The sequence below is a fragment of the Notothenia rossii genome, assembly GCF_949606895.1.
Source record: "Notothenia rossii genome assembly, chromosome: 9".
Taxonomy (NCBI): Eukaryota; Metazoa; Chordata; class Actinopteri; order Perciformes; family Nototheniidae; genus Notothenia; species Notothenia rossii.
The window spans coordinates 15,803,099-15,947,277 of NC_136907.1; the positions used below are offsets into that span (position 1 = coordinate 15,803,099).

Below are 144,179 nucleotides of genomic sequence, written 5' to 3' on the forward strand. Positions count from 1 at the left end.
TTGTCTACTGTTTGTCTGGCTGGCTGTCTTTTTTTTGCTTTGTCTTTGTTTTTTATTCCCATCTCGTTCTGTCTTTAAACAATGTTCTGCCAATTTCTCCCTACCTCATTTCCTCCTCCCTTTCTTCACTAACTTACTCTTCATCTTTTATTATTCTTCCCCTATTCTCTGTCTTTTAAAAGTCTCTCGCTCCCTAATTCCCTCCCTCCTTCTCAAATTCACAGCCATATGTTGCATCGGTGTAATCTTCTGCCCAGATATTTGATTATGAAAGCCTTCTGGCTGCAAAACGCTCAACTCTCCACCGACCACTACTGAGCCGATTCCCCTACACACAGTAAATTGTCATTCAGAGAGAGTAACCAGCTCTGTATTAGAATAAAAGCATTTAAATTCTGCAGTGACCTCATCTGCACCAAAATACATAAGTAGAGAAGGATACATCTTTCCATACAGATGAAGATACATTTGAATAACAGAACCAGAATCGAACAACACTTCATTTCTGGACACTTTTATTCCTAAAATTGATTAAAAAAGGAGCAAAAGCAGAGATGTTTGAGTTGCGCATAATTAATAATTTATATTATGAATGACATGAATCATCTTTATGCTCATGCTAGTTAAAGCTAGTTTGCTCTTTTGTAAGTAAATGTGTATAATCTCTGAAATAAAGGAACATGTATACAGGCTTTCACATTGGTAAACATACCCACTAAGATGGCCTTCACACAGTTTCCCTCAAGCTTTGGACTGGATTACGGTCCACATAACCTTGAGGAAATCTGACTTGCTGTCTACGGCTTTTGCCACATAATATACTGCACAAAGCACGCTCTTTAATATCCTACACCCACATGCTTTATTCATCCATGTACTTACTTTGCACTCCACTGGGAGGGGATCAAATTCATACCATTGATTGACTTCCATTGCATTGTGTGAGTCCTTAAAGCTAATTATCTCATAATAAATGCCAGGCTCATGCATGGGGAATAATGAGGTTTTTTTGTCTCGTTAAGTGGAAGAAGCCAGGATTTGACAGCGTGAGGGCACACAGCGGTGAGTCTTGACACAACAGTTCTATGCCTGCTGACTGCACTGCACATACTAATGGGTACAAATGGAAGGCTGCCATGAAAGGAGTCCCAGTTTTAGCTCATGTGTACTCTAGAAATACTGAACTGAAATATCAACATTTAAAAGAAATATACATATTCTGCCTTTTCATTATTCAACATATTGTATTGCAGCTTTGTAGCAGTTGACATTGTGCTTACCGACGTAGTAGAAAACAGTAATTGCATTTCCTCCCACTCTACACAGGGTTGCAAAATAAAAACTTAGTAAAAAAAAACTTTCTATGAGATGAACCTTGATGATAAAACATACATTATACCCCTACTTCACCCGTGTTCAAACCACACCCATCTTTAAAATTGCCCCTTTATTTCGATCTCAACTATACCATTTGTATAATGTTGTGACTGCTTCTTGCTCTGTTTCAGCAAAGTACTTATTACATGTCCCCAGGGCCACACAAGGTGAAAACAATACCAGCTGGAATCAAGATTAAAATGAAATGTGTGAATGCTGTTGCTCAGTTGGTAATAACTTGTTTCAGATAGATATTTTTACATTACATGTTACTTGTTAGACACTTTTATCCAAAGCAACTTACATACTCAATACTGTGAGAAATCCCGACAGGAGAAATTATGGGTGAAGTGTCTTGCCCAAGGACACAACGACATGCTGACTGCAGTGGGGTTTGAACCTGTGCTCCCCTGATCCGAACACCAACAATCTTTACTTCCAGCTGCTATAAAGTGAGCCTTTTCCAGCAATTAAATGGATGTGTTTTCAAAAGGCCAATATCAATATTGACAGAGGGGGAACATCCTGTGGTTTAGGGACTACAGCATCCACAGCGGGCTGTGTTTCCAACAGTCGCTGCTTTGTGTTTCAACTGACTGCGCCGGCAATACAGCTTCTCCGTAAGTCTTTAATATTATTTTTCTCTTCCTAGAAAAACCAGTATTAAGTCAGAGTTTGGTATTTGGTCTTTTTCTGTTAGGCTCTTGAGATTTGAGATATGTTTACTTTTGCATAAACTGAGTAATTGTGCAAATTTAAGCTACATAATGATTCTTAGGCAAGGCAAGGGAAGTTTATTTATATAGCACCTTTCAACACAAGGCAATTCAAAGTGCTTTACAAAAATGAAAGACATTAAGAAACATATTATAAAATTATATCTAGAAATACTAATTTAAAGATAATAAAAGTTACAGTGCAGTTTAAGATATTAATATATAAATTAAAAGCAGTGGCAAAAAGAAAAGTCTTCAGCCTGGATTTAAAAGTAGTAAGAGTTGCAGCGGACCTACAGGTTTCTGGGAGTTTGTTCCAGATACTTGGAGCATAATAACTGAACGTTGCTTTACCATGTTTAGTTCTGACTCTGGGGACAGAAAGCTGACCAGTCCCTGAAGACCTGAGAGATCTGGATGGTTCATAATTTAGCAGGAGGTCAGAGATGTATTTTGGGCCTAAACCATTCAATGCTTTATAAACCACCAGCAGTATTTTGAAATCAATTATTTGATACACAGGAAGCCAGTGTGAAGACTTCAGAACAGGAGTGATGTGATCCACTTTCTTAGTGTTAGTGAGGACTCGAGCAGCGGCGTTCTGAATCAGCTGCAGCTTTCTAATGGATTTTTTAGTGAGACCTGTGAAGACACCATTACAGTAGTCGAGTCTACTGAAGATAAAAGCATGGACAAGTTTTTCCAAATCCTGCTGTGACATTAGTCTTTTAATCCTAGATTTGTTCTTTAGGTGATAGTATGCTGATTTAGAAACTGTTTTAATGTGACTGTTGAAACTCAGGTCACAGTCCATGAGATTTCTGGCTTTATCTGTTGTTTTGAACATTGCAGACTGAAGCTCAGTGCTAACTTTTATACGTTCTTGGCTCCAAAAAACATTCCCTCAGTTTTATCTTTGTTTAATTGGAGAAAGTTCTGACACATCCAGTCATTGATTTGTTCAATGCACTTAGTCAGTGTTTGAATTGGAGCATAGTCTCATGGTGAAATGGTTATGTAAATGTGGGTGTCATCCGCATAGCTGATATTTTGTAGTTTGTCATTATCTGAGCCAGTGGTAGCATGTAGATGTTAAAGAGAAGAGGCCCCAAGATGGAGCCTTGAGGAACCCCACATGTCATATTTGTCTACTCAGGTGTGTATTTACCGATAGAAACAAAGTTGTTTCTGTCCTTTATTCAAACCAATTTATAACTGTTGCCGAAAGTCCCACCCAGTTTTCCAGTCGGTCTAGTAATATGTTGTGGTCAACAGTGTCAAATGCAGCACTGGGATCTAATAATACTAACACTGAAGTTCTGCCACTGTCTGTGTTTAAGTGGATGTCATTGAAGACCTTTACAAGAGCAGTCTCAGTGATGTGGTTTGGACGAAAGCCTGACTGGAACACATCGAAACAGTTATTTCAATGCAAGAAATTACTCAACTGTTGAAAAACTACTTTTTGAATGATTTTAACTAGAAATGGCAGGTTTGATATTGGCCTGTAATTGTTCATTACTGAAGCATCTAGATTATTATCTTTTAAGAGCGGTTTAATGACTGCTGTGTTTAAGGCCTGTGGAAAAACACCTGAGTGAAGAGATTTGTTTACTATATGAAGTAGATCTGAGGCCATGCAATGAATTTTTTTTTGAAAAATAGTGTTGGAATAATATCAAGGCAGCAGGAGCAGGATTTCAGAAGTTGAATAATGTCCTCTGGTTTTTATCATTAATCTGATGGAATTGTGTCATGGTGTTTGAATTGATATTCGGTGGACACAGGGACAAAACATTTGCTGTACCTGATACATAGGCACTGACTGCTTGTCAAATTTTCTGAATTTTGTCAGTGAAGAAGGAGGCAAATTCATTGCAGGCCCTGGTGGATAGAAATTCAGAGGCTACTGGGGGGGTTTGTTAGTCTGTCAACGGTAGCAAACAAGGCACGTGTGTTGTTTTTGTTTTTGGCAATTATGTCAGAGAAGAAAGACTGTCGTGCAATTTTCAATTTCAAATGATAAAAGCCAAGTCTCTCTTTGTAGATTTCAAAATGAACCTTGAGATTTTATATCGACACCTGCGTTCAGCTTTTCTACACTCTTGTTTCGGTTTTCACGGTCATGGCCTTTCTCCATGGAGATATTTTCTTGCCAGTCACTTCCTTTATCTTAGTTGGAGCAATGGCCTCTATAACATGTTTTAATTGTATTATTACAATTATCTTCTAGCTCATTTACTGAGATGTTAGCAGTGACAAGTGTGGAAGAAAAATTCTGAGTAAACATTTCCCTAGTACTTTCAGTTAAATATCGCTTTGTGGTTACCTCTTTTTGAAAAAAATCGTGAATTGTTGTTACGGAAACAGAGGGGTTTTAGGTTGCCATAAGGCTGTTGACGGTCTTATTATAGGCTACATCCATTGGTTGGTTTTGTGGCACATTTGTAACGCTGTGCCAACTTGGGCAAGCACGCAGGCAAACTTGAGGAGCGCACACAGGGTGGAATTAGGTTGAGCGATGGAGAGAGAGAGAGAGAGAGAGAGAGAGAGAGAGAGAGAGAGAGAGAGAGAGAGAGAGAGAGAGAGAGAGAGAGAGAGAGAGAGAGAGAGAGAGAGAGAGAGATTGAGCGAGGCAGATAGCGTGTGCAGCGGTCTGCTTGCGCACAGAGCCGGAGTTTGTGAGAGAGCCGGTTTGAGAGTAAATTTCTCTTCAAAATATAATTGATTGACAGCCCCCCTTGTCCCTGGCTGGCTTGCTAGCTCGTTGGTAACGTAACTGATTTCTTCTAATGTGCCTGCATCTGGCGCTGAGTTGCCATATTCCTTTCATGAACCACTTCCTGATATCCATTGTTGCAGATAAATATAGATGATAATAGCCAAACTAACCTAGCAGGAGTAAACTGACAGGCTGCTGTGCCGCATCTCACTCAAACACCTACATGACTCAACACAGCGAAAAACCAGTCTTACGGGCGCAGCCTTTCCTTCAAAATGTCATTAAGAATTTCATAGCAAAATAAAAAAATGATATTAAACTAATCTTTCAACATAGTTTAAAACAAAAATAAATATTAGGACAGAGCCCTACAAATAACAACCATAAACATAATAATAAAACAATTAAAATGTTTTATTCAGCCCTGATTAAAACTGCAGGCCCAAATCCTGGATGGGCGGGTTCAAATCCTGGATGGGCGGCCCGGCCCCATGGGACCCGCCCATGACGCCGGGTCTGTCCCCCACTACTTAGACAATTCCTTGCACCCCTCTTCTAGCATAACCCCAAATTGTCTCAATTGAAATCAATAACGTGCATTTGTTGTTAGAGCAGGATCAGTCTATGTGTTGTGGACACGACCCGTATATTTTCGCAATCCGTGTTCTCAATATTTAGCATTTTACTTATTATTAAATTAAATTTGCATACTGTCACTACCCGATCTGCAGCTCTGCCCGATCTGCAGTGCGCATATGTGAGATGGTCCGCCATATTGGACAACTCCGGAGGGCAACCCAAGTAGGACAACATTGACACAGTGGCTTTTGGCAAAGCTCAAAAATAAAACGAGAGAGAGATGAGTTATTGTTATAACAACGTGACTTCACTATTATTTAACAATTCTTTTTTATTGGGTTCTTTTATTTGGGGTTAAGTACATTGTCAGAATAAGTGAGAAATGGATTTAACTTCTGTTAGACAGCTATACTGATTAATATTTACTGTGAATGTGTGCAAAAATGTATGGCATATAGCTGTCTAACAGAAGTTAAATCCATTTCTCACTTATGAGAAGATCGGGCAGAGCTGCAGATCGGGTAATGACACATACTTTAACATCATTTTTCATGGTGGGGCTGAGGTGGGGCTAAGCAATTTCTTGGTATGGCTATAGCCTACCCCAGCCATACCCTGGCGCCGCCACTGGAGACCGCAGATGCTGTCTTGAAGGAGGGGAGGTGGTTGACCTAGGAACAGGGGCGGATCTACCGAGGTGGCATGGGGTGGCAACTGCCACCCTAAAAAATAGCCTTACCACCCCAGTTCGCATCTTTGTTTTGAAAGAAAAGTTGTGGCTCATCGGACATGAGAGAAAATCTCTCATGTTCGAGTGCAAGTGAATGCAGCACAAGACGCGAGCCTTGTAACCCATCGCCCGGCCCTGGCGCGAGCTTAGAAATATGATCGGCGGCGATTTCGTTTGAACGGGGGGACGGCGCAAAACGAGAAGCATTCGGACCCAAGCAGACGGAAGGAATAAGGTTTTTGCGGTCTACATGACAGAGAAGAGACTGTCAAGTTTGGTTGTACTCAGCATTGAATCAAAACGCACTAAAGCTGTTGATCTTAATAAGTTTGTGAGGCGTTTTGCTGAACAAGATGGTAATCGCCACATTCAGCTGTAATAGGCATGCCAACGTGATGCCCTGCTCACGGATGACTTGATGAGCATATTAAACCGTTAAGATGATGACCTTGTATGTGTGTATATATTTTTTTCGTTGTGGGGGTCTGCCCCCAAAAAACAGTTTTAAGTCCTGAGAAAGTCAAATAAGACTGTGTGTAAAACTACACAGCCCAGCCAAAAAAAAAGTAACCACTTTGACCTTTGTTTTAGCTGAATACATGTTTTTTTTAACCCTAACTGATGCAATTACTTGTCTTTCAAATTTGAAGGAGGGTGAGCAAGCATCTTGAGGAACATTCATCATTAACTCCTCCAAAAAATATAGTTTATTCAATAATAAATGAATATGTGAATCATAAAAGTGATTGACATCTGATAGGAATAATATGATTGTTAATAGTATCTGGTCTAAGAGTGAAACAAACTCATTCAGTTATTGTTCAGTTAAAATGCATTAAATTATGTCTGCCACCTTATATATTTATATGTAAGGCTTTACTGATGTGCCACAATAATGTCACCTATGTTATTGAGTTAAAATATTATATTGTGGCTTTCCAAGTTAACATTGATCATGACTGCGATTAAATCAGCGTACTTCTGCCAGAGGATGCCACCCCTCAAAACTCCTGCCACCCTCTTGCCACCCCATGAATATTTGTGTAGATCCACTCCTGCATAGGCACAGTAATGAATACGGGGGAGATGGTGCGCGTCTCTGCTTCGGTGATTGTGGTGGGCGTCGTTGAGGAGCGGGGGTAAAGGACATGCTGCCAACCCTGCGTATTGCCTTCATGCGGTCATTGATCTCCAGGAAGGACTTGGTGCCAACCCTCTGTATCTCCTTCATGTGGTCGAACTCCAGGAGGGTGGGCGAGGGTGAAAGGGAGAGTAGAGAGCTGGAGGGTGAAGGAAGAGTATCCTCAAAGGTGATAGGGGGGGTGAAGGGCGGTGGAGACCATTTTTGTCATAGGTCTCCCATAATCAAGACATTCCTCAGGCGGGTGCAGTGATACTTCTTCAAGGTTTCCTGCGCAATGTGTTGTGTCTTTCTCTTGTTTTGATTCCTCTTGTTGCTTGTCCTTGGCAGAGGGAATAGATTGATGATGCGGGCAGTTGAATATGTTAGAGATAAACAATTTCACTCCTGACTTGTTTAGGCAAACTCCATCTGCCTTAAAAAGATGTCTGCGGCCCCAGAAAAAGTTAAAATTGTCAATAAAATGGACAGAATGGTCAGTACAGGCAGTTGAAAGCCACGTGTTCAGTGCAAACAATCTGCTGAATCTCTCCACTCCTCTTCTGACAGGCGGTAGAGGGCCACTGATGAACTCCTCCGCATTTAGAGAGCTGACAGCTTCCAACAGACATTTCAAGTCTTCTTTCAGCACTTCTGACTGTTGTTTCACAACATCATTTGTTCAAATGTGCAGTACCACATTTTTCACAGTCGGATGTTCAGCCCCAATATCCAGGATCTTCTCAGCCAAGTCAGAGACCACATCCTTGGGAACACAGAGTACTTTGGTGTTGTTCTTACTACACCGACTTATACATCTCTTACAGCAGAATCACCCACAATCAGAGTTTCAGGCCCAGTCATTAGCTTTCCCTCTAGCCTTTTACTTTTGGAGTAGCTATTGGTCCTTACCCTGCTGTGTGAAGAGGACAGGTTATCCAGGTCATCAGAAAGAGATCTCCGGTTCTCGGTCAGCGGAGAGTATCTGTTCTGGATTGGCACACTTGGTGGTTTAGGAGGATTGTTTGTAGTTCTCCCTTTAGCAGCTGTCTACGGCTGTTTCCTAGTATGAATAGGGGTTGAAGAGGCGCTCTTCCTGGGTGATAACAATGCAGGCCAGCCGGTCGCATCACAGATTTCAGAACGCTGGGCTCTGCCTGTTATTCGTCCTCCCAAATCCCATGGAATTGATTTACTCTTAGGCTCCAGAGAGTTCCAGGGAGGACTACCACTTGTAGATGTATTACCCGGTACACAACCCTCCTGTTCCTTGGAATCCTCGTAGCTGCTAGCTGTGAGTTAGCATGCCTTTGTCCATTAGTTTGCAACACTGGTAAAGTGGCGTCATTCCAACCTAGTCCATTCACTTCCACGTTAACTCCCAACCGTTGCATTTTAATTTCCAACACAGCCATCTTCTGTAGAAGTTTGTGGAAGTAATCTGTAGAGAACGGAGGCATTTTGCTGCTAACTAGCTTAAGCTAAATAGCATGCAGTACCAGGCTTTAGCTGTTGCTAGGCCACGCTACTATGCTAGGCCACGCTACTATAAGACTGAGGTCGTCGTAAAAATATTGAAATATGGCTGAAACCCTCCATCTATTTACGAAGAATAACTGTCCCAGTGATAAGTTGATGTCCAGGAGCCGCTGCTCGAAGTTTTCAGAAAAGAAAAATAGGAAAATCAGCATAAAAAAGTAAGCAGAGGCAAGAGCAAGCAGAAAAGCGTCTGCACTGTAAGAAAGCAGGAAGACTAAGGGTGACATTTGTTTGCATGAATGAAACCCTTATATGCCTGAGAATGATACTTTGCTGACTAAATATACACTTTCTCCTGTTTTTCATCTCTGCAGATTATAGGTATGCCGTTGAGGGTCTGTCTCATTGTGGCTCTGCTAGTATGCGGTAGGTATGCTATGCTGAATGTACACTAGACAAGTTTAACATGCATTATAACATGAACAGTATTCCTGGAGTATATTTCTAAAGTAAATACTGTATTAAAGCTAAAGCTTTTACTGCAGAAACAAAGAGACAAATGCACATGCATACATGCAAAAGTAGGCACACATACATAAACAGCAAATTACCATTCCAGTGTTGACTAATAAGATTCCTATTACAAAAGCAATAAATGGTGTATAAATATCTGCATGCCCCACGGGATTCCCATGAACTGAGCCCTATTAGGAGACCGCAGACTCCAGTAAACAAAAACCTTGTGGGGCCTATTGCTGAAGTGACTGTGTGATGGTGAAAGTAGATTTAAAGTAGACATTTAAAGCATGATTGAATGCTTAATGCAACATTACATAATTGCTCCTAACTTCAAAGCTTAAGGCACGCTTTGACTCTGAGGGACTGTTGAGCAACATGAAAATGAGACAACCATCTTGTTGCGGGGATAAAATAATTAACGTCCCACAGTGAAAACAACTCATGTTCTCCAGCATATAAAATGACGCGCCAGCCAATCAGAACGGATAATTATTTGTATCTCCCTTTGCTTTAATCTGTTAAGATAAATAACTATTGAATTTCCTTTTTTTTTGCTACTTTACTCATACCATTACACTTAACATTTATCATAAAACTCAAAAATAATTCTCCCCTACTCTTTTTTGTTGTTGTTATGTAACTTTGTCGAGTGAACATTGAAATTGAAGGACACTTGAAGGACACTTGATGGACACTTGAAAGAAGATGATCAAATTCATTATGACACTCAAACAAAAAACTTTTTGGGAATCATTTAGCTGAATCTATATGGCATAATTGTTAAATCAGTAAGGTAGAACCATAATAAGTATACTATGTTAGCTGTGGCTTGTCACAGTGAACACACTAAGTAAGAACATAGCGTGTGTTGCCTGACAAGCACACTTCAAAACAAAATATAATAAAAATGATCAGATGTGGTCCTGTAAATTGAAGTTTTGTCACCTTGGATTGAGAAGGTGAGAATGGCTTGAATTCAGCGTATGTGCCTCCAATTGCACTAACAACCATGCCAAACACCTGAGCAACCATTGTCAAAAATCAAGATCCAGTTTTCCTCATCTCACCAACATAATGTCCCTCTAACAACCTGCTGTAACAACGGTGAAGTATGTAGCACCCCCATAATGTAGCAAATACCGGAGTAATGCAATAATAACCTTAGCAAAACACCATCCTACTCCATGCTTACATTTTTGTCACAAAATACTTGCCAACTTCAATTTTAGTTCACATGCTGAGGAAAATTGCTTTTCTATGCCACAGCCAGCTATCCAGCCCGACAGTCTCTCTGTCATTAAGGGCGTCTCGTGATAAGCAGCTTCTTTCAATCACTCAGCCCAGCATGTGTTCCCGTGCCCGGGCAGCGTGATTGAAATATTTTATATGCCTCTGAGGTTAATAGAGTTAATGAAGATCAAAGACTCATGCCTGGACAGGGTGATTAGTATTCTCCCAGAAAGAAAACACACCATGAAAAACTGAACTATGACTTTGTCTGTCTATATGGACAAGTAACACAGTTTCCCGTGTGCCCAGGCACTGATAGGACCAAAAAGTTTTGTAAAGTCATTACCGTTATTCGGCTTTCTTTCTTTAATCTCAAGGTTATTATGGCATTTTGAAGAAATTGGCAGTTAGTGTGGCTGCTCTGAATTTATCAAATTTGCTACACCATCACATTTTTGGGGAATAGTAATTTAGTTTTCTTTATTTTTTATCATGCGAATTTCTTGAGATTGGTTTTTGGAGCCCTGAAGTGAATCCATTTAATTTGACCTCACCACTTACGTTTTAAAAGAATGTGCATAGGTAATAGGTTAAACATAATGTATATGTATTTAATAGATAAAAGTAATGAGTAGATGAAACCAATATAGTTTTATAAAATAGAACAAAACAAAATAGCATCCATGAAGGTTATATTAGTTCAGGTTTGGTTGCAACTATTTCACAGAGGTGTGGATTCATCAGTTATTTTGGAATCTACAGTTTTTGGTGCTGCTGAATTGCATTGTGTTAACTGACAAGTGTTTATTTTACTTCCTGCAACTATTCATATCAATAAAGGAAGGCTGAATAACACAATTCCTCTCTGTATGAGGCAACACAGTCCAACAGCCCTGAAAACTTCTGAGTACAGATTGGTTGTTTGAATACCGTCAATACAAATATCTTAGTTTCTTTTAGATCTCAATTGACAATGATTTACGGGGTATTTCTTCATCAGTTTAAAATGTGAAACATGTACCAAATCCAATCCATATCAAAGTTGTATTTTAAAGGAATGCCTAATCAAAGAAAGATGTTTTAAACCACATTCTTGTTGTTAATCCTCCCTCCTTCATTTTCTTATTACCATTCATCTCTCTTTAAGGTTACACTTCAGAACTTGCAACAAGAAAGTCAAAGAAGTTCAAAGCCCAGAGTGTTAACGACACTAACATCAAAGTAAAGACAAATTATATAATAGCAAATGACGGAAAACATAAGGCTGTGGCTCCAAGAAAGAAAGCAAAAAAGACAGGAAGTGAGAATGCTCCCATTGGACCAAAAGAGGACATCACCTGCACGAGGCTGGGAGGCATCTGCCAACCTAACTGTTACATCTGCCCTGGCCGATACCTGAAAGATAAATGTTCAGGGGTCAGGAATGTGAACACATGCAGGCACATACTGTATGTATATACAACAAGGGCTAACACCTGAAAAATAGGCTACTTCAGACATTTCTTTTATAGACAGTCGCACAAACACACTACTGTTTTCTTCTGCAAATTATAAGCTTAAAAGGGTTGTTATTGCGGGTTTGAGGCTGTATCAATGTCTGACACAACACCGGCATTAAAATATATCAATAAATGACATTGAAGTGTTGTTCTGCTTATTTCCAATCAACATGAGGTGACTCAGAGGATGTTCAAGTTGTTTTTCAAATATGACCTTTATTGTTTGGCCTTTTGGAATGAAATACAGAAATCTCTAACTATGTTGCATTTAGGAAAGAAAGTATTGGACTAACATGTTTTACCTGTCTCTGTAGTTGGAGCCTGTGCTAGTCAGCACAACAATAGAGTGAGGACGTGTGATGTGCACGGCTGTGGAGCTTTCAACTCCCACAAGTGATTCTTCCTGATAAGATCCTGAGCTAAACCCTCGGAAGATAACTCATGCTGCAGCATCAAAGCTGAGGAGTTGATAATGCAGCATTTCTGATAACATCTATGATCATGATCTATTCAAAGGGAACCGAAAGTCTAAAGTTATAGAGAAGATCAGTCCAACTTTTCCCCCATGACTGGGCAGACATGAATTGCATCCATAGAGAGACATAAGAATTAATTTCCTTGAAATGTGACAAATTGAAACAGGCCCTGTTCGATGTCTGTGTAATTCCAATCTTTCCTCTTGCTCTTCTTACAGAGGTAATGACCTACATAAAGCAGTGGACCTGGTGTGTGATGACTTTGGTATTATAGACGCTCCGTTCTCAGGCTCTTCGTCCAGTTTGTCGGAAAGAGTCTGCTGGGAATCAGTTTGATGGGGTCAAACTTCTCAATGATGGTAAGGAGGACAAGATTTCAACAGCACTCGGAAGTGGGTGCAACAAGCAAAATAATCTTCTGGAGAATGTGAAAAAAACATATTAAAAATACATATGATATATAATATCAACCATGTTAAAAATCAAGACTTTTATGTCCGATGAAAAAAAACAGGTTAAGAAATCTATAGCCACATAAGAAGCTGTGTGAGACAGTAGTTCTAATGGCAAAGAAAACCAACCTGTTAGCTAACCCATGATGCTGTTGATATAAAATCAGGTGGAGCACCAAGGTCATTTTGATATCCGTACCGAATTTCTGGCAGTCGAGCTAATATTTTTTGAGATATTTTAGTCGATTCTTAACCCTCCTGTTGTGTTCGTTTTTAACACCCTTTCTATATTGTATCAGACTACTGGTATATACGGTGGCTGGGAAGTGCAATGGACAATTACAAAGTGTGAAACACTTTAACAAAGCTTGAGACAAATTTACATTTTATAAAACAAAATTACATTAGCAAAAACACTTTTACCAAGGATAAAACAATTTAACATTAACAAAAACAAATTTAAAAAATGCAAAACACTTTAACATTTCCCGAAATACTTTAACATTTCCCGAAACACATTAACATTTCCCGAAACACATTTACAAACCAGAATCAAACCGGAAAGGGAATGTACATCATACCGGAAGTGACGTGACGTGACGTGACGTGACGTGACGTGACGTGACCATAGGACGTGACGTGATTGGCTCAAATTAAAATTTGTTTTGGCGGAAAGACAGAAGGTGCGAGTGTGTTTCATATACAGTCTATGGTGTGTTTACGTTCGGTAAACATGTTTTGTCCGTTTTGTGGAAACAACCTGGGACAAGTGACACGGTTTTGCCTTTCGTGTGGAGGATCTCTGGAGTGTTTAAAGGACACGGACCAGACGGGTGTACCAAGTGCACAGGGGACATCGAAACAGCCGGAAAATGCGAAACAAAGTAAGTGTAGTATTGCACTAGCTTTGTGATGCTAATGTAAGACATGCAGTAAATAAAAGTTCAATCACAGTTTCATATCAGTCAAATACCAATCCATGTCTTAACGGAATAGCAATGCATTGAGCTAATATGCTAGTTTTTATTTTTAGGTTTTCCGTAAACCTTAATGCACACTTGCTTTTGCTGATTGTTGGAGCTGCTAATTTTTATATTTTTATTGGAACTATTCATACCAGCAGAACAACCAGGCCGATCCTATAAACTTTTCATGGAGTACAGAAACTCAAAGTCAAAAGAGAAACAGTCTTTTAACTGTGGGAAAGGAAGACTTAAACAAGAAAAGAGACGAGTCCAGGTAAGCTGCATTAACCGTTTCATAGAAATCTCAGTGTCTCTGTGTGTGTCATTACTTATATCTCTGCTATTTTACTAGATAAACATAGGAATGATGTCGCCACAAGGAGTTGATTTAAAGCCTCGGAGAGGGAAAACACTCCCGTTGTTTACAGACCCGGAGGTAGCAGCACCTGGTATACTGGAACGAGCTGTCCAGAAAATGAAAGCCTTTAACAAGGACATGGATGAAGGACCGTACGTCCTTTTGTATCCAGACAGCTCAGAGGTTGTCAATGTGCCTGGTTCAGAAAAGCCATTCACATTGGCAGAATATGAAAAGGACTTAGGAAAGGCATATGCCAGGATCACCCTTTTCATTTGCCTTGAGAAACATTTTAGAGGAGGTTTGTGGATGTTATTATTCAATATTTTAATTGTTTACATGTTAACATCCTCTACTGCAGCATACATAATAATGTGTTGAACGTTTTGCTTTTACTACAGGGGATGATTCCTCAGACTCTGATTCGGATATTGTCATCACATCTAGGAGCACAGCTGAATTCAATCAGGCTGACACGTGTTCATTTATTTATTTTTCATATACATTTGATTTTAAGCAGGAAATCTATATTCTGGTAAATATTTTAGAAGAACCAACTTGGCAGTTACAATTACTATCAGAAACACTCACAACGTTTCACTGTTGATAGACATATGTGGTAAGGGAACAATAATGGAAGCTGTTGATAATTGTACACTTTTACTCTCAGGTATTTGAATTTGAACCACGAAACAAAAGTACTCCAAAACACAAACCGGAAAATGAAGGGTAAGTTTGTACTTATTTAAAAAAAAATAAGTAATTTATCTTTAAGTGGATGATAAGAATAGGCCACATCATTTTCTCTGGTGAACATAGATACAAAAATACCATACATGTCATGTTTAATCTAATGTCAAACAAAAATAATCTGTTATTTATAAATCTTATGGTTCCTCCTACCTCTAAATGTTACTTAAAACTCAACTATACCCTGTATCATGAAGTTAATAATTTTATCAATTTTATCATGTTTCAGGAAGGCACTTGGACATTCATCCACAACTCAGCCTGGACAGGTATTGAGGCAGATTGTGGAAGCCTGATGTTTCTAATGTTCAGTGTTGTTTTGTTACAGACATTTGTATTTGTATTTCAGATAGTAATATCTGATACTGAGGATATGGGTCCACCCAAAACAAATACAGACAAGACTACTTGCTACAGGTAAGTACAAATGTTAGTAACTCACTTACACGAGAAAGACATTTTTGTTTGTAAGATGTTTTAACATGGGAATGATCACTTCCTAACAGTACATACACAGACCTGTATGCACCATGTGTTGAAGAAGAGGACGAAGAGCTGGTTGCAGTCAACATGACGAGTTTATTGGACACTGAAATGTAAACGGACAGCTATTACAGTGGCATTATATTTTTTTTCTCTGTACAATATTTCTGGTACAACATTTTTTTTTTTAAACTGTTTGTGCACTCTCTGGAATATCCACTAATAAGGTCACTTTTTTTCCTTTACAGGGAGGAGATGAACATTACATTACCTGCCATTATTGCTAACCTCTCACAGCCTATTGATCATGGAAGAGTCAGCCGGTTCAACATTTCAAGGGCTAATGTTTGGGATGGAGCAGTCAGAGGTTTCAAGCGTACATCGTATTCAGAAAACTGTGACATACTGGTAAAATTCACTGATGATGCTGGTGTTTTCGAAGAAGGAATTGACTCAGGTTGTGCCAGGAGAGAGTTGTTATCTCTACTGATGAAGAATCTGAAAGACCGGCCCATTTTTGATGGGCCAGACGGACGCCGCTTCTTGGTCTACAATGCAAATGGTATGCATACGGTTAGAAGTGTACTAATACAATTGTTAATGATCATTAACCATATATATCACATGACATATGATTTGTTGCTTGAACAATTTTTCCAAAACGTTGAGTTTCATTACAGTACATTAAAGTAAATAATAAATAATGTTTTAATTTTGCAATATGAATACATTTATTCACAGCTGTTAGGGAGGATGAATACTACTTGGCAGGAAAGATGATTGCAGTGTCAGTTGTGCATGGAGGTCCAGGGCCACATTTCCTGTCAGAAGATCTTGTACATTATCTTGCAGGCCAGCCTTCATTCAAAGCAACAGTTGATTTAATAACTGATGAAGAAGTAGGGGAAGCTTTACAAGAGGTGAGAATTGCATACAGCAACAGTGTGGTAGGGTGGATTATTATGTAGTTCCTGCAGTGTTTTGAGACATCTTTACTTTACCTTTATCACATACTGTACACCGAATTGGCTTCATTTTTTGTTTTTTGATCAGAATCAGAATACCCTTATTAGTCCCACAGAGGGGACATTTACATTGTTGGAGCAGAATAGAGCCAAAGACAGCTTAATGTTACCTAAGAAGAATGATAAAAAACTAGTAAAGATACACAAACACAATTTAAAAAAAAAACACATCCTGTAATAGAGGATTTAGCAGCCAGGTATATATTGCACAAGGATAGTAGTAATAGTAATATATCAATCTTGCAATGGAACAAAAATGGCAAGAATATACAGTACATGCAGTTATTGACTGGATTGTTTATGTCCATTTTATAATCTTCAGATTGAGAATGCTGCCTCAGTGGATGCCTTGCGAGAAATGACCATGAGACACAGCACAATGTTACAGACAGCAGGTTGTCTGAGACATGTGGCTTCTGTTGAAGGAAAGAATGATATTGTGTCAGACTACCTCCAGTGGTACATTATTGGCCGAAACTCCTCTGTAATTGACAGGTAAGATCATATTTGTATTCATGTGATTTTTTTAAAATGTATGTAAGAATTTTTTGTTTAAAATGCCTCATGGTCCCCCTCTTTGGTTTATTCTATGTTTATCTGTTAGCAATTAGTCAGTGTCAAAATGTGTGCCTGTGTAGTATAACTGATATGGGACGTCCGTCTCTCCTTTCCCTGCCTGTCTTGTGCCAATCTTTAAGTGCTCATGCCACCCCCCCCTTGTTTTAGGTATTAGGTTATTTAAATATGACTTTGTGATGAAACATTTTTTTTGTTCACTCTTCAGATTCAAGGAGGGTCTTTCAGCCCTTCAGTTTTTAAACGCACTATAGCAGCACCCTACTCTGCTGGCCCCGGTCCTGTGCCACTCTGATAATCGACTTACTGCTCTGGAACTTGAGCGACTCTTCAAGCCTGACTTCAGTCCACCAGGGAGTAACAGGAGGCTTAGGGAAAGTCAAACTTTGGGCTACTGGGCAGACTATCTCCTCGATTGTGAAGGTTTGTAAATCGCTGTTTTTATAACTATTTCAGGAAACACATTGCCAAAATGTATCTGAACATGTTTTCTTTGCAGAAAGCCAGACTGCTGTGTCTTTGGAGGATGTTTTGATGTTTGCGACTGGGCTGACTTAACTTACCTCATCTGGATTTGAACCATCGCCAGGAATAGAGTTCCTTGATGACTCTCCATTCCCAATGGCAAACACATGTTCCAACACATTAAAACTACCACTCCTTGACGCATACAATGTGTTTAAGTCCCAAATGGACTTTGGAATGCTAAATTCTCCAGGATTTTGCTCTTTTTAAGTCATGTGACTGGATGACCCATAGAGTACAGACTCTATCAAGGTTTTTCATAGAGTAAACACTCTATGAAGGTTGTTCATATAGTCGTTGTTAGATGTGAACGTGTTTTTTTTTTCTCACAACTCATGTTGTCCATTTAGTTTGGGACAAAATCAAAGTATTGTTCTATACCTATACAATTGTTATAAATACTCTGAACTTTGCTATACATATTTCACATTGCCACCCATAGCTTCTTTGTTGTAAATCAGTCATTCATTCTCAGGTTTCCAGTGAGTCCACATGGTTGAAATAAGACTTATACAGAAATGTTCTTTCTGCACACAATTACGCACACAACATAACCTTGTTTGTGGTTGCTAATTGGAGCGTTGTTTGTTGTTATTCCAGTTATATTTTATAATGATTAAGATATTTATGTTATGACTATGCTGTGATTTGGTGCTGTATAAATGACATTGAAACAGATATGGTGATTGGCTGGAAACAATGTTCATTTTAAAATGCTGTTTTTATTTAAAAATGTATGGGAATATATTTTTTCTAAATAGGACCAGTCTTCAGATGAACAGGTACCATAATCATTTGGATACATCACAGGGGAAAGAGTAAATGCAGTCTGACAAACCATGAAACCAAGCATTGTTGAGCCCTGAAATCTGATTTGGAGTGGTGAAACAGTGCTACTGTACTTCTGAATACCTTTTCGATTACTTTATAACTGAGCATATTCTTTCAGCTTCATGTACAGTTCTGATGCAGTCTCCCAGTTCTCTGTCTTCTGTAGGTCATTGCGCTCCATAGCAAAGTCCAAGTACTCCTGCATGTTTTGGTCCCCACATGGAGCTATTGACAGGCTTGTCTCAGGAACAGCATCCAATTCTGCCTGTTCAATCTCAAATCCACAGTCCCACATTTAAGATAAAAACACAAAGAAGTATCAATCCATCACCAATGTATTACCTGTGTGGCAAGTAGTACAGTTCATTGGGCACTCCTCCTGGACATGATGCTGTTCTGGAAGGGCGAATCCTGTGACTGTTCCACAGTCTCACACACTCATCCAAGTCCTTCTGAATAACATCAACGAAGCAGAATCTCAGAAGGCACTGATGCTCGTGACTCCCGTTGAAGTATCCAGCATCTCGGAGGTCTGCAAATAGCTCCATCCAGAACTGAGACCTATAGAAATTGATATATTTTCAAGTGAATTATTAAGCAATATACAACAATTCTACAAATTACATTAAAAGGTTACCAGTAAAATCAACAACAAATCATTGAGTGTCTATTTCATAATTTATTTGCTTCACAACCTATAGTGCCTAGGTCCCCTCAGGGGCCACTGTTCAATCCAAAACCCACGCTTAGATGTTCACAGTTTCTAACTTTATTTCTGCCAAAAAGAAGTTCTAAGGAAAGGCCTTGTATAGTCTGGGTCATAGACTACAGGCTATATATTATATCTATTATAATAAAAACTGATACACTTCAGCTAAGCAAATGTTGTTTGTCGGACAGGGTTGGCAAGTAATAGATAATAATGATAAACACTTACCTTCCCTTTCTTAATATGGACCACCAGGACTCAATGCGCTGATTAGTCATGGATGTGCCATACATGTGGCTGGACGCTCCAGAGTAATAGTCATGGTGATGGTGACGTAGGGTACACTGAATTGCAGCCATAATTCCGTTCTCCATGCCACAATCAGTCCGCAGCCCTTGGGGATGACACCGAGGTTTCGCACACATTTGAGGAAATATTGAGCGATAACTCTTGGGTTATTGTTTGTTGGACCACATTCAAGCCATAGTACTTTACGTGAAAATCCATCTATGCATCCTGAAAGGGCCACACCGAATGGCTTAAGTTTGTCATAACCGCCAGCATGCCACATATAGTTCGGTCCCATTGAGTGGTAGGTTCTCCTTATAAACCTTCGGCGAGATCTCCTCTCGCAGCCTCGAGGGTTAAGCTCCCGGAGCAAATTCATAACATCATCTCTCTTCACTCGAAGACTGTACTTTTGTTTTAGTACCTGCCACATTGTTCGGTATCCAAACAATTGTCCAGGTCCACGAAGTTCCAACCTGATGGCGTTAATTACAGCGATTTGAGAGGAATAACCCTTTCTGCGGTAAAACCCGGCTTGATTCATTTTGCTTTTAAGAGTCCGCAAACTGATTTTCACACCGTGAAAGGTAGACAACATGTCCACGATTACAGCATACGAGTGACCTTCATTAAAATATTGCACGCAATGATGCAAGATATCTGGTCCTTCTGTCTGGTCCGTGTCCTTTAAACACTCCAGAGATTGTCCACAAGATGAGCAAAACGGTGTCACTTGTCCCAGGTTGTTTCTACAAAACGGACAAAACATGTTTACTGAACGTAAACACACTCGTACCTATGGTCTTTCCGCCAAAACAAACTTAAATTTGAGCCAATCACGTCACGTCACTTCCGGTATGATGTACATTCCCTTTCCGCTTTGATTCTCGTTTGTAAATGTGTTTCGGGAAATGTTAATGTGTTTCGGGAAATGTTAAAGTGTTTCGGGAAATGTTAAAGTGTTTTGCATTTTGTTAATTTGTTTTTGTTCATGTTAAATTGTTTTACCCTTGGTAAAAGTGTTTTTGCTAATGCAATTTTGTTTTATAAAATGTAAATTTGTCTCAAGCTTTGTTAAAGTGTTTCACACCTTGTAATTGTCAATTGCACTTCCCAGCCACCGTAGGTATACATGAAAAACTGCAGTAAATGAACAAAGAACAGACAATGAACATGTATTGTGTGTGCCAGGTGTGATCCATGTGGGGGGATGGGCACATAAGAGTGGGAAATGTATCAAATTGTTCTGTGTGTATGTGTGTATGCGTGTCGTGTGTGTGTGTGTGTGTGTGTGTGTGTGTGTGTGTGTGTGTGTGTGTGTGTGTGTGTGTGTGTGTGTGTGTGTGTGTGTGTGTGTGTGTGTGTGTGTGTGTGTGTGTGTGTGTGTGTGTGTGTGTGTGTGTGTGTGTGGGTGTGTGGGTGTGTGTGTGTGTGTGTGTGTGTGTGTGTGTGTGTGTGTGTGTGTGTGTGTGTGTGTGTGTGTGTGTGTGTGTGTGTGTGTGTGTGTGTGTGTGTGTGTGTTTTATCTGATCCGTATGGTTACTAATTCCTTTTCTTTATGGTGGCCATTTTTGACCGGGAACACCATGGGTGTTACAAAGTTGACTAAATCATCCAAAATTCAATGAAAGTTGTGGCCAGCAATTTTATATGTTCAAATTTCTACTGTGAGGGATATCATAAAGCCTTAATGCAATCGAATGTATAACAAACAAGTTAGGATTGATGAAAGTAGCAAATCGGTCAGATTTCACCCGAACGCAACAGGAGGGTTAAATGGTTGACCAACAAACTGCGCTGATATCGCCACCTTTAGGGAGATGGCTAAAAATCGCAGGTTACATTTGCTCAGTTTTATAGAAATTCCATCTGAAAGTCAAGCAAATGTAACCTTGTTGTGTTACCATGGCTAGGGCAAATTGGAATTATGTTCCGATGGTGGAGGCGTTAGGTTGGGATGGAAAGCAGGATAGATTTAGTGGAATTAGTCAAGGTGTTGGAGAGGGGAGCTGGGACTCTATTGAACTCTCAGTAGCCTCTACCAAGACCCAGCTGCATGTGAAACCCCATCAAAGGCTGTTTATGAGTAATGACCCCCACTAAGGGCCATCATTACAGAACAAAGCAGTGCATCAGCGCTTGTGTGTTTGTGTCGATGGAGCCGTGCAGAAGAGCGCACACATGCCTTGGCACTGTACAGTATGTTTGTATCTGTGTTCATCAGAGTGAGTTATTTTGAGAGAGTCCTGAGCTGATAATGCACTGGAGTGATGAGTAAACATCATTAGTCCTCATTCTGCCTCTACCTCTAATTGAACTGTAGCCTATTATCAGAAGAACGCATGTACTGTCAGCTCCTTTCATCTCCGGGTAAAGTACAGACATGATTAGACATCACAGAGACACATTACCTTTCCATGGTACCCACATTAATGCTGAGACACTGATCATTAGGAGCTCGGACGATCTAATGATGGTGTTACATTCTAGACTAGCCTACTTTTAGGATGTGTGTTTCTAAGGTGGCATCTTACTTGTGATTGTCTGCAGAATAGCAAAAGTGAGATGGTCCAGCATATATATTTGAAATGTTTAAATATAAGTAATAATAAGTAACCATATTTCCACATTTCATATTTGTTGGATAGCTTAGAATATTATCAGCACATATGCGCTATACCTCACAACAAGTTGAATACAGCAAATTAAGAGGGATTTGTAGGTTTTAGGAAACAGTTGCCAGCTATCTCCACATTTCCTATTTGTCAGGTGGCCTAAGAACATTTTGATTTATAGGTGTGCTATACATTCATACAAATATGTAATTAATGTATGTATCCCCTAGGTGAGTGGCATGCTGAAAGTTCTTTAACTCCTTTGTTTTTCTCAAGCAAGCCCAATTATTATGACAGAAAGAGCTGAGTTCATTCAACCAATTTCTCTCAAATGTACCCTAATGAAAGTAAAGTAACGACAAAAACCTGACTTTACAGGTATAAATAAGCCAAAAATATAATTAGATGTGTAAGTGAATTTAGCATCATCTCTTCATGTTACAAATATGTGAAGTATTCTTAAACATGAAGTAAAAAGGGCATACTTGTAAATAAATAAATACATTTTAAATGGGTTCAAGCTGAAATAAGAGGGTAATAGTATCCACAAAACTATAATTGTTGTTTCTGTTTTGCACTGTGTGAAGATCTTCAACATCCGTCCTTACCGTTACATGGGCCCGGTGGTTTAGGGAGAGGCCTTGGGGTATCTGTTGCCGATGCAGGAACGCTTTTCAGGCATCACATCTCACATGGAGCTCCAAATGTGTGATGGCACTGACCCTTCAACTTTTATGTGACCTCTAACCCATGGGGGCCAAATTCAGGAGACCACAGGGGAGCTTGTTTGCTCTTAATTTAATAAGACATGTGCAACCCTGATAACCTTATTTGTGAAATGTTGGGGGTCTCTAAAATATTGGCAGTATACCCTTACGCAAAGAAAATATATTTCCCCATATATTAACAGTCAATAGATTGCATTATTTTGTTTTCTGATTTACTGGTTAATTGAAAAGATTTGATAAAGGAAATCTTGCTATTGGCTACACTAACTGATACTGATTACTAATCAACATGAAAAACATATTTATTCATTTCTACAAAATATATTGAAGATATATAGAATAATATATTGTGTTAATATATTACAATATATTGATATATGGAATAATATATTGTGTTCATATATTGCAATATATGGGATAATACATCAGTAATTGCCGCTTTCCATATATTGAGTAATATATGTAAATATATATAATATATTGGTTGTGTATTTACTATATATTAACATTTATATTGGGACATATATGTACTCTATATTCAGATTTATATGGGGACATGTATGTAGTATATATTCACAATTATATGGGGACATGTATGCACTATATATTCAGATTTATAAAAGACCATGTACGTACCATATATTCTGAACATGAGTGCAATATATGTTCACAATGAGGAGAAATGCATGTTCTGATAAAAAAAATCTTTCATTTAGTTTCAAACCTTTATTTATGCAGGTGAATCCCATTGAGATCATTGATCTCTTTTTCAAGGGTGACCTGCTGCAAGTAGGTTCCACATGAATACATATAAACATAACAGAAAAACAAAAAGGACATCATACAGCATATTTACAGCGACTACAGTTTACATAGCTAGTAACATTTACAGGTCCCAACAGTTTCCGATTGGATAGCATCTATCCTTGCTTTAAAAACATTTAGTGGAACCAAATTGCTCAGCTTCCATTCCTTTTGCAGACTGTTCCAAGTTAGCGGAGCTGCGCATCTAAAAGCTATCTTCCCTAAGATAGTCCTGGCAGTTGGCACATTTAATAAAACCACAGCATTCGATCTCAGGCAGTAGCCACTTACAATTCGCCTTGAGATCAGGGAGCAGATGTAGGATGGAAGTTTCCCTAACATGGCTTTGTATATGAAAATGTACCAGTGACTGAGCCTCCGTACAGTTAGCGAAGGCAAACCTGCCCTGGCATACAGGGTACAGTGATGGGTTAATACTTACAGTTTGTCACAAATCTCAGTGCACTGTGATAGGCGGCATCTAACTTGATCAGGTAATGGGCAGGGGCATTCATATAGATCAGCAAGTACCTGCCTATCTTTAGTATCTGTATATCTATATCTGACCATTAGAATCTGTATTTTTGAAATTATCGTTTTTAACACCGTAGTTTTACAAATTATAGAATAATTAATTACCAGTGTTTTCCAATTTTACTCGGCAGTTCGTTTCGTTGGCTAACGTTAGCTAAAGCTAGCGCTACTAGTTAGCTACGCAATGGTTTGTTGCTTTGTTCCGGGTTGCAGCCACAGGTCTTCGCATGAAACGTGCTTGTTCTATCGTTTCCCGGCCAATGTTTTCCAAAGGAGAGTCTGGATTCGTGTCATGAGGTAAGCTGACGTTACATTTTTGTCCATGTCACGGTGAAATGTAAATGATGGGTAGTGACTGTATCGCCGTTATAGAGATGGCGCTGCTGAAAAGACCGCAACACAAGTAAAGATAATGAATACATCCTATTAAAACCTGCGTGGCTTATATGATAAGTCTAATTAGTACAAGCAGCATAACGTTTCACCATGTAACTAAAGATTGTAGTCAGGGAAATCAGTTTGACATATTGAACTAATAACAAATCACCTCTGGCTGGCAGAGAACTCTGCTCCATAGCTTCTCTTGGACGTAAAATCACATGTACATTTTACATTTATATTCAATTTAATATTCCATCCCTCACATACTTTTGTATATATAATAACTTATATTTTGTTTTTCTTGTTATGCTGCTGCAACACAAACATTTCCCAAATTGGGATCGATACAGTAATAATTCTTAATTAATTAAGAAATATAACTATTATAATTAGTGTAGCAGCTGACACCTATTTTCAATATGGATTAATCTACCATTTATTTCTTTAGTTCAATTTTCATCTATAAAAATTTCAAAATAGTGAAAATGTTCACGAGACTTATCAAAGTGCAAGGTTATATCTTTAGATGTTTTGTTTTAGCCTATGTACTGTATGTCTTAATGCTCTTACAGTATATGTGACGGTGTGAATTCCATGAAACTAATATTTTATATCTTCCCAACAGACGAGCTGACAGGAAACCTAACACTCTAACAACCACAACATTGCAAAGGCGAGTAAATGTAAATTAAAAACAATTCACAATTTTTTTTATTTCTTCTTCTTTCTTGCAGTGAGGTGAAGCTGACCTTGCACTTGGTGCCAGTAAGGATGTTCCTCACGCAGGCTGAATGTTTCTCCTTCCTTACTGACACAGAAGCCCTTGATTTGCAATGCTTCACTAATTGTCATTTCCCTGGCTCTGTAGGGACACTTTACCTCCAGCACAGTGGAAGACCCTACCAGACCATCTGGAGATGCCCCCAACATTCCTGATAGGGAGAGCCACAAATCTGACTCATGGACCTGCATCTGGGTTGCAGTGGTGAATGCCCTGACGCCCTCACATTCATTCATAGTCCCCCACTGTACAGACAAAACACCATCAAGGGCCTGTTGTTGCCCTAGCACCCTGGCAATAAAGGAAGCAGTCACACGCTTTGACCTCAGGACAGCTCCAAAGTTGCTGGCAGTCAACCTTCCTTTCCTGAACAAATGCCAGTTTGGGTTGGTTTGCTGACCAGTGGTAGCCACCTGAATTGCCGTCTGTTGCGCTTCAGACAATGCCATGCTTGCCACAATTGCCTCAGGTCCCTGATGCCCAACAGATTTGATAATTTCAGGAACAGTAAGTGTTTCCAAGCTGTAGTGTTCCTCTTCTGGCTCGGGGGAGAGAAGCCAAGAAATTCCTGAGAACCTGCCCCCGAGTCTGTCCCTCAGCCAGTCACGATCTTCGGAGGTGGGCTCTCTTGTCAGCGGGTTAAATTAGTTATTGGTTTCAACAGTCACATTAAAACAGTTACTAAATCAGCTTACTATCACCTGAAGAACATATCTAGGATTAAAAGACTAAAGTCACAGCAGGATTTGGAAAAACGTGTCCATGCTTTTATCTTCAGTAGACTGGACTACTGCAATGGTGTCTTCACAGGTCTCACTAAAAAATCTATTAGAAAGCTGCAGCTGATTCAGAACACCGCTGCTCGAGTCCTCACTAACACTAAGAAAGAGGATCACATCACTCCTGTTCTGAAGTCTTTACACTGGCTTCCTGTGTGTCAAAGAATAGATTTAAAAAATACTGCTGCTGTTTATAAAGCACTGAATGGTTTAGGACCAAAATGCATTTCTGACCTCCTGCTAAATGATGAACCATCCAGATCTCTCAGGTCTTCAGGGACTGGTCAGCTTTCTGTCCCCAGAGTCAGAACTAAACATGGAGAAGCAGCGTTCAGTTATTATGCTCCAAATATCTGGAACAAACTCCCAGAAACCTGCAGGTCTGCTGCAACTTACTACTTTTAAATCCAGGCTGAAGACTTTTCTTTTTGTCGCTGCTCTTAATTGAACTATTAATATCTTAGACTGCACTGTAACTTTTATCCATGTATTTTTTCTTTTAATGTTTATTTTATTAGCTTTTCTTTTTAATGACTGATTTTAAATGCCATTTTCTTAATGTCTTTCATTTTTTGTAAAGCACTTTGAATTGCCTTGTGTTGAAAAGTGCTATATAAATAAACTTGCCTTGCCTAATAAAGATTTCATGTGACACATAAAATTGATTTGTTGATGGGAATTAATGTGAATAAATTAACTCGGTCTTAAAAGGTTAACGGTACTCTTGCTATCACTACTCACCGACACTATAAACCTTGTCCCTCATGCTAGCCCTGACAACACCGGTAAGCACACCTTCATCTAGGCTGCACTGTAACGTGTCCTGACTTGTAGTGGTTCTCTCCTCTATCTACACTCTTCTTGTCATCTTTGTAAAACGATATCAGACTGGTAATTGACACAGCCATGACTTCTAGTTCAATTCAGTGTGGCTAAAATGAAAAGCTTTGTTAAAATATGCAAGCACGCGAAAGTCAAATTCAGTTTTGTTGTAAAAAATTCTACATGTGTTATACATCCAGAAATATCGAAATATCGTTTCCCACAGTGTGACATGTATACATAAAACAAAAAGGGCCTAGATAAACGTGGTATACATTAAACAAAACGGGCCTAGATAACCGGGGTATACAGTTTAAAATGTTAATATATTTAAAGTTTTCAAAGTGCAGTTTCAGTGTAAGTCAGTTGAAACGATCTTAAGTTGGCGTGACGTTGAAGTCGTGCGACCCTGCTGCTGTACTGGCTTGTAGTTCGTTTATAGCATAACGTTAGCATTTTGCTTCTGCCGACTAGATTTATTCTTCAAAAATTATAAAAGTAGGGTTGACATGTGGATATTATCCGGCTGAACAACACGTGATCCATCTCTTAAATATGTGTCAACCACAGACCTTATTTCGAGCTATTTTCCAAAATCCTATGGAGAAATTGCATTGCGTTTTAGACGAAGGAACCGGAAGAAGTTTACTTCCGGGTTTAAGAGAGGCGAAGTCCCGCCCATCTACTTCCGACCCATGGGACCCCGGAAGCGGAAAATTATACATTGACGTCAATGGAGAGAGAAAAGTCATCTTTCGATCCCGTTTGAATTGTGCCACGAATGACACATATGATGTTTGTCAAATTAAAAGAACATTTTGCAAGTCAAAAAAATAAAAATGTGTCGTAAAACTGTGAAGTTACAATTTTTTTTGTGTGAAACCGCTCAGTGAACTACAGGTCTCTGGTCTCGCACAATACGCGTCACCATCACAAAGATGGCTGTCACGTTAGTAAATTTCACCTGTTTCTTTCAGAATGAGGCGAAAAAGTATAAAACGAGGTGAAAATCACTACAAGTCTGGGCATGTTGAGAGCTGTACATACACGAAAGGGAGCGGTTCTGTAAGAGCCAGCATGCGGGACCGGCTTTACAAGGTTTCAGTGAGTAATATGAGTGCAATGTTTAAGGTTAATGTCAGCTAGCTAACAAGGTACACTAACGTGTTTTGTTTTAGAAACTAGTTTTCTCCTTAAGAACTTTGTGGTGTCTGTGTATGCTGTGGATAACATTAGTGTTCACAAGAACAAGATACACTCCCGTGTTTTGTTTTAGTTGCTCTTCAGATTGAAGCGGCCAGTTCTATATCGACTATATGTGTGATCTCCTTTTTACATCTCGTTGTGTCATTTGAGTTTATTTGCTGTGTGTAGATTCAAGGATTTTGGTTATCTTGTCCAGGGATGCAAACTTGTCACCTTTCGGCGAAATTCTCCGTTTTGAATCCAAAATAGGTCGTCTTTGTGATTCCTGTAGATCTGCAATAAAAATATTTTTTGGGTATGGGAGGGGGTCTGGGACCCGGATTAATGTGCGGCCGCGAGCTTTTTTTATATATATTATAATGAAGCGCGAGCTGTGTGCTCGAGTCTTCCTGCCTGTCGGCTCTGCTCATGATGTATAATAAGCCTCTGCTGCTCGGCGATGATGGTCTAGCTTCAGCAGCTACATTACCTACGGTGCGTTCGTTAATATTAACTGTGCGTCCGGAGTCCCTGTGGCACAGACTGGACCGCTGGTGAACAGCTGTTAGAACGGGCCGTTCAGGTGTTCACAATAGAGCTCCCTGTCGGAGCGGCAGAGCGTGATGTGCACTGAAAAGTTTTTTTTTCCCGTCGCAATATTATCGTTGAGCTAGCTAACTAGCATACATTGTCACTATCTGCTAACGTTAGCTTTAGCCTTCGTTTTCTAATCGTTTTTTTCATAGGCTATAAACAGAGGTGGTATAAGTATATATCTTGTAATTGATTAAAATTAGAAGTACTCAGTTCTTGTACTTGAGTAAAAGTAGAAGTACCAGAGTGTAGGAATACTCTGTTACAGTAAAAGTCCTGCATTCCAAATGTTCCTCAAGTAAAAGTAGAAAAGTATTATTATCAAAATATAGTGAAAGTAGCGACAGTAAAAGTAGTCATTTTGCAGATTGGTCCATTTCAGAATAATATGATACGTTTTATAATGATTGATCATGAAAGTGTTCTCAAAGCTGGTAAAGGTGCAGCTAGTCTGAATGACTTTGTATACTGCAGGGTAGCTTTTGGATTTACTCCAGGTGGAACTAAAGTCTGATTTAACACTTGATTATATTTCACATCATTCATCCACATCTGTAAAGTAACTAAAGGTATTACATACATGTAGTGGAGTAAAAGTACAACATTTACCTCTGAACTGTAGTGGAGTAGAAGTACAAAGTAGCAAAACATTGAAATACTTAAGTAAAGTACAAGTATCTCAAAATTGTACCCTAGTATAGTACTTGTTGAGTTTATGAACTTAGTTACTTTACACCAGTGGCTATAAAGATAGAAAGACTAAGCCTTAAACAGAGGCCTGAAAATACATTTTCAAAATGCTCAACAGTGCTGCCAAAATTATAAACTGACTGCTACACAATTAAAATAAATGCTTTTTATATATTTCTATTAGATGTGACTCTATGGCGTTTCTGTTAATATTAACACTGCTGCTTTAGTTGTTCTGACTGCTAAAATCCTCTGTTATTCCTCATTTTAAAGCCGATATTCTGTGGGGTCAGGGGGCTCGGATCCTTGTCACCTTTTTCATACCTGATGAGTTTGCATCCCTGTTGTCAATTTGTTTGGTTATCTAGGCACAGCTGTGTGTGACTCCCTCTGGTACACTGGTATGTGTTTTCCTAATGTAGAGAGCATTGATTAATTAATAAACTACACACTGACTCTAGATCCTGACCAAATCCTTATTTTTTGATCAAATGTTTTTCAAAAAAATGTATTGTATATTATATAACAGCTGCAAATCACAGACCGGAGTCTCTGCTACTGTGGACCACGAAGGAGGGGATCATCATCCCCATCCCCAAAGACCCTGCATGGCATGGAAATCTCCTCCTCCTGGAACAATTCTACACCCAGCATATGCTCCCTGTGTTGGCCAGTAGAGAGGAGGACATTTAAATAAACATACTCTTAACACCCTCGGACTCTGCGTTGTGTTTCGTATGTGTGATGGGGTGTTATGCAGAGGGGAGGAAAACAGGACACAGCAGATTGGGATTGTGGTGGAGATGCTGAGCAGTTATTTAATTGTTGCGTGTAATTATTATTATACTGTGTGCTTCTTAGTTATTCCATCTTTTGCTGTAACATGGATCTGTATGTAACTCTATATTTACTTGTTATCTACCACACTTCCTTCTACATCATACACCATCATTATACATGATGGTGTATATAGGATATGTATTTATTTGTATACATATCTAAATTGTATAATTTTATTTTTCGTATTTGGGATTTCTCTTTTGTCCACTCAAATACACTTGGCCCTTTCTCTTTTCCATGTGGAAAAGGGCAGCTGCATATTCTGCTTTTCTCATCTGCTCATCTACGATGAGAAAATTATATAATTAATTACTAATAATCATTTAAACCTGTTATTACCAATATTTCACAAATTCTTCATGTAAACTTAAGAGCACAGCTGTATGTTGAGTATGTCAGCTTTGCTTGGTTCATCTTACTGGGGGGGGGGGGCTGCTACATGGATGTCGGTGCAGTCCACAATAATTTTGCAGCTGAAGGCAGAATGAATTTATTATTGACTCAGAATGAAGCACAACTTCATGTCATACAATACATTGACTTTATTTGTAATTGTGTAAAAAAAATATGAGCATTGATTAGCAAGCAGGACCTGGCAGGAACAGAGAATGGTGATGGATGGAGCTGGGAAGAGAGAAGAATAAAGAAAACAGATCAACTTTATTATCTGATATTAAAAATTCAATTTCAAAACAAGTTGCCGCTCCTACAGTTTTCTAGTGTGTAAAGATGATTTCACATGACCAATGCAAAATATCACACTCAATACATGTGTGTCTCTGAGGGGTGCATTGTGCCTTTGATGTATATAAATAATATACCATAACCAAATACTATTACGTACAGTGGAAATCAGGTTACCAGAGCAGGTCAGACCAGTGTGCATGTTCCTCAGGGTCTCAGCAGTTACAGGTGAGGTAAAGAAAATAAAAGAGAAAAAGGTCAGTAACAACACTTTAAAGTAACAACACTGAATAATTATCTCTTTTAATAATTTTCTCTCAGTAATCACTCAACTACTGTCTTTCCAACAAACAGATTGACTCACTCTCACTATCATCACAATGAAACACGTCCAGAAGAATGTCATGCAAAGCTGCCTGCCTTCCTTCCTTCGACTCTCCCTGAACTGCCTGATCTTTTAATGGTCAATGTTAACCATTTGTGCAGATAGCATTAAGTAGAAAAGATCGCTGATACTAATGTGGCGTTAGCCTACCTCCCGCCCCCTTAGCACCTGGTGGAGGGGGCGATAGGCTACTCTTCAAATGTTTCACAAAATACTTACCATCATGACTACTCTTACTGTTTAACATTTTGGTTTACTTCATGTTAAGGCTAATACAAATGACAAGGCTAAGTAATGTAATATAATGCTAACTAACATGCTCGCTACTAGCTAGGTAGCTAACTTGACTATGTTCCATGCAAAACATGTATATTACCTGATATGTTTGGTCCAACGACTCCTGGTCCTTTCATCAGACGGGAAGCGATAGAACGAGCAAGTGGTATGATCTCTTTTGTGATTACAACCTCGTACAAAGCACACAGGCATCTTGTAAAAGTGAATTTATTGGAGCAATCTCTTATATTTATTGGAGGGAATAAATCAGTCTTCTTCTTCCTCTTTGCTTTGCGAGTCACAACCAGTCTTGGAGCATTATCGCCTATGACATCACTTACGCGACCCAGAATGCATTTGGGATTTGTAGTCTTTCTAGTTGCGTATTATTCATAGTCTTATATTTCAGCATTTTTACGACAAACTGTGACTTTTTTTGCATGGAAATGATTTTTTAAGATTGACAAACATCATATGTGTCATTCGTGGCACAATTCAAACGGGATCAAAAGATAACTTTTCTCTCTCCATTGACTTCAATGTATAATTTTCCGCTTCCGGGGTCCCATGGAGGCTCCCGGAAGGGGAGGGACTTCGCCTCTCTATACCACGGGTAGAATTGTAAATTACTTTTCACAACAAGTCAGTATCCCTCCGCGTCTGAGAAAAACAGTATACCGTTGGGCTGAAAAGCAAACTGCCTGCTTCGCGTCGGGCCGAACCACGCCCCTTAGCTTTGATATAATGAGCATATACCACGGCCTGTCGTGAGCTATTGCTTAAATATATGCGTGCATATATGTGTGTGTCTGTATATATTTATAAACTGTATATTATTTTCCATCATTCAATGGACAATTTGTACTATTTTAATATATACCATCAAACATATGTTCATATATAAAGTGGGTAACTATACAAAACGAAGTGAGATAACTGTTTATGAATATCTGTTAAATTGTATGTAAACTTGTGTAACTCATGAAAGATAAATGAGTGTTTCAATAAAACTATTACATATAAAAATGTATAGTGCAGTTTTTGTTTTCATTGCAATATATTTTTTTATATGTATCAATATAATAGCCATACATGGTCCATGCATATATTGCAATATATTCAAAAATATAAGGACTACTTTCCCATATATGGAAATGTATGATCCAGTATATTGTATTATATTTACCAATATATTACAATATATTTTTGTTTCATGCTTTTCAGGTCATGCAGTTCTATTTATTTGCCTCTCCATCATAATGGATCATGAATACGATTAGGGTATTTTGATCTATAATTCATGCATCATCCTCAAAGCCTGACCTAGAACATCAAAAACCTCACTTACGTTCGACCAAATTACCAACATTTCTTTTTTTATCCCCAAAGTGAGCTCCCCTCAAAGATATTGTATAGTTTACACTCTGCTCTGACCTATTAACTGTTATGGTGTCTGAGTCTTTACCTCTGTGACCTCTACTTAAATTACCCTTGACTCTTGACCTTTAAAATGACCCCTGATCTCATGCCTCCAGTTTCAGTTTGTATTTTTACACTTATGTTTTTATACAAAATGTAATAATCTATTCAATGATTATAATTATGAAGTTAACTGAAAAATGGTATCAATAATAACTCTTGCATCCCTTTTACTTCTCTTTTTCTGCTGAAAACATGTGACCATCCTCAACACGATAACTCATATAACCCCATGTAACCTTTGTATTTGAATTACGAGATAAAAACTTACTTTCATTTCTGCTTTTGATTAAAATAGACAATTCAATCAAAAGCACAGTACGCTGTTCTTAGTCTATCCAATAACCCAGTTGGAAGGAAAATGGAGAGTCACATATTTTAGAGACTGGTCATAAAAATGGTTTTCCAATATGTAAGCTGCTAGGAAAGTTATTTTATCTGTAATAAAGCTTAATTTCATAATAATCAGCTGTAATGATAGAGGAAGGGCCCTGCTGCCTCAGTTAGAGAACTGCCACATGTACAGTTTTAAGGTAATGAGTACTACAAACCAAAAGATGGCGCTGTCTTGCAACAAAACTGTCAGTTATCTAAAACTTGGTGACCAGTCTTTCTAAAACCTATGAGGCAGGTATAATCTTATAAACTGTAGTACTTTATGATATTCAGGGAGGAAATAATGACAAATCTGTACTTACAAAGCACACATTTAGCACATTTCCAGTTTATCATATTATAGTTTTAACCAGTCCATCACTAATAAAGAATCAATCATCACAAACACACATGGTTATTATAGCATTTAAGGGATTTAGGTTGAGAAACAGATCAAAGAGTCATAACACCTAGACACAACAGGTTGTGAAAAGTTTATGGAAACTATTAGTATAGTAACTAAGTCTTAAGTATGATGACATAAACAGTGTTTCATACTTGTGGACAGAAGAGGAAAAGTAATCAGAACTTGTACTTTAGAACAAGTAGAAGAAGTACCAGAGTGTCAGTGTAGGATATCCTGCAATCAAAATGTTACTAAGTAAAGTTGAAAAGTATCGGTATTGAAATATACTTGAAGGACCAAAAGGAAAAATACTCATTATGCAGATCGGCCAATTTCAGAATAATATTGTATATGTTTTGATAATAATGACTGATGAATTAAAGTGTTATCAAAGCTGGTAAAGGTGCAGCTCGTTTTAATTATACTGCAGGGTAGTGTGTGGGTTTACTCCAGGTGTAACTAAAGTTTTATTTAAGTCTTGCTTATATTTCACATCATTTATCCAAATCTGCAAAGTGACTTAAAATAATTGTAGTGGAGTAAAAGTACACTATTTACCTCTGAATATTAGTGGAGTAATAGAAGTAGAAAGTAGCACACAATTGAAACTCAAGTAACGTGAAAGTACCTCGAAATGACTTTAAATACAGTAGGCTACTTGACTCAATTTACTTAGTTACTTTACACCACTGCATGTGGCTCAAAATGTTTTGTAGAGCTATGAGGGCATGGATTGAAGTCGAACCCATGGGTTGACCCCCAGGCTGAATGATCTGCAGCCCTATGTTCTGTGACGCTGAGGGCTGGTCCATGGAGTATACTGGAGCGTGCAGTTGCTCGAATGGGAGTGGGCGAGCTGGGATAGGCTGGGAGTTTGGTCGGAGCCGTCAGCGGGACGGGACAAGGCACAAGAAGGGGGGCAAACGAAGAACCGACCGACTATTAACTTCTGCCTTCTCAGCGGCTGAATGTTGGACAGGAAATTTGACGTAGACAGCTTTACGGAAAATACCATTTGTTGCATTCAGAGGTCCGGGTCTGAGCGGCGCGGATGACAAAGAAGCGTCCCCGTGCAAACTTTCTCAACCGGGTGTGATCGCTGTTAAAACCCAACCGGGAATTCTGTTTTTCTTTTTATCGGAGGAGTAAAGAAGAGGACATCATGCCTAGGCGCACCGTGCAAGAAGTAACAGTGCAAGATGTCCAGAAAAGGAGAAATCCGAACAAACACTACGTAAGCCTAAATTATTTATCACAACCACACTGATTTGCTGCTAAAGTGAGCGACAGAAAGATGTTATTTTGCTGCTTTTCTCCCTCTCCTACCCGGTAGAGTAAAAACAAAGAGAGTATCAAATTACAGTTTACCAAGCCAGCCGAAGCGATCTGTTGTTTAATCTTTAGACATATCATGGATTCATAAAGAAAAAAACACAATACCAAACAGATGTGTTACATTCCTACAACCCATAAGACATTTAAACAAGTTTGATCGTCGTAAACCGTTATGGGCTTGCTTATAGTTTTGGCTTTTTTTCAAGTTGACATTTATCTTACACCTAATGGGTTAATCACTTCTTTGTTTGAGTTTGAAATTTAACCAGCAACTTCTTAATTCAGGAAACAGTGATGTTGTTTTGAGTAACGTTAAACTCATGTGACATTTGACCCTCTCTGTCTGCATACATTCAATTAACTATCAACAGTTCAGTTGCTTATCACATGTTTACATGAATGTAGGTATTGCATTAATTCTGCCATTAGAACTGTTGATAGAGTCTGCAGTCTCGATCAACAAAACAATTTATAGTAATTTCTAGGTCCTGCTGCCTCTGGTGTACCACCAGAAAACATTTGAATAGGCAAACCAGTCCAGTCCACAAACATCCAGATTAATCCCCATGAGTTTAAATTGAGCAACAGCTTTGTCATGCCTCAGCCACCTCCAATTTACTCAGAAAAACATGCCTTCAGGCACTGGCGAACCAGGAAGTAGGCTAGCAGAGTTTCTAATGTCATCACGGTGAACACAAAGCAATGTTTGAAAAAGGGTCGGGCCTAAACAGTAAAAACCATATGCCATGTGGCATTTGTAATTTCATTACCTCGGTGTTACAGTGCAGTAGCTTTATTGCACTTTTTATTTTATGTGTGTTTTAGGTCTAGGGCATGTCTGCTAGTCACTTTTATTGATAGGCTACTTGTGAAGATTTCTGGTTTGGGTGTTGTCCATGTTTCAGTCTTGAAACTTTCACACTTTCACCATGTGTTTTCAGTTTATTGATTGTTACATTTCCGTTCCTTACATATCTTGTTTAGTGTACAGCGGTACTTAGCTCCACCCTCACATGCCTCTTATGGTTCTAAAAAAACGAAATTGCGAAGGCCAATACGCCAAACAAGTCGACTATGTCTAATTCTTACACAGGCTATGGTTCTTCCCAAAACTTTGTGTGGGGTCACAATAAGAAAGTACAATAAGAGTCTGTTGATATTTTTCCTGTTTCAACAGTAATTCCCCATTGGAACTGCAACCCCAATTGTGTGGGGGACAAGAATGTCTAAAAGACAAAGACCGTCTTCTTGCTTTCTGCAATTTTGAAACAATGGTGGTCTCATTATTTTGCCGTTTAAAAGCATGTGGGTGAATTTGTCTGCAGAAATGCACGCAGTTAGTTTGAAGTAACACACATGACATCATATGATCTAGAAGGCCAATCGTGAGAGCCACTCCCAAGGCCATAGCAGGTGTTAGTGTTAGTTCTATGTGCATGGTGTGTGTTCTGTATTGCATATGTGGGTTTGCCTCCATATATGTGTGTAAATTATGCCTTATACCGCTGTGAGTGTTAGTGGTCAAGGACACAGAGTTCTCGAGGTCCTGTGTCCTCTCCATCTGTCTGTTTGCTCTGTGGTGCAGCCCATGTTGTTTTGTGCTTCTGGTTCTCTCTCCACACATGCAAGCGGGACATATTAAATCTTCCAGAACCCTGGAGGTGTGGTTAAAGTTGACAAAAAGCAGCTTATAGCTCTTCTGCTCATCAGAGTTGAACCAACTCTATAGAAAGGAAAATGCTTGAAAATCGAACTCCTAAGAGACATACAGATTAATATATGAACATTGCATTTCCAGTATTAGTATTTTATTGACCAGAGACGTTTATATAGTTTAGGTTATAGCCACCCCGTTTCTTACAAAGAGCTATAGCCTATGGCTTATATTTGCCATTGTAGATGTTGTTCTGGAAAATTAGAGAGCCTTTTTATATTTGGATATACTGAGCCAAGGATAATGTTTTTGTATATAATTGTTTTCTCTCTTATGTAGCAAACAGTTTTTAGCCAAAGAAAATGCCCTGAAAGTCAAATGTTCTCATGTTGGATACAGATTTATCCATTGGCTTAAGGTTAAACACACCAATACATAATTCTTTATGTAATGAATACAGGCTGGTCTGCATAGCTTCTGTAGTGGATCCATCCATGGACATGTCTAACCAAAGTGCCCTGAAAGAGAGTGAGCGAGGCCAGAGAAGGTCTGGGAGAGAGGCCAACACAATTCAGCCAGACACAGCAAGCCACCAGGGAGTTTCCAATCACCTCCCTGCTTCTCCCCTAGTCTTCTTTGGAAATCAAAATAAAGAACTGTGTCTGTTCCCTGTAGACTGCAATGATTAGGCTAGATGCTTTTCGCTGGATATTTAGTTTAACCTGGTATACTGTTGCTGATGGAATTTGCACAAAATAACTGTTTTAATTCACTTAGTTCCACATAGGTAGCAACAACTAATATCTGTATCCCAATGGAGTCCCAAAGGCTAAATGCTTTTCATTGGATATTTAGTTTGACTTGGTATACTTTTGTTAATAGCATAAGGCATATGGAATTTGCACAAAATAACTTTGTTTTAATTGACTTAGGTAGCAACAACTAATATCTGTATCCCAATGGACTTAAAGCATTTTGCAATGTACCTAAAAATGTGCAATATTGAACACAAGGCAAAGTCAAATCTGCTGCATCAAGGATAAGGACTTCCTCTTCAGCAGGAAGCGACACGAATAAGGAAATGAAATAATCGGATATCCCAGATACCTTTGTGTGAACAGATGTTGATAGTGACTGCAGCCTTTCGTCATGCCATCCTCTCTTAGAGTCACAGCACTGCCAATTACTGGCACCATGAGTCATGACTGATGCTCCGGGGGGTTTGCATTGTCAAGTGGTTGACAATAATAGCTGTCTGTTAGTTTAAATGTCCCACTAATTTGTCTCTTTTGTTTTACAGGTTTACATCATCAAAGTGTCCTGGAGCGATGGCAGTACAGAAAGCATTTTCAGACGCTACAGCAAGTTCTTTGACCTCCAGGTGAGTAAGAGTGCATGTGTCACTGTTTGACAGTGTGTCTTGGTATGCTATTGGCTTTAGTCGTGTGTGCTGTTGCATGTATAAAGACAAGGAGACAAGTTCTATCTTTTCCATCATTGAAGTCTTGCATAAAACAGGAAGTGAATGGAGGTACTTTCTAGATTCAACACTGTCCCCATGTAGACCTTGTGCTGGTAGCCAAGCTATCCCTGCTCCACCCTAACAACACTGGTAATTATATTGTGCGTGAGGAGTCGGAAAATGTCCCAATGAAGTTAATAGAGGACAGTGATGAATGTGTCCACCACACTGAGGACCACAGAAATGTCTGAATCATTCCCGAACGTCACGCTGGCAGTGTGTGTGTTGCACAAGGAGGGAATCTCATTAGTATACTAGTTTCCCTTCCTCTTTCAAAGGTAATGGATCTGAGACCCTGGCTGCATCTAAGCTTAGAGAACATAGACTTAAGGAAACGCAGAAAGGCAACCGTTTCTAATGAGCACAAAGTCAATAAAGGAAAAGCATACTGTCAATCCTAATTGGATTACATTCCTTTTAATTGATTTGGATGGTCAAAGCATGAGCAATGAATTCAACAATTACAATGATCTTCCAAGGTTTCTCTGAGGCTGCAAGTGTCATGTTAACCAGAGGAATATAAAAGCTTTCATTACTAATTTCATTAAAGTTTGACTTAAGGCTTCTGAAGCTGCCAACAGTCTTACTTATAAATCGACTGATACCACACTCATGATTATTTTTTCAATTCTAGCATCTATCGATTGTTGAAATCATGTTAAGTGCTGTAATGTGCTCTTTAATGATACAAATGTAAGAGGTATTCAATCATCCATGCCCACAGTAGAAGAACTTTCAATCTTTAAGACCTGCACCAAGAATGAAAGAACTTGATTCTTCTGACACGACAACTACAGTATAACCAATTCTAAATATGGGACTTTTGGACTGGAATTTAGGTTATCTCATTTGCTTCTGTATCATTCTTTCAATTACATAAATATAATATTTTTTTTTATTTATAACCTTAAGTAATTCAGATTTGGTAAACATTCACAGTGTTGATAATTCAATACATTTTGTCCAGTCATAGCTAGGGATGCCAGAAACTGACCATGATCAAATTCGAAAATCGGACCGCCGAATATTAATCGATTATTCGCTGGCATCCCTAGTCATAGCATTGATTTGCTTTTGATGTCTCTGGCTCAATGAGGGCTTCAAGACCCTGATAGTGCTGTGACTATAAGATGAGAAAATTGGTAAACTTTCGAATAAGAGGAGGAGATTGCCTCCAAACATCAATAAGAGGGAAGTTTTCTTTGCAAGTGCTGGAAAGTGAGATTTTAAAGCCAGAAATCAAAGCAGCTGATAAATAATTGCTGCTTCAGAATGGATCAATGACCATACATGTTGTCAATTTTATGCTAACTGTCACCAATGACTATTAACAATATCATTCCATGTTTGTCTATAGAACCAGCACAAATGACTACTTACGCTAGGCCTTTTAAACAGCAATCGAATCAATGGCATTGAACCAAATGACCATATGTGAGATATTTTCAGCAGGGGCATTCCCCGCTGGTGTTCGCCCTGCCATGCTTTGCAGCTGCTTCCTGCAGAGCTGACTGGCTGTGGGTGGGCTCTCACCATTGAGGGAATTTTAGTTAAAGCCAACTGCGGAGAATAAAGCCAATCTCTTATCTCGTGTTAGATTTGGCATGACAAAAAGGTTGCCTGTTGGAATGCTAAACATCACTTCAGCTTCTTCACTATGATAAAGGGATTTATTTTAAAGATATTTTTTAACATAATATTTAATCATTTTAACCTGGCACAATGTGTTCTATTAGGAGAAATAAGGAAGTGGTGTGGCATCATCAGAAGTCATCCCAAGTAGCAAGGGTAGTGACTTAAGGCTGAGTCATTCAGCTCCAAGTGTTACCATTTCTTCATATCCTCTCATCCTCGTCGCATTTCCCGTCGTCTCTGGTCATCTCTAATTCGGTGTCTATGCTGTTTGCTGCTTCAAATGAAGTTTCAATCGTCATATGGAAACCTCATAGCCAGAGGAAGTGTTATTCACCACATCCCGTCAACACAGCTGGACCAAGCAGCTGATGCTCAACCATGCTGCAACATGTGTTTTGTATGTGATCACTGACCACAGCATTTGTTTATGCACTCAGTCTGAAGGGAATATAATTTTTGCATTCTCAAGGGAGTCTGTACTCAGTCTGAATTTTCCATAAATCCACAAGTATTTTTTTGATTTAGATGGCATTATATCAGTTTTATAAACAGATCAAATCAAGACCAAGTTGGAGTAAGCAGAATGATCCTTTACCATTTAAAAAAAAAAACTATCCACAAGCAGACTATACATGTCTAGATATATTTTTAGACTAATCAGTCAGGCAATCCTCCACCCAAAACATTTTTAATTCACACGCACCTTTTTCCTGCAACACCCACATCAGTGTCTTAATGTAGCTGCTACCCTTAAATAGCATCCGAGAGTTACGTAGGTGAAATATTCTGTGGTAGGAAATCATTATTGCCCGCACTTGTGCATAGATGTCTTTAATGCAAAATGTGTGTCAAGTCTTCCAAGCTGAGAAAAAAAAAAAAGTTGTGAGCTTTTCAACAGTCTTTTTTCTTCCTAGTTTAAGTCTGGTAAATTGTGAGCAAAAATAGACTAAGCTGTTTCTTAAGAAAGATGGAAAGTGCAGAGATATATTTGCCATGGGTTTATCAATTTTATTTCCATGTCGCTAAGAATAGTTTCCATGCTGCACACGTGTCCACTCAACTTCACAAGCTCAGTCTTCCAGCAGTCACTTTGGATAAACGGTACTTTTTAGATTTTCAGCTGTAGGAAAAAATCCAATATATTGCTACTTTCTTATTCAGGGCTGCACAGCTGTGACACATTTTCCATCTGCAAAAATAAAGTAAGAAAACGTACTAAAGGGCGGAGGTCATTTTGCTCGAACTATGGGGATGCTTGTTGGGCTCATTCCATCAGGCGGCAACATAGTGATCCATTCCTTCTTGTACACATTTTCAGCCCTTTTCAAAATATGATGTACTTAAAGTATTTTTTATTCCATAACCCAAAACATGTTTTTTTATTGAGAGAATGTTAAAATATTGGTATGTTTCTGAAGTTCTGTTAGAGTACTTGTATGGAAGAAATATTCTGACTTTAGTTACTGTGGACAAAATAACTGCACATATTAAATCAATTCTCTTCTTTACAGCTGCAGGGATTATGTCACAGCAAGCAACTAATATGCCTATTTGAAAATGTTGAAATAGGCTAAGTATATTTTCCCAGGGTTTGTGTTTTTTCCAGTAAACCAGACTGTATTGCTAAAAATTTTCTAAGTAGCCACAACTCAGTATGACACAACTGTCATGGTGGGAGAAATATCCTTAAACCAGTTATGCCCACCTCTAAACAGGGAGACTATTTCCAAATTGAAAAAACCAGGGTCAAGCAAGTTTATTTGTACTTGTGTACTTGAGAAACACCAAACGACAACCAGACCCTTGAGGCGTCCTGTTTAGCTGACCTTTGGCTGTGACCTCTGGAGGTGGCAATGTAAAAAGAAAACAGCCCTACAGGGTCTAAGCACAAGTCGAATTATTTATAACATATCTAGACTGACCACACTATGCACCAATATTCTCCATAGCCTTGGGGTTGACTATTTGCTAACATTTGCATATACTATTGGTATAGTATAGTAAATAAATATGTGTATCAGTCTATCAATGGGATAATGAGGAGTTATTTGTACTACTTACCTCATTGGTGGACTAACAACTTAGCCTGCCATTAATGTGATATACTGCATAACTGTATGGTCGTCTGTAAAGGGTTAAAAATTACCTCAATCATGAATGTACAGTGGAGTGGGTGAAAGCTTCAGAGGACTACTGAGATAGGCATGTTGCAAAGAAAGCAGCCATTGTTCTTTTATACTCATTAAATGGTGTCTTGTTCGTCTTAGATCTTCTTTACTACGCGTTTATTTGAAGACTGATGATGTGGTTTAAGCGGATATAGACTAGACAAATTGAAGCCCCCTTGGAAAATGATATTCTTGAATCTACAAGTTGGTGTATACATCAAATAAACAGTGTATTCAAGTTTACAGCATTACTGGGAAAATGAAAAATCTAGTAAAGTGATAATGAAAAGGGTTTTTCTTTCTTCATTACATCCCTGTACTTGGTTTGTTGTAATCAATCAATTACTAAAATGTTCCAGTCTCAACATTGTTTTTATTAGTGGCAGAATCAACATAGACACATTAGAGCACATTTAAGTGGAATTTTATAATAGTTGTGATTCATTTCCCCTGCCGCTTGTATGTGCAAATACAATAGTTGACTTTCTCATTATGTTAATGTTAATGTTTGGGGACAATGTCAAGCATTACCCTCTTGCCTTTACAGTTTATCTTCAAAGTGCTTTTACATTTTTTTACATTTCCATGACAGATGATAGCTTTGCTGAATATTGATATTAGGGATGCAGCGAATATTCGGCCCCCGGAAATTATCGGCCGAAAATGGTTAAAAAGGCCCTTTCGGCCGAAAGGGCCGTTCTGGCACCGAAAAAATATCCCCGAATGTCAGAGAACAGGGTTACGTTGGTAAGCTAACGTGTTGTTGTGATGACGTAATCAAAACGCGGCGACAAGCACGGCGCGCGACCATGCTCGCGGCTGGCTCACAGCCAACATGTCTGCCGCTTGGAGATATTTAAAAATATCAGAGAAAGAGGCGCGGATTGCGATTTGTAAAACGTGTTCAGCTGACATTTCTCGAGGGGGTGTAACTGCAAAGACTTTCACCACTTCGGGATTACTCCACCACTTGAAATCAAAACACCCGGACAAATATGCGGAGTAAGATCAAATCACAAGCACTGACAGCGAGAGACTGTTCAGCGCTGCCTCTCATGTGCTTGATGAGAAGAGGAACAGACTTATGGCTGATAAAGCAGAGAAGCTAATGTTCATTAAAAAGAACCTCCCACTTTTCCTTAATAAGTAGACAAGGCTGGCTTATCATAAGTTTATCTAGTTCTACATGTCTACTCTATACCCACTTTCCTGAACAATTTTCATTGTGAGTTATAATTCACCATCTCAGGTTATCATTAGTGGGAAATGACAGCAGCACAGTGTTCAATATATTATACTTTCGGTATCGAAATGATACAATGTTGTTTACATTGCTCATGAGGACAGACCACCTTATTTGCAGATTCTTGAAATTGTCATTTAATTTGTAATTGATTAATAATAATAATAATAATAATAATAGATTTAATTTGTTAGCGCTTTTACAGGTGCTCAAAGACGCTTGATTGTGGATTTTGTATCCAGTTTTCACTTTATGTATCTTTATACAATGTTTCCTACTTTGCTTATGAGGACAGACAGCCTTATTTACAGATTCTTGAAATTCAATTGTAATTTAATTTGTAAATAGTTACATTCATGTGGATTTATCCAGTTTGCACATTTGTATGCATGCACTTATAGGTGCATTTGTTGTTGTTGAAGGCCTGGCTGTTAGTCTTTATTTACACTATTTTGTTGTAGGCCTACTGGCCTAGATGTTTATGCAGTTTTAAAGCTCCTTGGCTTTGTTCTGAATGCACTTTGTTGTAGTTATCCTACAGAGAAAAGAAAATGCACTTGACTTGGAATTAATGTACTGTATGCATTCAAAAGTGCTGAATAAATGTTTTATGGACCCATACTAGTGATTATTATTTAAGTTAAGTTTTGCCATAATCATTTATTTTTCCATAATCAGGCAGCTGAACAACATTGGTAAAAAATGTAAACATTATATATATATATATTTTCGGCCTTTCGGCATTCGGTTTTCGGCCAACTGTTTCCTATTTTCGGTATCGGTTTCGGCCAAGAATTTCCCATTCGGTGCACCCCTAATTGATATATTTGTTTTAAATAAAAACAATATCTCCTCATCAGGCCATGTTAAATGAGAGAATGCATCTATGAGCCAGTGGTACTTCCAAATCAATTAGTTTTCTTAAATGTAGCATTGCAGCTAGGTTTTTAGTTTAACTAACAATTTCATATATTCTGACAGCATTGGCATACCTTCAGAAATATATCCAGAGCTGATAAGCTCATGTTATTGTAGCACCCCTAGTCCTATATCATACCAAGAACAGAGGCGCTAACATCTTCCTAGGTTCGTAAAGTGGTATGCCGTGAATAACTCTGGGAAGAGTTAGATTTTAGTTGAAGATTTTACAATGTTATTGCCAGCAGGGTTCAACAACATTTACATTCAATTGTGCCAACAATATGAAAAGGAATGGAAATAAAAAATAGAGCTCTTTACCACACAAATTGAAATAGTCAACGTGTGTGTGTGTGTGTGTGTGTGTGTGTGTGTGTGTGTGTGTGTGTGTGTGTGTGTGTGTGTGTGTGTGTGTGTGTGTGTGTGTGTGTGTGTGTGTGTGTGTGTGTGTGTGTGTGTGTGTGTGTGTGTGTGTGTGTGTGTGTGTGTGTGTGTGTGTGTGTGTGTGTGTGTGTGTGTGTGTGTGTGTGTGTGTGTGTGTGGCTGTCGTCTTCTAGTTCGGGTTCGCACAGGGGTCCTTGCAGGTCAGAGTTTGTCAACTGATATAGTTGAAGGTACAAAAACACTTTTTAATTACAATTACTATACTTGGAGCTGCTCAACTTATGTCTCTGCGTCTTCAGGGTGTTCACAGGGAAAAAGAGAGAGAGAGAGGCGGAGTGATTCGCGCCACTCATTACCCTGGGTGTACATTCTAGAGTGCTCCGTGCAGAAACAACATGTATTCATACATCTAAATGACATAAAGGGGTCTAGTAGCCCTATATTTCATATGGGTTACATTATCATTTAATGTAATTAGTGTGTGATGTCCACAAATGACTATCGTACTAATGTGGCATGCTTCTTCCTCTGAAATGAACTCAGCAGGATAAAGTTTACAATAACATACTTCAGAGTAGCCTTGGAACGCCATGTGGAGCTTGACTACGCTCCGCCTTGGCCTGTCATGCCTGTAGAGAGCATGAATATTTGATGTTAGGCACATGATGTAGCTGGTATTTTGAATGGACGTCTTTACTCTCTCCAGATTCCTTTTCTTGTTTGAGTGGCTCTGATTACAGAGAAGATACAAGGTTTAGAGTAGACACAGAGACTGGGTGTGTCTGGACTCACAGTCAGACACATGGGAACAATTACAGTGTGTGGGGTATTGGCTCTTCTGTCTCTGTCTGCCCATCTCTTTCCTCATGCTGTCTCTCTTCTACTGTGTCAATGATGAAGCGTCTGACTTTTAAGACAAGCAGATTGTTGCTTTGTTAGTTTGTTTTTGTCCTTTTCCAAATTATTTATTCGACTCTGTATCTCAACAACCCAACGAATGTGGAATGACTCACCTCTTTTTGGACTTTCTTTAGCAGCCAAATCCACCAGCCAAAGAAAAGTAGTTGCAGTGCACTCATAATTAGTTTGAAACAGTATTCAATATTTTTTACAGCCAAATGCAGGACTAAGTTGTGATTCATGTTATCTTTAGTTGGTTTGAGTTAGTTTGCGATTCAAATAATACCAAAGCTCATGTGTCTGAAATATGAAAGCTAAGACTGTTATTGGGTTATTTGTTTTGCAATCCATTTATTGGATTTGTCACAATAAACTGCTTGTTATTATTGCCTGGCCAAAAAGGCCCTATCAAAGGTAATCTAGTGGAAGAAGAATCTGTTCAAAACAATTTAAAATGAAGTTTAGCAATCAAAGGCAGTGTTTTTTTCTTGGCTTTCCCTTAAATGTATTTTTCTAGCTGTGTTTGTCAGAAGCACAGCGGCATGGGAGTAAACAGTCATACAGATATTCTCTCTGTCCTCAAAATAGAACAGAATCAAGTCCTATCTACCTAAGTGATCTGAGGCTGTCACTCATTGTTTATGGCAACAACATCTCTTAGGCACCAGACCAGACTGAGACAGTCCATATACAATTAATAGAAAATACTATTTGGCACTTGTCTCTGCCTTTCCCATAACCTCTCTCTCATACCACCTCATATTATACCTCCCCTGTGTCTGTATTATTGGCACGATGCAGATTATTGTTTCTTTCCAATTTACCAGAGGACATGAGGCAGCTTTATTAAGACATTAGATATTACAAGAATACTTGCTGTAGAAACCACATGATTGCCCTGTTACAAAAGTAATATACAAATGAGTGCTGGTATCAGGGCAATTTTTGTTTATCACATATCCCAAACATAACCTTTGATGAATAATCAAAGCTCAATTTAAAAAAAAGTTCCGGTGAATGAATGGAGTGAGCACCCTACAACTCAAATCCTCTACAGTGTGATGCGCATGTTCCATTTTTCATTATCAACATGTTGAAAATTGGATTTAAGAGCAGGTGGTTCTGAGGAGACAATTATTAACTTGATATTTTGTTTCAATATTTCATTTTGACATCAACCTTGATGCTTCTAATTGTAAAATACTGGATGAGTGGGGTTACCAAACCAAATACAGATCTGACCTACATAACGCATCAAAAGTCAACAATTTAGTTGAAACATTTTATCCCAGAAAAGACCAATTATCGATAGATTAACATATCTGAAGATATTCACATTGTAATACAGAAATAATCAAATCCATACAATTCGGAATGAGATCGGCAGGTCTAAAGAAATACAACTCTTCATACTAACTTTTTTTTTTTATCTTAAAGGTGGGGTATGTAATTTTTTCGAGAAACCAGCTCGAGTGCGCTAGAATTTGAAAATACACAACTGGAAAAAATCTGCCACTTCTTTACAGAGCCCCTCCTCCAACACACACAAACGCACACATGACCAATGAGGGCACGAGATAAGTTTGTGCACAGATGGAAGGCTGACAGGCAGGTAGGCCATCCAGTTATTTTAGCCGGGCCGGCTAAAATGATTGGTCGTGCTTTTTACAACGCCACGGCTTCCACAGATGAATTTTTTTAATGTATTTATTGTCAAAGCATTTAATATATTCATTGCTATCGGGATGTTAAGAGCATTCCATGGAATATAACAAAAAGTATTTCTGAAATAAATTACATACCCCACCTTTTAATGATAGCAATTGTATTGGCACCTGAGATCTGATAATTAGCCATTGAGGGTAAACGAACCAAAGCATTATCTCTAGAAATGTCCTATTGGGTATTGCCAGTGTTGCATAGTCTAGAAATAAGTGTTTCATTCTTACCTGTCAATATACAGTGATATTTTGACAATGCAAAAATCCCTGATTTGGATATTTGAAAGCAAGTTTGTTTTGACACTTAAAAGCCTCTACGGAGCTCAGTCTTCATATATATCATTGAATCAGGTTGACATTGAACAGACCACAGACAGGAAAGGTATTGTTCTCACTATTTGAAAGCCCTGTCATAGTGTCCAGTGTATTGTACAGAGGGAGAACGGTAAAAAGTGTGGAAACGGAGACAAAAAATAGACTATCATAGGTGGTGGATTTTAAAGAAAAAAAGGTGAATCAAAAGAAGTGTTGATCAGCAGATCCGAAGAATTTCTGCTCCCTGGCCTTTGAAAATCATAGAAACAAAAGTGTTCCACTATGTCAGTCCCTTTGCTGCAACAACATATAAAGTAGACGGGAAAACCATACCATCTGCTCAGGACATTGCTAATCATTGGCAGACCTTCCTTTATTGGCTGAATTCCTTATAGGAACTGCTGATTTGTAAAATGTGAACCTTTCCTCTCCAGCCTCAGCTATCCTGTTGTGTGAAATGTAAAGGGCATGTTTATGCTGATGCGTGACTGTAAATGCTTTGTGTGCTAATAAATCTTAATTAATTGCGGTGTTTCAGATGGAATTGCTGGACAAATTCCCGGTGGAAGGAGGCCAAAAAGACCCTAAGCGCAGGATCATTCCATTCCTACCAGGTAAGAGTTAAACACACAGTGTCGCCCAAGGCCCTAACACACATACAAATGCATGCACGCACATAACTGTGGCTTGTTGATAAACAAAAGAAGAGAAACGCAAATCACTCTTCAAAGATTCTAAAATGTGACAATGTGGTTTTTAATTATATTAAAAGAAATTGACTGTAACTAAGACAAACATTAAAAAATGATTCAATTTATCTGGAAATGTATCATGGAAATTGTTTTTTCGGCACAAAATGTTGCAAGACAATAAACAGAGAAGAGTGACCTCATGTATTAACTCACGAATCACTCTGTATTTACCGCTCCCTGTATTGTGTCTTTTTCTTATCCCTGCTCATTTTGAATTCTCCATCATGTGCACACAATGGGTTAAGATTTGTACATAGATGACTCACTGTGAGTCTGGCTGTGAATGAACTTAGAAAAGCTGTACATTTTGCACACAAAAGAACCAACCAGAAAAATATGCTAGAACCTCTCTGATTCTGTGAATCAAAAGAATATGTTTCTCATCTACTCACTATCAGCTGACTCAGCTTATCCTTAAGCATATTGCCCATAGACATATTAAACTATTTTATAAACTAGTTTGGCACCTTGGGTAAATGCTATACTAAAAGTAAATGGTTATAATGTGTAACAGTAATTATGAGCTTTTGTCTTGCTCAACTGTACCTACGTATATCCTGTCTGAATCATCCAGAGTCAAATCTGACTGGCCAAATAATACTTTCTTATTTTAAGTCAACATGGCCAACAAGGTTTGTTTGGAATAAAGGCTTTGGGTGTGCTAGTCCAACTTTTGAAATAGTTGAAGATTTAGTGACTGCTGAAAGTAATCCTTTATGAGAGTTTGGAAGAAAGCCTCACCCAAAGACCCCACCCACCTCTCCCCGGGTGGGGGGGATAGGATATGTTTTGTGGCCACGCAGGTCTGGAACTCATTGAGAGAATACACACACACACACACACACACACACTAGCAGACTGTTTGATGGACTCTGAGTAGGAGGAGGGGAAGAGAGATAGATTACCACAGCTTTTCATACCATCTCCTGCTATCCCTTCATACAGTCAGATGAAGCATATTGGCATACAATTAAAAATGTTCCCATACCAATCCCTGTCTACTGACGCTCTGATTGGTGGTAGAGGCTTTAACTTCTATATAAAAAATAAGTTAAAGACTAAATGGTGCCATGTTGGAAACAGTTATTTTGTGACACAATGTGTGAAATACATTATGTATGCTTATTGCCTGCATGAATTGAGACTGATCATTACTAGTCTCTAATGCCAGATCAGGTCATACACCTCTCTGAGACAGATTCCAAGCTAATATTTTGAAGATCTAATATGAACAGGAATTTTCCTGACAGCCTAGAAAATCCTTCAATTACAAAGCGGAAGTCTGGACTGTGGGCTGAGAATAACCTAACAAGGCAAAGAAGTGGTTTTCTCTTCTCGGTTTCGTTTGTTCAATGCCGCGAGCTGTTTTTACTACTTTAGTATCTCCACATCAGCAAAGTGGCTAGTCTGCATGTGTGGATAGTGCAGAATATCTGCTTTGCTTTACACACCAAAGAGCTTGGCTTCTGTATTGTTACACTACATGATTACAAAAAAAAAAATAGTAAAACAAGTATAGGATAGGAGGTAGACTATTTTTTTATTTCAAGATTGCATCCCATGTGCAGAGTATCTATACGCCAGTTCTCTTATGGTGTTCAATTTGTTTCTTTTTTAAAGGATCTTGACATTTAGATAAAAGTGATACATTTGATCCGGTGACCCCTGAGCGACGCTCTTTAAGGGGGTCCCAGCAGGTCAGCCTTTGAAAAAGAGCTGATACAAATTATCCAACGTTGCTGTTGTTAAACTATGAGTCAAAACCTAAGATGGAATGTGGGTCTTTTTTTCTCAGGTTCCCTGCATGATAAAGGGGTTTTATTCTTTTCATGAACTCTTATTCCACAACTCTGATTTATTTTTGTTGGGTTCCCCTTCTCATATTAATGATATATATAATATATATATACAGTACATTCTTTTTTCAGCCTCATCTGTTTGCTTGGGGATCTCTATGCCTGCCACAGTAGGAGGCACAGTATGTCAGGCAGGTCAAATATGTTTCTGTTGGTATGAATAACACATTCCACAGTCGGATCCCTATGAAGGACAAACCGAACAGTTACAGTGTTCTAGTTGCTTATGCGTCATTCAAGTCATGTTCATCCTTTGCCTGAAGGGAAAGCAATTACTGCGCTTGTCTACTGAAATTAGGAGCAGCAGACATGTCTTATGGAGTTGTTGTCGAATTTCAAAGCAGTCAATTTACTGTCCTCAATTTTGTGACTGAAATCTGACGGAAGTCCATTGGCTGCAGTCGAATAGTCCAAAAATCAGCTCCTAAGTTCTAACCCTATCGTCTATTCCTTGACCTCTGAGTGAAATGTCACGGGGTTAAGGGATAGTCGATAGGAGAATTCAAAAGGATTTAGGAGAAGAGACTGCAGTACTTTAGAGAATCCGACTGCACTTCCACTATCCAACGTGTTTATGATGCACCAGTGGACGTCATAAATGTGCGTCTGCTGCTGTGGGGAAACTATGGAAACTACAGTTTTCTATACAGCGGACTACAACATGGATGTATAATAAGAATGACGGACTACTGTAAACTCATCTCGAAACTCTGCACCGTGCTCTGATGCTGTTGCTTTATGCTTTATGAACGTGGACAACAGAGGAACATATTCTTCATGACCAAAGTTGGAATTGAAATAAAAAAGGAAAGTGAAACTTATGCTCGTCACCCTCTCTCTCCAGTCCACATTAATACAAATGATCCCAAAGATTGTATGAACTATGAAAAGATCTTAAAATCAATACAAATGTATTTATTATAAACGTTAGTCCTTAACATCTATCACTGTGTATATCACCATTCAAACATCTTTTTAAAAGTTGAACAACCCCCACACAGCTCAGTAAAGACTGTGAAATGTTGACTTTATTTGATAATTTCGTTAATAACGTTCATATTTCTCTTTTTGATTATAATACTGATGAACGTTCAAAACAAAGCACTTTGGCAAGTTACCACATACATTTTAAAAAACTTAATAAGCACCGTAACTTTCATGATATCATTTCTCGGTCATAATCGGTTGTTTCTGTGAACGGCCGACTGTTGTGTGACGGCAAATGCTGCGGCTGCAAGGCATTGTGGGGCAGCATTTTCTCCTCTCCTTTCGGTGAGGGAGGTCCAGTGGTTCCTAAGCTAAAGGAGGATATAAAGGAAGTTTGAAACCTCCTTTCCTATCATCTAGAGAATTCGAACGGCACTTATCATGGCTGCCACTGAGGGAGTTTGGGGTCATTTCACTCGGTTAGGAAGGTTCCTAAGCTAAATGGACTATTCAACTTCAGCCCATGTATTAAGTCTACGGCCTTGGTGTTATTTGAAGGTTTTAGCGTCTCAAAATCTTTTTTAATAGCAACTCGGCAAGTTAAATGGGAGGAATTGATCTGTGGTTAGTCCAGTGATTAAGAGGTGAGTGTTGTAACAGCTTTCTGTGTCTGAGGTGTATAATAAAGAGCCTCTGTGTTCAAATCTATTTCTGTCTATTCTGTCCATCCAACTCCCTGACCCCAGGAAACAAGAGTTGTTTGAGACTCTGGTCCCTGCTAGCTCAGAGTTTTACCATAAAGTGTGCCCTGCCTCTGCCATGGCTCCAAGGCAGCAGCTTTACTTTCCTCCCGCCTCCTTCCCTAAACAAGCCTTTTTTCTCGGCTGCACCCATGAGCTGCCCTGCATACAGAGTGGGCAGTGTTGAGTCAGTGCTGACCCCTGAGAGCTTTGGAAAACCGTCAAGAAAGCTTTCTGTTTGAGGAGTGACTAGTGGAGGAGAGGAAGAAAGACGGAGAGAGAGGAGGGGAGGAGGAGGAGAAGTACTGAAGGCATTGAGGGGTTGACTTTCAAATCTCTTTTTTTCGTGAGCTGTCCTGACAGTGTGTCCTTTCGTCGGCTCTGGCAAGTTGTTGCCAACTCCTTAGTGATTTAAAATGTCTTCTCTCATTCTTCATCTACTTAATCTCTCCTTTTAATAGTCTCCCTCATATATTACTATACTGTTCCCCTCTTGATAAATGTGGTAAGAAATTGGGCTGGTCAGGCCATTTAGACCATGTCAACAAGACAAAATAGTCTACAGCCATGCTGGTGGCTCTGTGGAAACTGTAACGCTCATGTATCTAATTGTAAAGTAGAAACAAATTGAGGTACAATTTTTGTTTCAGATCCCTAGTGAGTGTGGTAAAGTAAAAACTCTCTGTCGCTTATCCACACACTCATTACAGCAGCCAGACATTTTTTTCCAGCATTTGAGAACAACAACCTTAAAGGGTAGCTTTTGACTTCTGTTTATGTTGAGTTTCACATTTGAGACAAAGGTTTCATATAAAATCTTATGACTAAATCCATGTCTATCTTATTGTATCACATTTCAGTGGTTTATTTTTGTAAATAAAGATTTAAGAATTTGGATTTAGTTTGTTTAATTTGTACATACATTTCTAACATCGGTAACATTGATACAAACATTATTATAACCTTATAACATCAAACATGAGTTTTAACTAAAAACAATCAATATTCCCTTGGGATATATTTTCCCCCTCCCATGCTTCGATATGAATTCGATTTTTTTTGGTTTTTGCCTTTGGTTTCGTCGTGCATCTGAGTCAGCTAGTAGGTTAAGGTCAGATACGGGATGGTTGGACAGAGGTTGTGTTTTAGGGAGTTAGGTGTTTGTGTTTTTTGTGTAACATGTGTGAGATCTGAGTTCTTTTGAGGAAGTCGCTGCACCTCAATCCACTGAGCAGCCTCATTACACATTCTCCCTCTTTTCTTTATATAGTCCTTTCCTCCATGGATCATTTTATGCAATCTTGATTCACAAGACAAACAGTAACATATGGGCATACATATTCATAATCAGATACTGGTATGATCACAAACAATCTCTGTGTCATTTCATCAATATGTCATTCACTCAAATACACAAAACAAACACATGTGGTTTCGAGCTGTATGGGTCAAGGAAGCAGAAAGGCATTTTTAGTAACATGGGTAAAAGGGTGGCGCTGTAGGGGGGCTGACTTCCCAGTGGCGATCTTCTGTGAGATAGATTCTTGTTTCAGCAAGTCTGTTTTAAATATATTCTAAATAAATACCATAACTCCTTGATGGAGGGGATACAGTAACTTCTCAAAACAAGTCCCGTTCTCTGTTCAGGATCTCGTTGCAGCCTTGACTTCCTGCCCATTTTATATGTTTGCATTAGAGCCGTCTTGGTAGGGAAAATAGATGCTGGCTCTGAAATGTCCTGCTGTCAAGTTATAATAGTATTTTGAGAAGCCTATTTGAAGCCATTTCTTGTTATTGTTATGGCGACCAGGCTCGGTGCCAGTGGGTATTTGGGCCTAGAGATAAGAGCAGGGGAATATCATTTAAGCTGCCATGCACACGTAATTTGCTTTCCCAAAATCATTTATTCATGACTTGAAAAGGCCAGCTATTCACCTAGCTCCTTACCCACCTCATTGTGCTGTCAGAGTTATTGATGACACGACTGTATTGTGTCTGCATGCTAATTCACTAACCATTCTTTTAAAAAGCCACAGTGTCCTTGTTGTCCCTCAGTGGATCACTACCTATTCAAAGTTGCTCTTGACGAAGTAAAACATTTCATGTTTTAATATATTTGTACTTTTATTTATGTAACATATACATACTTTCCTATTACAGCAAGAGCAATAATTAGAAATGATGTCCTTTTGCTGTTGATGAATATTTGTTTATAAGTTTGGCTTTCCTGAATTCTAAGTCACTTTTTCATACTTTGTTACAGGGAAGATCCTGTTTAGGAGGAGCCATATCAGAGATGTGGCCATGAAAAGGCTAAGGCCCATCAACGAGTACTGCAGGGTGAGTATTAGCCATACTGTTTCTTTATGTGGAAATCTCCCATAGTCATATGAAAAGCTATCCAGAGACCATTTCAATCTTTAATACAAAGTCCTAAAACCAAGATAGAAAGTACAGTGGGTCAAGGGCTAGGAAAAAATTATCCCACCCACAATGTGTCAACTAAGTCATGAACAGGAAAATGGAAAAATTATCTTTTCATGCCCTCTGTGTATAAAGGAGATCCACAAGTCCAGTTTTTTTTTTAGCACATTCAATTTTACACTAAACAACCCTACCATCTGATTTCAGGAGTTCCTCGTTTATGGTTGGATACTTCTTGGATTACACATTTGGGACATTTATCTGTCAGATATTCCAATTGAAAGATGTAGTTATATTGAGCTCATAGCCACACTACTGGAGATGCATAACAAAAGGTTTTCTAGGATTACAGTGTTCCAAGAACTGCTATATGAATTATGCCATTGCCCTTGCTTTGTAAATGTGCACTGTGCTGTGTGTTTCATTCTAAATTCCCTGGAGCAGGCCTTTGTGACATAAGGCATTCAGCCTGCTGAGGTGTCCTAAAATCTCCCCAGGTGCTCTGTAGCTGACTCTGACCTCCCTGCTAAAGGAGACAAACTCAAAGAGAGTCTATCTCAAGGGATCCATATTGAAAGGGCAAAAATTGGTTTGTGTGTGGCGAAATGCGAATAAGACGTCCTATCTCCTCCCAAATGTACGATTAACCTCCAGAAGACATTTAGAAATGTCCTTAATATGTTTCCGCTGTTAAGTTGCTGTCAGCGATAAAAAAAAAACACGATGAACTCCGCTTCTAAAGAGCGTGTAATGTGTTTGTGGTGTCAGTTTTATCCTTAAACAAATACTGCAGCCATTTCCACCAGTTAATACAGAGAATGTAAAATCTGTGCATTATCCACCCTATTACACGGCTTTTACCAAAGAGATGAATCACTTGGCATCCAGAGACAATGCAACTGTACATTCTCAGGCTCCACTGTAGCAGAACTGCACCCACACAACTGCCAATAGCTAGCAACTAATTGCTACAATTTGACATAAATGTAACTGCGGCAACTTCAGTGAATAAACCGTGATTGATGTTCAGCTTCTTAGCACCAAGATGAGGTTGTTTGCCCTTGAAATTAAATCAAAGGAATAGTTTTCCATTAAAGAAAACAATGAATGTACAACATTTCCATTTGTTTTATTAGGTTGCCAACTGTTTATCTGCAGAAACCACTGAGTGAGTTTGTTTTGCAACCTGGGTTCATTACCTTTGATGATCGGGCAACTCCAAACGGATATTTTCAAAAACACTAGGATGGATGAGCTGTTGATGGATCTCATGTTGTTGTGGTTACTTTCTGCAGAGAGTTATGCCAAAGGCAGAGAGCTTGCTGAGTTTGCTTCAGTCAGCACATCCACAGTCAATAGGTTGTGTTATTTTCTCTTTATTTTACAAGCTTGCCTTTGGGCCTCTAACCCAAACACACAACTCCATCTGTCTCTCTGAGGTAGGAAATGTGAGGATGTTAGTTCTGACTTAGCCCTTACTCATACCTTCATGCATTTTCACCTGTATTATTGTATCACTTCTCCATAAAGAGTCGAGTGAAACCATCATTGTTCACGTTTGTTTCTGTTATGGTGCTGATAGGTCACAAGGCCTCAGAGTGAAGACATCTCTTTATGTATGATGAACATCGGTGCAAACTGGAGGGACTGGAGAATATAAAGCTCTACTTCACCAAATGTCGTGTGGGGTTAAAGGAATGTACAGTGTATGAGACATCTTTAAACACTTATGTGAAACATAAAAGTTTGGGGGAGTAATGGGTAAAGTTGTTTGTTCATGTCGAGTAGTAAGCAATCATTTACATAAAAAATGTATGTGAGAGCATAAAGTGGAAAAACATGTCAGCAGCCCACGATAGCATCATATAGCTCAGGATGAAGTGACTTCAGGGTATTACAGTAACTTCTCAAACAAATCTGAACTTGTCCGTAAGCACAGAAATGGCAATTTCATCCACCCCCACATGCACCCAGGTTGACAACGTGAACATTCATGTTTTTCTCTAGTGAAGAGCTGATTCAGCCCTTCTGTTGTACAGCTGAGGCTTTAACCTGACTCATATGGAATTTCCCCGGTTGTTAAGTTTTGTGTTTTTATTCAGCTCAGGAAACGCAGTCGGAGAGAAGAAAGAAGGAAAGAAAGAATATTATGGAGTCAGGGACTGTTTGCATAAACCAAGAGTAAGACTGCTGAGTCAGGATGACTTGGAAGGTCACACATCTTGAAATGCATCACATCAAAGAGTTATAAAGTCGTTTTAACATCAATTTATTTTGCCAGTAATTAAAATATATATAAAAAAGAGTTCTATAACTGAAAGACTACTTAAGGAAGTCTATTTCCTCAAAATGTCTTTATTTTCTTTATTTTTTTCAAAAGAGTCGCCGCAATTTTGTAGTGATTTATTTGAGATGTATCAGAGGGAAAAATATAACCTTACAACTGAGGATATCTACTATGTACAAGTGCAAAGTTATTGTGCTCAGATGCATTCACAATGCACTGTACCTTATTGGAGTGCACAAATAGATCTCTCATTTCCATTACCTTTTTTCCTTGGACAGAAAAAAAACACACACACACACAAACACACACACACACAATTACCTTAATGCTGCCTGCTGTAAAGAACACCCATAAAGTCCATTTGCTGTAATGTACCCTGAGCCTCCCTCGCGTCTCCTCCCAAGGGAGAATTATAATGAGAGGACGGCCCACAGGCTGACATGAGGGGAGGAATAAATCCAAGGAGAGGATGGCCAGTTTAGGATGCACTCTGACCTCAGACACAGTGCAACAGTGTCGGCTGAGGGAATACACATTGGAGGTCACACATAAAAACTCTTAAAGGTCCCATGTCATGGCCATTTCAACTGATCATAATTTCATTGTTGTGGTCTACTAGAACAGATTTATATTGTGCAATTTTCCAAAATCACATTGGTTCCTCATACAGCATCTCTGTATAGTATGTGTATTCACTCTGTCCTAAACGGCTTGTTGGAGCTCCTGCCCCCCCCCCCCCCCCCCTCCCTATGAGCCCACTGTGCTCTGATTGGCCAGCTCGCCCACTCTGTTCTGATAAGATCACCACCGTTACAGCGGAACATCAGTGATCATGTGTTACAATGGCGTTGGCAACCAGAAAATGACACCAGTAATGATAAACAGATGAGAATGCTGCGTGGGGTCTGGGTGCCGTGTTGGCGAGACGCTGCTGCGAGGAGCGGTGTGTGTGTGTGTGTGTGTGTGTGTGTGTGTGTGTGTGTGTGTGTGTGTGTGTGTGTGTGTGTGTGTGTGTGTGTGTGTGTGTGTGTGTGTGTGTGTGTGTGTGTGTGTGTGTGTGTGTGTGTGTGTGTGTGTGTGTGTGTGTGTGTGTGTGTGTGTGTGTGTGTGTGTGTGTGTGTGTGTGTGTGTGTGTGTGTGTGTGTGTGTGTGTGTGTGTGTGTGTGTGTGTGTGTGTGTGTGTGTGTGGCTCCACGGATTGGTCCATTAGAACCAATGGGTCCATTTGGGTATGGGCACGTCACTGTACCCAGGAAGAACAAGAGAAATCTCCAAAGAGGCGTTCTGGTGCAGCATAGACACAGACAGGTACTTTCTGTCGTAGAGTTTTACTCGCTACAGGGCGTACTTTGAGGGTGTGTGACTTTACAGACCGTTTACATGCATAAAAACCTTCATAACACACAAGGGGACGGGTAATAACCGGAAAAGCATGACATAGGCCCTTTAAACCAGCTACTTAGCTTTAGAGTCTCAATTTATGGAAGAAGCTACTGTGAAAATGTAGATTTTGAGGTCATGTGGGTGCATCTTAATCAAGCTATATTGTATGTGCCATGAATCACATACAAACATGTGAGCACTATACTCTAGGGCTAATGGAAAACACTAGTTATACTTTATCCATGGCAGTATTCCCATTCCTCTCCTCTAACACAAGCTTTTGGCATGCAGGTATAGTCATAAGTATGACAAGGCAAATGTGGTGCATGGGACAAGGGCACCTTGGTTGAGTATTTGGCTCCCTTTCTATTTCTGTCAGTCATGACAGTATATGGCTGTGTCTGAGAGTGAGAGAAGTAGACATAGATGCTGTTCTTTTTAAAGGACAGGGCTGAAACACTTAGGAGTATTAAAATCAGAGGTATAGGCCGGCAGAGGAAGCGTGATGGATAGCATTGAGCTAAGCCTGCCAGCAGAAGAAGAAGAGGGAGTGGCTTAGCTCCCCGCTGTAAGAGAGACAGTCACCACAGGGTCGTTGGCGGGAGTTATTCTGTCTCCTGGTTTGGGACATCAGGGTGTTGAGGTGATTATCTGTTTCACTGCTGCCCTTTAGTGGTTTGGTAGAAAGAGATTGAAAGAGTAGGAGAATCAGATAACACAGACTCAGGAGAAAACTAAAAAAGAAAGGGCTAAGAAACAGAGACTGTGGGATAACATGATGTTATCAGACATGTGTGCAAGAGAGTGATCACAACAATAAAGAGAAAACTGAATGTGGCGGTTTTTCTTTCATCTCCAGCCTTGTTGTCAGGGCCCATGACTCTGCCACCTGTAATGCTCAACAGAGGAAAAAGATTAGGGAGGAAGGTAGGCGAAAAATTGAAAACAAACCAGCTGGTGTGATTGAAAAACCCTGCATAAAGACAACGGAAAATAACTAGTTTGTTCTCTTCATCTGGAAACTGAACACCACCAGAGTCAATTACATAACAATAAGAACCTATGATTGTTGCGTTTATGTAAAATAAGCGACAAACAGCTTGGGTTATCAAAAACAAAATTTTGAGGATATCCAAATATGTCATGTATGGTGCAAATAATTGTTTGGGAAATTAAATCTTAATAGAGAAAAACAATTCTTTCTCAAAGCATTCAAGGGGACAAACACTTTTTATGTTGTGTAAAAACTAAAGCCAAAACACCATCAGACCGTTTAGATAAAACAAGTTTCATCATGCCTTTTGGACACTGTAACACTATTCTCCTCCCCTGTGAGGAGGGAAGTCTGAGAATGCCTCTTAAATACTGTCTGTAGTAATTGCTTGCTCCGTGACTTTAGGGAGCCCAGACAGTCATGAACACTATATTTAACCTCGGCTTGACTTCTGTATGCACTGGAGTGATTGTACTTGTCAGTTTATGTGATTAACTAAGTTTTCTGCTGTCTTTGTGCCTGCAGGCCCTCATTCAGCTTCCAGTGTACATCTCCCAGTGCGAAGAGGTCAGAGTGTTCTTCGAAACCAGACCTGAAGATATCAACCCACCCAAGGAGTGAGTACCACACATGGGCAGACACAACCCTCAGGCTCACATACTGTACAAAGAAAAACACACACTTTTTCCCTTAATGATGTCATGTCAAGTCACATCCTGCCAACATTTACCTCCAGCCCGCCGATAATGAGCATCCATTACGCCCTCTAATGGATATGATTTCATATCTTTGCACTACTTCCTGTCAAAGTTTTAAAGCAAAAACACACGTAATTTGTCCTTTTTGAACGCTGAGTTAGCATTTTAGCATGTAGCAGCAGGCCAGTTCAGCCAACAGGCTCCAGACTGAGGCTGCATGGGTGCTCCGAAGGCATGTAGACCTGCTCTGACTGTCTCTTGTAAATATCACTCAGCACATTAGGGTCATATCCAGCGCTGACAGATAATGTGTGCCAAAACGTAGACGTCAGCTGGCAATGAATGCCAGTATCCGACACGCACAAGCAAGCGTTGACACGCATTCGAGCCTCAGTTACAAATGTGTTGTTATTACAGTTACCACTTTAGGCAGTGGAGGTTATGGGTGGTCGTTTTCACAGACCATAATGTGCTGTGCAGCTGACATTTTAACCCTGGATATGGTTTTTACACCAAGAGCTTTCAGCTGAGTTATTAGTTTTAACCTCTTTGTCGTCACATACTGATGTGAAGCACCGGGCATTGAGAAGTTTCCTCAGTCGGCAGGAAATTGAGTTGATAGTCCTGCGATTTATTCCGTGAGTGCATGTTGTTGTGAGTAAAGCCCATGTAAGGGAGTGGGGGTTTTAATTGGCAAGACAAAAAATCTGCTGAATCTGCATCCATTTTTCTTTTAACACATCATTTATTCATTTTGGTCACATTATTCATTGGTCTCTCTGAAGTTCAGGCAGCTGTTGTCTCTCAAAGTCACCTTGACATTTAAAACTGCTGCTACCTTTTGATTAATTTGCAGAGGTGGGAGTAAGTCATACATGTGCAAGTCATGAGCAAGTCTCAAGTCTTAACCTACAAGTCTCAAGCAAGTCCCAAGTCACTGTGGTGAGAGTCAAGCAAGTCAAGTCAAGCAAGTCACAAGTCAAGTCATACGAAATTCCCCCAGTTCCCGTATTTAAATCAGTTAAAATATTGTGGTTATGAAAAGTTTATTTTTATTTTCCACATAAACAGCAATGGAGAGTGGGGCGCTGAAATGATAACCCTATAAGTTCTAAAGTGATAACAGGAGTAACACAAATATTTTACATCAACATGTTAAGCCTCCTGCCCTGGCTCCCCTTCAGCAGGGTCACAGCATTTCTCCATGGTCTGTCTAAGGTGCTCCCATATGACACTGTCTCATTGTTTTCCTAACTGTGCACAAAGAAATATTGCATCAAAGCCAATACAGTGTGTGTGTGTGTGTGTGTGTGTGTGTGTGTGTGTGTGTGTGTGTGTGTGTGTGTGTGTGTGTGTGTGTGTGTGTGTGTGTGTGTGTGTGTGTGTGTGTGTGTGTGTGTGTGTGTGTGTGTGTGTGTGTGTGTGTGTGTGTGTGTGTGTGTGTGTGTGTGTGTGTGTGTGTGTGTGTGTGTGTGTGTGTGTGTGTGTGTGTGTGTGTGTGTGTGTGTGTGTGTGTGTGTGTGTGTGTGTGTGTGTGTGTGTGTGTGTGTGGACAGTGCAACATTAAGATTAAACACATTTCTTTCATTTGGGAACACCCACATATACATGGAGTTGGCCAGACCATGTGCTTTTAACCCAATAGCCACTGTGTTTAGAATAGTTGGATTTATAACATATTTCAAAGTGATCCTTTTTTGTTAGCACAAAAGTGAAACAATGGCTGTGAGAATTGTTTACATGTGTGTGTTCATTACATCTCATAATTCACTGTGTTGCTGAGTCGGCATGTCTTCTGTCTGCTAAAGTGTTTTTTTTAGTACAGCCTTAACTAGATATTTTAACTTGTTTATTAGTGTAACAGCATTTAATGTAATTATTAATACATGTTGTGTATAAGCTCTATATTTCCATTATATTCTGGGGTAATTAGGTTAATTTCCATCAGGAGTGACTTTTACTCAGCGAACATCTGGGAGTTCTTGCTCAAGGACAATTAACAGGACACATTGCTGTTATGGAGATTGAATATGAAATGGCTACTGGCCATATTGTCATCCATTATGTTGATGGTTTCATGTCACTTTGAAGTTAGCTTTATATTGCAGTCATGTGGTTTACTGAGCTTGCTCTATTGCTCAGAACTACACTGATCTAATAGAGATGCTTCTCTAATCCTATCATGTTTTACTGATGGGACAACAACAAACTTCTGTAACTCTCTTTGAAAAAGAAACTTAATATGTGTAATCAATGGCTCTGTACATTATGATATTACAAATGGGTAAATTACACCACTAGCTTTAACACTCTGCAGTAGCTGTTTACCATTATATGATTAAAATCAGAGAAGGTTGCCGAGGACCCTTCCCTCCTCTCTCCTATAAAACCCCAAGCATGTGTTAGGAGAGGTAGGACAGAGGGGGAGCATTAGCTTGAGGCAGATGAATACTGTATAGGAAAGACCTTGGTTTGTCTTTATTGAAATTGGATTACTGCTTTCTGCTAGTGCAGCCTGTTGTTTGGCTGACTGACAACAGGGCTTGTGTACAGACACAGCAGCCACTGTGCGAGCAGATTTATCATGGCCTATAAATCTACTGCAGAGAGAGGAACATCATAGAGTTTCTCCTCAAGAGCAGTCAAGCAAGAGGAGAGGAAAAAGAGTAATTTGATATAAAGAGGAAGTAGAGGGTCACAGAGAACCAGATTTGGTATCTGAGAAGGGAAAGAGTCTGTAGAGAGGAAGTGTTGTAACATAGATTGGGCAAGGAAAGGAAAAGAGAAAGTAGAGGAGATCATAGGAGGAGCAATAGAGGTAGATGATGGATTTAGATGAAATAAGAGGTGGATGGATAGAATGAAGAGGATGTTATAAATAACAAGGGCAGAGGAAGGAGGAGGAGTCGAAGCAAGGATAGGTTGGGATAGAGGGCGACGAATTATGAGTGGTCGGATTTAAGTTACCATTTGAAATAATACTGTATGAGTAGTCTAAGGTTTGCACCTGTAAGGTTAGGCTCCAGCTGCAGAAACATGATTGATTTCATTTTAATGGGTCTGCAAGAATCAGAGCCAGAAGTTAATATATATCCATAAAATACATTATCTGGCCGCTCAGAACTCAAACCCTGTTGCCTGATGTGAATGTTCCCATTAAGGGTTATTTTTGGTTGTTCTTTGTAACTAGCTTCAGAGAAATATTAATGAGTTGGGAGATTTGATTTAATATCCTAAACAAGTTAAAGTGAATTAATTATATTTGGCCAATGAAATGGTCCGTGGCTGCATCCGGTGCGTTACGTAACCCTGGTTTCACCTTGGTTGGTGATTTCAGCTTGGTTCAAAACTAGAATACAACACATACTGTGCACACACACATCCCTGCTCTGTAATGATCCATAACATTAGTGTTGCTTTGGTTTGGCCTACTGGGGATTACTTTTTATTGTACATTAATGGGCACGCTTATGGGTATAGATTTATTGAGACTTAAGCCTCTGCAATTAACGGGTCTGCGGATCGAACAAAGCTGTATGTGGCTAGAAGCACTCATGTTGACGCAGGGAAACTGAGATGCAGTAGTCGCTTAGATAAATGATCAAGGGAGATGAAGGAGTGAGTTAAGGAGACATGGAAGATGTGAGATGGAAAAAGGAAGGCTATTAAGTTACAGATGAATATTAAGATGACAAAGAGGGAGAGTCTGAGTGAGGGAGGGACATGCTAAGTATTAGCCACCATTGACTTCACAGTGCATCTGGACATTGAATCAGCTCCAGACTACTGCAGTGGAGCGATGGTCTATTTATCTGGCTAATGTCTAAACCAGACACAGCAGATTATTGAATTTACCATCAGACTGCATTTCAGAGATTGAATTTCATCTTGGCTTTTCATTCACATTGGCAGGCATCGGAGGGAGAGGCAGATCTTTTTAGATGTGTATTTTTACATATCGGTTACAATAGCGTTGGCAAATTGTAATGATTTGCTGTAGTCAGGGTAGAGTTGTGCTATGGCAGCAAGACACATTACAAATTCAAATGAAACAATTCAACGGCTGATCAAATTCAATCCATTAAAAATATTAAAAAGTGCAATATGTGCTGATTTTCAATGCAAAGATTTAAACTGAAAATTAAAAGGAAAGGTTAAAAAATGAGTAGTATAATTAAGTAAATGCATACAACAACCTACTGTATCAACGTTGGAGTCAAAAAGAATATTTAATGTAATGTGGATTAAAAGGAAAAACACTGAAAGCAAAACAAGTTTGTGAATGATGAAAGATGATGTGAATTATTATGCATATTTATAATAGTATTTTTTGTTCATTAGTATCTCCTAAACTCTGCAAACTGATTTGATATTACCTGTTAGTAATGTAATGATGTCTTTTCTTTTTCAGGGAACCCATTAGCAAGAAGAAATCAGGTAAGACACATCTATATTTGTGTATTTCCAATACAAAGGGGGTTAGGTGGTCTTGGCTATGGTTTGTTATTTTATCTTAAAACATTTGATTAATAGGATCATGTACTTCAGTAGTAACTTCGCTGATTTGATGGGACACCACTTCCATGTATTATTTAAAAAAGGAGTGCATGTCTTCTACAATTCATCTGTTATTCACCCTATAATTTGATATTACTTCCATCTAGTGGTCATATAGTTTTACACACGCAAAAAGGAAAGACATCTATTCCACCAGCCCAAACGTTTTTGCTACGTGGACAAAGACATTTCTGTTTCTACTCAATTGTCTGAAATGTTTTCCTGGAGTGTTGTTTACGGAAATCACTTATTCCATTGTTTTATTGTCTGTGTTTATATTTTCTCTTCTCTTTATTTATTTAATTTTCCTTGTCATTCTTTTCAGTTTTTTTTCTCACTCATTTTCCTTTCCATTAGGGATTGTGGAGAGAGCGACTGCTTTCCTAAACCGAGGTAGTAAACACTTGGTCACGCTGTGTGTGTGACCCAGCAGGCTGCTAGTGGCCCCCCCTCTCCTCCCCCCCTCCTCCCCCAGCCTGGGCAGGTTAGAGGCTTAGGGCTTGAAATGATTCCGTAAAGTTACTTTAGTATATAGTGTTTGATTGTCACTCCCTGGGTGGCTCATTTCTTGGATGCATTTAAGTATGTTGCAATGTGAAAGGGGTAGGAAAGAGTAAAGACAATGGCATTAGATAGTAATTTTCAATAATTCTTCATTGCAGAGCTCTATAGGGAGAAGTATTGTTACTGGTTGGCTTGGATATAAATAGTTTAAACCAAAGAGCCTTTAGTGTATTACGTATTGTGTGTAAGTTTACTTGGGTCACTTCGGTTATTTTGGAAGCCAAGTGGATCTTCAAGTTAAAAACTTGCCTCATATTTGTAGTGTTGTTGTTTGCATAATATTTCACTTAACCTGTGTTCCTCCAGTTCAGCTTTTAATACATTTTGCGATACTAATATTAAACTTCTGATTGACAAAATTGAGAATCTATTGCATATTGATTGAAAATATATACAAGTGATAAAGGAAGGAATCTTTTTTGGTGTGTGTGTGTGTGTTACAAACACATTATTTTAAAAGGTGTCAATCAGCACCTTGAGTAAACAAAATGTTTCAACCTACATATTCTGTAATTATATGTCATCTATCTGGGTTTCTTCATATGACTCAAGAGAAATGAGCCATAGTGATGTAAAGGTGTGCTACTGGTTGAGTCTTTGTGTGTTAAATTGGATTTTACCCAGGCTTTGTTGGTGCTAACACTGGTGGAGGTTCTTAACGGTGTGAGTTTGTTTCTTTGTGGAAGTTGTCAAAGCTATGTTGATGATTGACTTAACCCTCTACACTAAATCCATAAGCTTCACTTCTATTCTCCTACTCTCTTTATTATTCTTCTGTCGGTTTCCCTAACTCCATTTCTCCAATCACATCCGCTTCCTCGTCTGCTACATGTCAAGGCCAGGATGAATCCCCTTAATCTAGATAAGCCTCTCCTCACTTAAAGCTTTTTATTAAAACGCTTTGGCAGAAATGTTGACCTTGAAATTATTCATGTTAATCACCAAAAAGTAGTTATTATGCATTTTGACTGGTTTGAAAAGATCATGCTTAAATTGGAGTGTGTATAAAATCTGACATTTTAAAAGTTCATATCCCCTTCATTCAGTGATATGCAAGACATTCTAAAGGTCAATATCTCAAAGCTGCACAGATGCAATCATAGGATTCCAAATTAATGGACATTCATTAAATATCACATTAACAAATATGACCAAAGAGCCCCCCTGAAAAGCAGAGGGAGGCTTTTTTACATTATTGAGATATCATCCTAAGCCTGCCTAACAAAGGAGAGAAAAGGAAAAAGGAGCTAACCAGCCTCTGTTCTGATTGGTTCCCGCTAACAGGAGATTCCTCCGCAGCAGACCCTCTCCTCCTCGACCAGTATGTGGCAGTCACAGACTATGAGAAGCAGGAGAGCTCTGAGGTCAGCCTGCATGTGGGTCAGGTGGTCGAGGTCATTGAAAAAAATGAGTCTGGTAAGTTTAGATTGTGCACTGTATCGCCACCAACTGTTTATCTTGATGCATCCGACTTTTAATATTGTAGTGGATGGAAATGTGTATTTATTTGCATTTTTCCCCTGATCTTTATGGAGAGTAGTTTAACATTTGGGGTACATTTGATTGGAAAAGTGACATCTGTCTAATGAGTATATTAGGAAAAACATAAAAACCCATCATACATTTTAAAGGTGAATTACCAAAAATCCTTAGTAATGTAGATATCAATCAACCTATCTTGTATATCAATGTTTTTTTCCATTCTTCTCATTTAGGCTGGTGGTTTATCAGCTCCGATGATGCCCAGGGCTGGGTCCCTGCTACTTGTCTTGAGGCTCAGGATGACCCTGATGACTTCACTATTCCAGGGGAAGAAGGTACACACACTTCTTTCTTTTTGTGATGTTTGTTGCAAATACTGTTTTTCTTTAAAGTAGATGTTTAGATAAAGAGACCCTATATTTAACTCTCTAACCCAACTGTATGTGTACACTTTTACTTACCAATTAGCTAGCAGAAGTTCAATAATAAATAACCTTTGTTCTGTCGTTTTTCCGTTCCTTTTAAAACCTTTAGTGCCACGTCTTTGGCACACACAAGACACCATATATTAAAAGAAGCAGAAGTCAAGGTTACAAAATGTGCAGGTGTGGGGAACTAATGTAATGTTTAATGACCATAGTCTTGGTTTAAGACATATTGTATTGTACTGTCTGAGCCCTTGAGTCAATCCTTACAACATCTATTTCACTGATATGAAGCAAATACATTTGCAATGAGGGCAAGTACAAAGCACAATCAATCAATGTTTATTTATATAGCCCAATATCACAAATGTTACATTTGTCTCAGTGGTCTTCACAGTTTGTACAGAATATCAGTATGACAATACGACACCCTCTGTCCTTTGACCCTCACATCGTACAAGGAAAAACTTCCAGAGAAAACCCCCACAGTTTAAAGGGGAAGATGGGAGTATGACAATAAAGTATGACGACGTTGTCCTTATGAAAGTCTTCAAGGAATAATAAGTATTGTTTATGGATACTCCTAAAACAATGATAGGGGCTAAGATGGCCTCACAGATCTTAACTAATTCTTGAAAGAACAGGTTATACAATAAAACCCTCTGTGACAGTAGCAGGGTCTAATAGTCTTACCAACATGCTGGTACATACAGATTGGAAAAGGGAATCAGAGGTAACTAAACCATGAAGCATGGATTGATTAAGTGACTAATATTTAAAAATATATACCAAGAGAAGATGTGCAAAGCTGAAAGAGAGTGTCAGTTATACTAGGCCCGCCAGTACTGAACATACTTTTAATTAAGATTAAAGAAACATCCTTCAGATGGCGTGTATAACGTTCACTTCCTATTTTGCCTCACTTACTGTGCTGGGATGTCAGTGCCTCGGAGATTCTGGTCACTGCCGAGGCACATGGGTCGTCGCAGGACATTAGGGGATCTATTCGGCACTGGTTTTGGGCAAGGTGGAGCGCACGCCTTTCTTCTCCCCCTATTCTCAATGTGTGTGTGCACATGCTCAACTGAGTGCATGTTTGTTTGTCCATGTGTATGCATGAAATGTTTGTTGCATGACAGATCCGAGCATGCAAATTAAATCCTTGCATGTAAAGTAGATTGTTTATTTCACTCTGATAATTGAACAAAATATAGTTTGCGTTAACAGGAATTAAACATCTGATTAAACCACAGTTCTACACAAAATATCTATAATAAATAATAACAGTATAAATAATAGAATTAATGACTGCAAATCTAGTACAGTAGCAAGTTTGTCCTGTTTGTGGAGGATGTTTGTGTGTTTTGTGTGTTGCACATGTGTGTATCTACTCTCTCCATATGATGCTGCTCAAGCCTTGCCTCATTCAAATCAGTTAGCTTATGTAAATCTGAAGCACTTTGATCCTAAATTACATAGTAACAGTGTTTGGTATGAACATATTTTAAAACCTTTTTAAACAGACAGACAATTTCACTGCCTAAAAATATCAACACGTTGATATTTTTTAAACTCAGTTAGACTTCAAAACGCTTAAAGCCATTGGAATCCGAGTCTGCCACTGTGTTCCTTGTCTCCCATACCATTATCCTGCATTTATTGTCGCTCCGCTTTGTGTAAAGCTGTGTACAGAAAGACAGACTTCAAGTTCTGATATTTAACTTTATGAATGCAGATGAGAAGTATACAGTGATTTACCAGTACTCGGCCAGGGACCAAGATGAGATCGACCTGGAGAGAGGCATGATTGTCGAGGTGATTCAAAAGAACCTGGAGGGCTGGTGGAAGATCAGGTAATAAATCAATGACGGGTGAAAAACTCTAGAAATGGGACATCAGACCTTAGATAATGATAATGGCAAAACAAATACTCAACCTCAAACCACTGCCTTCAAGGTCAACACAGCCAGTTTCAGTGTTTCTAAAGCCACATCTTTCCCCCTCTCAGGTATCAGGGTCTTGAGGGCTGGGCCCCGGCCTCCTACCTGAAGAAGACCGACCTCCAGGGCCAGAAGCAGACAGCGGGCGCTGCTGCTCATGCCAGCACCAATGACTTAGATGGGCTTTCTAAGCAGAACCAACAAAACAATGCAGCCAAAGAGAACCAAGACAACAGCCAAAAAGAAAACAGACTGTCCTTTTTTTCTGAGAACAAGCTCAGTAAGTGAATTTCAAATATAAATTGTCCTTTGCTTTTTATACTTTTTGCTGCTCCATCACTCAATATGATGTATAGCAGTTTGTCTGTAATGAAAAAAAAACATACACACAATCTTAGAAGTATACAAAAAATGATGGTACGTTAAACATTGAAGTATTTGACAAGGTAGTGATTAACTCTAGCTTACAGTTTCTGCAGTGAGCATAACAAGTACTCTAAGCTGAAAAAACCTGTGTAATATGAATTAATATAAATAAAACTGCTTTGCAAATGTACCCCTTATTTATTGACCAAATATGTTTTTCCTCCACAGAAGTGGGATTAAGACACCGACCTCCTCCACGCAGAGATCTTACTATTGTAAGAGATCCAGTTAAAATCTCAGATGTACACATTTTTATTGCATAGGAAAGTAAAAGTTAACTTTTTATGCTTCTTTCTCACATTCCACAGCCACGTGGTACAAACCTCCCCAAGCCACCGGTTGCTCCCCTGGTTGAGGAAGAGTTCTACACCATAGCAGACTTCCAAACCACAATCCCTGATGGTATAAGCTTCCAAGCTGGAATCAAAGTTGAGGTGGGTGCAGCACTTAAAAAAAAAAAAAACAATATCGCAAAATATTTGGTTTTGTAAATGTTTTAATTAGTTTATATATTAAAAATGAAGTCAATCCTTTTTTTACCCACCAGGTGATAGAGAAGAATAATGGTGGTTGGTGGTACATCCAGATTGATGACAAAGAGGGCTGGGCCCCTGCCACCTTTATCGACAAGTACAAGAAGACCAGCAATGCGGTGCGCCCTAACTTCCTTGCCCCTCTGCCCAATGAGATGGAGAAGCTGAGACTGGAAAATGGTGGTTCTTCAAATGTTTCAAGCACAGATGACAGCTGGTCCAAGCCTTTACCAGATGAGCCAACCACTGCCCCTGATTCCTGTGCCCGGCCTAAGCTGAGAGATTGGAAGGCCAGTGCCAGCAAGGTTCCCCCTACCCTTGCTGGGCTTTTACCTCCAGCCCCATCAGCCCCTCCAGCTGAAGAGAAACCAGCTCTGCCTCCTCGAAGGGAGTCCATTAATAAGAGCTTTGATTTGGAGGTATCAGAGAAACCGAGGCCTGATCTTTCCAAACCTTTGCCTCCAAAACCCCCAGCTCCTGGGGTCATCATGCCGCTGGTTCCACCCAAAGCAGCCCCCTTCAAACCGGACAAACCACCGGAGAACAAGAAAGAAGATAAGAGCAAAGTACTTCACCTCCGGAATGAGATGGGTCTTGAATGTGGCCACAAGATCTCTGCCAAGGAGGTGAAGAAGTTTAATCTGAAACCCGTACCTAAGCAGCCGCCAAAACCCAAAGTAGAAGCACAGGAGGAGAAACCAGATGCAGCCGGCCCCGCATTGTTTATGAAACCGAAGCCATCGATCCGACCTAAACCGGTTCCAGCTGCCAAGCCAGATGCTCCGGCAGAAAACAAACTCGACATCACTAACCTGAGAAGCAAACTGAGGCCTTCAAAACCTGCAGATCCCAGCTCCGAGGCAAACTCTCAGAATGGTGCCACAACAGCAGAAAAAAGTTCCCATCCCTCTGCACCCCCTAGCTCTCCCCCCCATCATATCCCTACTCTCAGCAATGGTAAGCACTGCGACGAGCCAAAACTCCCCCCAAAACACATAAATGGTCACAGCCTGGAGATCTCCCCTCCTCCGGCAAAACCAGCAGTGCCTCCCCACAAGGAACCCCCACAGAGACCCCCCAATATGCTTCCAAGGAGACCTCCACCTCCAAAGAAGACGGACCCGTCAAGCCCGACCGAGTCCAAGCCTCCACCTGCTCTAAGAGAAATCCAGGACTATCCCAAAGGCCCCCCACCCAGCCTCAGCAGACCCCCTCCACCTAAACCAAAGGGGTTTATGCCGCCACCTCCTAATAAAGATAAAGAAGGGCCCAAATGTAATAAAGTCCCGGTTCCTCCCAAGCCTCAGTTGAAGCCCGGCCCCCCCAAGGACAAGCTTCCACCGTTACTTATGGAGCCCAGTAAGGATGAGCTGTATTTAGCGGTGGCAGACTTTGAAGGGGATGACCAAACATCCAGCTTCAAGGTGGGTACGGTGTTTGAAGTGATGGAGAAAAACAGCAGCGGCTGGTGGTTCTGTAAGAATGTAGGACAGGAAGTCGAGACCTGGATCCCCTCGAACTACCTGAGCAAGAAACCTTAGTGCGATGTGCTCTCAAATCCATGACCACATGATTAAACAAACAAAATATCACTACTTTGTAGCTAATAGGCATTTTTTATTTATAGGTACCTTTTTTTTTTTTTATAACTGTTTTAAGTGACATTTGTTTCATTTTGATAAAAAACATTACTCAAACAGAACCAGCAATAACACTTGACCTTGTTGTGTCCTATGATGTTTACGTTCTTTGGTTTTTATCTCAATTTTACATGTAAGAAGTGTTTTGCTTTTGTTGCAGTATTCTAGTCCCAGCCTGTGTCAGTGTTGCTTTTACTTAGGATCCCTATTCTAGAGTCTAGCCTAACACAGAAATAAAGCAGGTAATGTATCTTTACCCATGCCTTCGATGATATCGTGCCTCTATAATATTATATGCAAAGTGCTTCAGTGCTTATTAGACTGTATGCAACTGTAGACATAGTCCTTGTTGTTTGACAAAAATATCGAACTTTTACATCACAGGAGAAAATGCTAGGTGTTCAAATCCAGCTGTAGACAAAACAGATCTATGAGACAAAGATTGCACATGAACTCACTGGGGGAGTTCCACGACTACATTTGGGCTTTTTAGTGCTATCAGAAATGACTAAAACAGACATTGTTGCCGAGTAGAATACTGTTTGTTATACTAGAAAACATGCATATAAGGTTTTCTGCTAATGTATTGCTTTATTTTGTTGGCTGCATAATTGTGGTTGCAGTGACTTGTAACAGATGTGCACTTTTTCCGTCATTTCACACAAAACCATTTTGAGGTTTGCACACGCTGAACGAAGGGGAGGAATTCCACAGTGCATTTTTTTTGACATGTTATTAGCTATGTTTTTTTATACTCACTGTAACACATATTCACCCATGTAAAGATGAGGCTAGAGCAAACAAACTAAAACGTTTCAAAGAATCTCTGTGTGAACGTATTTGACCACAATCATGTTATATTACACCCAAAAAGAAGAAGTGTGAAATGGGACTTAAAGAGCACATCTGCAAATCTGTATCAGATGTCTGACCTAAGAAATTGGTGACCTACAGTGATTTACAATATTGTAAGTGTTAAGTCTTACTTTAACCAAAGTCTGGTGCTAAAATAACAGCAAAGAATGACCATTGTATAAAAATAATGTTTGACATTAATGCTTGACTGGTATCAAGCATGGTCAGTATAGCTAAATATTTTTTATTGTACAGAAATGAAAGGCATATCTTAGCTGTTGTCACTTTTTCTTTGATGGTCATTCTGTCATCTATTTGACTCTGTACTGAGGAAGAGGAAGAAAGAGCCAAGAAGGAATTGAGTTGTTGGAATTATGGGATTTGCTAATAAGAGGATTTATAAAGAGCAGTGTCGTTTTTGTTGAAAGTAACCTAAAGAATTATGTAAACTGGATGCTCATTTCTCACCAGGTTGTCGAGAAATGATTGTCTACATACATTGTGTTAGGTTTGCTAAATAAATAAGCAAAATTGGAACATAAAAAACAAGTTAATCGTTTGCTAAACAATCAGACAAGGCTACAAGCTGTAACACCGCTTTTAGTCGCTTTAATGTTGTCACCTTACGTTCGTGTTTAATACAGAAAAATGCTGAAGGTTCCCAGACAGAACATTTTATTCTCGGGGTTATTTCACGAGGACAAAAGGCAGGTACAGAACGGGGTAAGAAAGATGTATGGGTTGATGGTGTCATTTCAGTATTGTAATCATATATACTTTTTTTGCTATGTACTTTTCATTACATAAAGTCTCATGTTGCTTAAGTCAATAAAAGTTTCAGACTTTTCAATCCAGTTGTCTTACTGTCTCAGAATTCATATCCCAAGAAAAACGGTCACTGCTTGAAGTTGTTTCATTTTTTACTTTCATTTAGATTATTCTTTCTTGTTGCACCATTCCACATCTCCTTTTATCCCTGTAGAGTTTATATGGCCATCTGTTGTCAGCATCATGCAAGTGAGTACTCCCATTTCATTTTTCAACTAAACTATTACCGTACTTTCTTTTTTTTATTCAACATATAACTTTTTTCATATTTTCCGACATAAAATACTTTGACATTTTTCATATTTTACGACATGTGACCTTTTTTGATTAATTAAACTAAGACTTTTTTCATATGTTCGGACATACTTTACAATGATTTTTTTCAAAAATGTCGACAAACTATACCACTACTTTTTTCAACATTTTCCACATACTATGATTTTTTTTGACCAATTTAAAGTATGAATTTTATTCATATTTCCGGAAATACTATAATATGAAATTTGTATTGAATTAATATATATATTTTTTTTTTTTGACATACTATGACTTTTTTCCAATGTTCACTGCCACTCATAAAAGAGCCTATGCAACATCCACTATTTAGAAAATCTGCCTTTATTAAGAGTTATTATTTACAACAGTGGTTCCTTCTGATACAGTTTCATTCACACTCACAACCCCTCAATACAAATAATATCACGTAAACTGCAACAGAGAAGAAGGCATACATGGAGCCATTAAACATGACAGAAAAGATCATTTTTACAACAAATTTAAATACTTTTGGAAAAATGTGAGGGAGAGAGAGATAAAGCTGTACCTGATTGCTGACCCAGTTCAAAGTAAATACCTAGGTCGAATTGCTTTAAAATAAAAATAAATACACTCTCTCACTAAACAAGGCAACACTTTCCTCAGCTGCAAACTTTAGGTTTAAGATTAGACGCATCTAACAGCAGGCTAAATTGTTGCACTCCCTTCAACATGATATGAAGAGTTATGATCCAAAATAAGTGAAAAATATAAATGATCGCTTTCCGTAAAGTAATGATTATGAAGAATTGAGAATTTCCTAGCAATGCTCTTTCTTTCAAGAGGTTTATTACACCTATTTTTTGGAGTTTAACTCTTCATATATTTCCCCCTCAGTGCAATTGAAGGCAAAGTTTAATACAAAATAAACCTCTTTAAGCTTAGCAAAGACAGACATGGAATATTGCACTTTGGTTAGCAGGCAGTACATTCACTGCGCATGGTATAACAATTATAAACCTAAAACATATTGTTTTATTCAAATTTAAATCCCCTATCTAATGTCCTTCATTGAACAACAGTATTTTGCTTTGGCTTCATCAGTTCACTTCCCCATCCAGTGTGACTGAACTTACAGTAAAAAAAAATACAACAATAGAAAGAAACAAAGTATTTTTCCCTACTCTGGTCAAACCTCATTCTTTAGTAATCATTAAAAAGAAAAAAATTAAAGTTTGATCAGGATTAAGCCTCATCCCCCATTTCAAATTAGATACAAAATAATAAGCACATGCTCCATACCGATGGTGTTAAAAAAAGAAAAACAATTAAATTAACATTTACAGTGATTAGTCTTGATAAGGTTGTTCTTTTTCAGTGAACATAAATAAAAGCAGACTCTAGCTGCTGTATGACATCAGCTGACTTGTGGATTTACAGGTCAATGAGCAAAGCCATACAGAAAAAGTAAAAAAATAGGTCAGTAAATTTGACTGTATATACTAGTAAGTAGTAGTACATTTGGGTGCATTTTTGGTCATGATATTTGGAAGAAGGCAATAGTTAACAAAAAGTGCTTATGTACTGGCTCACCGGCTTTCATAAAAGACAAACGGTCTTCCTTCCTTAAGAAAAAAACAAATCCTCCCAACCAAATACTACTTTTGCTTATTTACTGATTATTAGTTTGACAAAAGAAAATAAATCGAAACGCTGTATGAAAGCAGCTGCTATGCAATGATCCATGTGGAGCACACAATGAGTTTTACCCCCATCAAATACAACAACCCTTTTTTAAAGAATGAAAAATAAACTTTAAACATTACTTAAAACATAAAAACTCACTAAAACATTAAAAGAACCTAATGAAGGGATGCGTTACAGACGTGGCAAATTCAAACTAAGGCAGCAGGCCATTGAAACGCCTGTGGTTGAATGGGTGTTTTTGGTGGCCAGGAGATATTTTGCAACATCACAGGTTTTCGTTTTTTTTAAGTGGTGGAAGAGTCTTGGTAAGGCACAAACTTGGAGAGTTTATGTGGTGAACTTGGGTTTGGGCAATCAGAACTTTCACCTATCTTGAAGAAAGCCTCCTGCTCCTTTCTTTTAATGCCGAGCTCCTCTTCAAGGGCCTAAAGTATTAGAGGAAAAGCAAAAAATAAGAATTAGATAATCTTTCACATTGAGGGATTAAACCTTTATTCACATTTGTCTAATACCTTACAGGTGCATCACTCCTATGCGCCTGTCGTCTTGTATGCTCCAATCCAAGTTAAAATCAAGGTAAATGAATAGTTTGACCCTAATGATAAACTTTGTCCTCTATCTTACCAAGAGGAAAGCTTATTGATACCACTCTCATATCTGATGTTATTTAAGCATAAAGACAAGACTCCAGGAATGCCATTGGCGTTTGATTGCAAAGAAATGGTCACAGCAAGTTGTTGTTTTATTCATTTGTGTAAAAATTGAACAACAAAAACAATGGATTCTTTGACTTTAAAAAGTAACCGTTTTCCACTTCATTTCATTTCATTTCAAACCTTTATTTAGACAGATTAGTCCCTTGAGATCATCGATCTCATTTACAAGGGAGACCTGCATCATTTAGTGCTATAGTGCACTGCTATTAGGCTTTATGCCAAAGCTATAGTTCCTTACTACATGTGCAGGTAGGAGGTGTCGATCTTATCGTCCAAGTCAACACTTGCTTTACTACTTAGTCATTTAGTTATCAGCTGTGTTTTAGATAAATATTTGTATATAAAACTTCAATAATAAATATTGATTTTAATACTAAACCTCAGCAAGGACGGCTTCACTTTGATAAGCCTCTACTGTCCTATCTCTCAGTGCCACATCCTTATTTAAACATGCTGTATGTTTCACAACAATCAGAGTTTTTTTCAGACCCAAGTAGTCATGCTGAGTCCGTCATGGTGGTTGCTTAACTCGAGTACATGTGCGATGTGAATTATTTTGTATATGTTCTTTGTAAAACATAACTATAGTGAGTATAGTTTTGTGTTTAAGAGCCATTCATATAAACGATTACAACATTGTGACCGAAAACACATGTACCTTCTTCCTGGGCTTCAGGTGATCCCTCCAGTCTTTCATCAGCTGGTTTTGCTGTTCATCCACCTGCTTGAGCCTTTGAGTCTCGTTCTCAATCAACAGGTGACATTTTTCATTCTGAAGCACAAAACAAACTCTGGTTAACAACTGCAGCCCATTTATTGTGTTTTTTTTTTTAGTTCAGCACATTCTATAGACTGGACAAAAACATGGATACGATAAACCGGTTCCTCACACAAACCAATCGATGTGCAGTGTAACAGATAAGCGTTTCATTCACCTGAAGCTGCTGCAGCTCTCGGATGTTGCTCTCACAGATGCCAATCATCTCTCTCATCTGGTTCTCGTGTTTCTGCTGCTGATTCAGCCTCTCTGCCTTCTGCCGTCGTTCTTCCTGCTGGGAGAACTACAGAGGGACAGAAGGACTCAGTAATTTAATCTACTGTATGCTTAAAGGTCCCCTATTATAATGTTTTTCATCAATATAGTATAGGTCTCAGATATATACAGAACATGTCTCTGAAGTGTTTGGCTCGAAATACCAAACAGATAATGCATTGTAGCATCCCATAAACCCCTCTGTTTCTGCCCTGTTCCAAAAGTGCTGATTCTGTATATTTGACTTTAGATGAACATAAGGAGCCCCTCCCCACGCCCCTCTACAAGATATTTGGTGACAAAGAACACAATGGTGCTCTAGGAGGAGAATCAGGTGATAAGGTTGGGGGGGTGTTACCTTGGTTGCTGATTGGCTAATGGTTACACAAGCCTAAAAATCATTATGACATCATAAAGTGGCCAAAAATCTGATCAGCTCATTTTCAGACAGGTTTTTATAGAAATGGATCAGGACAAAAAGTGAGCAAATATTTTTTTTCCTGGAACTTTCAGAATCTCTTTACAAATAGGGGACACATGTTTATGTATAAAATACATGGACAAGTGGATTTTGTATAACAGATGACCTTTAAATATAAAGTGAGTAAACCCTTGCTGCCCGTACCTGTTTGATCTTCTCTCTGTCCTCCGAGGAGCTGCCCGTTGAGTTGATGCGGAGACTCTTCTTGAACATGGCCATGCGGGTCTTGGCTTCGCCGCGCTGGATCTTGGGCATGCGGCTCTTCTCCTGCTGCTGCCGAGCTTTCAGGATCTCAATCATTCTCTGGTTGTAGCACTGCATCTGTTCCTGCTCCTGTAGTGACGCAGGACATAGACACATTGTCAATTAAATGTAATATGTTTTCAGGGAATATGAAAAATCTCCTTTGACATTGCTACTTAAAAAACACAAGTGACACAGGTGGTGGCTGTGACTAACGCAGGCTAAATGCTGCATGCTGAACATACAATGGAAGATTAATACCAGATATAAAACTTCATTTTGACATTTACATTCCACTGATTTACCTTTTCATGTTTTTTGAGAAGCTGATGCCTCTGGAGGAAGTATTGGTCTTTCAGCTGCTGCTTCAATAACTGGTGTCTCTCGTAAAGGTTCTTCTCCTCCATGTCCCATATTGTACCTTCACGCTCTAATCAAAGCAAGGAGGGGACAGAAGAAATGATCAAGAGTTACTAAAAAGGCAATGTGTCAACACTGTGTCATCCTATTACATCAGGGCTGGGCTAAGATCAATAAAACCTAAGGGTCATTTGATCAGGCGATACATTAGGGTTTGAATTAACTCCTGTGCTGAACAGTTAAGTACCTCTGATCAGCTGATGTTTCTTGTTAAGGCATTCCCTCTCCGTCTCTGCAATCTCTCTCTTGTTGCTGGTGATGATTCTGTTCAGCGTTGTATCCAAATGATGCCTTTGAGCCGCCACAAATGTGTGCTCCTAAATCACAGACGAAAGAAAGACAGGGATTTAGGGAAGGAAGGAATAGTTAAAAAAAAAAGCTAAAACCGTAGTTATCGAGTATTATGTCCACAAGAGAAAAAACGAATGTTTGATTGGACGGTTGTGTAGGTTGTACAGTGGAGGAAATAAGTATTTGATCCCTTGGAGATTTTTTAAGTTTGCCCACTTACAAAGAAATTAACAGTATATATATATATTTTTATAAAACGGACAAGTCAAATCAAGCAATCTGATTGGTTCTTAGCCGTGATATACTGAGCGTATACCCAGGGTAGAATTGTAAGTTACTTTTCACAACAAGTCAGTATCCCTCCGCGTCTGAGAAAAACAGTATACCGTTGGGCTGAAAAGCAAACTGCCTGCCGAACCACGCCCTTTAGGTGTGATATAATGAGCATATACCACGGCCTGTCGTGAGCTATTGCTTAATTATATTATATATATATATATATATATATTTTTTTTTTTTTTTTTTTTTTTTTTTAAAATGGTATTTGTGCCTATGTGCTGTCCAACATGGGTTTCTCCACCAAGTACAAGACATGTTTTGCAAGGAGATCAAATACTTATTTCCCAAAGTTAAATGCAAATCAATTTGTATCTTTTATATAATGTCAATTTATGGATTTCCTTTTTGATATTCTTACTCACTGTTAAAATAAACCTACCATTAAAATGATAGACTGTAACTGGGTGAACTTACAAAATCGACAAGGGATCAAATTGTTATTTCCTCCACTGTATGTTCCCATTTCCTATTTCATGAATGTATGCATGAACTCCTCCCCATTTACCATGTATCAAAACTTTTCAGTTTAAAACTAATATCATAAAACCTTCAGCCCAAAATGACAAACTACTTACGTCTTTTGACTTATTTTCTTGGAAGGACATCATCCTCTGCTTCAAGGATTCTTTACGCAGACTTCTGGGCAGCTTATCCACAGATTGTTTCACCTAAACGTATTAAAATAAGGAAAACATTATATCCAAAAAGTCTGACGCATGATTGAAACGCACAGGCCCACGAGGAAGCAAGCAAAGTATGTGAAGAAGGATAAAGTCTTGAGACAAAGCTTTCCTTGACATTTTTCATTCCCCATATCTTCAAAGTCAATGTACCTCTTTTTTCTTTTGTTTTATCTGATCCTGGAACCTGTGGAGGTCGCGTTCCTGCTCAAATTTGATGCGTTTGGTTTCTTCCTTGAGTTTAACATGGTGATCTCCCTCCATCTTCTCAATAGTCTGCTTCTGGAACTTCTCCAGGTTCTCCAGCTCCACATCGTAGTGCTTCTTCTTGGCCTGGGTTGCGACATGAGGAAACAAGCACACAGTAAGCTTTGTTGAAAAATAGAATGATTTAAAACATGTTGCATCACACCACCAATATTTAGCAATCTCACTAAACTTGATGAAGAGAGTTTATCAATGAAACAGGGTGTGAGGTACAAAATATTGACTTTAAGGTTTTTTGTGACAAACTATAAAAGGATGTTTTGTTAATTAACTTTCTAATATGTTTCTACTTTTTATTTTTGGCATGTATACAATGAAATGTTTTGTGACATTGTGTATACTATGACATACACTCTGAGAAAGTACACTGACAATTTCCATGTATATTGGAAAAAAAGTATATTAGAGAAACTGTGACTCACATTCATCTCCTGGTCAAAACGTCTCTGCATTTGTTCTCGCTGTGATTCCAGTTTGGTGTTCAGACCAGCCTGAGCGCGGTGCTCTTCCTTCTGCAGCAACCGGAGCTCACGTAGCTCCTGACGTCTAAAACACACACAAAAAAACACATTTATTTATGTCTTGTAAATTGCACTCGAGGAACCTGCGATCTAAGTGTTTTATACATTACACAATTACACCGTAGTTGTCTATTATGTTATGACAATAAACCTTATTTTTAAGATTTTCACTTATGTGTATGATTTCAAAAACTCCCCAGACAAGCAAAACAAGTAGAAACTCCAAGTTAAAACTCTAACTCTGTACTTGTTTTTTAAAATCTCAAATGTTTCTCCCAGCTGCTGAAGGGGCATGCCATAGTCTTGTATTAATTAGAAATAAGCCTGTTGGTAGAACTGTAGTCCCATATGCAATGTCATGTTTATACCACTAGATGGCATTGGTAACACATGCGTAACTTCTTGGGTTTCACAAAACAGTTGATTGTTTTAGATTGTTTTAACTATGCACAGAAATCAAATCATTTATTACAACAAATACAGTTATATTGATCATTATGTTTAAACATCTAGACTCACAAAACTAAACACAGCTAACTAAATCCCCCCTTTAATCCAAAATAAACCTTTAGATTTTCCTTTAAACCATTCAATGACATAAAGCAACCAGTACCAAAATAAGTATATTTTCCATAGTATGGATATTTGGAAACTTAAATCTTAAGGGGTCAGAGACGCCTCAATCTGAATATGTATTAATCAGACATTTTGAAACTGAATGCATGTCGTCTAGACAGATTGAAGTCATGCACATACCGCAGGAATCTCATTTCCTCATCTTTCTTCTCATCATCCTTGATGATCTTGGAGGTGGTCACGCTAACCTCCACGCCGTCAATAATAAACTTCCTGGTTCTCTTCAGAGTCTTACTCGAGAAGTCCTGAGGCAGACAGAGAGGAACAAAGGTCAAACAAAAGAGGATGACATTAGATTAAATCAGACTAAAGGGAGCCCAGTGAAACTATCACAGGGGGTATTTCTATTAGTTTATTGTTCAAATATACTGTATGTGGGGGACACAAGAGTTTAGGGGTGCACAAACATTCCTTTTTTTATTTAAAAAAAAAAAAAACTTAAATCCCAACCTACGCAGATTTAAGTTAAATCACCTGAGACAAATGATCACATTTCATGCAGCCAATCAAGGCTTTATACAATATTTTTTTTCTTTTTTGACATATGCACTACCCAAGACATTGGGTCCCATGAAAGGCGCAATATAAATCTAAGCTATTATTATTATTATTATTATTATTATTATTATTATTATTATTATGCGTCAAATGGGTTGAGCCCTCCTTTAAGTATGCGTGCCTTTGTGACTCAAGGTACCTTTTTTATCTGGTGGAAGGAGAGAAAGCGGTTTCTGAATGTGTGTTGACGTGTGTTAATATTCCTGTCAATCTGGTTTTACTTTAACAAGCAGCATGATGCTCCATCTGTCACTGTAATGCCATGCAGGAAGTAACCTCAGACAGGAAAATATCAATCACTGTGACTTTTTTTATTTTTTATTCTTATAGCCAGGTGAAATTCAGAAAATATAGTTGTATTACAATAAGGACGAGCAATTCTAGCAGTCTATTTCCAATCATAGGCCTACCAAGAACACAGGCCGGTGACCTTATACTTTAATGTCTGATCAAAGTTTAACAAACTCTCTCAGATTTAGGAGGTTTGAGCGGGGTTGACATAATACATGAACTGTTCCTTATAAATTGAACATAAAAAATTGTTATGGCTTACAAAAGCATGAGTCCCTAATCTAAAATCAGCCTCCAAGAACAATATGTACATGACTTGATATGGCAGGGTTTACCCTACAAACACTGGGTAGCTCAGTTCCTGTACGTCGTCATGTCCTGGTTTATAAATAGTTTGTATATAAGAAGAGGAAAAGTGGGGAGAGGAGAGGAGAAAAGTGATCCAAAAAAAAGCATGAATTAATTTAGTTTGTGTTAACTTCTGTCCACTCTCACAAAGCTTCCTCTTGAACTTTCTACAGCTGAGCAAATAGGATGAGACTATTACCGTGGATGGCAGCAGCTGGAAGCATTATTCCTGTTCTGTACTGTTCATTCTCTTTCTACAAAACGGACACATTTACGATAGCAGTAAATCAATGTAATTGTGTGTTGGACTGTATTATTAAGTACACACTGGCACTAAAATAAAAGGGCATGTGTGTCATTCTGTAGCTCAGCCTTGTTGTTTGTGGCTTTAACTTCCTATCTCATGTCATTCACAAAACGACAAACACGCAGCTCTCCTTGAGTACACATCAATTTATCAGCACATGCAAACTCTGCCAATCTCAAATCATACACATTTGTGCGAAAAACACACAAATGTAAGTGTCCTCCTGTCCGACAAAGATGGCCCATGCTGCTGCTGCTGCTGCTGCTGAATAATCTGTTCTGGAAAAACTTAACATGCCAAACAGACACGACTCCACGCGCAGTCAATAGGATTATATTGATGGGCAGTCTATAAGCCTCCAGAAGCAGCAGGGTGACAATGAGCAGTATAGAAACTTCCATTCACGCTGGTGAAAGCTGAACTGTGCCCACACAAAGGGCACTGTTGGTCCTAATGATACGGAAATGTTGCATATTTTGCTTCAGAAAGGCTTGGTGATAAATGATGAAATGGTTTCTCTCTTTTCTCCCTTTGCCTTCCCATCTTCTAGTGTCCTTCTCCATAATCTCCCTGAATGCAATATGTAGTGCATGCCTTTTGGAAGACAGGCTGTCGTCTGTTTCAGATGGTTAACACCCACACCCCAAAACACAACACAATGCACATTCAGTTCCTCTGTGGGTGCTGAGAAACACTTTTTCCAAGGAGGGGCTTTCCTTCATAGGCGGGGAGCTGCCTCTTCTACAGTAAAATACTGGTCTTGTTTACGTTTTAGACATGTTCTCTAGTGAAACACTTCAATAAATAGTAAATAAAGGATACATCTATATCCTGGGTTCGTACATCTTAGCATTTACAAAAGGAGGCAGAAGAAATATATTGAACTAAGATAGATCAGGCTTTTTCAATTAGTGTTGCTTTGTGTTGACTCACCCTTGCAGACATTGAGTTATTCCCCTTGTGGCTGGACATGTCCATGCTCTCTGATGCCATGCTGCCTGAATAAGAGTACCGTTTGTTGATAATCCCACCATTGATAAAAGGTGAGACAGCCTCTGCGTTTCCTCCTGTGGATGTCCGGTCTGGGGTTCCCTTGGTGAGGCTCCCATTGGGCTCAGAGCAGGGTGTAAGCATTAGGGTAGGGGCAGTGGAGGGAGCGGGACTGGGTGCAGGAGTGACACTTGTACTTTTGCTTGGAGTTGGTAAGTCTTCATTAGTCACGCTCTCATCCTCCGTCACCTTGACCTTGGGCACCTCTGGGTCGTTTGAGACCATAAAGATTTCAACATGTTCCCCAGATGTTGGCTTGGTGAGAGACGGTGGCTGTTCGGTCTCTGGGGTCTCCACAGCAACCTACAAATACATTATAAGATTGTAATTTAATGAAATCACAGTCAAAACTTGAGAAGTAGATTAATATTTCAAAATCTAAAACTTTGACAAGCACCTTTTCCTCAGATGTTGGGGTACTCTTCCCATCCTCAATGCCTGAATCTGAGCTGGAGGTCTTCGTTGAGGCTTCACTTTCGGATTTCTCAGACTCGTGAATTACTTCATCGACAAGTTTGTCGCCCAACTCCTCCGGATCATTTGGGGGGAGACTCTGTTGCGGTAGAGGGACAGGGACCACCATGCCTGGCTGCTCCTCTGCTGGTCTTTCTGCCTCAGCCCCCTTCCTAGGTAGAGGGACTGGTGTGGTGGGGGTCTGGGTGATCAGAGACTGGTCTCCTTCCAAACTGGTCTGACTGGTCTGGCATGGTTCCTTTCCTGGAGACTTTAGGAATGAGGAGGAGGGAGAGAGGATTGTTGTTAAGCGTGAATGCAAAAAACATTTGGTTTTCACACTTTGACAATAGAACAGCCTTGACGTTTGTCATTTTTGAATGCTTTGAAATGTACACAATATAACTTTGTTGGAAAATAAAAAAGACAGTCCGGTTATTAACCCTAACCCAACGTTCCATGACTGATCTGTACTAATTTTTAATTGTTTATATAAAATACAAAAAAATGCATAATTTTCATATATGTTTTAGGTATCCTAAACACAATGAAGCATCTATCATGAGATATAATAGAACTGAAACAATAAAACAAAAATAATAAAATAACCAATAATAATCAAATCAAACTAAATCACATCCCAGTAGCAGCTAAAAAACATTAAAATCACTCAATCACTGAATTAATGACTAGAATGCCCTTTAACTTTAGCAACCAGAAGGGAAAATATAGCTTTTCTCCAACAATTACATACATTCTCAGAAAAGGCCATTTGAACTATTTCACATGTAATTACAGAAAGTGACAGATGTGTGCTAGACATGGGAATTCTATGGTCTGTAATTATGAACACAAATGAAGATGTTATTTTATAATTATGTGCACAGCCATATGTCAATCTAAGCAATTCCGTTTCTTAAAAAAAACTCTGCTGACTTAAACCAGAGGCAAACAACACTACAAGACATCTTTATGGTCCGGTTCAGCCTTTCTAATGTCTCAGCAAACATCTCGGTCTGGCTGTGTGTGATATATAGAAAGAGATTAACACTCAGATAACTGCTTGGCCAGCTTTCAGGGGCTTTTACTGTATGTGTCAAAAAGTTGCTGTGTGTGCACTAGAGTGTCCTTGCTGGAAGAGAAAAGGGAACAAATAGAGGATATCTTAGTTAACCTTAAAACAAGGATGAGAAATCGAATGGTTGGATTCACACCGTTTTAACATCATTTCCTATTTACATATCAATCACATCATATAAATAATAATATCCAGTAAAAAACTAATCCTGTTTCCAAGTTATTTTCACCTACATCAATTCAAATTTCATCACACTAACTGTTAAAGTAAAAAAAAAAGAGATATGATATCAACATTAATTTGCATTAAGAGAAAAACATCTATGTTTATCACATTTGCCTAGTCACAACTTCCTGTTCGCAGGAGAGTTTATAAAAAGGTATTTTCACCTTGTCAGTCCCTGGAGTATATTGAAATGTCTTTCTTTACTTAAGGGTCACAGTGTCAAAACAGAACAATGTGGGACCTTCAAAAATGTAGTCCATCAGAGGTGAAGTGACAGCGTTTCTATACAGGAGCAAGAACGAGGGCAGCAACTATATTTAACTACGTGTGGGTGTGGAAGAATGCCAGTGTTCCGGTTTATGTTCCTTTGTTTGTGCAAAGTGCAGGAGGTAAATTGCACTTTCATACTACTGCATGTTACTTTCTAAATTGTATAGTTTCTGTGGATTTATGCATGGTTTCTTCAGAATGAAACGTTCTTCCTTTGGCAGGAAGGCCATGTTTACTAAAATATGCAGTTCAAAGACTTCAAAGACTAAAGCAGAACATGTGTGTTTTTCTGGGTGTGGGAGCATATGCCTTTGTGTGATAATGTGCATGAGTTCTGGCAAAACTCAAATGAACAGTTACATGACCTTGTAAATATGAATCTTATGTACTCTTACAATCAAACCCATGAAATGCTCAGTCTGCTTTTGGAAACAAACAATGACGCAGAAAAAAAACAAAGGGACAGAAATTAAAAGTACCACAGTGAGCTCCATGGCGTCGTCCTCCTCGCCTTCCTCCCTATTGTCCTCGATTTCCTCCATGACCTCAGCTTTGGCCTCGGCCACCAGCTCTCGCAGCGGGCGGTTGGACGTCACCTTTCTCACAAAAGGGTGCTGTAGGCACAGAGGATAAATGGTTAATTAATTAGCAGTTCAATTACAAAGAGTATTTGTATTACATGTAATGCTTGTACAAATCAGATATATCCTTTACACATAATGTGGACATTGCCCGTACAAAGAGGGCAAGAGACCAATGTGAGCACATAATTAAAACCCCTACAACAACAAACCACAGGCAATAAGGACTAAGATGAGGAATTCGATGAAGATTGGCTAGAAAATAAACAACATGTCTAATGAAAATGTGAAGTAATTCCATTCAAATACAATGCCCATTAGACTGTGACAGGCAAAAGACAAAAGAAGCAAGGCTGCAGGAGACTTTCCCTGCAGAGGTAACTCTATCTGCCACCTGCCAGTTCCTAAACAGCTACAACAATAGTGTCTCTACAACACAACTCTCCCTGATGTAGCAGTTTAATGGCACACTGATGTAGAAGCGTTCAATCATCATTTCCGTAAAATAGCCAGCCGTCTTTAGTTTTACAGCCTTGGAGAGACAATTTGTGTTTTTGCCGAAGCGCAAACAGAGCAGTAATAAGTTGAGTGCAAGGGAAATAAAACTACTAAATTAAAAGTTGAGTGCAGCTGATCATCTATTATTCAGAGTCTTTGCACTGCAGTGTAATTTAATTGGAACAGCTGACAAAGGGGAAAAAGCTACAAGTGGTGCTGGACCATGAAGTGTGCATAACTCGGTGTGTGTGTGTGTGTGTGTGTGTGTGTGTGTGTGTGTGTGTGTGTGTGTGTGTGTGTGTGTGTGTGTGTGTGTGTGTGGGTGTGTGGGTGTGGGGGTGTGGGGGTGTGGGGGTGTGGGGGTGTGTGTACACATTTGTTGACCACAGTTGTTTGTGTGCAGTAGCTTGTCCTCGAGGACTGCATTAGGCTTCAGCTCTTAACATCTCCGGTGACAAACAACAGTCGGCTATTGTCTGGTGAGCCAGATAGTGTAAATGCCATCTTAGCATGTATTACACCACATTGGAAATAAGAATACAAAGATACACACATGCATAAATTGTCCATTGCAATGTAAGATACTAAGGGTCGCTGTGTTGCTAATGCTAACTCACTAAATCTTAAAAGATAATCATACTTAGCTTTCCTGATCTGACACAGCAGAGTAATTTTATGAACAATTATTTCAATTCAAATTCAGCATCTTATAAAGAAGAAAGTCACACTAGTTCAATCAAGACACAAAGTTTAACAGATTCAGGCTCCAATAACCTCACTACCTACTTCCTGAGTACACACAGACCCGCTGAGAGATCACAGACACCGGCTGTTAAAGCCCTACAATCCTGTGGTGGTACAGACTGAGATGAACAAATGCGAGGACTACAACATTTGCAGCTACATGGCAAATGGAAATGCCGATTGGTCCATTCATTCTTTAAAAAGTCTCCACAAGCTTGTGATGCTTGGAATAGGGTGTGACAGTTCAGCTAGTGTTGCAGCTGGTACATACAATTAAAGGGTTAGTTAAATAAATAACCTAGCTACTGTTCTTAGGTCATGTTGTTACTTTACCCAAGCTTTATTGAATAATATTAAGATTAAAACTAAATAGCTTATCGATTAGAACAAATATCAGAATCATGCTTAGTGATGGTGATCAATAACTTTAGACATTGACAACAATAGAACAATCAATAACAAACCGTCACTTGCAGCTTTTTACTTGAAATAAACACATATAATAGTAAACTATTCCACTGATTATGAATGATTTTTGCACCGTCAACACGACTGATCTAAGCCTACACTGTTTAGTTAAATGTAATACTGTAAGAAACAAAAATCTCTTTCTTGCTCAGGCACCACTGAAACCCAGACAGTAGCAAACATCTGAGATTTCAACTTCCCACTGTTTATTGTAACAAGTGAACAAGAAGACCTCCCATACTCGGGCTGAAGCCAGTTCTCTGAGGCATATCAAAGGGGAGGCAAGGCAAACAGCCAGATTTACAGAGCACCAACCATGTTTTTGTTACTGCCATTATGGATCAAGATGTGGATCACTGGAGCTCATGTCCTCTCTTTTAGGTTTCGTGTTGCGTTAGACCCAGGGACTGAGAGATTTTGGCTTTTACATGCATGGCTGGGCGTGAAAAGGTTAAATGTGAACAATATGGCCCATTAGGGGACCGGAGGTGGGGGACAGAATTACCTGTTAAGCATTGAGAGTGAAGTGTGTGTTTTCACTTCAGTATTTGTGAGGGAGGGGACATTTGAGTTTAAGAACTTGAGAGAGCACATTTTTTGGGAAAGTGAGGGAATTTTGTTCAGTCCTCTTCAAAGGGTGGTTCAGAGGTTCAGACTTGTTTTACGTTTAAGCTTATAATTAAGTCTAGGTTAAGTTGGGGGCAAGTGCTGGTGTTAGGTAAGTAGTCATTTTGGTCTCCGTAAATAAAATGATTTGCACACATTTTGAAGTATCAGTCTGAGAAAAATACTTTACTCTGTGATCCAGAAAAATTCTTCCTGTGAAAGACTGCCCATAAAAGTTTTAAACAAAACGGACTCTGGCATTAAGTAAGTTCATTTATCTATAAACAAATGTAGTTTGCAATATAACAATGTACAGACCACTAACACAGGATAACTTAGAAACTAAAATGTTTTCATTGTAAAATGACATACATATAAATGTATACATGTAAAATGATATCTTTGGAAAGTGTAAGTCACTACAAATATGTGTATGATGTCTGTCTGTCTGCTCAGATATGATTGAGTTATGATTTGAAGAAGTACTAATTTAATCTTTGAATTTGGGTGAAATGACCCTTTAGTGTTATAATTAGGTTGAGACTAAAGCAAGGGTAATCCTTTTTCTTATAGTTGATAGGGTTGTGACTTTGGGCTTAGGAATGCATGATGTCAATTAGAATTCTCACAAATATAAATGTATGTGCATTTGTGTCTGCACAATGTTAATAACTGAAAAACCACTGCAAAGACCTTGCTCAGAGAAAAATTGGTATGATAAAATATCAGATAGTACAGACAGACATGCTATGATCTTAACAGAAAAGCTTCTTTTGTGATACATGAATGTAGGCTGCTCCCAAAATTGTTGCAGAAATCCTGACCATGAGAAACTATGCGAGAGGAGAAGCTATTTTCAGTGTAATGAGTACAAGTCATCCACATGGTCTCCTGCCAGCACACAGCCACTGATACTGTGTGTCATGTTGTTTGGTAAACAGTCTTTACAAGCACACATGTGCGACAGACTCAAGGCAAGAGGTTCACATTTTGTGTATCTAATAGCATCTTAGTGAAGCCTGATGAAACGTTATCCATTGATTTCCTTTTGAAACAGTCACACACACAACTCGCATAGTTTAACACCTAGAGTCCAGACACTCCTATCTATGATTCATTATAATCTTCTTGTCACTTCCTGCACTTCATCTGTTCTGCACATCCATACACACCAATGAATAAAAAAGAAACACCTTAAACAAATCACATATGTAACTCTCACTAAACCAACTTCATTCAACATCCTTTACAAAGCAGAATGTTATGTCATCATTGCACAACTATCTGCAGTAAATACTATCTGACAGCCGTAGGGAGCAGCAGGCATGATAAACATCTAAAACCTCCAGCAAGGCACCAAAAACTGGACCGCGCCCGTCTCCCTCCCCCCCGCTGGAGAGCACATGCAGAATTCCCAGCGGGCCCGGGTCTAGGGTTTTCATCTGAGCCTCTCTCTAATTGGCTAGAAGTGGCGGGCTCAGGGTAATCCAGACATACCATTGGCTGAGGGAGGGAATGTACATAACTGGCATTCCCTCAGCTGTGGGATACAGACAGGAAACTGTGGCTCTGAATTTTAAAAGACGCCGTGGTCGTGCTTTAATCCACACCCTGTTCACTTTTTCTCTAATTTTCTCAGGACTTTGGGAAAAGTTCAATCTCTGATAATCATGTATTACTGCCAGACTGTGTGTCTTCAGAATCCCCTTAGACATAGCCCTGATGTGCCAAAGTGCCTTTACATGTAAGGATGAGAAAACTCAATTGTCTTTGAGATGGGAATGCCCTAAGGAGAAGCCCTCAGAGGGTTCTTTTAAAATCAATAGAACAATTATCTTAAAGCTGATGGTAACCAAACTTTATTTTTTCCAGATTCGTTTTTTTCATTTCCTTTTCACTTTGTATGCCATCCTTCTCCTTCTCTGCCGGCTCCTTTTATGCCCACACCTTGCATTCCTCTCCCCCTCACATGCCAGTTCCCTCCACGGGGGCATCGCTCACTTCCCTGGCAAAGATCACTCCAATCAGGTATTAGAAATAAAAGACTTAAATGTTCCTGTGTGTGTGTTGCTAGATAAGGAAAGAGCTAGGACAATGTTTCTTCATACATCAAAGTTCAGCAGTGTGCAACGTCGGCAGTATTACCTCAATGAGTTGTGTTACAGTCGGACGAGTCTCTGGGTTTTTGTCCAAAGATTTCTTCAGGAAATCTTTAAAGTCCTGTGACCTTGAGTGAACACAGGAAAACAAAAATTAATCAAAACAATAAGTATGAAGAAAGGGGTGGTGGGAGGGGAAGGATGAAGGGAAAGTTACACAACATAACAAAACATTTCCAGATAGTTGATCATCTTTGTGCACAGCTGTGCTTTGTAAAAAAGCTTTCAACTGGAATGATGAGTGGGCTCATTGTCCCAAATGCCCCTTCAGCACCTGATAGCTTCAATTTTGCAGCACTACATTTGAAGCTATGAAACAGCCAAGACTCATTAAAGTGAAAGGGAAAAACGTATAGTTTGGCACGCGTTTCAATGCTGAGTTGTTGCTATAGTTTTAGAAAGTGCAAAATTGGCTTAAGGCAGAGAGGGGGAGGTAGATTACAGGAAACTGAAAATGATCAAAATCATTTAGCTGTAGAATGTAAAACAACCAAGTGAATCTAGACAAGAATAAATAAGCCCCTGAAATTTATAAATCAAGATTTGTGTGAAAATGTTGGACACATTAGATTTATTTTCACCCCTTCCAATTATCTTCCAGAATTTCCCCAAATGATATATAAATGCACTGACCAACTGTACAATAGGTGAATTCAGAGTATTTTGTTGATGAATCCTCACCATTTGTGCGGCTGCTCCAGGGTGGGAGGCTCCGACTTGGCGATCTTCAACAGCACCCTCATGGGGTTGAGCTCATGGTGGGGGGGTTCGATCTGTGCCAGCTCGATCAGAGTGATTCCCAGAGACCAGACATCAGCCTTGTAGTCGTATGGAGCATCCTTCATTGTCTCACACATTACCACCTCTGGAGCCATCCTGACAGAGAGAAAACAGAAATGTAAGGTATTTATATCATGGACCATTACATAGTGTAAGAACTTGAATGCTCAACTTTCGTTAAAATTGAATAAGTTAAAGTATAGTGCCCATTAATTACATTTAACCTTAAAATGTTCTTTTGGAGTTGTTCTCCCTTCTCTTGCTGTTCAGTACATAATTAACTTTTCTTGTGTAAATGTTTAAATGTATAGAAAGTGCAAAAAGTTAAAAACATACATAATCCTTGTCTTAAATTTAACAGGACAAATGTGCCAATATCTACATCCCATGATTGTTTCACAAATGACTGTTTGCTTGAAAGGTAAGTACGGTAAAGTAATGTAACATACACTGAATGCATCTAAATCTAAACTTTCATTTATTTTCTTTTTATTTCCCAGGTGTAACTTCTAAACATCAAGTGAAAGAGCTAATAAGTTACCCAACTTGTAAAGATTGTAACTATCATGTGGTAAAAACCTGATGTATCAACACAGCTTGTAAAATAGGAACACGTTTCAACAGGCCCAACACTTTGATTTCTTAAAGATACACCTACGGTTTTTACAATGTTTTTATCTGAGTAGCTGCAGCAGGTGACATATTGATGAATACTGCTGGGTGGAGAAGGAGTGTTCCTGCTGTTGTCTGCAATATTATTTTAAGGATTGCGCAAAATGAGGGCAAGGTCATGTTTCCATTAGGCTTGGTAGGATATTCATGATGGCTGATAACTTGTTCTAGTCAATGGTTAACTGGCTTCAACACATGGAATAACAGTATGGACCAAGGTTCGCTTTGGAGACTTTACAGGGAATCTTTCCAATGTGTTCAGGTAGAGAGAAGAGAACCACGCTGTTGTTACAAAAACAATACAGCATCAAGTTGAGTGTATGAATACATCATGTTCTTTTGGGCAGGAAATGGCTTTCTAACAAGCCATAAGCCCCTACTTGTATAGCGTATGTAAGGGGTTGTTTATACATCTAGATGTAGAGATTTGGCAATATGTTAAATATGTTTTTAATAGCTCAGGTTGTTTGAATTGAAGACAATTTTTCAAATCAGTGAACCAAAAATATAGGAACATGTTTTATCATGGAATATGTTTTTGAATGTAGAGTAATGTCTTACTTACCAGTATGGCGTTCCAATGAAAGAGTCTCTTCTTTGTAAGGTTTTGGTATTTTTTGCAGACACGCCAAAGTCAGCTACAACAACAAAAAGAGACAAAAAATATGAAGTTGGTTAACATGAGTTTACTAAGGCCTTTTAAAAAGGGAATGAATGCATTTCAAAACCTTCCATTTTGTGTTTCCCCCTTGATGTAGACAAATTGTAAATCTGTCATGACATTGAGACACAAAGCCAGAATTAAAGAATTTATGGGAGTTCAGTTTCCAAACAAGCTGCCCCCATTTCCTGGCATGAGCCTCAGATTATAGGGGTGTTTTTTTTTTTCCCTGCAAGAAAGACTTCACGTGTGGATCGCAGCAGGCTGTTTCAATTACAAACTGGCATGTTCTATTACGGGGAGTTAAGTGACTGTCTGTGTTTTACACATTTCAATTCAAAGGTCATAGTTTAAAATAGTTGCAGACTAAACTATCGAAGAAAAAACGTTAACATCATACAAAGACAATAAATCATACTACTGCTTCCATTGTACATCAAATTAAAGTTTACACCCAAGATTGTAAATATGTTCTGGTATATCATACTAATAGTGAAACCAGACGTCAAAATCACTTTAGTAGATAGTGGTCACGCTGCTGTAAAAGCTGCTGCGTCACTGAGTTTAACTCACACTATGTTCCCTTAAACAAGGCGCTGTCTCAAGAATAATTATTATCATTATACTCAAATATTTCTAGCCTAAACTACTCAAGGGTGCTATGTCTTATTTGTTTGTAATTGTATTAATGTGCCGTCTTTGATATTCTGTTTCTAGATATGTACAGTATGTAGCAAATACCCAAAGGACCCTGAAGAGTTTTTAAAAAATATATAAAAAGTTGACAACCAACTGTTCATGTTTAATGCAAGGTATAATAGTTGAATATTGAGCATTTTGCTGCCTTGTTTGACTTAACATGTAGTTAGATAAGTTGGGAGACTGTAAATTAGTCAGTGTCATGACTTAATGAGTTTTAAAAAGGCAACTCCCAGTAATTGTATTCAACTGTGGTGTCTTTTGGGGAATGGAAGGCCATGGAAAAGGACAAGAAGTCCAGCGAAGTGAGCACAGTGGCTGACAAAATGTGTAATTGGAAAATTGAAGAAAGAATATTGAGGCAATTTGGAATGAGATTAATTTCAAAAAAAGTTCACCAGCAATAAAATATGAAGCTCAAAGCAGCTTATCGTTACTCTCCATTGAGTGGTTGGGGCTTGTCTGTCATGACTGAGTGCAAAATAACGGAGTAGTAAAACATCATGCAAAACAGATCTTGATTTGTTTAAAAGTTGTATGTCTCAGGATCCAAATGTCGGACAGCCATTGAAAAAAGCTGTCCTTCCTTATCGCACACTGGCATAAAGCTCTTGAGGACACTATTTTCTTTTTTCGAGAAACTGCACTTCAAAACATGCTGGCAAATGTGTTGGATCTGCCTCTTAGCTGTGCAATGTGAACAATGTGGAGAACTCTTCAAAAAGCCAAAAGATGAAAATATGCAAAGCTTCTGAGAGCGCAGTATTTCCACACAATGGTCACTTTTGATCCTCCTACTGCGCCACAAGAGAGGGACTCTGACTGTGCTGTGTGACAGTATTCATGTGTCTATGCGTTCAGCCCATACGACAAGAAACAACAGACCAGAGTTCCAGAGATAACATGTAATGTGCAATGGGAACATAGGGTTTGTCTTAGAATTAGTTCCACCTGCAACACATTTGGCAGTGAAAGGGTTTTCTCTATGAATGATGGGACATTGAGACTGATAACAAATGGCCTTACAACATTGATAATCCAACCCATAGATTTGAAATATGTTTAAACTTTAAACCTTTCATCTTCTGCTTTTCTCAGAACACACCCAATTTCATTTTAAGGCTTTTGTGAAACAAAAAAAGGCTCCTGGACAGCATGATGTCCACACAATGACTAATGGTCAATGCATACAATCTTGCTTTCTAGAAATGCTAAAGTTAAAAGTAAACTTTGTAAAGTGTTTAATTATCTAAACCCTCACCCATTTTGATGTCCCCATCCAGCATGAGGAGGATGTTCCCGGCCTTCAGGTCCCTGTGGATGATCTTCATGCTATGGAGGTAGGTCAGAGCTTCCAGCATCTGGCGACAAACCACCTTAATCTGCGGCTCCGTCAGTCCGCGATCCAACTCTGATAAAAACAAAAGAGATTTAGTGAGAGAGAAATGGAGGGGTTAAAACGGAGGTATGGTAGAGGGATGAGAACAAGAACCAAATCGAATTGAGAGTCAAGAAAAATTAGGTGAGGGGGTTCAAACCCCATTATGCACACCTAGCAGATTCCATATTCAGTGTACGTACAATGATGGCAAGACAAAGTCTCCAGTGCTGATGTAGTGTGTGAACTCCGCCAGAGAAAACAGAAAAAGGTAAACCTGCGATGATATCCATGAAGTTTCTCAGATAGTGTTTCTAATCCCGGATCAGAAAAGCTTTCACACATCCAAGCTAGTCCTGCCCTGCAGACTTTATTCTACCGTGTCTGTGTTTGGTTAGCTGCACTGGGGGGTACAGACAGTTATGAGGATGCGGATTACCCAGCAAAAACACACCAGGGGGTTTTCCCACAGCAGAGGACTCCACTATGTCTGACTGCTTTCTAGAGCATTCAAGGCTAGACTGGTGAGGAACGTGCATGACCATTTTCAGAGCTATCATATTGAGATAAATACTGATTTTCCTGTAGCCTTCACTGTATGAACTAGACAACTTAACAACACATCTTAGACCTTGTTATCTTGTCTCCATAGGTCACTGCTGAAGTGTAGTCCCAGCACCGTTGCAGGTGTGAAACTATAATCCTGTGACATGAAGAAAGGTGGAGGGCTTGTGAAAACACACGGAGAGCCAAAAGTGAGAGGCTTACCTAACATTGTGGCATCCACAGCACCTCCGGGGCAGAACTCGATCATGATCTGGGGAATGAAGGGGGAGGGAGCAAGGGTGAGGTTAAACTTGACCCAGCTTTAAAACGGTAAAACATTGATAATTCAACATTATGTTCGTCAGAGAAGGATTTTTTTCATTTGTTAAAATGCTATTGTTTGTGATTTGTTGGAAGCAAAGAAGATGAGATGTTTATATTGTGTCATCACTACCTGGAGAGCTCCTCCTGCTCTACATCATTCAAAAACCCATATATATATATATATATATATATATATATATATATAAGCAAAAAAGTATTTAGTCAGCCACCAATTGTGCAAGTTCTACCACTTAAAAAGATGAAAAGCCTGTAATTTTCATCCTAGGTATACCTCAACTATGAGAGCCAAGATTGAGAAGAAAAAAAAAAATCCAGAAAATCACATTGTCTGATTTTTAAAATACTTTATTTGCAAATTATAGTGGCAAATAAGTATTTGGTCAATAACAAAAGTTCATCTCAATACTTTGTTATATACTCTTTGTTGGCAATGACAGAGGTCAAACGTTTTCTGTAAGCCTTCACAAGGTTTTCACACACTGTTGCTGGTATTTTGGCCCATTCCTCCATGCAGATCTCCTCTAGAGCAGTGATGTTTTGGAGCTGTCGCTGGGCAACACAGACTTTCAACTCCCTCCAAAGATTTTCTATGGGGTTGAGATCTGGAGACTGGCTAGGCCACTCCAGGACCTTGAAATGCTTCTTACGAAGCCACTCCTTCGTTGCCCGGGCGGTGTGTTTGGGATCATTTTCATGCTGAAAGACCCAGCCACGTTTCATCTTCAATGCCCTTGCTGATGGAAGGAAGTTGTCACTCAAAATCTCAGGATACATGGCCCCATTCATTATTTCCTTTACACGGATCAGTCGTCCTGGTCCCTTTGCAGAAAAACAGCCCCAAAGCATGATGTTTCCACCCCCATGTTTCACAGTAGGTATGGTGTTCTTTGGATGCAACTCAGCATTCTTTCTCCCCCAAACACATCTAGTTGAGTTTTTACCAAAAAGTTCTATTTTGGTTTCATCTGACCATACGATATTCTCCCAATCCTCTTCTGGATCATCTAAATGCTCTCTAGCAAACTTCAGACGGGCCTGGACATGTACTGGCTTAAGCAGGGGGACACGTCTGGCACTGCAGGATTTGAGTCCCTGGCGGCGTAGTGTGTTACTGATGTTAGCCTTTTTTAATTTGGTCCCAGCTCTCTGCAGGTCATTGACTAGGTCCCCCCGTGTGGTTCTGGGATTTTTGCTCACCGTTCTTGTGATCATTTTGACCCCACGGGGTGAGATCTTGCGTGGAGCCCCAGATCGAGGGAGATTATCAGTGGTCTTGTATGTCTTCCATTTTCTAATAATTGCTCCCACAGTTGATTTCTTCACACCAAGCTGCTTACCTATTGCAGATTCAGTCTTCCCAGCCTGGTGCAGGTCTACCATTTTGTTTCTGGTGTCCTTTGACAGCTCTTTGGTCTTGGCCATAGTGGAGTTTGGAGTGTGACTGTTTGAGGTTGTGGACAGGTGTCTTTTATACTGATAACGAGTTCAAACGGGTGCCATTAATACAGTTAACAAGTGGAGGACAGAGGAGGCTCTTAAAGAAGAAGTTACAGGTCTGTGAGAGCCAGAAATCTTGTTTGTTTGTAGGTGACCAAATACTTATTTTCCACCATAATTTGCAAATAAGTTCTTTAAAAATCAGACAATGTGATTTTTTTCTTCTCATTTTGTCTCTCATAGTTGAGGTATACCTAGGATGACAATTACAGGCCTCTCATCTTTTTAAGTGGGAGAACTTGCACAATTGGTGGCGGACTAAATACTTTCTTGCCCCACTGTGTGTGTGTGTGTGTGTGTGTATATACCCTATATATATATATATATATATATATAAAGTATACTTCAGCAATAGCTCACGACAGGCTGTGGTATATGCTCATTATACACAGCTAAGGGGCGTGGTTCGGCCCGACGCGAAGCATCCAGCCCAACTGTATACTGTTTGTCTCAGGCGCGGAGGGATACTGACTTGTTGTGAAAAGTAACTTACAATTCTACCCGTGGTATACGCTCAGTATATCACGGCTAAGAACCAAATCAGATTGCTTGATTTGACTTGTCCGTTTTATAATAGAATACACACACTTCACAAAGTGGACATCTGGATTGCAACTCAAGTGTGTGACAACCTGTCAGGCTGTAATGATACACACTTCCTGGAACACACTGCCAAAACGTATAATACCAGTTCAGCAGTGAAGTAAAAACACACAAAGCGAGAGGGAGACGGGCAAGAAAAAAGACACTCCCTAAATGGTGTCTTGTTGGCCAATAGCAACTTCCATCAACTTAATTTCCTCTCCTTACATAGTCAGTTTGTCTCTGACACACCGGCTGTCAGAAAACCCTCTAAAGTTTCAAAAGTAGGACCAAAGAAAATAAAGACACCACAGGATTTCGTAAGAATCCTGTTAAGAGCAGTTTATCTTGATCTTTTCATTCCAAATGCTCAAAGATCAAACCTAGGTGGTGTGCAGTTATATGATGTCATTCTTAGTTTAATCCTCCTGCTATGACAACAGTGTCAAAGTATTGACCTGGTACTGGACAGGGAGTGGAGTTTCAGTTCAGACAAAGCCATACTGAGGATCATAGGTACAAAAGGTGTAAACAGCCCAGGTAAAGAGGAATATGAGAAACTGTGGAGGTATGCATAGTTTCAAAAAATGTGCATGAGTTTGTGTTATGCTCACAGACACACACACACACACACTGGGGAAAAGTCAAAGATGAGGAATGTCAAGCCTGGCATGCAGCTCTCCAGGTGAAACAATGTTCTTTTGTGACATTTGGATTAGCAAACCTCATTCGTTTCTTTAAATGACAGACGGCAGAGAGACAGTCCCGCTCCGCTGCTTCCAACTTTTATATCTCTATACTGCATCTAAGATCTGCCCTCATTTGTTTTACCTCCGTTTCTTCAGAAAGATAAATGATTGATTTTCTATAGACACACCTTAATGCCTTATTCAAAACTATTAATTGTATGTAACATTGAATGGTTACATCTGAAGGAGTTGCAGTTACAGATAGAAAATAAATACTTTCTCATTAGCTACTCTACATTTAACACTAAAACACACTGATGCTTTATTTGCAGATAGCCTACGTGTGGTAGGCTATCTATATTCTAATTCATTCCTTGTTTAAGTTTGGATTAGTAGACATCACCTTTTTATAACATAACTACACCCACTGGGAATTAGCCAAGGGCACAGAAAAAAAAACAAGATCAAGTTTCTTATAGATTGTTATGAAAATACTATTGGCTACTGTATGGGATTTTTTCAAACTAATATTGATATTCTTCAGCTTGAAAAGTCCATTATCAGTTTGGCTATGTTTGATGTATAGTACTCGATCACTTATAGTAGAACAATGTTTTCAACGTCTTTTTATTGAATAAAATGTACTTGTGGAAATTGTCAATTTGTGATTTATTGGAAGTTGAAATGTAAATAGTTCAAATGCAGTATTGATTTTGAAATTGTGCAATACATTTAACAAAACAAAATGTATCTATTTACTACAGTACTTCCTGCTCAACACTAACCGAACATTTATTTATCCTGTTTAAAAACCACCGCCTATCTGAAATGAGCTGTTCTTCAGTAGCACATTGTACTGCCAAACCTAAGCAGCTGTACATCACACTACTGTGTCACCAGGAACTGGTTTGTGTTTCCGTCATTGTCTCGGAAGCCAGATTTGCTCTCCCTGCCTGGAACAATTCTGGGTGACGCGATGTGCTGCAGTGAAAAATGTGCCCCGACTGGTCAAACTACATGCAGCGCATACCTACTATGGGCTGAACATGCATGCAGGCAGATACATGCTTTACCCATCTCACGCACACAAAAATGGAAAACCCAATAATCAATTGCAAATACTTTTTTTCCTTTTGAGACAAGCTGAACCGACTTAGATACAGTCTACACATTCTGAAAAGCCCGAATGTAAACAGAACAGGCCTTCTTCCTGTGATTCACAGCGATGTCTCATATCATTTTGTAAGGACGTACAAAGACTATTTGCCACTCACTCACTCACTCACTCTCTCTCTCTGAATGTGACTAATGCTTCAGTAATTTGAGTGCATGGGGTGGTACTATTGATTCACTTACAATGTCATAAAATATCCTAGCAACCACAGCCAGTTACATTATGCAGACCTCGCTGTATGCAAATAATAGCAGAGGTGAAATAAAAAGCTTTGTCCTTGTCTCAGTGTGTTTAAAAGAACCACACAATATTACTTTACAAGGGCCACAATTAAGGCTCTTAAGATATGTATATACAGACTCTGGGAACACACTACACAGACACAGAGAGAAATGAAATACTTAAGAGGGACACTGTCCAACTGTGAAACAGAGCATTTAATTTTAACTACAAGATCTTATCTTCAATCGAGAAACTGTCCATATTTGTATTCTCATTTTATAATTTTAACTATAATAGGTTCATATCTTTGGCTTTTTAAAACTCTGATACAGTATATAATCATGGCTAAAAGCAGCAGTTTTTCTGAAAGTCTCTCAGATTTGACCAAACACAAGATGAAAGTTTGATTATGGTGCGGTCCTAGCATGGAATATATTTTGGAACAATATGATAAGAAACATCCTTTTTTCGTAACGCTTCCTTCCCATTACTCTTGAAAATGCAGTGTTTTTTTTGGTATACATTCTGCTGGAGAAAAGGTCCCTATGGATTCGATTGGTATTTAAGTGGCAACATATTTCAGGAAGCCCCATCTCAAAATAGACAGTGGGAGAATGTGATTTCTGTGACTTGGAAGGACATACCCTTTACTCTGGCAGGCTTTACGATGCTTTTAAATTATGTGTTCATGTTCTCTTGTGTGTTTATTGTCTCTTTTTCATCAGTTTAACTGTTCCCCCTTTTCTCTCTCTCCTTTTTAGTTATTCTCAATGTGCTGATGTCAGCAATTCCTTCCCCATGTTAAAGGCCCTCTTTTTCTCACGCTGGGGCTAGATGCCCTTCTAGCCTCAAGACCTGTTCGTGGATGGGAACAAAACAGTCCTTCTCTCTCTTTCTCTCGCTCGCTCTCTGTCTGTCTTAGTCTTTCTTCCTCTCCCTCACTCAGTGGAAAGCAGAAAGCAGAACGAGTGGGTCGGTAAAAGAATGCATCATCTCACCCCTGCCCGGTCCACCCAACCGGAGGTTACTGAGGCCTGACCGCCAACCACTGGGCTAATTGTTGGGATCCTGAGGCTAGCACACATTCAAAGGAACGGGGTTCAGAGCTAGTTCACTTCTTCATGTTGTATATTACTGTTTTACTGCAGGTCAGATGCTCTCATTCCAATTTTGGTAGTCAGTTTCTATACTTGTTTTGGTTGATCTTGAAATACAGTTTAAAAAAAACGTATCAATGACAGATTAAGAGTCATTATGTGTAGTATAAAAAATAAACATCAGTATATGAGCCAAGTAAAAGTTGACACTATGAAGCCACACACACTGCTGGAGGACGTTCACCCTCCAAAGGAATTCACACAACCACGACTAGCTCTGGGGCTGTGTCATAGCCTGGTGTGGTTGTGTATTTGTATGTGTATGTGTATAGGCAGGTTATGTGTAGTTATCTCACGTTTGAAGTATGTGACCTTTGTGCGGTACTCAAGAGATGTAATTGTTCCTGGAGTTTGTTAGTGTTAGTCATTCATGGTTTGCTGGATTTACATAACATTTTAATGCTTAAGTTTGTCATGAAATCACTTTTTTATACTATACATATTCCATGTTTGTTTTAGAAATAACCATTCAATGTATCTAAATGGTAGTTATCTTCCATAGTGAACATCCTTACTTGTGGAATTACCTCCCTTTAATGAGAAGGAGTCACAGGAAACCGCTAAGGATTGTTTATTAAAAAAAGAAGTAATTTGGGCATTTTCATCAGCGGATCATTTTTTATTTTTGCAAGGGAGTAATGGAAGCCGCAAGGGGGCCGTTAGACCCCTCCACTTCACAGCAAAGTTACTGCTGTTATGTCTAGACTACTCATGCTGTGCACAGCATTAAATCATATCATAGGTGCAATCAAGTATTTTATTTGGCTGAGCTGTGAATAGATACACCAGTGGCTCTTGAGTTGCATTTCTGAAAGAACTACTTCAAATAAACAAGTACTAAACAATTATGTTTGTTTTAAAAACTGAAAAAAAAGAGGAATTAAAAAACAGCAGTTATAAACTTGTGTTGATAATATACACGTAGAGGGGTCAAATAAATGCCAGCCTAAGATGTCTTTAGTTTTATCGCTGCCTTGTAATTCCGCACATATTCTAGGTTGTGCGCAGCATGAGGTCACTATTATTTGTGTTGGCCAGATACACTGAAAGATTACAGGGGGAGTTGAACACTTGACCCAGTGAGCGAGAGTTGAGAGAAAATAACAGGAGAGCAAAAAACAATGAACTGAAATTGATCTTCCTTCTTGCTGTAACATCAGGGTGAGCTCTAGTTCATATCTGATGCATTATGTCACCCTGGGGGGGGGGGGGGGGGGGATCTTCTGTCATTCCCATTTAGGCAAACCACACTTCCCCATCTATATTATTCAACAGAGCTTTCATATGTAGCAGAAATATGCTCTGGGTGAGATATTGTTTCAATAAAACAACAAGACGGTCACGGATTGAAATGCAACATCCCATGAGCCTGCCAACATACATGGTTAGAAGGTCTGTTTGTCTACTTCCCTGCTGATGGTTCAGGTTTGTGTGTTGTGTGTTTGGAAGTGCTGCAAAGAAAACTTGGACACAGAAACTCCTCAACGAAGTGAAAAGAATATATCTTGTGAGAAACGTAACAGTGTAGACAGCACATAAGGTCCCTTTGGTACATTAAGCACTATTCTAAAACACCAGCAGCCTTGACCACAGTGTTCCCACACAGCAACATGATGTCTATTCAAACACTATTTCTTCTAAACAGTCTAGTTTCCATTTCATTTGTTCAGCTTAATGAGCCTCTATTATGCTTTTTCAAGTATTTTTTGTGCATGTTAGAGGTCTGCAAAGGCTAGGTGACGTCACCATGTAACACTTGCGCTTCTATTGGCTAGCCCGACAGCAGATTGTGAGGGATTTTAAGGGGCGGAACATCTCTAAGCCGTTGACCAATCAGAGCTGGCCAGCTAACCAATCAGAGCAGACTGTGCTCTGGCTTCAGACAGAAGGTGAAAAGACGTGGTGCAGCACAGGCAGGATGAGAAAAATAAAGACCTTTTCGAACATTGAAGTAGTCGCGATAAGCAATTAATTGCCTTATCGTACGATAAATAAAAATGAACTCCATAACTTTTCTGACCTCGATAAATTGCCATTTAAATGCGTGTTAGTTTACATAAGGATGTGACCAGCATTTTAGCCAGATGTGCTGTGTCTGCCGGCCAGGCGCGTTGTGAGGGGCAGGGCTCACACACACAGCCAGGTAAGGACACTCCGCGTAAAGCAGTGTAGCAGCCAAATGACTAATATAGAGACAAGCAGGAGACAACGTGTGACTTACTCGAGGGGAATTTGAAGTTAAATGGAATTGGTTGCAAAACCTAACTCTTTTGGATTCAAGCCAGATCAACGAGGTGAACCTACGGACTTGAATGAGCAGGGCGGTGTGTCGCATTTGTTTAAAAAAAGGTAGCAACAAAAGCTAGCAATATGACCAACCTTAAACTGCACCTGAAACGCAACCTACCCATTCCGTTTTCCCAGCTTGTAGCAAACATGGCAGCTGGAGATGGAGAGCCCCCACCTTCCCTACAGTTTGCAATCAAAGATACATTTGCCCGACAATGCAAACATGTTGGTGTTTCTTGCTCGAAATCTTGAATGTGTGCTCATATTTATGTGTATATATATATATATATATATATATATATATATATATATATATATATATATATATATATATATATATACATATATATATATATATACATACACACACACACAGTAGAGAGAGAGAGAGAAATCTGTTTTCCCGCCTGAGTCTATTTAATTTATTGTTGTGGTTGTCTGTGATTTAATTTGTTTTCTATAATTTAATTTAATTGTTTATTTATTATATATAATTTATATATTTGAATATTATTTCACATTTCATTTGCAATGTTGAATGTTCAATAAAAAAGTTCTGTTTGAAAGGATGTACTTGAATTATGTGGTCTAAAATGGTCTTACAACGGTGCCGACAATATTATCGTTTACCGCAATCATTTCCGGGAAAATGTATCGTCCAACAAAATGTATTATCGTGACAGGCCTACATTAAAGCATGTAAAGTTGTCTAAGTAGAGACACAAAATACAAGTATGATCTTTGAAAATGAGCATATCTTCTTTAAGTGCTACTGTAACATGTGCATGTATTATTTTATCAGCCTTGTGTAAAAATAGAAAGAGAGAAGGGTGGAACAGTCTGTGGTTGACACTTAAAGCTTGTGTCTCTTAACCATATTCCTGTGTTACCTACCCATAGTTTGTTGTCATGGTAGAAAGCATCAAGCAGCTTGACAATATAGCGGTGGTCACATTTGGCCAGGATGTCGATCTCAACGATGTAGTCCTCCAGCTCCTCCTCACATTTTGTCTCGATCAGTTTTGCTGCAGCAAGCACTCCTGTCTCCTTGTTTCTGGCCTAAAGAAACAGAGAAGAGAACATTTAATTAAACATTCATGAGTTATGGCAGGGCCTGTTTGATGGACTCTTTTTGGCCTAAAAGTCTTTCACAGCAACAACATTACTTTTTTTTACTCAAGAGTTTCAATTCTCATAAAATATTCACAGTGGGTGAGATAAAGGGTGTGGCTTTGTGCTTTAACAAGATTGTAAAGAACATGGATGATGATGATGATGATGTTACTTCTTTTTTATTTTGTTATGCCAATTATGTGATTAGAAGGTAGAAAATATCATGATGTAAGAACAAATGTATCCAGTTTCTTGCATGCCAGTATCACTCTGCCAGCTGGACCCAGTTGAAAAGGGACTCCGAAACATCAAAAAAATGCAATCTGGCAATTAAAAATGTTGAGTAACTAACATTTAGAGAGAAAACAGGAAAGGAAACTCCACACCCTCCCTGAGCAACTGGGGGAAAGGGAACCACAAAAGCCGTCAATTGTCAACACACACACACACACACACACACACAAAAAACAGAGATGATGATCAATGTCACACCATTATTAACAGCCCCCGAAACTGTGATCATCATATCAAAGGACTTCCACACAGTTATCCACAGGAAGTGAAAGAGATGCACCTCTCCAGAAAGGAAGCACATAAAGGTTATGACATATCTAAGTGATCAAAAGGAACATTGACAAGTGAGTAAGAGTGAGAAAACTGGTACTTGTATGAAATGATGAGCCTAAAAAGTCATGTCATGTTGAGAAATTGAGGGCGCATGTACACGTGTCCACGCATTGACCTATAGAAACATGGCAGACTAAACAGCCCGGTGGAGGTCTGAAGCCTCCGCTTTTACAGGGGCTGCGGGACAACATCTGAATAAACAGAACAGACTAGCAGCAACACACACTCTTTAGCTTATCCCAGTTTGCTGTGTGTGTGTGTGTGTGTGTGTGTGTGTGTGTGTGTGTGTGTGTGTGTGTGTGTGTGTGTGTGTGTGTGTGTGTGTGTGTGTGTGTGTGTGTGTGTGTGTGTGTGTCAAACAGAGTTCCAGAGGAGCCGAACTGACCCCAAACCAGGGTAACCCACAGTGCGAGTCAACAGGACGTCTCCTACTGCCATCAAACCATCAGTCAGCCAGCTAACAAGCCTCGACAGTAAACACGGAGACACCAGACACTTTCACTCCTCCGCTAACATCTCAGCTCCCTGTGATTCGCTCCCCTCCTGTGCCAACACTGTCAGCCCCCAGAAGCATACTGCCTAGGCCCTGATTTACAGTAGAAGGTACAGACCTACTGGTATTTTAGTTTGTTGGTGTTGTGCCAACTCTCAAAGAAAAAAAGCTCTATACTCTCAGTTCCATCTTTAAAAAACTTGATATAATATGGCCATGTTTAAGTCATAGTTTCAGAAACAACAACAATCTAGACATCCTCTGTCTATTGTTACAACTCTGGCTATATTCTAAAGTCTGTTGTTTCTCCACAACACAAGTGGCTTCCTCATAATATCCTCCTCTTTTGTCTCATCACGAATCAGATGTACAGACTAATAGAATGATAGCTGAAACACTGTATATCAAGTAGGAGTGTTTAAATGTTGTAACCAGGGCGGTTGACATCACCATATTTGCTAGTAAAACACTATGATCTAACAGAAACACAAAGACATGAATATCTGCCACCACATCAAAACAAAAGAAGAAGTGAATAAGTGGACAGATGTGATCATTTTTTGTTAAGCTCAGCATTAACTGTGCACAAATACATCTTGACCTTTCAACGGGCAACACCATGACCTAGCTTCCCAATTGCACACACACACACACACACACACACACACACACACACACACACCTTTCCATCTCAGTGGGAACAAAGCTGAGGAATGTGCCTCTGGCCTTCAGATGGTCGGGGGAGTTGAAAAAGAGGGTAAACTCATCATGCATTTATGTGGTGCGTGGCGGGGGGAATGTGTTACGTCAAGGGTCCTCAAGTGGTATGCAAACATGCATATTTGTTTATGCATGCACCTTACAAAGTATATACACTGCCCAGAGAGGAAATTACCCTGAAACGCCTCATTGTGTTTCACATGGGACCTCCTGACTCTACAAGTTGGCGTGACATCAACGCACAAGTGTGTATGTTTGTGTGCTATGGTATGTACACAAGAGAGGAATAACAAGAAGAGGCATCATCCTCTTTAATCGGAACAACCTTGAAAATACGAGTAACAGTTCCTCCCAGCAAACACAAATGCCTGTCTGACTATCTGACAGATTAATTAAACACTTTATGTTGTTGTGGTTCATGGAGAGTCTGCTAACCTTACTTGTCACCCTGATTTACAAGAACACAGAGGCGCCAGATGACAGCAAGATCTACATAAACACTGTATTAAGTTACAAAATAACAGTTCACAACCAAAGCACTGAAGAAGCAGGAATACAGTCAGCTACTGCTGGCTCTGTACTGTAGCCATCCCGAGAGAAAATGACGCCTCACTGCTTCTAACCCACTGACTCTTCATTCTCTCTAACTCTCCTCCAGAGGACAACAACAGTCTTTGGCTTTGTTTGGGGTCTGGTTTCCACGGGGATCAGAAGAACTTGGTTCTGCTTCGGCTCGCAACTAGTCCCGCTGCCTGTTCCTTTTCCTGTTCATTACTGTCTTCGCTTTCATTTAGGATAAGTGCAAAAGGATTAGCTAACGGACCCACTCATGCTCTTCAACAAATGACCAATAAAAGACCATGATATCCATGATATCTTAATAGACCACATACAAGCTGTGACAAAGTACAATAGGAATTTAGTAAATTAACTAGAGTCAATTACAAAAACAATTATAGACTGTAAAAACAGAAAAGTAACAACTGACTTCAATCTAAATGCCAAAATGTTTTTGTATCTTGCAGTGAGAAAAGTATTTACTATCTTAATAAAAATACTGGAAACTCACATTAATATTATAGTTCTAGGGCCAAAATAACAACTGAAGTCGATCAATAATCAGTATTTGAAAATATAAGATTTAGAGACTTGGGCCTTCACCCAAATGTTTGTTTGCTGGTTGCCATTTTCGTTATTTTGTTATGATGCTTTATTTTAATGATCCATCGGTTTTATTGTTTGCATGTATAGCTATAAACCTGGGTATGATGATCTAACTTTTTTCCATCTTGTTTTTCCTGTTTTTAACGTTCACACTGCAGCATACGCACAGCACACCTCTCGACACTCCTGCCTCATCATTCACTGCCTGCCCCGCTGCACATCTTTTGTCTGTCATCCCTTCCTGTATTTCTCCCGCGAACTAGTATATTTACCCATCTGTTTTCAGTAACAGTCTGTCTGAAGGCCACAAACCATGACTGACGAGCAGCTTTAGAAGAAGCAGATGTAACTGACCCATGAGTCAGCATACAAACATACTGTATGTACTGGGAGACTGAGTAAACACACACATAAAAGCACATGCTGTCAGCCTTGTGCGTGTAGAATTTTGTATTCAGATAAGTATTTACAAAAAAATGTAATCAAGCTATGAATAACAATGTTTAGTATTGTGTATGTTGACTGTGGCATTAATAATTACTAAGTGTGTGTTGGTTTAAAGGAAAAGGGCTGGATCACACTCAAAAGGGGGAAGGAAGTCCAAGGCAAGTAACAACTTCAAGCTTTAAATTAACCAGATTTCAAAAGACTTATCAGCTTCTCAACATATTTTCCTCGAGTCTTTGCCCATTAAGACTGTAGGCTGAAAATAATTAGGAATAGTTAATCATAATGGTAATGGACCAGATGACCTCTTGTAACAAATAACACATTACTTTCCCTGGGGTCAGTCACCTCCAGGTTGGAAGAACACACCACATGCTGACGTGTATTTTCGGCTTTTGTATGGCGTTATAGTTTCTACAAACACACACAAGTACCAAAGGGGAATGTGTGTGTATGTTAGACCTTGCCCTATCATAAAGCTGTAACCTGCCCCACCTCCTGGGGCTCTCCCATGTGCCTGCAAACAGGAATGTGGTTCTCAGCTCCTACATAATGACAGCAGCTAATAAAACCTCACCTTTGACAGCAGACGCCTTTGGAAGTCATAATCTCTCATTCAGATAAACAAGCTGTATAAGCAATGCCTTTGCATGTACATTTAGATTTTTAATTCTGCAATACCGTTGTTTGAGAAGAGGCATACTGTGACCACTTGATCAAGAGAGAACGGAAAGTCATTTAGAGAAAATCTTTGCACAACAAAGAGGCGTAATTTCCACTGGAAATGGGGGCAGATGTCCCCCTCACTTTCACAGTTTCAGATTGATTCATTCACTAGTTTGATACTGTAGGAGCTGCTTGAGAGGGACTTCTGTAGACACTACTTAATGCTGAGTAAAAATCCTTCTCACACCCATCTAGATTTTCCAGTAAAATAATTATTTAACTTTAAATATACATCTACAAACAAAGATGCTTTGATCATTACAAATACATTAACGCAGTTGAAGACAAAGCTTGATATTTGTTATACAACACAAATATTAGCAACAAGTATATCTCAAGGAGATCAGGAGATTATTCAGTTAGTGTTTTTTTTTTTTAACACAATCTATAATCACTTGCATCACTGATATCAGACCTTGCCAATACAACACTTGTTAACTAGAAGATAAGCATGTTTTTCTGCAGCTACAGCAAGGCCTTTCACTTTATATGGGTTTATGCCTTTGTTTCACAAGACAGGTCACTCTGTTTTCATTGTTTCCAAGACACATGTTACAGAGTAAAAAGCACTCTACCAGCAGCAAGACCTCCACACACTGATGGCAGTAAAGCATCCATTCATCCAAATAAGGGTTAGCTAAACATGGCTGTCAAAATATTGTTATGGCAACATGAGGTTTTCTCATAAGTGAACTTTTTTTTCAAGAAAATGCCCAGAATGCCATGGTGTTACTGTAGCAAAACGACATACACTAAAGTAAACAGATACTTGTTTTTAGTACAAAAGTAAAGAACTCAGTTGTTTTAAGAGAGATGATGATATTTGTTTACTTAGTGAACATCCTGTTTAGGAGAGTGACTGAAAAAAAGTCAAGGCTGCAAAGTCAGACTTATTTTTTACCTACAGCTTTGATAGAACAGTAGACTTCACAACTCTTTTGGCACAACTCAAGACTTATACAAGAGAAGACAAAGTAATGGTTGAGTCTTTGGTTTCTTTCTAGCAACACTGCAGTGAGGTTCTTCCTCTCTTTCACAACCTGCTGACTGAGTGAAAGCATGCATCCACTGGGCGTGAAGCACAAAACCAAGCGAGGGTTCAAAAGTTACACCCGATAGAGCAATGAGTCTTTTCAGGATGTGAAAGTTTTGACAAACGAGGTAAAATGTCCCACATTCAAGAAGGTCACAAGTACAAAGCAGGTCGCTGGGGCAGGAAATCACAACATACCACAAAGAGCCTTGAGAGAAAATACCCTACACTGCTTTATTCAATCATTCATACTCATGCAAGCCCTTGCACAACATGTCAAAAGCACGACATTAATGTGAGATGAGATCCAATCCCTGACGACAGCATAAGTAACAATTGTTTAAATGGCGAAGTTAAAAGGGGCTTTGAAACGGAGGGGAAATCGAATAAAGAAAAGTTAAACCCAAATGTCTCCATGTCTCTGAGAGTAAGAGGCAGTATATGGTTACTTTACGTGGGTTATTCTGCTTCTAGCATTAATTTCATCATGTGCTGAGAATAGGCAATGGCTGACACTCAAATCAGTGTAAAACATTCTCATGAAAGTCCTGCTTGTCTCAGGCCCTTAACTAGCAGCAGTATATTGATGTAGAAAGGCATAGGAGGCTTTCTGCAAGTGCCAGTACTGATGTCATCACAGGGACTCCCAGCATGCTCTGCCCACGCCCACTCAACAGGGCTCTTATCAGTCGCTGTGGTTCCAGCTGGTACTTCGAGATTAGACCCAGAGTCTGATGATGGTCTCACTGAATAAACTCCAACATACGTCTATGTGGCACTTCCGTTTTTCTAACTTAAGACTATGGCATTTCACATAGACGTTGTGGCTTTCCTCTGCAGAGAGGATGTTGCAACCTGTGCCCCCTCCCCCCCAGTGGCAACACCCAGTGTGTTTTCTGTTTCACTTGTCTGAAGAGGATTATTATGTTTCAACTGATTCTTCTATAAGCCTTTCACTCGTTCCACCATCTGTCAATGCAAGTTAGACCGAAACAATTGTCTTACCTTTAAGAACGCTGTATAAAAAGTGTGTTTTCCTCTTTCCTTTTCACACAAGGACACTTCACAGTTCACACTCTTTTAGAACAAATTCCAAAAACAACTGATGTTTTCCCATCTTTGAGACTGTTTTCATAAACCACATTTGTTAATCTGAATCAAGAGCAACTCAATACTTCCTCAGTGTGTGGCAAAGTATACACCGCAGTTTAAGTCTACTTTCTTTTACATCACAGACCAACAGGGATAAGATGCTCTATGGTTAATCCCGCAATGGGAATTTGAGGGAGGGTAACCTTACAACCTGCTTGTGTCTATGGAAACAGTTGAGCAGCAGCAGCAGCAGGGCAGCGCGCTCAGCGGCACGTGGCCCATTAATTAGTGAGGGGAACCACACCACTCCTCTGTTTCATGCCTGAGTTGCGGCCACACACCTTCACACGCATTCACTCTTTCCAACAAGTACAAACATGTGCATAGACAGATGCGCAGAAAACAAAGAAAACATCCTGTGACACAAACAGTGAGACATTCTCTTGTTATGACTTTTGAGAGACTGCAGGTCTATGTTCTACCCTTCAGGCAGAAATGTCTGGGATGTGCAACATATTGCAGCATTGCATGCAATGTGTCAGGAAATGAACCAAAAGGACATCAAACATGATTAATGCAATCAAATCAAAATGCAATTTAAATCTATGAAGTAGTGTCAAGTGTGCTTCAGTCAGTTACATCTTGACTCGGAGCACAACTCCAGCTGATTTTAGTGAGGTTAAAATGTGTTCGACAAAGTGCTTAGTATTGTCGTTGGACTGGGTCCAAAGGGGTACCTACAATACAATCATAGAATGTCAGCATTTACAAACATCTGCACAACATTGCATTAATGTAGTCCTGTATTGTATGATCTCCAAATGATGATGAACAGTGATACTGTGAACTTGTGACACAGTAATCCCGAGAATGTCAACAACAGGTTGTTTGCGTGCTTGCGTTTCCTTCTGCTAGGATTTTGACAAATTAATTCTGTGAAATAGATGGGTTAATTCTGTCAAATATGTACTATGTGTAACGTTTAGCAAGGTTGTTGTGTTATCAATCAAGTGAATATATAAGTTACTAGGTTTCATGAATTCTTTGTGAATTAGGGAAAATTAAAAAGAAATGTGAGTATGTGAAATACCAACACACTTGGGTGTCAGGATGTGAACTCATCATGCAGTTAACCAGAGGTTATTGACCTTATGGCACGCGAGTCTTCCAAAAACAAAACCGTTTCCAGCAGTTTGACCATAAGAACTAATAACTTTTAGAAGACATAACTCTATGAGATATCTTACATTAAAAGTTGAAAGATCGGATAAGCTTATAAAAAATATACAATTGTGTGAAGCAATTAACTTTCCTCTCTTGTCAATCATTTCTTGACCACTTATCTGCAGTGGAATATCATTAATAGAAAAGTTGCATGAGGGTTATATTGCATTTTACGAGATCTTCTGTTGCGGTGTTCCTGTGATATAAACGCACTCCTCTTGCGAAACTAAGTGAGTTGTTATTCTCCCAATGATGACATTAAACTTTAGAGAGCCAGTTTGACAGGAGCACTCTGTCCTCTCAATGAACACTTAACTCTCAAAGATACATGTCATTTACAAGTGGGGTCCTTGCCACCTGCAAATGACAAGTATTCATATCTTTATGAAGAGGCAGTCAGTATTGTTCTTCTCCTACAAGTCACACACCCGAAAGCAGGTTTTTCTTCCACTCATGCCCCGAACAGTCTGATAAGCAGCTGAATTCACTTGTGACAGAGATAATAACCCCCCCCCCCCCCCTCGCTATCAAAGAGTAACAACGGAAAACATGTGCGATACACCCCTTGATGCCTTTTTCTCCCACACATGAGATGATTATACTGAAGTTCAAGAGCTGTTTGAGGAAGTCGTCCCCTGATGAAGTCCCCCAATTTCCTCTCTTGGCCTTCATTTGCTCCCACTCTGCCTCCCCCCTCGTAATCTGACAGATGCAGGTGTGGCGCTGTCCTCCCCCAACCCACTCAAGGAGAGGAGACAGAAACTAAAGCAGAGGCTTGACATTTGTATAATAAATAGAACATGTGGGGACACATAACAAGTCGGTGAACTTGCCATTTACTCAAGTGGGATCATGCTTAACTCAATGATAAACCATAAATAGTCTGTGCTGCATGTTCAGCTTTAGTATGATCAGTGTCTAAAGGCTTCTTAAAATGGAAAGCACCTTGTTTGTTTACATGGTATACTGGTTGCTTCACTTGTGTTTCTCTCTGCTACCCACAGGACTCCTCACATGCTAGCTCTGCTCAAAAGATATTCTTCGACAACTTACATAAGGTGAGACCTGTGGCACATAGGAAGGATTTTGACTATTTACATTTAATGTTAGTGCAAACAAGCCACCCTCGGGACGTGTCTTCCAATGTATGCGCTTGTGTTTAATTTATCCATGTGTGTATACTGTCCCTTCAAATTAAAATACCAACATAAGGTGGAGTCCTCTAAAAAAATACTTAATTTTCTGTTGCAGAACTTAAGGCATCACTTCTTCCACTGAGGCCCATGCTGCGTCAAAGACCTTCACTGTGCTCAGCTGGGCAGTGCACACTGAGTGCCTGTGCCCATGCTTCACAGAGGGGCTGACCGGCTAACAGATCCAGATTAAATAACGCCTCTGAGCCAAAAGTGCTGCTGCTGAGGTTGGAAAAGAGCTGATAAACTAATGAAGAGTGCTTTCACTGTAACTGTGGATGCTTCACAGCGATGAGTGGGTGTTTAGGACTGTTCACAAGAGAAGTCAGTGCTCTCTTTTACTAAAACGGTGTGGATTCTATGCGAGAAAACAAGTGACTTCATAAAAGACACTCAGAAACAGGAAGAAAATAGGATAAAGTGGATCTCAACAAGAGGATATCAGCCGTCCTTGAGTACAATGAATGATTATTTTATAAACAGGTAGACCCTTTTATCTGAAAACAAATCAAATCTGTGATAACTCTGATTGACAGAGTAGTTCAGTTCACACAATCTCAGAAATGTGAAGCATCTACAGGTGATCAGAAGTTGTTGACAACTATCAGGATATATTCTAAGAATGTTGACATATGATACAGTCTTTCTGGTGTGAAAGAAAATATATGTTGTATCCCTAAATGGACTGTATTTTTTTTTAAAAAGGGACGAACTTGTAACCTTTCCTTGAGAACACGAGTGATCAGGGGGAGAAGTGACATTTAAAAACGTAGATAGTCAAGAAACATTTCTAACATAACTCAGTGTTACTGAACTTGGCAACAGGTGAGAGACTTATCATTGAAGTTTGAGGTGATTATAACATCTAACAGGGTTTATCATGGCATGGACCTTTTACAGGTGCCTCGTGTCTCTGAAATCACACTCACCTTGTAGACCTTTCCAAACGCACCGTCTCCCAGCTCGCCAATAATCTCCCATAAATCGTTTGGGTTGATGTCCCGGTGAACGTGTTCATACTGCTTGACTTTCTTTTGTTTCTCAATTGTAGGCAGACGGAGTATCCTGCTGAATCTAGCGAATGCCATTATTGACAATGCAACAACATCCACCTTTTAAAAAAAAAAGTATGATCAGGCTCTACGCAGAGAGCATTACGCACACAGAGAAGCGCAGCCCGTCAAAAAACAGTCAAAACTCAAAATTAATAGTCTTCACTTCCCGCGTCCGAGAGAAAAAAGGGTCAAACAAATTCAGAGAAGTTATTCTACGCAGTCCATGAGTATCAGGTGCTCTGAAGGCTCTGCAGTTAAAATCCCATTCACAAAGTGCTGAGGACGCGCGCTGACCACCTGCCGCTGTTAACACGATGGAGTAACCGCCCGCCTGTCAGCCTGCTGGGCAACTTGTTGCTTCCGACTGGCCAAAACGCCCCACCTTGTTACGCAACAACCCTCCCACTGCCGTCATGGAAATGTAGTTTCTTTCAAAGAACATGCAGTCGTCACTATCGCACCGATGAGGTAAAAGGACTGCATGTCCGGGTTGTTGCTGGGCGTGTCCTAAAACAGCTGTGCCATTAACACAAATAAACCACTGTGGAATGTAGTTACTGACTAATAGTGATCCAATTGTGCTGTTCTTATATACACTGCATCACTACAGGCCTGATGTGTAAGGCTATTAGTTAGGATACGTTATCGGTTTTATTACATAACAAAAATGTGAAACTCTGGCTTTTCATAAAATGTTAATGAATAAAAAAGTAAAACAAAAGATAAGAAATGATCGAATGATTAATTTGTTTCATTTTAATTTACCTGCACTGCTTTTCTCTTTTCATTCAGAAGACATGCTGGTTCAACAGACAGTGCTATGGCGCCCTCTAGTGGCGCAGTCAGCTCAGTGAACTGGTGCATGTGGAAAACTGCACAGATACAGACAGACAGAGCAGTTTTACCAAGGACTGCCTATGATGAATACATAAGAATTGTTAAAATTATTGACAGATCTTTTGAAAGACGTATCTTAATAATCGTTTAAATCTTTAATCAAGTAAGATTCTTAATGTTATACTTCCCAAATGTCAAGATTTGTAGTTTTCATGGGTCATATTTGATAGTAAAAATAAAAAAAGCACGACCAATTTCAAGATATTACCTTAGACTTTTGAATAATATCAATATGTTCTTGTAATAATAATAACAAAATCAATTAGCCCTACAGTATATGATCACACAACATCATGCTGACCAACACACTCTCACTCCATAATCGTCCAGGAGCGACGTTTGGTCAGGGTCCCGTGGCGTGCAGTTGTGACGCTCCTAGGCTCCTTCAGCTTCATAAAGGCACGCAAATAGCTTTCAACTGATTGCAATGTATTCCCATCTGCGGCGGGATTTGACGCTCATGGAAGCACGGCATTCGTTTGTGTCGGCTGCCCTTAAAGGCAATGTGAGCGTCCATTCCCATTGGATAACGGAGAAATGTACACCCAGAAGTAAGTATTCCCCTTACTGTCGATTGATTTTACAATGATATCTGCACTACTCATCGACTAAAAAACACCAGATTATCCTTGTTAATTACACAACATTGATTGGTTTAAATTGTGTGCAATCCTTTCTATTTTTCCCCTTCGATTCGGAGAAACAAATATTTTTTCGGAGTAAAGGATGGCAGAAGACACTACATTACCCAGAATCCCCAGCTATCGTTTAGGACTACAGCTTGTGCTCTGTTTGACAAACCCCGTTTTTTTTCACCATTCGTTCCAATGGCTGGCGTCTATGTCACGTGATCTTCAAATTTCTCCCTGCAGAAAAAAAAAACATGGCCGAACTTCGTTTTATTCTCGGTGGAAAATGCCTATTTTAAAGTTAGTTTGGCCATTAAAATGCGTTTTGATGTCATTTGATGCGAGAAATATGAGTTGTTATTTCAGATTATTTGTGCAGTGGATGTACATGATTCAAGGTGGTTGCTAGGGACGCTGCTATCGATATTATTTATGTTATGTTGTGTAACTGTTTAATGGTGTTATCTTTATTGCTACCCCCTTCCCCGTCAATGTATAGACAAGTTTACGCGACAAACCACGGGTAGCGCCATAACCCTACACAAATGCACTTCATTTCCGCCGGAAGTCTTTTGCACAGCGTCTGTCGGTGTAAACCGGTGTAAACAGTCAGACGGGCACTGGTGTAAACACAGCGATGTCGATGCTAACAGTGATGCTAGCTTGGGAACACGATTCTACTTCTTTGACTGGAGATGGCGTTACTCTCCCCCACCCGAATTCAGTGCAAAACTGGGAGGATAACATGACGACGTGGCCCAGCATAACGTACAGCAAAATTTGCTCCTACTTCGTTCAATCCATGGCAATAGATGGAAAAGCAATGGACAGTCTGAAGGCCTCTGAGGCATATCAATATTTGCACAGCAACAAAGTTGGTTGTGTCATGTCATACAAACATGATCGTTTTGTTTATCTAAAAGCAAAGGTAGAGCCTAGCCAGTGTTTGAACAATGCGTGGCATAATGCTTGGGTGCTGGTAACTGAAGCTGGAGAAGTCAAAACTGCGGGATGTACGTGTGTTGCTGGACCAGGGAGATCTTGTTCCCACTCAGCTGCGATCCTGTGGAAGGTAACTAGATTATTTGACCATTGTAGCCTAGGCCTATGTCTTTTGTTGGTATCCGAACTACATCATAGGCTACTTGGCTAGAGTGCAAAGTGTGTGTATGCCATGATGTATTATATCATATGACATGTTTGCAGTGAACCCATTATAATATCTATGCACTGTTTTTACTCTATCTCTCTAGGTAGAAAATGCTGTGAGACAGGGGAAAACCGGGCTTGCCTGCACAGACAGACAGAACCAGTGGAATGCTGGGTCTAAAAGAAATGCTGGTCAGAGGAAGATGAAGTATGTGCGCTTCAAACGACACAACAGGAAGGATCTCTACCAGCCGCCACCAACTTCACAGCCATCCTCTACCACTCCAGAACCGGCACAGGAGGTGACACTCTTTAGGACTCATGAAGAGTGGAGGAAGAACACACTTGCCTCACCAATGGCAGAACTTTTCAATTGCCCTGGGAATAGCCTCCTGCAGTTCTGCTTTAATGCTGATACCTCTTCCATCATTATTTAGGTCATGCCCACAGGAGCCAACAGTTGTCTGTTGTTTACATAATGCACAATTTACATGATCTCTTTATGCTTTGCAATATATCATATGTGCCTGTACTGTTTGAGTGAAAATAAAGTTTGATGTAATTTAATTTCATTATTGCACTGTTATTGCATTATTGCATTTCATATGTTCCTTAGAGTGCTACAATTTCTTTTAACACAGTTCATCATTCCTATTAAGCTCATACTGTACATAAATAACACTGAATGAATTAATTGTTTAGAGGAAACTAAAGAAATGGCTTCAACAAGAAAGATCACATGTTTAATCCTAACAGGTATTACAAATTAAAATATAAAAGCAGCCCACACAATTACATCACTATGAAAATATTCATATATAATATTAAAAAATACAATGCATGCAGTATTTGTTGTGTTTATCTGTATTTAATGAACAACATGGCTGGGTGCTGGGTGCTGGTTTGTGGTCGTAGCACTCTCTATCTAACCACTCGTTCAGGTGCTTTCTCGAGTGATTGCAACCAACTACCGCACACGTAGTTCCCGAACCACTTTTCTTCATGTTGTAATTGTTATATCCTCTTTGTCTCTGCGATATCAGTGCTTTGTCGGCACAACGGAGCTAGCTAGCAAAACAAACCCAGTCCGCCAAAACGGAAGTGCATTGCATCGAAGGGAGGAGTTCAGGATGTAGAGCGGAAACGGCTCAATAACTTGTGTATAGTGTTGGTCCACAGCGCAAACGTATTAGTTTAACAAAATCCGCATCTAAAGATACGTTATTTTCCCCTGTGCAATTCCAGTCTCACATCTCACATCACATCGTCATTAACAAATAGACCGAAAACATTTTTTAAAAATAATAATAATACTTTATTCCGAGTGCGCTTGCTTTTCTCTTTGAAAGTCATCACATAACGGCATTGTAATACACGGTTCGGCTGCATTAAATATTACATAGCCGTAGTTGTCTATTTATAGAGCCCTGATGAGAAGACTTCTAGACAAACATGAGGAACTGCCGCCAACACTGAAAACGTGGATCATAAATATATCAGCAATTAAACAACATCTTACATTTCTTTTCACACAATACGTCTCTTTGCAGGATCAACACTGATTCGGCTGACTTTTATATTTGATCCAATTGGTAGATAGGCTGTATTTACACCATAAAGGTGCACAGCTGATAGAAAGGGACACCTGGTGGTTAAAGCATGTTATTGAATTTTATTATTTTTATTATTAGATATTAATAGGATCCCTATAAAGTAATCATTACTCGTTATTCTCTACTAATAGTTAATTAAAGACTGTATATAATGACTATTTTGCACATCCCTTTCAAGATTTCAAGATTTTCTAAGGTTTATTGACATATCATATTCACAAACGGTGTAGTTATGCAATGAATGAAAAACTTGGGTCGCAGGTTCCTCAATAGGGCATTACAAGACATCTATCAATATTTGTGCATACCTTCAGCAATGTTAACTATGTTGAAGCACTTATTTATACATATTTATACTCTTATAGGATGTATATAGATATTTCATCTCCGGCCTTGTCAGGTATTGAACAATCAATAAATAAAGAACACAGAATTATTAAATATAAAACGCAGAATTTGTGTGATTATACTAAATGATTTACAAATAAACACCACTGCATATTTACAACTGTTACACATGCTGATGTAACGCAAATGCTTCCAACTTGGGATCAATAAAGTATATCTTATCTTTAGATGATCGATGGCTACTGCAATATTTGCAAAATGTGCCTCTAAACCTTGACAAGCGCATGTTTTAGGCTTATCAATTAATGCAATGTAATGTAATTTAATGTTATCTATTAACAACAGGAGGGGTCACAAACATAAGACCAGCTGTTAAATAAAGCTCTTCTGACCTTAGCTGGCATGTGGGTATATATGCTGCCCATTATGGGCACAAGCCATTTTCACCCATTTATTAATTATATGTTTTAAATTTGAGTGTTTCCTATTACCTAAACCTCCAGGGATGTACACAGTATACTGGCAACTTCTTATTATGGGAAATACGAAAACGTCTTTTAAAACTACAACTCCCAGTAGAGACGTGCCATAGATAGAGAACATGTTGCGAAACACAATATCGATAGCAGCGTCCCTAGCAACAAGTAAAAAGTAGTTAATAATAATAAAAGACATTAAGAAAAAGGCATTTTAAACAGTCATTAAAAAGCAACACAATCTACCTGCATTGTATTACTCTAAACGTGTAATAACGTGATTTAACCAGTAGGTGGTTTGGTTTAAAAAGCTGTCAAGTTTACAGTGTTAACAAAATAAAATATACTGCTGTTTCTGGTTTAGTTTACGACGGATATATTTAGTTATTGTTTTGATATTTATAACACAAAAGCGATGGAAAAAACCCGCAACAACACAGAAAAGATGGTCTTAACACGATCCAGCGGTCTAGTAGTTAATAAAAAACAAAAATATCAAAACAAAATATTACTACTAACTTTATTGTGAAATTCAAACTGAACGGTAAAAGAATAGATTCCGGTCTATTCTGAGGCCGATCTCTGTAGATAAATAAAAATAAAGAACTACGACAGATGTTTAATATATTTAATGCAGTCGAACCATTTATTACAATGCATCCATGTGATGACTTTCAAAGAGTAAAGCAAGCACTGCTGAATAAAGTATGATTTTATCAAAATTATGAAACGTTTTTTTTTCATATGGAATGCAGTTGGAGGTCAACCAATCACAGAGCTTGAGAACTAATCACGGGTTTTGTCAAACAGAGCACATGGTGTAGTCCTAAACAATAGCTGGGGATTCTGGGTAGTGTAGTGTCTTCTGCCATCCTTTACTCCGAAAAAATATTCGTTTCTCCGAATCGAAGGGGAAAAATACAAAAGCATTGCACACAATTTAAACCAATCAATGTTGTGTAATTAACAAGGATAATCTGGTGTTTTTTAGTCGATGAGTAGTGCAGATATCACTGTAAAATCAATCGACAGTAAGGGGAATACTTACTTCTGGGTGAACAATTCTCCGTTATCCAATGGGAATGGACGCTCACATTGCCTTTAAGGGCAGCCGACACAAACGAGCTTCCATGAGCGTCAAATCCCGCCGCAGATGGGAATACATTGCAATCAGTTGAAAGCTATTTGCGTCCCTTTATGAAGCTTAAGGAGCCTAGGAGCGTCACAACTGCACGCCACGGGACCCTGACCAAACGTCGCTCCTGGACGATTATGGAGTGAGAGTGTGTTGTGCTGACAGCTAATTGTCTGTTTGAATCGTTTTTTTGATCTAATTATTTTTAAATTGCATTTCTGCAAAAACAAAGTGTTACGGAGAACTAAATAGAAAGGAATATGATTATATAACATATTTTATTGAGAGAACTTCAGACTTAAAGAAGTGTTCTTTAAGTCTGGAGCTTCTTTTTTTTTTTTAACCTTTTCGCATCTGAGGAACTTCTGTATAATATTACAAATCAGCAAAGGCATTTGAACAAAAATTCTAAAATAGTCAGTGGAGAGAAATGGTCTATTCTATTGCGCTTTTTTTTTTATTAACATCACATAAATCCCCCATCATTCTTCGTTAATCAGTTTAACTCAAAAACTTTAGTGTTTGTATATAACAAATATTTAAATGGAGGGATGAAGTACGTTTTGATATCTTTGAGCAACGTGTCCGATGTGCAGTTTTGTGTTATCAACCTCAGGTGGAAGAAGAAAACATGTGAGTTAAAGGCTGGGAAATCAATTTCTGAGGAGTGCCTGATCCGCTGTTCTCTGTACAAATGATTGTTGTCAGCGAAATTAAATTCAAATCAATGCTAACATTAGGATGTCTTATTCTGTCAGTCCATAAAGCCCTTCTAAAGGAAACTCATTGACCTTCATTTACCACCTAATTTGCATGAGTAATTTTCTCTCTGAGTTCTATTATATGAAAAGATTAGCCAATTAACGGCTGAATGACCAATTATGGACATGAAGATTGGTTGAAGTGAGCGGTTTAAATGGGTTGGAAAACAGGATTTTGCACGTATTCTTGCAGTTTTCTTTCCCCTTACCCATCATATATTAGGCACATTTTCTCTTATTTCCAACGTAATGCAAAATGAATCACTTTGTTAAACGTTCTCTTAATGTCACTTTGCACTCTTGATACAAAGTGAAAGAGAGATTTCATTCTGTAAATCCCTAGAGCCTGCAGTAAAGAGACAAGCTGATGCAAGTCCACACTGGCCCACAGAGGTTACTAATCCCTTCACTCTCATTACTTGCGATTGTGTTAGTACTTTATACAGTTCCTATGACAGCGTGTTAACTTGATGCACTTTCTCTTCCTCTAGCACCCCTTGGATTCACATAATGTATTTCATATTTAAGTTATTAGAAAAAATCAAATACGTATTTTATTGTTAGATGTAAGACAGGGTATTTTGTTTTGTTTGTTTTTGATGCTTTCAATTATATGCTTATGTTTTTCTATACTACTCTACTCTTGTGCCAAAAACATTGTTGACCAGTGGATGATGAAGAGCAGAGATCTTGAAGTAGACCTCTTTCACCTCTTAAAAAAGGAAAGACTGGACAATATTGCAGTCTGTATTGAAGGCCACTAACAAGCTTGTGTACAATATGATATCATATACTTATATCAGAATAGAAGGCATTTCCATCAAGTTTATTAAGTGTTTCCTCAGTCTGATTCCACAGTAGTTACCATAGATTTAATCTTGCGTATTTTAGTCATTGCACATGCTTAAGGAAGGACTGTATAGCTGTCAGACAGTAACATTGATATCTCAGTATCCAGGATAGCGCTCCAGCACAGCACAGTCATAGATTGTGAACACCAAGTCCTGAAAAAAAGATCAAATAGATGTTTTTAGTTAAAACAAGTGCAATTGATTTAGATATTTTAATGCAAAGTTTCTATTGTTTGCAGTAGCTCAATTTCAAATGCAATTCAAGTTGAATGCATTGTTATCTGAAATTAAACATTCTAGTAAACAGAAAATCACCAATATGCGTGTGTATACTTACACCCACACACTGTAATTTCAGGCTATTGTTGACATTAATTATAGGTCAACCTTTTTCTGGTAATTAAGCTTGCTGAAATGACCGTAGTGAAAGTGATATAAAGCTGTTAATAAAAAAATAACCACAAACCAACACGAGTTGTCTCCACAGTTCAGCAGAGAAGGCTTGAATGTATCAATCAATCAATCAATCAATCAATCAATCAATCAATCAATCAATTTGTTCAATAAACCCTGTTTAATCCCGTGATATGACCCACTGAGTGACCCATTAAATGTTTTTCCTTTTCTGTTTTATGTTGTGCTGCAGTGGTGCAGACTTTGGCTCAGTGTAAATGCAGTAGATAAAGGATAAGCCGTACAATTATTTCTAAGTATAATGTTCCAATAACAAAATATAACTACTGTAGAGTATTGGGAATACAGGAACAACAATTGGGCATTTAATAAATGATGTTATATAAATACCTATTACTGTAAATCCTGTGTACCTATGTTGTTAAGATTGGGAGTCACCTTATTTTAAGATAAACAGCACAACTTCTACTAACAATACAATATAAACAATTACTACTCAAAAACCTCCTCTATCAACAGAAAAGGCACATGTTGAGGTCCATTAAAAGTATAATGTAAAAATAATAATTTGTCTGCAATCTTATTTAATGTTTGCATAAATGTATCTTTATATGTTAGACGTCAGTGCGATTCATTTGAGGCCTGTTACATCTACAGTCACTGAATTCTCATGCTATAGCCCCAATGGCAAAGTATACATCTTTTTATATTCTGCAAGATGTTTTACTTTGTGTCCCCATATAATATTGTGCTATTTGAGCCTCATTGTTTTGAATCTATTTGGACCATTTGTCGCATCTTACCCCGTGACATTTCTCCGACATGAAGATGAAGAGCTGTCTGAGAGTGTACCCCAGCTTCATCACTTCTCTGGTGTAAGCGCAGCGGCGGTCTCGCAGGCCTTCCACCAGGGAGATGTAGGTCCTCATTTTGTACATCACACAGGCATTCTGCATTCAGCATGAGTAGCAATTAGTGTCTCAGTGCGTGATTTACAGCTTAGGTTTTCAGACAAAATACCACAGCTGTTAGTGTGGAAACATTTTGGACAGTGATACTACTCAAAACAAAAAGTGATGGATGAACAACAACTAAAAGTAGAAGATAAGAAAACGATTTTTTTTTATTTAAGGGCTTTTTGTTTTACCTTGAAATAATTACATTTATATATGCCAATCATGTAAAATAACAAATGCAATCTAGCATCATCAACACGTGTGACAATCATGGTGAATTTAAAATCATACTTACATGGACATCAAGGTAGAGATCTGGCATGTGTGCCATGCAGTAACTCTGGATGCAAGGAAAACATATAATACATATACAATTCAAGAATTCAGCATTGACAGGATAATATTATATAGTTCTTTAAACCTATCCCTTATCTTAAAAATTACAAGTTCACTATTGTTTTGATTAGATTGGATTAAACTACATTGACGCATATTTGTATCTAGCAAATAAATGAAGGAATACTATGACTATTTGTCCAAAGTACAATAAATAAAAAAGCACTAGATACTGAAAACATCCCAGAAAAATGTTACACAAAACAATTTAAGAATATATGCTAAACCAAACTTTAGTGTACAATGTAATCGATATAGAGCAAACATGCAGCAGCTGACTTACAGTTTCATGGCCCCTCTTCAGATCTGCAGCCCTCTGGGTGAGATCTTGCGCCATGCTCAGCACCTTGCTGTAGCATGTGGGGGGGGAGAAAGGGTAGCTCAGTACCAGAGGCACCAGAGACAAAACAAGAAACAGGTGTTTAAAGATCGCCATGACTCCCTGACACCTTCTTCACTAACTGAAACTATGTTTGTTTGTGAACTGATGCACACACGCAGCCACGTATGCATGTAGACAGATTTCAACACACCCTCTGTTTACTCCAAAACAATTATGCAACTGCAGGGGATTGACAGGAGACAACCCATTGTGTACGATGAGACGGACGGAGAAAGCAAAAAAGGCTGGAGAGAAGTGTGAGCTGTACATTTTCGTCAAAGATCTCTATACTGGAAAGACATGAATTCATAATAATCTCAGATATTAAGGGATATTCGACATGGTATTTCTTATAAGTTGTTGATTAAGAAGTCAAATTCTAATTTACTTTAGTAAGAGTATCAACACCACAGTGTAGAAATAAATGCTCCAAGTCATGCTTTTACTTCACATGTGAAATTGTATACGCAAACATACTCGAAATGCAGAAAATACCCTTTTAGAATGTTGTCTATTGTGATATTGTAATATAATCAGTGAAGCTTTACTGTCTAAATCATTTTAACCTTGGTGAACGTGGGCCTAATATTACATTATTTATAGACAGTTGAGTAGTTTGTACATTTTCCCAAAATGATCAATGCAAAAAAGTCCAAAAATTGCATTTATGTGTTAAATACATTTTATATTATCATTTTTCATCGGAAAAGTTAAAATGTCTCAACTTAATACATTTGACTGTGTAAAAATACAATAATTCCAGATTATAGTCAAGAATAGTAAATGCTCCTTGTTACTTTCCACTAGTCAATATTAGGTGTAATATATTTTATATCTTAGTATTTGTGCCACAGTTATAAAAAAAAAACATGACAGTGACTGTAGCTTACCAGTCTCTAGAGTCTAGAATACATCTCTAAATAAAAAATAAATTTAAAATGAAATTGCTGCATGTTTTAAGTGTACATTATCTTTGACATGTTACAGTATTTGCTGCTGTTTGCATTTACATTTGAGGCATATTGAGTTTTCACATTTTAACTAAATGTGTCATATTACCCAAACTGCCAAGCCAGGAAGGACCCAGACAGCCCTGAGGCGGAAAAGGGACCAGATCATTCAAATGTTCGACCTTAATATAGAAAAAGAACAGCTTTAATAGCCTGTACCCTGATACACGTGTTCCATAATCTATCATCTCTGCATTGGCTAGGGGAGTGTGGTGTTGAGGCCTCGACTGTAATATTGATCATGGCAGTGATTTATGCTGTTAAATATGTTCCTTTATTACCTGTATAAACACCAGATGCTATCATATCCTGTTATGTCTTTTTTTTCTCACTAGATGGGGCTAATTTCACAGAGTTAAACACCTTACATCTTCATGAGCAGTCTTTAAGTCCAGCATGCTTAAGTGTCATGTTTAAATTCAGCAAAGAAGCGTCTTTTCTTTTTACAAGCAAAATAATATCCTCAATTACACAACTAGGACAACATTGGCACATGCTGGGCCTGCCGTAAGTTAAGTGTCTGTACTGTGTTTCTCTCCAGGTGTGATATGACACTGGCATCACTCATCTCATCTAAAAGAGGAGTACACCCCCTGATGCCGCCAAACGCACAATACGGGAGACGAGTGATGCTCGTCACCTCTCACAGCCTGTGTTGATAGTTTGAGGTCTGTCCCCTTCCTCCGTATGAAGATGGATGGCCCACACCGAGTGTGCCCTGGCATGACGGAGAGGCGTTAAAAGGAAGAAAAAGTGCAGCGTGGGCTGTAAGCATATCTCTGGTCCCACAGTCCCACCACTCAGTCGTTCTCCTCTCGACCTTGGCCTACTCAATTAACAGGGGACACGGGTGACAGTCCTTGTAATGGAAGGATGTGTTTTACAGTTAGTAGTTAATGGCCATGGAAGGTAATGAATTATTAGAGATTGGACTACAGGAATCTGTCCCTAATGACAAAAAAATCCAATGCGGCAAATCCATATTATGGTTTTTAAGACCATAGATATTCATTGCATATATCAGGTGACTCACATGTTTTTTTTTTATATTTTCCTCTGTATTTGAAAATGTAGGATCATAGGGAGATAATCTTATAATTGAGGTTTAATACATCCGTTTAGTTGTAGAACTCTATCTCGATAACATATTTTGTAAATAATAGGTCATAATGATATAATCCTACATTTTATGAAATAATAAGTAATGTAGGCCCAACGTAGCCTACTCTGTGCTTACAAGCTATACAGAGCATCTTAAATGGATATTGCATTATTGCCTAAGGAGACTATAAAAAAGAAATACTATAAAGCACATAAGGTCAGAAAAGATTAATTAGGGAACACCATAAAGACATTATCCAATGTTCTCCCAGTATAATTACTATTTCCATATAAGTTTTAAGGCTTTTATGAGACAGCAGGCTCAGCTCGTGTATAAAGAGGGGGGGGGGGGCACGAGGTTGAAACAGCATGGTCGACAATGTGCCTGACTGAAAAGCCTTCGAGCAGAGTGGCAAAGCAGTATCAGCTGTAGGGGGTGCTGTGCTAAAGCTAATCGTGACCTCTGATCCATGCTGGCACCATGAGAGGAAATAACTGCCTGCAGAAATAAAGTGGAGTATTTTTGAGGCAATGCACATTTTAAAGTAACAGGCATAGACTTTTTTTAAGCTAAAAGTGCATACATTATCTGATTATGTCACTCAACCCTAATTTGGGGCTATAATGTAAGCAAGAAAAAATCACTACAGGGTATTTTTAGTGACTCTTGGGCCCTTAAAGTGAACTTTAACTATGACAGGAACACTCGTCTACTTGTAATATTTCCAAAATATTCAAGTTATAAACAATAAGGTGTAATATATGTGGAATCTTTGTATAAATGCATCATAAAATACCATTGTTTAGCTAAGTGTATAATAACGACATGGGAACCCCCAGTCCCACAGCAGAGCAGCCTGACCAGCCCGCGAAACGTGCCTCTCCAGACGCACGGTGCTGGCCAGCAGCGCATTACACAGGCGGCGATGTGGAGGTCAGTCGCTCATCAGTGCCGAGCAGTTTCCCCCCTTAAACCCCTATCTCTGCTCGTCGTCCAGAAAACTAACGGGATTTCTCATCGCACTCCATCGGTGTAATCCCGCAAGTCACGTCTCGCTGTGTGGTTTTCATTTTTCAGGTGGCAGGTGTCCCGGTGCGTAGTCGTCCTCACACCGGACAAGTGATGCTCTGAGCTGCACTGTTGCTGCGCTGTCGCCTCGCATCTCTGCAGCAAAGCGGATAGGGAAATGGTGCCAAGCTCAACTCTCCGGTGGCATTCAGAGGTAGGTACCTACAGCTGCCCCCCTGCATACATGCACGCAAGGTGGGATACTTTGTAGTCAATGCATGTTTGTCCCATTTGATCAGATAACAGAGGCTCCGAGCACAATGTCCTCTGCAGGGAGCTCAGCACTGCGTCTCCACGCACTACTTTTTCCATATTGAATTTAACCCAAAATCGATTCTCAGATATTACTGTGGTGAATGACCTTATCATATAGTCTAGGAAAGGCAAACATGGAAGGGTTTCCCCTTGCGGATTGATTGTTGCAACGATGACTTGAAGTTTGTCTTTTTAACCCTCAAATGCATCTCAGTTACTCAGGTCAGTCATTCATTCTCCTGTTAGATATTATGTCATCCAGTTCAAAATGATACCATTACAAACCAAAGCTATACATATTGTCATAAGATATTGAAAAAAAAAAAAAAACTTGGCAGCCTGAATTCTTATATTCTGATTAATTTTATGTTTTGTATTTTTTTGTAATGGATTCATGAGGCAGCAGAGTTCCAGTTGTTTGTCTCTAACAAAGGTAGTAACTATTATAATCTCACATCCTGAAGAGGGCAGCCTGAGGGATCCCATTTACAGTAGACAAAGCCAGCAAACTATAAATCAAAAAGCCTCCCATTTTTGTTCCTCTAATGGGAAAACCGTTCATGCCATTCATCACACATGCACTGCAGAAGGTGCTCCACTGGGATGAGATTATGATAAAGATATGAAAACATAATAATTGATAAATGACAGATGAAGTAAAGAAGGAAGGAAAGGAAGGGGACCTGTACAAATAGAAATGAGGGTAATTTCCCCTCCTCTTTGCTAATCAAGTTGATTTATAATCAAGTCCTTCGCATTAATTAATACTACTATGGTATTTTAAGTTGGTAAGCATGTGTTTTTTCTTTTTGTATCTTAATTAAACAGAATGTGTCAGTCTTTCCATTTATCATTAATGTCTCAGAGGCTCTACCTTTCCACTTGTCCTTCCTCCCTCCCTTCCCTCCTCCCTTCCGCCTTCACCCTGCCGATGGTGTCATGTTTTCCTGCCTCCCCTCACAGGTTAGACTCTCACTCATCAGAGGGTCAAAGCCACAAACACATCACCCCCCCACCTCCTGCCTGGCGAGGGTCCTCCTTCTGCCTGCATCCATCTGAACTGCAGTGAGGAAAGACGGGAAACTTACACAGTAGTGGAACTGCGTGTGAGTGTGTGTGTCAGCGCTTCAGTGCCTCTAGTGTTCCCTCAAGCCCTCCACTGTGTGTGTGCAATGAGGTGTGTGTGTGTCAAGGTGGAGAGTTAAGAAGACAGGACCTGTTAAAGTCATCAAAGTCTGCTAGTTTGTGTCAGGGCTGAGCAGTCCATGCACGTGAGACTCTGTGTGATTGTTTGTGTGTGTGAGTGTGTGTGTGAGGGGCTACTGTTGACCAGGCAATGAGTGCGTCTCAGAGGGAGAGGCCGTTCGATGCTGAGTTGAGCTAAGGGAGCAGAACAGGAGAATCTGTAAGAAGAGCAACCATGGGGCTCGGACAGTCCAGCAAGGCTCCGGTCACCGAGGAATCAGACGATGGTGAGTAACTTTAAATATTCTTATACGACTTTCCTCATTTTTGCATCTTTGTTGCTCTACTTTTGAGCTCCACCGTTGACTGCCTCATCCAAGGTTGTCCATCTGTTCTGCAGCCTTATCAATGTGTTAAGCTATTCCTATTAGCTAACAAAATGAAGTGCACTTACAGTAAATGCTCCTGACGGATGTAATGCTGATGAGGTTTGCCACTACTCTTCCTCAGCAAATGGAAAAGAAGGAATACCCCTTGCTGTAGCCAAAGTTTGACTTTGATGTGGCCACAGCATTATATATGAGGCAATAGAATAGAATACAATCAAAAGTTGATTAAGATGTCCACAAAATGCTTCTGGACATGTTTCAGTAATGTTTGCTTTTGGCTTCATCTTTATAATTCCTGAAATTGGCATGAATCTTGCCAGGCTATTATCTTAATTTTTTTTGAGCTTTTTAAGTCAGCATTAAAATGAGTTATAACTTTGATTGGCACAGCTCTTGGTTAAAATGTATGTTCCCTTTTCTTGGTGACCTGAGTAGATAATAAAATGTGAAATGTATTGATTTGCGATTTTGTCTCTGAAATATATTCCACCGGCTTCCCCCAAGGACTTCAAATAAGTCAGTGTTACATGAGTCAGTGATTTAGTCTGGAGTGAGACAGCTTCCCCAGGTGTGTCCTTACTGTATATGTTTTCTTTGTATCTGGTATCCTAAATGACCTGATGCATGTGTATTTTTATAGAGTTGTAATATCTGTGTTTTTGGCAGTGTTATATTTCATTTAAAAAAAGGTTTTCGGGTTAAATAAGCAATTTAGTATTGTTAGTGGCATTTTCTTTAACCACAACTGGGTCAAATAGCAGCATCCTATGGTGAGGAAATTCACATTTTCTCTTTTTTACTGTAGGCAACCTCTATGAAATCCTTATCCACGGTTAACCTTGCTGCTTGGTCATTTTGCGGGCTGTTTTATGTCACTCACAACACAGCGTCTCTGAAGTCTGAGCTAATGCAACAGTGCACCTTCCTGACTTCTCTCTAAAAGAAAGACAGCGTGGGTGATTTAACCGAGGGCAGGAAAATAATAAACAAAGAGACACATCGTTTAGATTATAAAAAGCCCTTCTCAGAGTACTATTCCCCTCGCTGATGAAAGTCCCGCAGACACAGGCCGGGTTCTCGTAGTGAGGTCAGAGGAACCGGGCAGGTTAACGTCGTATACATCACCCTCTGAGTAGCAATAAAGATGCAAATTGAGTTTTCACTTTACACTTCAGGAACAGTGGTGGATCGTTTGTTTGTCAATTCAACAGTGCACATTAATAAATAATGGCATTTTAAAATGTTATTTATTTCCAAATGTAAATGCTCCGAGGATAGCTCAAGGTGATTTTTATCTGAAGTTTCTGTGCACCTGAAAGCTTTAATTACAGTTATGGGTAAAGCTATTAAAAACATTTTACTTATTTACAAGGATGGTTGAGCCCTCCAACCCTTACTTGCAGTTGAGATTGTGGTTGCATATCAAAGCTCCACTAAAGGACAGGTCTGCAAAAATGTGGCAATCTCCCATATTTCACATACAAAATATCAGTGCTAATTTTAGAACATATATGACTCAAATAAATACGGATCAGGATTAAGGCCACGTGTTAAGAGATTTTTTTTGTTTAAGTTCCTAGGAAATATCAGAATTCTTACTCTTTCATCAGAAATCCGATTTGTTTAATACAATTCTGACTCCTCAGAATTCTGACCGTCACTTTGGGTCAGATCTAAAAAAATATTATTACATCTGGCCCCTCCTCTTGTGAAATTCTGATAAATTAGTTATGCCCCTTACTTTTCGTGTTTGCCGCCTATAATGTCATTGTGTCTAAAAGGGGGTGAACAAATCAAATTGATGTCATATGCCACCTAGACATGTATTTCACAGTAAACGCAGCAGCAGAAAAGTTATCCAAAAATAACATTATCATGTTTGGAATAAGTTATTGCTATTGGATGGAACAGACAGACTGCTTTCCTTGCTGGAGTCAGTGATGCATACTGTATGTTGTGGTTCAAACTCTGAGTAGATTTACAGAGAGGCATGTGCATGAAGGTGAACTCTGTCAAGACATGTTTATCTCCTCTGAGAATGATGTGTGTCACACATGTGCTCCCCCATGTGCCACATACGTTTTTCACCCTGTGAGCAGGAGGGTCTGGTTAATGGACAGACCTTGTTTACTGCTGATCATGCTTTATTCACATCACCGTGGCACATCGACCCATGGGCTCTGTTTCAGTTGTCAGAGCAACAGCATGAGGGCTGATGTCCCCATGTTGGTGGGTCCTTAAGTGATTTACAGGCGTCAGTGAGAGAGGGGGGGGGGGCAGAGAGAGAGAGAGAGAGAGAGAGAGAGAGAGAGGGGGGCAAACAGAGTGAGACCGTGCTTCCACAATGAGACGGCTAATTTTGAAGACATGATTTATGTTTACCGCACAGAAACACTTAAACAAGAAAATAGTGGATAAATCAACCTTTCTTTGTTCTATACAACAACACCGTGCATCACAGTCAATCTCTGGAATTGAGGCTGAGCTAGTTTTACTCTTCTTAGTTCCCTTCTGCTTTCTATAATCAGCTTTTCTTCACTTTATATATGGACTCATGATTTATTTGCCCTTCATTTACATATTTGTCTGTGTCTGTACATCTGAATTACCATGAAGAAGTGCTTTAACGGTCATTAAGCTTCCTTTAGAACCATGCAAACGCATTGCTGCATCGAGTCTGTCAATCACTTTATGAGGAGTTTTGCAAAGACAAAGACATGACATGAGCCACCGTATTGCAGTGGTCCTTCACTAAGATGAACATAAAACACTTTAGTTTACTTAAAGTTGATCCATTCTTAACAAAAACTACCAAATGTGTATTCCACCAATGAAAATAGAAAACAACTGTTGAGATACTTTTACTAAATTAAACTAAAAGTTTTTTTTGTTGTCGGTTTTCAAATGTATGTCTTCTGTAGGGATATGTCTGTGCTTGGGAGTGCAACAATCAGAGTAAAGAAGTTAAATTGTATCGATGGACTGTCTTACAAATTGTTGACAATAAGAACTATTGTTTTCCTTTGTCCTTACTGCCACACAAACCTTAACCAAGCTTATGCCATAAGGCCCAAAAAGAAATTCAATATGGCATTTTCAGCTTGATCAACTATCTAAAACACATGGCCTTAAACTCTTAATTATAATTGTCATATATTACAAAAATGTGGTCATTTGCACATTTCCGCAGGGGTCAGTGTGGACCTCTGGAGAGACTTAAATTACGCAATAAAAAGTATGAGAATAAAAGAAACCACCTGTGAGCGCGTTTGAGGTGTATGCAGGACTTTAGTGTGGATGAAGGGTCAGATCAGAAAACATTTTTTGTATATGTTGTTGGCTTAATTTGGACATACTAAAATACAAAGATGCAAGACAGGCGCATACCCTATAGAAGAGTGCAGTCATACAGAGAGCCTGAAAGAGTGTGAAGCCCAAACTGAACAAGCGTGGTTACTTCAATCCAATCTGATTAGCGTGTGTCAGTCAAATTCAAATTGACTAGCAGCTGAGGTCCTCCATCAGATGGTTTCCTCAGTTAGTTTAAGCCATGGAAAAGCTGCCAATGTGTCAATTCCAATCATGTGCAGAATTCAATCATTACACGCTCTGTTACTCATGTGTCCATCATTTATTATTGCGCATTAAATCCTTCAGTGTTCTGCTAGTAAAATACGAGTCCTCCCCTCACTCCCTCCCAATCTCTCCGTGTTGGCCTTGCTCTCTCTCCCTTTCCCTTTGTCCGTCAATCTGAAAAGGAAAAAAACAACACAGTTGAATCTCCAAGTAGCTCATGTATATCCAGAGTGTGTGACTGTGTGTATGCTTTGTGTACATCAGTTGTAAATCCATGCATGTACCTATGCTTCACATAGTCCCTTTGGTTGTGTAAACACTCCAACATAGATAATGTGAGAGAAGTAAGTGCCAGTGATACATGACTAGCAGAGCATAACATTAACTGTCACATCCAATAGATCTAGCGACTGCAGGCAGAATGAGAAAGTGTGTGTGTGTGTGTGTGTGTGTATGTGTGTGTGTGTGTGTGTGTGTGTGTGTGTGTGTGTGTGTGTGTGTGTGTGTGTGTGTGTGTGTGTGTGTGTGTGTGTGTGTGTGTGTGTGTGTGTGTGTGTGTGTGTGTGTGTGTGTGTGTGTGTGTGTGCCGTTGCAGGAGAAGTAGATAATGTTGATGTCCAATATATGTGTGTATTTTGAAGGATTGTGAATACAAATGTGTGCAACTGTGTGTGAGTGTGTGTGTCAGACGAGTGCAGAAAGTGGGAAGCAGCTGTTTCATGCTCGGGGTAACAACAAGAGGGAAAAACCTTCTGTCCTGGTTGTCATGGCAGCAAAAAAACAAACAGCCCCATTTGGTACCAATTGGTAATAAAAGTCACTGATAGATGGAGGAGAATGAGAGATGGAGGCTCTGTTTTTTTAAGATTGTGTGTGTGAGGGAAATCTTGTTCAATGAGTGTCCTGAGGACAGGCCGAGAGGATATCGAGCTTCAAAAAAGATGAAGCTTATCGGTCTTTTGTTCAGTGGGAAAACATGCAACGATCATAAAATATGTCTTTGTGCTGAAGCTTATTTGAAATCTCTGTTATATTGCCAGTGACCTGTGGTTGCCCTGCTGCCTCAGGTTGACTGTCTACTTTCTTCAAATGAGTTCAATGAAACCTCACAGAGTACCAACTGTAACTGTACTGAAGCTTAACCTTCATCTATTGCCGTTGAAATAAGGCAATGACCAAGGGTTACTTTAGCTTGCATATACAGTTCATTTTTCAAACGTTTACCATACAGCAAATACATTTAGGCCTATCTGGTATTGATCTTGTGAAGTAATCTTGTGGAGAAAAACCTTTTCCTGTTTTGTATTAAATATAAAATATAACTGTTTTCTACTTTTTCTTTCCCTCAGTGAATTTTGACCACTTCCAGATCCTGAGAGCAATAGGAAAAGGAAGCTTTGGAAAAGTAAGTCTATGTCTTGATACATATATGAAACATATATTTATTAATGTCCCAAGGGGAAGCTAGTTTAGTAAGCTATGTGCAAAGACAGATGAAGCACATACAACAGCACACTACTAGTACTGACACACAAACAAACACACATTCAAGGAGAACATAATTCATACCGTAGTATTTCTCAGGAGAGCCTGCCAGTTCAATAAGCTCAAACATATAACAATATGTGAAAAAAACATCCAATATAAAAGACCAGTCCCTAGACGAATAAATATGCAATACGTATACAATGTTGCCTTAAAAACATATTCAATCTTGTGTACTGTATATTAAATATCACAATCCTCACTTGATTCTAGGGGCAGCTCTTTTTTGTTTCATCACACATTCATTTGCCTATTTTCTATATTACTCAGTTAGTCTTTGATATCGTCAAATACATTGTTTTGTCTGAATAATATTCCAAAATCTTAAGATGTTGAATTTACAGTTAAATTAGACAATAAGCTGCATATGTTCACAACGTTGAAGCTGTAGGCAGGGGAAATCAAGAATTATCGATTGAAAAATGATATAGTGTAAACTAAGTGTATAACGGGCAACATATTGTCAGTATAATACCAACATAGTTGAGTATAGCCTTCCAGTTTCATTTCCTTCAGACCAACCAACAGCTTTGCAGAAACACATCTGAGTCGATTACTGTGTCCTCTTGCTCTTACTGTAAGTCATAAAGTGCAGAGCAGGTCACAGCAGCACTTATAGTAAGCACATATAGCGATGCACACTCACATGCACACAGTCCCACAAAGCATCCACACTCCAACAACAGAAGCAGTCTAATCACAGAGGATGGAAAGCTGTTCAATGGGAGGAGTGATGTGATCAGGGTTTGGCTGATTAACTGTGCCAGATGCTCCACAGATCATTCCCTTAGATAGCAATAATCACTGGCTTATTGACACGTGTAGCAGACAAACACTAGGACAAATACATATGGGGAAAAACTCCTTTGCATATTACAAATAGTGTCCATTCTTAGACACATTGTTAAAAGGGTTGAAATGTCATGCATTAACAGCTAATACTGCACCAGGTGTTATGTTCTCCGTTTTGCTGCGTCACATAAGTACTGCAATGTATTCACACCGACTTAAATACACTGAAAGTGCTGTTGGAAAGCATTTTATGCAAGAAAGCAAGCAAGAGTTTATTTTTATTTCCAGGTGGAAGCACAATTTGCTGCGATACTTGTGAGCAACTGCAGCCTCAAACACTATTTAAAAAGTTAAATTATGTAACATTGGACAATCTAACACAATACAAAAGATATTAAAGACATATGCAGGTTGAAACCATTAACAAAATGTAATTCATTATTATAATTAATTATTTTTCATTTGGTTTATAAACAGGAGGTTAGAGATGTGTCAGATGGGAGTAGAGTGAGACATTTTGAAATTACATTTTTAATACAATACATTTGTATCGGAGAGAAATGTCTATGTAGCAATACTGTTAGTCAGGACTGCAGTCTTTACTGTTTGAATGGATGTTTGCAGAAAGCAAAGTATGTGTCACCTTGAGCAGCCTTGAAAGTACTGAAGCCTTAGACTAACATATACAGGCAGAACACGAACAAGTTATTCCAACCATGTTGAGCACAGGTGTGAATTAATGGACCCCTTTGTGATCTTTTCATCAGGTCTGCATTGTGCAGAAGAAGGACACAAAGAAGATGTACGCCATGAAGTACATGAACAAGCTGAAATGTGTGGAGCGGAATGAAGTGAGGAACGTCTTGAAGGAGCTGCAGATAATGCAGAACCTTGAGCACCCTTTTTTGGTCAACTTTTGGTAAGTCAATGTGCTTAAGTGAATATGTGAATGTGGGGTTGTCTATCAATTCATGGGAACATACCATTTAGCGCTTGTGCTGTGACATTTGGGTATTTGGAGTGCGTACTAACCAACATAAACTAGAGAAAATACAAACCCCTTCCTATGTCATATGCAGGCTCAGTGGATTAATAACAGCCCCTATCTGAGTGTCTCCACCTATAGCATGAGAACGACCTATGCAAAGGTGTACCATGTTTTTTCTCGCATGCCAATCAGAGCAGACTGGGGCTTTTCATGAGGTGTCCCCTTTGGGTCTGTGAGGTTTTTTTGTTAACGACAAATAACCCTAAATCCTTCCTTACTTAGTGTTTAAGAAATAACTCTAGCTTATTTTTGTATTCAAACTGACATCCACTGAGTGACTTTGACAGAATAAGCCTCTCAATCCCTTGAATATGAATATAAAAAGCAGCTGTGTAACATTTTAAGCACACTAGAAATGGTTTCCACTTCAGCAGATTTGCCGTCACAAAGGCATGTATACACTGGTTATTACCATCAGCCGTAGCAGCCACTTGAATGATTTTGTAGTTCATTTTTTGTCAACCACATGATTTTTATAGTGACCATGGACCATGCTGTGTCCATAAAACATGTGAATGCGCAGACACATAGAGAGACCATGTGCTGTTAAAGAAAGCTCTGGATTGGGTTTCTGGATGCATTCAGAAAGGTGTATTTGCCCACTCTCAAGCCTCTGCGTCATCATCTCACTCTTTGAAGTTGCTAAAAGGGAAGTGTAGTTTGTTCACTGATCCAAGCTCCACTTTTATGGGCCCAACTCTCCTCTCTCGGCAGCTTCTTGTTCGCCTCAGTGCATTTGAGGGCCGAGGACGTCTTAGCCTCAACACTGTACAAGCTTATTTAAAAAGCAAGTGCTAATCTAAGATGACTCATCAGGTATTTAACAAACTCATTCATCATAATTTGAAAGCCTGAGCCTATTTAGCACCAGGAAACGTACTTTTGAGATCCCTGATAAGTATGGCTTGTTAAGTTTCAGTCTGAAAGGCGTCATTAATTCTTGATAAGCACTCCCACTCTGCAACGTTTGAGAGGAAGCGGTTTTCTTTCTGTCAAGCAGAGAGGCAGAGAGGAGGGAATGTCTGTGCAAGGACGACACAGAAACTTCCAAAGACGTAGTCTTTTTTTTGGTGTTTTATTAGTATTATATGTAATTCCTTTTTTTTGTTTACAGGTTAACTTCTTGCCCATTTTGGTTCAGGCAGCTCCCTGTAAAATAATCTGCAAATGTGAACAACTAAAAGAGATTATATTCATTGGATAGGATTTTCCAACCCATCCAACCTTTGTCTTCTGTCCCACTTTTCTGTCCTCTATTCATCTACTTCCCTTTTCTTCCATTTCTATTTAATATCTTTTTGAAATCTTTGTTTTATAACAAATTTGGGGGAAACAAAACTCTTGCCACAGTAGGAATGAATTAGAGAAGACAAACAGTGAGAGGAAGAGAAAGGACAGCGAGTCGCAGGAAAAGGGAAAACAGGCACAGAGCAGAGAGGGAAAACCACTGAAGAGATGAACAGAGGATAGAGAGATGTGTAGTGTACGGGCTCATCAGACAAACAATGCCAGCGCTTGCTTTCTTGCTTGATTGCATGCTGTGTTGGACAAAAAAAAATTGTTGGAAGTTAATGCTTTTGGCAGCGTAAATCCCCCTGGGTGGAGGTGATTTCCTCCAGAGATGTGCTTGGGTCAGCGCTGTGTCCCTCTCTCTTTCTGTCTCTCTTACTGTGTTGACTTGGCATAAGTTATGATAGAACCGAGGTAAGCATTCAAGGTCAGCCGATTACCCGCAGGCATATGGACATCAATGAGCCACCTGCATGCAGGAAACCAGGCTTTGTTTTTCTTCTTCTGTCACTCTCCTCCTCTGTCCTCTTTTCTTTCACCTCTTCCTCTCCTCTCTCACCACCTGCTTCTCTTCCTTTGCTCTCATCTTGCTGTCAATGTTACTGGGCATGACCTCAGGTGTCTGTGCTCTGCGTGCAGCCAGGCAACTTCACACTTTGAAGACAGGAGCAGAACACATAAAAATAAGTTCTAAACAAGTCATTGTCCCTCCAAACTATTTAGCCTGATATTAAACGTCCCCTATTATACTGTTTTTCATCAATATATTATAGCTCTCAGATATATACAAAGCCAAGTGTTTGGCTCAAAATACCAAACAGATCATGCATTGTAGCATCCCATAATCCCCTCTGTTTCAGCACTGTTTCAAAAGTGCTGATTCTGGGTCTGTTACTTTAGATGAAAATAAGGAGCCACTCCCCACGCCCCTCTGAAAGATATTTGGTGACAAAGAACACAATGGTGCTCTAGGAGGAGATTCAGGTGATAAGGTGGGCGGGGGTTACCTTGGTTGGTTATTGGCTAATGGTTACACAAGCCAAAAAATCGTTATGACATCATAAAGTGGCCAAAATCTGATCATCTAATTTTCAGAAAGGTTTTTATATAAATGGATCAGCGAATATTTTTTTCCTGAAACTTTCAGAATCTCTTTACACAGAGGGGACACATGTTTATGTATAAAAGACATGGAAAAGTGGATTTTGCATAATAGGTGACCTTTAAGTGTTGATTTTGAAGAATCTTAACATCCCGCATTGTGGTCCGGTCAGTGTATTGTTGTGCCAGCAGTGGTAGGGCAGACGGTTGTGCCTGCACTGCACTACAGTATGTCCCACTCTGTAAGAGGAGCCTTTACTGGCACTGCCAGAGACAGACACAGACAGGGAGAGATTACCAGCATCAGATGCGGCTGTTTCCAGCTTTCAGTCTTGCTGCCCCTTTATCTGCAGATTTTGCAGGTGATTTGTTTGTTTGCAGTAGGGAATGTCACAGAGGAAGAACTTCTTGAAACCATGCTTGTGGAAAAGTTGGGGGAAAATAGAGACAAACAACATCTTTGTGTACAGCATGTGTGTCCTTCATTTAGAAACCAAGAAAACACAAGACAAGTGTTGGAATTTCAAAATTCTAAGATTCTTGGATTAAGAATAAATAAATAACTTAGTTATAAATATCATTGCCAATTTTTTATTTTATTATGGTTAATAATTCACAAATGATCTGCCTTTTAACAGTGTACAATTCACTTAATTCGAGCCCATCAGCCATGTCTAACCTCTGTGAAAAGTAATGCCATGATGCAACATGCTTTTATAAGTCATTTCATAACTGTCAAAGGGAAAAGAAGAACATTAACAAAAGTCTGAGTTACTGTGGAGTACAAGCTTCACTTGCTTTAGGGAGTCCCTCTTTTTTGTTAAGTTATTATGCAATCTCACTAATGCAGTCCATTTCTATGCAGAGCAAGACATCATTCAACGTTACACTAGATAGATAGATTGATGGCTTTTATTCCACCACAAAGGGAAGTTTACTTCTCTCAGGTCAGTACTAACAGACAATACATGTTACATATGAATCCCCATTCAAACAAAAATAACGTATGTCTCACAAAGGCAATGATTTTCTAAAGAAACCAAGAGAAGAAATCCTCCAAGCATTCTGACATAAAAGATCTAGTTCACCTTATGTGTCGTATTGCACTGGCATTATAGTGTTCTAAAATATAGGGTATATTTAGAATGAATGGCATAAGATAAACTAAGGTTGATCCCAGAGCCCATATTACAAGTTAGTAACTAAGATGTTATTGTATAAAAGGTACAAACTCTATCCCTGTGTTTATACAAATGTGCACTACAGTCCCATTATACTTTAAATGCTGCAGCCATTGCTGAACACCAGAAAGCATCATGTCAGCATGTCAAGTATTTGGATTTATGTCAAGGTGACTTGGGGAAATTTGAGATCCTACAATCAGTTGGGCTAGGAACAAAAAGTAATTGTTGGTTGACTATGTGTGGATTTTAAGTACATATTTTACAGGTGATAATTAACTTTATGAGCTTTCAGTAAGAGATGAGTGTGTGTAATTTGGCATTGCTGCATCTGTGTGTGTGTATTCTCGTGGAGCATTAGACACAGACTGATGGGAGCTGTCACTCAAAGGAGGATGTGGGAGATGGGTTGGAGGAAGGACGGAGGGCTGTCGGCATCGATCCAGCATGTCACAGTCTGAGAGGCTGGCCGGCTGTGTCAGTTTCAGCATGGGGCTTTAATCCGAGTGTGTGTGTGGAAATGTGTGTGTGGGCTCATGTATGAATAGTATTTCTACTCAGTGTAATTGCGATACATTGTGTATAACAACATATTCGTGACTAGTCATTTATTGGTGTGGATTAATGTAGTCATTCATTGCATAGATGGTAGCACAATCACTATAGTTAACATTAAGGAGGTTTTTTCATTTATTATATAAAAGGTTTTTAGGTTATGGGTTACGGGTAACTGAGCAGGAAAAACAAGTCCTTATTTAGGAGAACAATATCATTACACTAATTTAAGGCTGGGTAATATGCCAATTTTGATGAGACTATATATTATTGTAGATTCTATTTATTTTTATTTCACATTTCTTTAAGAAAGAAATACACTATAATTCACAAGTAGTTTTGAGTATTGCAATTAAAAGTGAAGATTTGCACACATTGTAAAAGACAGAATACCTGTCTTTCTGGATTTAAATAAAGTACTCTAGTTTAAAAAGGTTTATAATTATGTTTTTATCATGTATACAAATACTAGTTGTAGGTTAAGTATTATTTCAATTACCAGTGTGTCCACACATGTTCTGTTACCTTTGAAAGAGAGAAGGACATGTTAACAAAAGCTGCTGAGACCAAGTGGTTTCTGGAGACTTCCATTACTGAAGTGGCCTGGGGCCTGAGCCTCTAAAAGCTCCATGCAGGATGCTCTCCCAACAGACTGACTGCCTGGAAGCAACCAAGAGGTCACATTGAAATGCATGTGTGGCGCAGCAGATATAGACGGAAGGAGACAGAAGGAGAGAGGGGGCAAAAGAGGACAAGAGAGACAGAGAGAAAAGACGAGAGAGAACAAGCAAGGTAAAGAAAAACCAGATGCCAGCGAGGCTAATAAAAGTCTGCACCAACATAATGTACAGATGCTAATCTGCTGTTCTCTACACTCCACCGAAATGCTGGTGGAGGCAGCAGCTGCTAATGATGCTTGAGAGCATGTTCTGTCTTTTTCAAACCATTGCAATTGAAATAAAGTAAGCTAAGTAGTGCTGTAGACGAAATTCAAACAGACAAAAACACTCACTGGTTGGCTGATTTTTCCCACTTCATACCACCTTATCTGTTTCCAAGACTGCTCACTGCTCCATCTCGGTCTACACAGGATGCATTCAGGCACAGTATTCAAGATGAAACAGGCTCTTTTAAATCACATTAGTCATACACAAATACAATATGTTGTCATATTAACGATAACTTGGTTAACTTCTGTGACCCAGTGCCGCCCTGTGACGAACATCCTTAATGGGTACCGTGTCTAATTCATTTTGACAGCAGTGGCAGCACGCCACTTAATTCATATTCAAACAACTTCTAAATACTGCGTCGACATATCAGAGTGAGAGAGAGGGAGAGACAGAAAGAGAGAGGAAGCATGCTTACTTGTTTTGAGAAGAAATAGGGGTTGTATTGAGCAATTTACAATATAATAGATTGGGTATATTGCTTAAGGAGCATAGAACAGATAGCTGAATAAGCAGTAGGTCCATCAGTCCCCAGGGGGATGATGTTGATTTGCAGCTATAATATCAAACATACAGTATGTATAGCACAATAAATGATTAATAAGTGCAATAATGTGCACTTTTGTAGATAGTTAGATGCAGGAGCAGTTACTGTACAACAAAATTACTGCTATGTTTTATAGATATATGTGTTCTATCTATATGTATTTCTGCTTGTGTGTAGGAGTATGTCAATATGTACATTAAATATGGGACTTTCTAAGACTCAAATGCCATCGGATCTCAATCAAAACAAAGCTGGCTCATACAACAGGTAGTTGAGTGGATATAGTATGCCTGGGTACTGTCAGGGTGCGTGGAAAAGGTGGAAAAGGTAGGACCAAAATGCAGACTACAAAAAACGGAAAAAGGTCTTGAAACAAAAAGTGAGCTTTATTTAAAAGCTGGTAAACAAAACATGGCATAACTTGAAACGGTAACAGAAAACAACCACAGAAAAACTGACAGTAAGAAACATGGAGGAAGGCCGGAGAGACAACCAAGAAGTGTGACATGAAGGGAGAACAAACAAACAATGAACCGACAGGGGAACACAGGAAGAGACAAGACTAAATACAGGGAGGGGTAATCAAGGAACAAGAAACAGCTGGGTAAAGGACGGAGAAACACAAGGGCAACAGGTGAACACAATCAGACAATTAGACACACCAGGGAAACTAACGACAGGGGGGAAAACACAGGGAGAAGGACCAGACAAGAAACAAGGAGGAAAACATAAAACAGGGAGAACAGAACAGCAAAATAAACCCAAACCTAGACATACAAAACTAAAAACATGACATAACATAAAAATCGTGACAGGTACACGTGTGTGTGACTGTGTGTATTCACATTATCAGAGTTTACTGTATGTGCCTCACTGCGTGTGTCACCACGCCAGGCTGTAGACCCTCTGTAAGGGGGCTTTTTCAGCAGGAACTATGTGAGAGTTTGCGGTGAATATCTAGTATGAATGAATACTGAATAATAATGAAGAATGAATGAAGAATGAAGAATGAATGAACAAAATGAAGTATGAAGTATGAATCTAGTTTTCTAAGAGGACAGAACTAGTCCCCCCCAAAAGTGGCAGCCAAGCCCTTTTCTGTTTTTACTACTTAGCTTCCGATGGGACAGAAAACACGGAAGCTTCAGTCGAGCATGAGAGCTGGTTTTCTACTCAATTTAACTGGTTTCACGCTGGGCTCAAGTGTGCTATTGACTTGATGGACCTGCTGTCCCTCTTTTACACTGAGCAGAAGTAGTATGTATTATAAAGTAATACATTGCTTTTTCAGATTATTAGCAATATTTCCTTTAAATTACAGTAAGTGTACTAGTAGCTCACCTGGTAAAACGGGCTCCTTTGTAGTAGGGCATACAAATTATTGCAGTTCCCAGATGTAGAATCCCATCTCCCCTTTCCCTTTTCTCTCCTATAAAAGGCAAGAAAAAATAAATAAGTTGATTTATCTATAGACCTGAATATTGGTTGTCAGCAGATACTCATAAGGCTTTTTCCTGCCTCCTTTAAGCGGATATCTAATAATAAATACATACCTACTTAAAACAAAACAAGGCATTAATGATAAAAGGAGAAATTAAGTTAAACCTCACAAACAATAATAAATCTAGATAGAGTCATTGAACTCATTAAAATAGCAAAAGTGTCCCATTGTATACATTAAATAATGTAGCAACTACGAGACGGCAGTTTTCTGAGAAAGAAGCCAAGGTTGTCTACCAGGAAAAAGAGCAATTACAGTTCAGTCTGTGCCCCCTAAATGTTTGTGACAGCAGCTTCTTGGCTTTTTTACCACGTTAACTACTTCTGCTGGGCGTGTGTGTGTTTGTGAGTGTGAGTGCAAATGTGAGTGTAAGTGTTTGTGCGTGTTGTGTGTGTGTGTGTGTGTGTGTGTGTGTGTGTGTGTGTGTGTGTGTGTGTGTGTGTGTGTGTGTGTGTGTGTGTGTGCGCGTGCGTATGTGCGTGTGTGGGTTAATCCAATGATTAATAGACAGAGTTAAATGGACTCCATCTAGCAAACACACACTGCTGTCTAGCTCTCACTCAACTAAGAAGCTTGTTTCTCTTGCCTTGGTTTACAGTTTTTAACCAGACTTTGGTCTATGAATATTTGACAAACATTCAGTTTTGCTTTTAAAAAATACATATTTTTCACATTTTTGCATCCTATATATAACACTACTGCCCTTAATGTTTACTTTCTTATATTCAGGCTTATCACCGTACATTTATTTAAATGTTTTCTCTTTTATGGCTATTATGTGTATAGCTTAATGACCAATATTTAATGTCATGTAATGTGTGTTGGTGTTCGGATCAGGGGGTCACAGGTTCAAACCCCACTGCAGTCAGCATGTCGTTGTGTCCCTGGGCAAGAAACTTCACCCCGAATTGCTCCTGTGGGGATTGCCCACAGTATTGAGTATGTAAGTCGCTTTGGATAAAAGCATCTAACTAGTAACTATGTAATATCCAGACTCAAAGAGCAATCCCTGCATTGTGTTACAGAACCAGAGCAGGCCCATCGTTAATAATCTGAATGTTGTGGCCATCCATGAACTCAGTCAGAACTGTGTTAGTCTCAAACACTACAAATCCTGCATCAAAGTGAAGCAATGCTGTGATATCTAAGTGAATGTGATTTTAATATGATCTCTGCTTGATCTGAGCTTCCTCTCTGCATGCCAGACTCAAGTGTCACATCATTTTCAACACATACTCTCTCGCTCTCACATGCACAGATTGATCCACTTTGTTGCTTTGGTTTTCTCACCCTCACATCTTATTGTTACTATGCAAGGACAAGTGCTTGAAGTGGTTACCTGTTATAAATACATAGGTATCTGGCTTGATGATTGTCTTACTTTTAAACTTCAGGTCATTA

The 144,179-nt window shown here is 39.1% G+C and overlaps 5 protein-coding genes and 2 long non-coding RNA genes across 13 annotated transcripts in view; 4 read left to right on the plus strand and 3 right to left on the minus strand.

Annotated features, from left to right (window-relative positions):
* The first annotated feature begins 13,585 nt into the window (after positions 1-13,585).
* On the plus strand, positions 13,586-18,145 carry LOC307020691 (uncharacterized protein). Of its 5 annotated transcripts, none has more exons than XR_013802955.1 (11): positions 13,586-13,783; positions 14,020-14,138; positions 14,217-14,523; positions 14,624-14,951; positions 15,202-15,241; positions 15,322-15,389; positions 15,479-15,568; positions 15,704-16,017; positions 16,803-16,975; positions 17,285-17,479; positions 17,556-18,145. XR_013802955.1 is itself a non-coding variant. In XM_079652215.1 (11 exons), the coding sequence occupies exons 6-9, from the start codon at positions 15,346-15,348 to the stop codon at positions 16,805-16,807; spliced, it is 453 nt and encodes a 150-aa protein (XP_079508341.1). In that variant the 5' UTR covers positions 13,652-13,783; positions 14,020-14,138; positions 14,217-14,523; positions 14,624-14,951; positions 15,202-15,241; positions 15,322-15,345; the 3' UTR covers positions 16,808-16,975; positions 17,265-17,479; positions 17,556-18,143. The 5 variants fall into 5 exon arrangements, 1 of the variants encoding a protein (XP_079508341.1); XR_013802956.1 differs by having other exon boundaries at positions 17,311-17,479; XR_013802957.1 differs by having other exon boundaries at positions 17,314-17,479.
* Positions 18,146-30,684: 12,539 nt separating this feature from the next.
* Positions 30,685-31,595, minus strand: LOC307018159. Its single transcript, XR_013802350.1, has 2 exons — positions 31,007-31,595; positions 30,685-30,786 (listed from the first exon to the last, which is right to left on the minus strand). It is a non-coding gene; the product is annotated as an uncharacterized lncRNA (long non-coding RNA).
* Positions 31,596-34,606: 3,011 nt separating this feature from the next.
* On the plus strand, positions 34,607-72,895 carry sh3pxd2b (SH3 and PX domains 2B). 2 transcript variants are annotated; one of them, XM_079647873.1, is made up of 14 exons: positions 34,607-35,001; positions 38,057-38,137; positions 48,101-48,176; positions 54,101-54,177; positions 59,451-59,542; positions 64,035-64,060; positions 66,029-66,160; positions 66,460-66,561; positions 67,595-67,678; positions 68,387-68,504; positions 68,660-68,871; positions 69,186-69,232; positions 69,326-69,451; positions 69,565-72,895. In XM_079647873.1, exons 1-14 carry the CDS (start codon positions 34,930-34,932, stop codon positions 71,089-71,091), a joined length of 2,772 nt encoding a protein of 923 aa, XP_079503999.1. In that variant the 5' UTR covers positions 34,607-34,929; the 3' UTR covers positions 71,092-72,895. The 2 variants fall into 2 exon arrangements, with proteins under 2 accessions (XP_079503999.1, XP_079504000.1); XM_079647874.1 differs by lacking the exon at positions 67,595-67,678.
* A 578-nt stretch (positions 72,896-73,473) lies between these two features.
* Positions 73,474-114,096, minus strand: stk10 (serine/threonine kinase 10). The gene is made up of 20 exons (XM_079647872.1): positions 113,551-114,096; positions 103,684-103,848; positions 95,057-95,105; positions 94,172-94,321; positions 92,116-92,188; positions 90,780-90,974; positions 90,085-90,166; positions 85,522-85,656; positions 83,414-83,740; positions 82,900-83,319; positions 80,583-80,707; positions 79,728-79,851; positions 79,192-79,371; positions 78,934-79,026; positions 77,916-78,045; positions 77,614-77,738; positions 77,210-77,398; positions 76,487-76,612; positions 76,210-76,323; positions 73,474-75,260 (listed from the first exon to the last, which is right to left on the minus strand). Exons 1-20 carry the CDS (start codon positions 113,707-113,709, stop codon positions 75,120-75,122), a joined length of 3,102 nt encoding a protein of 1,033 aa, XP_079503998.1. The 5' UTR covers positions 113,710-114,096; the 3' UTR covers positions 73,474-75,119.
* Positions 114,097-115,620: 1,524 nt separating this feature from the next.
* On the plus strand, positions 115,621-116,918 carry LOC307020247. Of its 2 annotated transcripts, none has more exons than XR_013802816.1 (2): positions 115,621-116,274; positions 116,456-116,918. It is a non-coding gene; the product is annotated as an uncharacterized lncRNA (long non-coding RNA). The 2 variants fall into 2 exon arrangements; XR_013802817.1 differs by having other exon boundaries at positions 116,460-116,918.
* A 4,577-nt stretch (positions 116,919-121,495) lies between these two features.
* Positions 121,496-123,835, minus strand: cytl1 (cytokine like 1). The gene is made up of 4 exons (XM_079652252.1): positions 123,585-123,835; positions 123,201-123,245; positions 122,753-122,899; positions 121,496-121,688 (listed from the first exon to the last, which is right to left on the minus strand). Exons 1-4 carry the CDS (start codon positions 123,735-123,737, stop codon positions 121,632-121,634), a joined length of 402 nt encoding a protein of 133 aa, XP_079508378.1. The 5' UTR covers positions 123,738-123,835; the 3' UTR covers positions 121,496-121,631.
* Positions 123,836-126,649: 2,814 nt separating this feature from the next.
* stk32a (serine/threonine kinase 32A) overlaps positions 126,650-144,179 on the plus strand; it is a 68,516-nt gene continuing 50,986 nt past the window's right edge. The window contains exons 1-5 of the mRNA XM_079649879.1: positions 126,650-126,728; positions 126,873-127,017; positions 128,082-128,590; positions 133,618-133,673; positions 135,373-135,524. Of these exons, the coding sequence (XP_079506005.1) occupies positions 128,539-128,590; positions 133,618-133,673; positions 135,373-135,524 (260 nt within the window). The 5' untranslated portion in view covers positions 126,650-126,728; positions 126,873-127,017; positions 128,082-128,538. The remainder of the gene's footprint in view (positions 126,729-126,872; positions 127,018-128,081; positions 128,591-133,617; positions 133,674-135,372; positions 135,525-144,179) is intronic.

Bases quoted from the DNA above. Each gene is read 5' to 3' on its own strand.
- LOC307020691 (XM_079652215.1), top strand. From the start codon at position 15,346: ATGGGTCCACCCAAAACAAATACAGACAAGACTACTTGCTACAG. The intron at 15,390-15,478 runs GTAAGTACAAAT...ACTTCCTAACAG, and splicing joins GACAAGACTACTTGCTACAG to TACATACACAGACCTGTATG. The intron at 15,569-15,703 runs GTAAACGGACAG...TTTCCTTTACAG, and splicing joins AGTTTATTGGACACTGAAAT to GGAGGAGATGAACATTACAT.
- sh3pxd2b (XM_079647873.1), top strand. From the start codon at position 34,930: ATGCCTAGGCGCACCGTGCAAGAAGTAACAGTGCAAGATGTCCAGAAA. The intron at 38,138-48,100 runs GTGAGTAAGAGT...GCGGTGTTTCAG, and splicing joins GCAAGTTCTTTGACCTCCAG to ATGGAATTGCTGGACAAATT. The intron at 69,233-69,325 runs GTAAGAGATCCA...CACATTCCACAG, and splicing joins CACGCAGAGATCTTACTATT to CCACGTGGTACAAACCTCCC.
- stk10 (XM_079647872.1), bottom strand. From the start codon at position 113,709: ATGGCATTCGCTAGATTCAGCAGGATACTCCGTCTGCCTACAATTGAG. The intron at 83,320-83,413 runs GTGCTTGTCAAA...ATGTATTTGTAG, and splicing joins CCCCAACATCTGAGGAAAAG to GTTGCTGTGGAGACCCCAGA. The intron at 79,372-79,727 runs GTGAGTCACAGT...GTCGCAACCCAG, and splicing joins GTTTTGACCAGGAGATGAAT to GCCAAGAAGAAGCACTACGA.
- cytl1 (XM_079652252.1), bottom strand. From the start codon at position 123,737: ATGGCGATCTTTAAACACCTGTTTCTTGTTTTGTCTCTGGTGCCTCTG. The intron at 123,246-123,584 runs GTAAGTCAGCTG...CCTTGCATCCAG, and splicing joins TGAAGAGGGGCCATGAAACT to AGTTACTGCATGGCACACAT. The intron at 122,900-123,200 runs GTAAGTATGATT...TGCTGAATGCAG, and splicing joins ATCTCTACCTTGATGTCCAT to AATGCCTGTGTGATGTACAA.